Below are 144179 nucleotides of genomic sequence, written 5' to 3'. Positions count from 1 at the left end.
ATACATTGTTTGTCTTCAGGAAGGCAGTGAGTTGCTGTGCAACAGCCTTTTCTAAAATCTTTGAGAGGAATGGAAGATTCGATATAGGCCGATAGTTTTTTATATTTTCTGGGTCAAGGTTTGGCTTTTTCAAGAGAGGCTTTATTCCTGCCACTTTTAGTGAGTTTGGTACACATCCGGTGGATAGAGAGCCGTTTATTATGTTCAACATAGGAGGGCCAAGCACTGGAAGCAGCTCTTTCAGTAGTTTAGTAGTTTAGTTGGAATAGGGTTCAATTAAACAACACAATGTAACTCCAAGTCAATCACACTTCTGTGAAATCAAACTGTCCACTTAGGAAGCAACACTGATTGACAATACATTTCACATGCTGTTGTGCAAATGGAATAGACAACAGGTGGAAATTATAGGCAATTAGCAAGACACCCCCAATAAAGGAGTGGTTCTGCAGGTGATAACCACAGACCACTTCTCAGTTCCTATGCTTCCTGGCTGATGTTTTAGTCACTTTTGAATGCTGGCGGTGCTTTCACTCTAGTGGTAGTATGAGACGGAGTCTACAACCCACACAAGTGGCTCAGGTAGTGCAGCTCATCCAGGATGGGACATCAATGCGAGCTGTGGCAAGAAGGCTTGCTGTGTCTGTCAGCGTAGTGTCCAGAGCATGGAGGCGCTACCAGGAGACAGGCCAGTACATCAGGAGATGTGGAGGAGGCCGTAGGAGGGCAACAACCCAGCAGCAGGTCCGCTACCTCTGCCTTTGTGCAAGGAGGGGCAGGAGGAACACTGCCAGAGCCCTGCAAAATGACCTACAGCAGGCCACAAATGTGCATGTGTCTGCTCAAACGATCAGAAACAGACTCCATGAGGGTGGTATGAGGGCCCGACGTCCACAGGTGGGGGATGTGCTTACAGGCCAACACCGTGCAGGACGTTTGGCATTTGCCAAAGAACACCAAGATTGGCAAATTCGCCACTGGTGCCCTGTGCTCTTCACAGATGAAAGCAGGTTCACACTGAGCACATGTGACAGACGTGACAGTCTGGAGACGCCGTGGAGAACCTTCTGCTGCCTGCAACATCCTCCAGCATGACCGGTTTGGCGGTGGGTCAGTCATGGTGTGGGGTGGCATTTCTTTGGGGGGCCGCACAGCCCTCCACGTGCTCACCAGAGGTAGCCTGACTGCCTTTAGGTACCGAGATGAGATCCTCAGACCCCTTGTGAGACCATATGCTGGTGCGGTTGGCCCTGGGTTCCTCCTAATGCAAGACAATGCTAGACCTCATGTGGCTGGAGTGTGTCAGCAGTTCCTGCAAGAGGAAGACATTGATTCTATGGACTGGCCCGCCCGTTCCCCAGACCTGAATCCAATTGAGCACATCTGGGACATCATGTATCGCTCCATCCACCAACGCCACATTGCACCACAGACTGTCCAGGAGTTGGCAGATGCTTTAGTCCAGGTCTGGGAAGAGATCCCTCAGGAGACCATCCGCCACCTCATCAGGAGCATGCCCAGGCATTGTAGGGAGGTCATACAGGCACGTGGAGGCCACACACACTACTGAGCCTCATTTTTATTATTATTATTTATTTATTTTGAATTTTACCCCTTTTTCTCCCCAATTTCATGGTATCCAATTGTTGTAGTAGCTACTATATTGTCTCATCGCTACAACTCCTGTACGGGCTCGGGAGAGACGAAGGTTGAAAGTCATGCGTCCTCCGATACACAACCCAACCAAGCCGCACTGCTTCTTAACACAGCGTGCATCCAACCCGGAAGCCAGCCGCACCAATGCGCCGGAGGAAACACCGTGCACCTGGCCACCTTGGTTAGCGCACACTGCGCCCAGCCCGCCACAGGAGTCGCTGGTGCGCGATGAGACAAGGACACCCCTACCGACCAAGCCCTCCCTAACCCGGGCGACGCTAGGCCAATTGTGCGTCGCCGGTTACGACAGTGCCTGGGCGCGAACCCAGGGACACTGATGGCACAGCTGGCGCTGCTGAGCCTCATTTTGACTTGTTTTAAGGACATTACATCAAAGTTGGATCAGCCTGTAGTGTGGTTTTCCACTTTAATTTTGAGTGTGACTCCAAATCCAGACCTCCATGGGTTGATAAATTTAATTTCCATTGATAATTTTTGTGTGATTTTGTTGTCAGCACATTCAACGATGTAAAGAAAAAAGTATTTAATAAGAATATTTCATTCATTCAGATCTAGGATGTGTTATTTTAGTGTTCCCTTTATTTTTTTGAGCAGTGTATAATTTTTTGATATAGCTAACTGACTCTCGGTGTGTTGGCAATAATGAGGAATGTGTATAAATGATCTATGGTTGGTTAGTTGGTTCTTAGCTGGCTAACAATATTGCTGCCAATTTAGTGACACTACCAGCAAGCTGACAATATTGAAATGACCATGTTAGGTGTGCAAAGCTAGCCAGTCTAATAGAAATCAATACAAATAATGGGTTGAATAAACGGTCTATTGTTGTTGTAGGTGGTACATAATCCGATTCCACCAGCATGTGTTTCCAACCCCAAGCTCTGCACAAGGTGAAGGTAAATTTGCTAAAATATTTACAACCTGACGGCTAAAATAGCTCTATTTACAGTAAGCATGGCATAAACATGAATTGGATCACAGAGAACCTTACAGACCATGTAATCAATTTTGGTCTACCCCTTTTCTCTTCGTAAAACTCAGGTTATCTGGAGTCCTTCCACAGGCCCTGCTGAAAAATACTCCAAAGCAGCGGTATGAGGGAGGGGACACACCTTGTGGTTATGGAGCACAACAAGATTGTTAGACAAAAACCAGCAAGGGACAGGGAAAGGTTTAAAATCAAGACAATAGTAATGACACAACCACCTCCTTCTTCTCTCTGCAGATTCTCAAAACACAATATAAAGACACGTCTACAAAATTCCCCTGCTACTATTGACGAGAATTATCTGTCAAAGTCAATGGGCTGGGGGAGATTTACAGATAAGTATTTGAGATGAGGAAAGGGGGTTATTTTTAGAGACAGTAAATGTATTGTTGTGTATGAGAACGATTGAAAGGTGCCATTTCTCCTCAATCTCCCATACACAGCAATACATACTGTGTCGGAACTGCCCTCCTAAGACTTTCACACCTTTTGCAGCCACCCCAGATGTTGACTGATCTTTATTTTCAAAAGCAGCTCCCAATGTCCCACATTGTCCCTAAATAAATACACTAGTCTGTCTCTAAACACTTAGGTCCCAATCGGTTGACACCTTTATCAAAAAAAGTGTCAAATGGTAACACCACAACCATGTGATTTTTGGTATCCATTACTTGGAGTTACAGGATAGGTACTGTTTGGTGTAGCACAGAGAACTTCCGACCAACATTAGCTTGGCGATGCTGTCTGCGTCCTCAATTTGTAGAAACACGAGTCTCATAAAATGTATGTGTCCAGCTGCAGGGGGTCATTTTTTATTTAGAAATTTGCTACAGGATTTAATTAACAATGTTTACGCCACCATCTTGTCTATTTCAAGTCTTCTCTCATTGATTGAGACAGGTGTCTGTCATCACGACATGCGGCACTTTGGGGTGGACACTCGATCAATGAGAGTAGACTTGAAATAGATAAGATGGCGGGATACAATGTTGCATTACTTCATGGAGAAAAAAGTATTTATTTTATTAATGGAGCATTTTCTAAATTCAAACCGGTGCTACACCAAACAGTATGTATCCTGTAACTCCCAGTAATGGAACCAAAGATCTTTGGTTAAATCACATTGTCTGGTGTAACAATCTGTAGCGAAGAGAACTAGTGATTAGCAGATGATGGAAAGGTGGTCATGATGAAATTGCCATTCCAAAGAAACATACAGTAAGTTCAGGGTACACTTGTACAGCAGTGGGAGTTGTCATGATCAAACGGCCGTTTGGCTCCTCTCAAATCATCTTCTGCTTGAAATCCAGCATAATGTCCAATCCATCGAGAGGGATACAGTTCACAGGATACAGTTTTGCTACAATGACACACGCAGGCAAAGGAATTATGTTTCTCTCCAAGAATACACGCCAGAAAGAAGTCCATGCACCACACAGTATTGTCTAAGACAAAACTATATAATAAATTATACTCCATGGCACAGTTTGAACGACCATTAGGATAGACTAGTTGAACATGCATACATGTGCATAGGCACAGAGATTGCATTTAGAAAAATATCTAGCCTAATAGAAAGAAATATGGCATAACCCTCAACCTTTGCAGTGACCAGACCATGCAAATGCACCTAGGTAGGTAGGCAGACAATATCTAGCTACAGCCATTGTCTAACAGGCATGCTCAGGCAAATATTTTTAGAGTAAATCCAGTTTATCAATTTTAGAGATTTACAACAGTTAAATTGTTGTATTATTGTTTTCGCCTCACTGTTAACTAGTAAATTTAGCTAGCTAGCTGGCTGGAAAGTCAATAATTGTTATTTACATCTGTTTGGAATCCTATCTAGCATCATGTCTATAATTTTGTGATTTAGAAATGTATCCACGGTCATAACCATAACCAATATCAGCCGTTGTCAATTATGTTACATAGCTAGCAAAAATATTTATAGTTGCTGATGTTAAACATTTGCTAAAAAGTTACAAACGGGAAGCCTTTCGCATAGTAATAAGTTAGCAGGTGCCAGGCTAACTAGCTAGTCAACTCCAGTCATGTGCTACCGTTTGGTGGTAAACGTAGCTTTAGGTGGCTGGTTGAAATGTTATAGCTTGCCGTTTAGTAGCCATATTTATGACTAATAACCAAGGCTGAAGGTATCTCTAGACTAACATATGGCGCTCTATCTTTATATCTTGACAGTAAAATAAGCAAGGAGATGGACCAGATGCTTTTCAACTTTCTTTGGAGAAATCGTACCCATTACATTAGGAAAACTGTTGTAATGAACACTTATGAGAATGGTGTGCTGAATTTTCTGGACTTTACTACATTAAATAATACTTTTAAGATCAGTTGGATAAAACAATTCCTAAGAAGACACACTATCTGGAATTTTATTCCTCATCATGTCTTCTCTTCTTTTGGTGGCCTTAACTTCATGTTGTTTTGCAATTATAATATTGACAAAGTTCCATTAAAACTTTCTGCTTTTCATCGGCAGGTTTTCTTGTCATGGTCCTTAATTTATAAACACAATTTTTCTCCACACAGATATTATATATGGAATAATCAGGATATATTGTATAAAAATACTAATTTGTTTTTAGAATATTGGTTCCGAAATAATATCCTATTGGTGAGCCAACTAGTTAATGCAGAGTGTCTTTTACTCAGTTATAAGGAATTTTATCACTTGGAAAGGTCCCTATAACATCTAAAGATTTTAGATGCCATTCCCTCAGGTGTTGCTTTATTATTCAGGAACGTGTCAAGACCTGACCCTCAGAGCCTACCTTCTATTGACCCTGTTGGCTCATCAGTAGGAAAGATTTGTTTCTCCTTTGGTCCATTCAATACGAACCTTGTTTCAGCAGGATGTTGTATCTATCTATACCTTATGTCATGCCTTATTGGAATGGATTTATTGATAATATCTGTTGGGAAAAGTTTGGATGTTGCCACACACATACCTACTTGTTAACAAAATTAAGGAAGTTTCCTTTAAAATTATTCATAAATATTATCTTGCCAACCACTATATGAAGAGGTTTAAGGAAAACATCAACTCAAATTGCTCCTTTTATAATGATCACCCAGAAACAGTGTTGCATCTTTTTTGTCATTGTATTCATGTAAGGAAACTGTGGCAAGACATCAGTAGATGTATAACTGAACACATTTATGAAGATTTTACACTATTGTGAAAAAAATAAAAATAATAAAAGATGCAAACTCTACTTACTTCCGGAAGCTGTGTAGCGGGACCAAAAAGAGATACGATTATTTAAAATCTCTCTGATAATACTCTAATTAGTTTTACTCATTTTTGGTGACTTTGACATTGGTGAACTAATATAAGGGTGTTTGTTTATTTATTTGCGCTCTATAGATTTACGGAAGTCGCTATCAGAACAAGAGGAAGGTAATTCAAATAGCCATTTTCCCCAATATTTGTTATGTGTGCGCACGCGCAAATTATGATAGTCATCCAGGTTATAGCTAGCCGCTAGCGAGTAGAAGAGACTGGAAGAACTGGAATAGCACGTAAAGGAGAACTCCAATCTAATTTTAGGGAGTTCCTCAAGTGTACCATGACGGTAAGTGCTTACAAAAGAACACAAAATACATTACCATCGACTTCATATAATAATGAGTGAACTATTGCTATTTTAAAGATGTTGTTTCATCAAGATGGCGTCTCTCTGCCCGTGGCAGGCATAGCATTAGGAATTACAATACTGTAGTGGCAGCCATGTCGACAAGCCAGCGAGTTTAGGTTAGTTAGATAAATCCGCTAGCCATCTACAGATACTTTGCCCGATAACCGTCATTAGCTAGTTAGTTTGCTTTTACCAGGTTGACATGTCGTGTTGATTTTGTAAATAAATGGAAATTGTCCTTCATATAGTTATTGATCAAAGTTTGCTTGCACAGCCGTTACTTAAACCTAGCTAGCTAACGTAAGCTACACAGCTATCTATGTAATTTAGCAATGCATGAATGAGTGATGTTGATTTGCCACTTGCAATCTAGCTAATTAATCTCTGTTTAGAACGACCCCCTTCATTCATTAACTGGTTTTGTAGCTCCGGTATGGGCTACGTCCTCCCCTTTTATAGGTGTGCAACTTTAACAAACCAGCTGGCAATGGCCATCTTCATTGGGTGTATTGGTAGGGTTGGAGCAAATACCTGCATTGCCATTACCTGTCCAGGAGGAGGGCTTTTCACCTCTGAGATTGCTTTTAGGGAAACGATATATATATATATTTTTTTGTGTGAATCCATGTAAGTGTAAGGGAGGTACAGTGTGTCCAGTTGCGTCGGTGTGACTGAGAGTAACCTTGCCAAAGAAACTTGTTGGACCTCAGAACTAATGTCTAGGTTGCCTAAACATCCCTGTTACCATGGTTACTCTATGGCTATCAGTCTGTAAGTCGCTGTAAAAAAAGAAAGTCAGTCTCTACAAGCCAGAATATTGAATACAATGATGACATTTTAAATGCACTTTACCGGTTGTTTGTGTTGTTGGTCCTTTTGGTGGTAGGAAGTGTAGATGCGGTAACGACAGGAAAGTGTTGTTTACCTGACTTTTGGCGGCGCCGTTAGGTTCTGTTTGTATTTGCCATCACGTGATGCACAATATGTAAACAGCAGCCCAATGTAACAACGTTGTCCTTATGTAGGAGGTAATCTGAAACAAAATTTAAAATGTTATTAACCTAAGCGTATTCCCTCGCAGTCAGTGGAAGTGCTTGTGACTTGCTAATTTGTTGAACACGGCACCTGTATAACAAGAACCAGTTAGAAAATAGGAAATCAGTTTCCTAGTTCGGACTAGCACTTAAACGCTGCAATATTGTGTGAATTGTTGAAAATACAAACCGATTTTCAGACCAGCATACTGAAAGTTGGATTAATAACACTCTTGATATTTTGTCCTAGATTACCTCCTACTTGAGGACAATATCAGCGGACAACAAAGTACGTTCAAAAGAAGTTTATTCAACAGTCTGACTTGTGATGGGATTGTTCACAAAAAGTGAGCCTACATGTTAGAGGCGAGAGTGGAGAGTTTTCCACTCGGAATTATAGAGGCTAATGTCTAGTTCTTAGCTCAATGTGTTAACACAGGCTTGAGTCGTCATTCATTTCCCCTCAAACCTAGTGGAGGGGACACCAATAACTTTAAGGTTGAATAGTGTGTGTTTTCTTCGATTTAGGCACGTGGCGCCGATTCGACTGATTTACTACCCTTGATGGGCTCTCTTTACACGGATAAAAGAAAACACATTATGGAATCATTGAAATCGCCCAGAAGCTCCAAACACCACCATTCACAATCGAGGTCACGCTCCAGAGACCGAAAGCGCAAATCAAGTAAGTTAAATGCACTGAATTTGATAACTCAAGCTACAAACATTATGCATTAACACATTCAGGTCACTTGGTAGGTCACACATCCATCTTCAGATCCCAGGCCAACTGGTCATGGCATTTGTCTTTTGACATAAGTTTAGGGACAGAGCTGTACCTTGTTGTCAGAAATAGTCAAGTGCAAAAGGTGATTCATCAGGTTCTAGACTGAGTGGAACTCGGGTCTAGTTGTATAACATATATCCAGCTTGCGTGTTATTTCCCGACCTGTGACTGTGTTCGGATTGGGAATGCGGTGTTTGCATCACCGAACAGTGCCCAATAAATAATTAAATCCCGTTGTTTGATTGACATCCATATTTGATTTGGGGAGGGGGGGAATAGAATCTAGTAACTGGATTTCATAATTTCTTGTGCACTGATAGGTAATGTAAGGGATGCCAGTTTAATAAAACTGTTTTGACTATGATATACAGTCATGGCCAAAAGTTTTGAGAATGACACAAACATTAATTCTCACAGTCTGCTGCCTCAGTTTGTATGATGGCAATTTGCATATACTCCAGAATGTTATGAAGAGTGATAAGATGAATTGCAATTAATTGCAAAGTCCCTCTTTGCCATGCAAATGAACTAAATCCCCCCCAAAACATTTCCACTGCATTTCAGCCCTGCCACAAAAGGACGAGCTGACATCTTGTCAGTGATTCTCTCATTAATACAGGTGTAAGTGTTGACGAGGACATGGCTGGAGATCACTCTGTCATGCTAATTGAGTTCGATTAACAGACTGGAAGCTTCAAAAGGAGGTTGGTGCTTGGAATCATTGTTCTTCCTCTGTCAACCATGGTTACCTGCAAGGAAACACGTGCCATCATCATTGCTTTGCACAAAAAGGGCTTCACGGGAAAGGATATTGCTGCCAGTAAGATTGCACCTAAATCAAACATTTATCGGATCATCAAGAACTTCAAGAAGAGCGGTTCAATTGTTGTGAAGAAGGCTTCAGGGAGCCAAAGAAAGTCCAGCAAGTGCCAGGACTGTCTCCTAAAGGTGATTCAGCTGCGGGATCAGGGCAGCACCAGTACAGAGCTTGCTCAGGAATGGCAGCAGGCAGGTGTGAGTGCATCTGCACGCACAGTGAGGCGAAGACTTGGAGTATGGCCTGGTGTCAAGAAGGGCAGAAAAGAAGCCACTTTTCTCCAGGAAAAACATCAGGGACAGACTGACATTCTGCAAAAGGTACAGGGATTGGACTGCTGAAGACTGGGGTAAAGTCATTTTCTCTGATGAATCCCCTTTCTGATTGATTGGGGGAAAAACTTGTCCGGAGAAGACCAGGTGAGCGCAACCATCAGTCCTGTGTCATGCCAACAGTAAAGCATCCTGAGACCATTCATGTGTGGGGTTGCTTCTCAGCCAAGGGTGTGGGCTCACTCACAATTTTGCCTAAGAACACAGCAGTGAATAAGGAATGGTACCAACACATCCTCTGAGAGCAACTTCTCCCAACCATCCAGGAACAGTGGTGACGAACAATGCCTTTTCCAGAATTATGGAGCACCTTGCCATAGGGCAAAAGTGATAACTAAGTGGCTTGATATTTTGGGTCCATGGCCAGGAAACTCCCCCAGACCTTAATCCCATTGAGAAATTGTGGTCAATCCTCAAGAGGCAGGTAGACAAACAAAAACCCACAAATTCTGACAAACCCCAAGCATTGATTATGCAAGAATGGTCTGCCATCAGTCTGGATGTGGCCCGGAAGTTCATTGACAGCATGCCAGGGCGGATTGCAGAGGTCTTGAAAATGAATGGTCAACACTGCAAATATTGACTCTTTGCATCAACTTAATGTAGTTGTCAATAAAGGTTTGACACTTATGAAATGCTTGTAATTATACTTCAGTATTCCACAGTAACATCTGACAAAAATATCTAAAGACACTGAAGCAGCAAACTTTGGAAATTAATATTTGTCTCATTCTCAACTTTTGGCCACGACTACAGTACCAGTCAAAAGATTGGGGACACCTACTCATTCAAGGGTTTTTCTTAATTTTTTACTATTTTCTACATTGTAGAATAGTAAAGACATAAAAACTATGAAATAACACATGGAATTATGTGGTAACCAAAAAAGTGTAAAACAAATCTAAATATATTTGAGATTCCTCAAAGTAGCCACATTTTGCCTTGATGACAGCTTTGCACACTTGGCATTCTCTCAACCAGCTTCACCTGGAATGCTTTTCCAACAGTCTTGAAGGAGTTCCCACATGCTGAGCACTTGTTGGCTGCTTTTCCTTCACTCTGCAGTCCAACTCATCCCAAACCATATCAATTCAGTTGAGGTTGGGTGATTGTGGAGATGCAGTATGCAAAAATCGCGCCGCCATTTCCTGGTTGCAAAAATGTATATAGTTGGTCTAATTTCAGTTTGTGACAAACTGAATAGTGTAAAGAATAATTTGAAAACGTCTAAACCGCTGTGAAATATCCTTTAAATAACCCCAAATATTGTATTTTCAGCAGTTTGAAGCTGGTGTACAAAACCGAATGTAAATGGCGCAAAAATGAAACTTGAAATGAACTGGATGCATAGAAATAGCGCAGATAGAACAGACCTCATGCTTCTTGGACTTGCTTTCAATGAGTGACGAGTCTCGAACTCGCAATTCTATGTGAATTTGGTCGCGTCACCCCAAAAAGTGACATTACAGCTTTAACTGTGTATATGACGGCGTGCGCTCCAGGGCTAAGGCAACCCTAATTTGAAGGTGCAATAGAATTGGTCACTGTTCTCACCAATCCGTTTTGTTACTTTTACAGGTGACAAAAAGCACAGACGAAGTCGGAGCAGGAGCAAAGAGGTAACTAATATTAGTTCATTTTAGTGAACTAAAGTACAGCATTGTCACCATCTTGAATGTCGTTAGTTTTTGTCTTAGATCATGGTAAGTACCAAACAACAGTGTAGGCTATTTCACCTGAATCAAAGATTAAGAGATTAAGATGGGCATGGAATTAATTCAATTGAAGAAGATAATTTTTTATTTACATTAACTTATTCTTCTTGGACATCTGTCACTAAGTGTAGCTGTCCATACTAGATGGTGAAGATTGAATATGTAGGATATTTTTCTTTTGAATAAATCCTGTGTGTAGATCACATGATAACATTTCTACAATAAATCATACTCAGCGTGCTAAAGCACGAAGAGACACTGAACTGAAGACGCTGCTGACATAGCAAAATTATATGTCTACTACTCGGACAGGTAACTATCAGCCATTCAAATTCATACTTGCCTCCTAGAATTAAGAAAATAAAGGAAATTACAGCCTTTTACTGGGTTCAATTCAAGCTGCATTGTTATTACAATTACTCAAAAGACAGTCTGCTGGCAGTAACCTTATTAATCCAATTCATTATTAGCCTGCCTTTTGAAAGCTGCACTTGTAGATGGGGAAGGGAATGTAGTGTTACATGAACCAAAACAAAGGTATTAAAGCTGTCTCTGAGATGATCTACGGTAACCCACATTGTGTTTAAGGCTCATGTACCTACCATGATATATTTGAAACAAAACTAAGTAGAAGTGGCTGTACTTACTTGGTGCACTTGAGTAGGTGGTGGACATGACAAAACATATGCACTATAAGTTGGATCTACTAGTCTACATACACTGAACAAAAATATAAATGCAACATGTAAAGTGTTGGTTCCATGAGCTGAAATAAAAGATCCCAGAAATGTTCAATGTGCGCGAAAAGTTTATTTCTCTCAAATTTTGTGTACAAATTTGTTTGCGTCCCTGTTAATGAGGATTTCTCCTTTGCCAAGATAATCCATCCAACTGACAGGTGTGGCATGTCAAGATCATTACACAGGTATATCTTCTGCTAGGGACAGTTAAAGGCCACTCTAATATGTGCGGTTTTGTCACACAACACAATGACACAGATGTCTCAAGTTTTGAGGAAGCGTACAATTGTCATGCTGACTGCAGGAATGTCCACCAGTGCTGTTGCCAGAGAATTTAATGTTAATTTCTCTACTATAAGCCGCCTCCAGCGTCATCCCAGAAATCTTGGCAGTACATCCAACCAGCCTCACAACCGCAGACCACGTGTATGGCGTCGTGTATGGCGTCGTGTGGGCGAGCGGTTTGCTGATGTCAACACTGAACAGCGTGCCCCATTGGGGCGGTGGGGTTATGGTATGGGAAGGCATAAGCTACGGACAATGACCACACTTGCATTTTATCGATGGCAATTTGAATGCACAGGTACTGGTGAGATACTGAGGCCCATTTTCGTGTCATTCATCCTCCGCCATCACCTCATGTTTCAGCATGACAATGCATGGCCTCATGTCGCAAGGATCTGTCCCGGTTCTTCCATGGCCTGCATACTGACCAGACATCACCCATTGAGCACATTTGGGATGCTCTGGATCAACATGTATTCCAGTTCCTGTCAATATCCAGCAACTATGCACAACCATTGAAGAGGAGTGGGACAACATTACACAGGCCACAATCAACAGTCTGATCAACTCTTTGTGGAGATGTGTCGCGCTGCATGAGACAAATGGTGGCCACACCAGATACTGACTGCTTTTCTTATTCACGCCCCTACATTTTTTTAAGGTCTCTGTGACCAACAGATGCCTATCTGTATTCCCAGTCATGTAAAATCCATAGATTAGGGCCTAATGAATGTATTTCAATTGACTGATTTCGTTATGAACTGTAACTTAATTTAAATGACTGCGTTTTATATTTTTGTTCAGTATACATTGGAGTTGGAGGGAAATTCATTGATACATTTCTCTCCAGTTAGTCTATCAAGCTGTGAAGACTATCAAGCTCCTTTGAGCTGTTAATACTTCTGACATACAGTGCATTCAGAAGTGAGTCAGACCCCTTGACTTCTTCACATTTTGTAATGTAAGAGCCTTATTCTAAAGTGTGTGTAGTATGTATGTGTGTGTATATATACAAAAAAAGAAACGTCCCCTTTTCAGGACCCTGTCTTTCAAAGATAAGTCGTGAAAATCCTAATAACTTCAGATCTTCATTGTAAATGGTTTTAACACGGTTTCCCATGCTTGTTCAATGAACCATAAACAATTAATGAACACGCACCTGTGGAACGGTCGTTAAGATACTAACAGCTTACAGACGGTAGGCAATTAAGGTCACAGTTATGAATTCATGACACAACTAAAGAGGCCTTTCTACTGACTCTGATAAACACCAAAAGAAAAATGCCCAGGGTCCCTGCTCCTCTGTGTGAATGTGCCTTAGGCATGCTGCAAGGAGGCATGAAGACTGCAGATGTGGCAAGGACAATAAATTGCCATGTCTGTACTGAGACACCTAAGACGGCGCTACAGGACGGACAGCTGATCGTCCTCACAGTGGCAGACCACATGTAACAAAGCCTGCACAGGATCGGTACATCCGAACATCACACCTGCGGGACAGGTACAGGATGGCAATAGCAACTGCCCGAGTTACACCAGGAACGCACAATCCCTCATTCAGTGCTCAGACTGTCCGAAGTAGGCTGAGAGAGGCTGGACTGGGGGCTTGTAGGCCTGTTGTAAGGCAGGTCCTCACCAGACATCACCGGCAACAACATCGCTTATGGGCACAAATCCACCGTCTCTGGACGAGACAGGACTGGCAAAAAAGTGCTCTTCACTGATGAGATGTGGTTTTGTCTCACCAGGGGTGATGGTCGGATTCGTGTTTATCGTCAAAGGAATGAGCGTTACACCCAGGCCTGTACTCTGGAGCGGGATCGAGGTGGAGGGTCCGTCATGGTCTGGGGCGGTGTGTAACCGCATCATCGGACTGAGCTTGTCATTGCCTGCAATCTCAAGCTGTGCGTTACAGGGAAGACATCCTCCTCCCTCATGTGGTACCCTTCCTGCAGGCTCATCCTGACATGACCCTCCAGCATGACAATTCCACCAGCCATACTGCTCATTCTGTGCGTGATTTCTTGCAAGACAAGAATGTCAGTGTTCTGCCATGGCCAGCGAAGAGCCTGGATCTCAATCACATTCAGTATGACTGGAACCTGTTGGATCGGAGGGTGAGGGCTAGGGCCATTCCCCCCAAAAAATGTCAGTGAACTTGCAGGTGCCTTGGTGGAAGAGTGGGGTAACCTCTCACAGCAAGAACTGGCAAATCTGACGCAGTCCATGAGGAGGAGATGCACTGCAGTACTTAGTATCTGGTGTGGCCACCAGCTGCATTGACTGTTACTTTTGATTTTTGACCCCGCCCCCCCCCCTTGTTCAATTTTTGTTAGTCAAATGTATGTGGAACTTGTTTAGTTTGTCTGTTTGTCATAACACATGTAAAAAAATGTTACTTTTACTGAAAATAAATGCAGTTGACATGGAGGACATAACTTTTTTTGCTGAGTTTATATATAAATATCATCAATCTATACACAATGCAAAGTAAATCCAGGTTTAGACATTTTTAAATGTATTAAGATGACATTTTACGTAAGTATTCAGACCCTTTACTCAATACTTTGTTGAATCACGTTTTGGCAGCGATTACAGACTCGAGTCTACTTTGGTATGACTCTACAATCTTGGCACAACTGTATTTGGGGAGTTTCTCCCATTCTTCTCTGCAGATCCTCTCAAGTGCTGTCAGGTTGGATGGGGAGCGTTGCTGAAAATCCGGGCTCTGGCTGGGCCACTAATGAACATTGAGACTTTTCCCGAATCCACTCATGCGTTGTCTTGGCTGTGTGCTTAGGGTTGTTGTCCTGTTGGAAGGTGATCATTTGCCCCAATTTGAGGTCCTGAGCGCTCTGGAGCAGATTTTCATCAAGGATCTCTCTGTACTTTGCTACGTTCATCTTTGCCTCGATCCTGACTAATCTCCCAGTCCCTGCCTTTGAAAAACATCCTCACAGCATGATGCTGCCACCACCATTCTTCACCGTAGGTATGGTGCCAGGTTTCTTCCAGATGTGTCGCTTGGCATTCATACCAGAGAATCTTGGTTTCTCATGGTCTGAGATTCTTTCGGTGCCTTTCAGGCAAACTCCAAGCGGGCTGTCATGTGCCTTTTACTGTGGAGTGGCTTTCATCTGGCCACTATTAAGGCCTGAGTGCTGCAGCGATGGGAGAACCTTCCAGAAGGACAACCATTGTTGTAGAAAATATTAAATCAAATACTTCTCAGATACAGGAGCTTGTAAATTCAATTAGACTTTATTACAAAAGTAACAGAAGTCTAGCAGTTCCATGGAAAAACTGCCTCATTCTTAGTGCTGGCCTTTTATACAGTTTTACCCTTGCGTAACATGATTTGTAAAGTGGAGTGACAATGTTATCTTACTTAGTTTCCGTTCTCTTATTGGCTCAGATATTGGGGCATAGATTCTATTAGTGGCGTGACATCCCTTAGCTAATGTTCCTGTCCTATATTGTCTGTATGATAACCCATGTGCGTGTCCAGTAGCGTTCACAAGATCAGACATGTCACAGACCAGGCACGTCTTGTTAGTCTACCTTGCCTCATCTACACAGATTCGGCTTACGTTCTGTTTTTTACATGTCCAATGGTCAATTCGATGTTGATCCAGCATTGTACACTCACATGGGCTTCAGCCTTCATTCTGCTTACACATGTCTAATATTTAAACTTATATTGATTTATTCTTTCTATTTCAAAGAGAATGGTATCGGTACTGAGAATCATCAGATGACTGGAAAATGTCCTACACCATCTCCACAGAGGAACTCTAGAGCACGGTCAGAGTGACCATCGGGTTCTTGGTCACCTCCCTGACCATGGCCCTTCTCCCCCGATTGCTCAGTTTGACCAGTCGGACCAGCTCTAGGAAGAGTCTTGGTGGTTCCAAACTTCCTCCATTTAAGAATGATGGAGGTCACTGTTCTTGGACATTTTTTTTGGTACCCTTTCCCAGATCTGTGCCTTGACACAATCGTGTCTCTGAGCTCTACGGACAATTCCTACGAACACATGGCTTGGTTTTTGCTCTGACATGCACTGTCGACTACGGGACCTTTTTATATAGACAGGTGTGTGCCTTTTCTAAATCATGTCCAATCAATTGAATTCACCACAGGTGGACTCCAATCAAGTTGAAGAAACATCTAAAGGACTATCAATGGAAACAGGATGCACCGGAGCTCAATTTCGAGTCTCATAGCAAACGGTCTGAATACTTATGTAAATGAGGTATTTCAGTTTTAAATTTGCTAAAATGTTCAAGCCTGTTTTTGCTTTGTCATTATGGGGTATTGTGTGTAGATTGATAAAACAAATTATTTAATCAATTTTAGAATAATGATGTAACATAACAAAATATTGAAAAAGTCAAGGGGGTCGGGAATACTTTCTGAAAGGCACTGTATGGTCGGTCGGTTTCTGGTGTTAAGTCTAAATCTGTCTGAAATGAGCAAGAGTTCTCAACATGCTTTGGTATTTTCTGTATCAAACCGTTGTACTAACGCTCTTTGTTGCACTATTTTCCTGAAAGAGACAACTTCTTCTTAAAACAGGCACGAAGGAGGGACTCTGAGAAGCCATCAAAATCTCACAGCAAGTCGGATGAGCAGCCGGAGCAGACTGAGAGGGGCAGGGAGAGACTTTCTGCAGAGAATGGGGAGGAGCGACACCGGCGCAAAGACAAGAAGGGGCGGAGCCACTCCAGGTCACTCTCACGGGACAGGTGGGTCTAGGTTCATGGAGATATGGTACATGCTGTCTTGATATGTATTGAGACTAGTAACCGTAAACTGGGGAGCATTTTATTTTCACACTGTTTTAGACGTCATCGCAGCAGAAGTCGGGACAAACGGAGATCGCGGTCCCCGCGGGAGAAGAAGAAGAAGAGAGCCAGCTCCCGGTCAGGTTCAAAGACCAAACACCGCCACAGGAGCAGGAGCAAAAGCAGGTGGGTTTCTCTTGCTACTCTCCCTACCATTCTTTGTTTGTCTTTGATAACTATCTACCGCAGTCCTGACTACCTACCGGTCGGTCGTTACTAGTTACTACAGCCACAAAGTCATAAACCCCGCCCATTTCTACACTTTCTCTTCTGTCATTTTAAATCTAACCACACTGCTGACCTTATGCCTAACACTAACTATAATTTTTGGTTTTATACATTTTTACAATATAGCCTATTTTGACTTGTCTGTGGTAACTAGTGGAAACCCTACCAGACAGCATTCACCTTACTCCTGTCCCCCACCCACTCAGCCATGATGGTATTAATGCCGTTTTAGGTTCTCTGTTGTGTGCCGTGCCTCTGTCAGTACGTACTTCATGTTCCACTTCTCATCAGTTTGATGGCTCGTTGCAGTGATGTATGACTGCATGCTCTTAGACATCCAACAATCTGTTAATGTCACATATTGCGGTTGAGAGCTCGCGCTTTGTACTTGCATAACAATCACCATACAATTTCTCTCTCAGGGCTGTCACGGTTTTTCGACATGGCATCTTGTAGTCTGGTTCTAGATATGTCATTAGGGGGTTTTGAAGCTGACATCCTCTACCATTGACGATGGCTGCATATCAAAAGTAATAATTTCTGTCATCAGCGCTGTTATTTTCTTTATCATTCTTTAATCACACTGCTACCAGCAACGGGTTGGGTTGCTGACTCCCTTTCAACATTGCACCTATTCTGCCACTGTAGCTCAATTCCACCACAAAGTTTGCATTTCATCACCTTCTCATTTAACTTCTCAAAATATTGCCATACAGGACTTTGCTGCTGTCACTTCCCTGTCTCACTCTGCCATTTTTCAAAATGTTAACGACGAGGACGTGCAGAGCACTTTATATCCATGGCAAATCATTTAAAAGCTTAATATCTCCTACTAACATTACAGCATTGTTGCATTAGGTAATTGTTACTTTTTCCGATGATGGTCAGGACCTGTTAGTGGTAGTTTTGTGATGACTGCACTGTGGTTGTCATTTTGTTTAAAAAAAAAAAAACATTTTTTGTGTAGGGATGTATTTTTCTATATGTTCACACCCCTATTGGTAACCACTCCTGTGTGCCTAATGTTTGCCCCTCTGTTTGTAACCGTGTGTGTGAGAATGCATATCTTTCTGTGGATCTTGAAATGCTATGATGTCTCTTTAGGGAGCGGAAGAAGAAGACTGATAAGGTGCGCAGAAAAGAGAAGAGTCGTAGCAGGTCTGTGAGCCCCCCGGCTTTCCGGGGCAGAAACACTGCCATGGACGCACAGGAGGCGCTGGCCAGAAGGTACTGCAGTGGTTTAGAGGAACTGTGACTTGAAGATTTGTTTGTTGAGTGTCTGTTAGGTAGTTCATGTTTTAATGTCACGTGCACCAGTACAGTGAAATTCCTTTCATAACCTCTCTGGGATATGTGGGATGCTAGCGTCCCAACCTGGCCAAAGCCAGGGAAAATGCAGAGCGCCAAATTCAAAAATCAAACTTTCATTAAAGCACACATGTAAGATAACAAATTAAAGCTACACGTGTTGTGAAGCCAGCCAACATGTCAGATTTCAAAAAGGCTTTTCGGCGAAAGCAAACGATGCTATTATCTGAGGATAGCACCTCCGTAAACAAAAGAGAAAGCATATTTCAACCCTGCAGGCGCGACACAAAACACAGAAATAAAAATATAATTCATGCCTTACCTTTGACGAGCTTCTTTTGTTGGCACTCCAATATGTCCCATAAATATCACAAATGTTCCTTTTTGTTCGATTAATTCCGTCGATATATATCCAAAATGTCCATTTATTTGGTGCATTTGATCCAGAAAAACACAGGTTCCAACTTGAGCAACGTGACTACAAAATATCTCAAAAGTTACCTGTGAACTTTGCTAAAACATTTCAAACTCCTTTTGTAGTACAACTTTAGGCATTTTTTAAACGTAAATAATCGATAAAATTGAAGACTGGATGATCTGTGTTCAATACAGGAAGAAAACAAACTGAAGCATGCTTTCTGGTCACGCGTCTCTAACAGTACACTTCAGGTGACCCTCGTTCAAGATGGCCGTACTTCTTCATTACACAAAGGAATAACCTCAACCAATTTCTAAAGACTGTTGACATCCAGTGGAAGCGATAGGAACTGCAAGAAGGTCCCTTAGAAATCTGGATTCCCAATGAAAACCCATTGAAAAGAGTGGCCTCAAAAACAAACAAAAAATCTGAATGGTTTGTCCTCAGGGTTTCGTTTGCTAAATAAGTCAAGTTATACACAGACATGATTCAAACAGTTTTAGAAAATTTTAGTTTTCTATCCAAATCTACTAATAATATGCATATCTTATTTTCTGGGGATGAGAAGCAGGTAGTTGAATTTGGGCATGCATTTCATCCGGATGTGAAAATACTGCCCCCTGTCACCAAGAAGTTAACTCCAAACCCAACAATGCAGTAATCAAAATCAATGTTGCACCAAAAATAACATCAGAACAAAAACACACCAGAAATGGAAATGAATAAGAACACAAGAAGGTAAGTAGCTATATACAGGGTCAGTTCCAATACCATATTTAAAATGTGCAGGGATACTGGAGTGATCGAGGTAGATATTGTACAGTGCATTCGGAAAGTATTCAGACCCCTTCCCCTTTTCAATATTATGGTATGTTACAGCCTTATTCTAAAATGTAATAATAAAAAATCCTCTATCTACATACAATGCCCCGTAATGACGGTGAAAACAGGTGTTTAGACATTTTTGATCATTTATTTAAAAAAATTAAAACACCATATTTACGTAAGTATTTCGACCCTTTATGCGACTCGGAATTGAGCTCAGGTGCATCTTGTCTCCATTGATCATCCTTGAGATGTTTCTACAACTTGATTGGAGTCCACCTGTGGAAAATTCAATTAATTGGACATGATTTGGAAAGGCACATACCTGTCTATATAAGATCCCACAGTTGACAGTGCATGTCAGAGCAAAAAACAAGCCATGAGATCTAAGGAATTCTCTGTAGAGCTCCTAGGCAGGATTGTGTTGTGGCACAGGTCTGGGGAAGGGTATCAAAAACATTCTGCAGCATTGAAGGTCCCCAAGAACATAGCCTCCATTCTTAAATGGAAGAAGTTTGGAATCACCAAGACTCTTCCTAGAGCTAGTCGCCTGTTCAAACTGAGCAATCAGGGGAGAAGTGCCTGTAGCCGCTGCCAAAGATGCTTCAATAAAGTAATTAGTAAATGTTCTGAATACTTGTGCAAATGTGATATTTCAGTTTTTATTTAATTATTTTTGCTTTGTCATGGTGTATTGTGTGTAGATGAGGGGGGGGGAATAATTGAACCAATTTTAGAATAAGGCTGTAACATAACAATGTGGAAAAAGTCCAGGGGTCTGAATACTTTCCGAATGCGCTGTACATAGGACTAATTTGTTGTATTACTTGTGAGCTGAGTGAGCTTAATATTATTTTAAAAATGTACCTGACATCTGTTCAGACTGAAGGGAGTGAGGGAGCAGCGTTGCGGCTGCATCTCATCCGACTCACCGTCCCTCCGCTCTCCCTCCCTCCACTGAGAAAAGGGGACACAGACTTCCAGCTGATGGTGCAACTTAAGAGTCACTACATTATTTCTGCCTTGTGCAGCAATTCATGTCACTCCTATGACCAGAGAAAGTGAAATATTCCTTCAAATGGAAAAAAACAACAACCCGCTAATAAAAACAGCGCAAACTTATCGGAACATTTTGCTATACTCGTTCACTGCTGCTGCAGTGCTGGTTGTAGCTTGACTGGAACTAAGGTAGATGCACATTTTTATGGCTTATGAAAGTGTGTATAATGCTGAATAACAACTTAGTCAATAAAACAGCAGCTCATTGCTCTATTCGTTGAGTCTCGTAGTCATCTCACAGTAATAACTTTGGTGTGCGTTCGAGTCTTCTTTTTACAGTCTATGGCCAGCTGTAGGCCTATAGGTGCATTTTAATTAAAAAATAAAGACCTCAAGGCTTTATCGTTGGGTTTTCTACAGAAATGTTTGATCGGCCAGGAATGCTTTGGAGATCGACCAGTCGATTGCGATCGACCGGTTGGTGACCACTGGTCTAGGATGATGGAGTTGTGTGCATAACCAGCCTCAAAGCCCTTCATGATTACAGATGTGAGTGCTACAGGGTGGTGGTAGTCATTGTGGCATGAAGCCTTAGTTCTTGGGAACAAACATTATGCTAGTGGGATTTCAGACAGGGGACAAGGAGAGGTTGAAAATTGAACATGAATATGCCTGCCAGCTGATCTGCACATGCTCCGAGAACGCGCCTTGGAATGCCTTCCAGCCCTGCGGCCTTGAGTGTTGACCTGATTGACCTTACGCATGTCGGCCTCAGAGCAAGCTCTCCCAGTCCTCTGGGTCGGTGAGGGTGCTCACGCATGGTATGGTGTTATTGTCTACGCATCCATAAAATGCATTGAGTTCATCTGGAAGAGAGGCATCATTGGGCAGATCACAGTTGGATCTTCCCCTGCCTCATGCATTGGAACCTTTGTAGTATGATTCCGCCTAATTCCTATATTGCTGCTTGGAGGTCATATCGGGACTTCTTGTACTTAAAGTAGCAGACAATCTGCTCCTAAAGCCTGGCTGACATATGAACACTCTTTACTTGCCTTTATCTCCAGGTTGGAAAGGGCAAAGAAACTGCAAGAGCAGAAAGAAAAGGAGATGTTGGAGAAACAGCAGCATCAGGAGGTACCTGCAGGTGAGACGCTCTCCTCGGCCATCAATTACACCTACAAAAAATGTAATCCGTGAATAAAACCATAGACCCACTTTGTTTTTTGCATTTCTAGTTCCAGCTCCCCTGCTGTCTGACACAGTAGTAGTTGCTGCTGCAGTTGCTACCAACCCTGTCCTCAATGTGGCAGCTCTCCTGGCCTCAGGGACCCAGGTCACGCCCCAGATCGCCATGGCAGCGCAGATGGCAGCCCTACAAGCCAAAACCTTAGCAGAGACTGGCATTGCTGTGCCCAGTTATTACAATCCCTCTGCTGTCAACCCCATGAAGTTTGCAGAGCAGGAGAAGAAAAGGAAGAAGCTCTGGCAGGGAAAGAAGGAAGGGGTAAGATTTTATGCTATGTAGTGCAATACGTAGAGCACTGGTTATTTGATGGAGCAGATTCTTTACTTTGTAACATCCGGAATGTAGAGCTAGTGACTTAATGAAAATAAATATTGAGGAAAAACATGCAACTTCGCTTATGGTGGCATGATTGTTGCAAGTTACTAATACATGCAAATTGTTTGTTTTGAAGGACAAGTCACAGACAGCTGAGTTGTGGGAGAAGCTGAACTTCGGAAATAAGGACCAAAATGTTAAATTTCGTAAACTGATGGGCATCAAAGTATGTTTAACGGAGTCCTTTTATTTTCTAATTTGAGTGTGTACCATGCTGCAGAGCCTTGCATTTCTAACACTGTGGTTTCTGTCCTGTCAGGGGGAAGAGGAAGGTGAGACCTCAAAGCCACTCAACGACGAAGGCCTGAAGACCCTGCAGCAGCAGGAGGAGATGTTCCATAACCTGGACGTTCAGTATGAGATGGCCAGGTCCCAGACCCACACTCAAAGAGGCATGGGACTAGGCTTCGGCACTTCATTCTCACGGGGCATGGACACCATCTAATGCCAAACCATGCACTGGCTTGCCCTTGCTTTCTTTCTCATTGGTCTCTCCACTCACAGCTAGCACTCAAGCTTGCATGGATGTTGTTGCATTGGATCTGTCATTTTATTTAGAAACAATCTCACGTCTTTTAAACATTCTCATGTAAATAGATGCTGAGTTTTCCTCAGTGTACATCTTTTCTGAATTATGCAATAGTTTAATGACAGTCATGCTGGCTGGATTTAGATTTGTTTGAGAAATGTGATTGCATATCTGTTTTTTACAAAAAAATGTATATATTTTGGATTGTTTGAAATGGAACATTATGTAGATCAAGTAAAATTATTCTGTTTATGTTCATTTACCAAGTTTCTTTACAAATTGATCTGAATCCTAATCTCAATATGTAGTGTCATCTTTGTTTCCTTTCTACTGAATGGGAATGTAAAATAGTGGATCATATTACTAAAATGTCTACTAGGCATCTGATGGTTTCATGGAAAGAATGAACAATAAACTTACATATGTTCTTGAAATAAGTCAATTTGTGTTGAAGTGGTCCCAGGTGTTTGTTTTGGCCATAAATGCTTTTTACAAAGCAACAAAAATGATGTTGACTGTATTTCCAAGGGTCTTTGCTGAGAGAGGATGCAAAACAGCATTGATTCATTAACACTGAAACATGAATGGTAAAATGCACACTTAGGCTTAATTGGGAAATTGAAGTCCATGAACAACAAATTACATGACTGCTCTTGAGGACATGGATCAGGCTCAATTATTGCCAAATAATTTAATAAAATGCCCCTTCACAATAGCCTGATGGAATATTGATTGTAAATTACAATTTGTGATCTCAAACCCAGTGGTAAAATTAATCAATTTTACCACTGGGTTTGAGATGTAATTTCTGGTGCAGGTAAGCTTCATGTCTCTGGAGCCCTCTTTTGGTACCAGGCTAAATTCTACTTGTATATTAGTAAAATGTCATTAAGGTAACAATATTTCTACTTGAGTAGGATATTTCAGTGATCTTTCCACCCCTGCATGACTCCAACTGCCTGTCTTTACTGTATAAAAAGACCACTTGTGACATCCAGTGAAATCACACTTTTGGTTCCTGTGAGGGGGTCTAGTCAAATCAGCTTTAGTGATTCAGAAACAACAGGGAACACTACAAGAGTACACTACAGACTATTGAGATGGAATTGGAACAGATAAAATATGAACTGGTCTTTTCATAACCTACATGATCTGTGTATACTGAGGTTAATGTGGAATTATTGGATATGGAATGACTTAGAACTGTCAGACCCGACTCCGCTTTCATTGTTAAATGTATGTCTCCATGTACAGTTATGCATGGTTTTGAAAAATTGCCACGGCTGGAAAATTTAAATGTAGTTCAGTGTATTGTACTGTTGTATATAACTATATAGTTTGAGATTAGAGGAGGCAGTCTGCTCAAGATAGATAGTCATTATGGACCATGTCAAATGTAGCCTGAAATCCAGTCTGTCTGTGCTAACATTACACTCCTTGCTAGTCCTGTTTGGCATGACAAGAACTGGCAAGGGGTGGAATGTTAGCACAAACAGACTGGATTTCAGCCTAAACAGAATGGATTTCAAGCTATGTCAAATTGTCCTTGGGTTTCAACTGTACTGTGGCTACATGACAATCCTGCTACTGTCAACCCATGAAGTTTGAAGAGCAGGAGAAGAAAGGGAAGAAGCTCTGGCAGGGAAACAAGGAAGGGGTAAGATTTTATGCTATACAGAGAATGTAGAGCATTGGTTATATGTAGAGCACTGGTTATTTGATGGAGCAGATTATCTTTACTTTGAAATTGTCCAGTGTCAACTTAAAAAATTATGTTTTATAGCACCAATATGCAAAACAAATCTAAATGTTTAATGTTAGCAGGGTAATTATTAAATGAGATGCCATCAGCCAAAACTTCCAGGGGTGATGCGGGGCACTTGTTGGTTGTTTGGAATGAAACAGTCTTCTGTAGGTACATAGTTACAATATGGTGACAATGTAATAACATCAAATAAAAAATATCAGCTTGGTAATGTTTCTGTATTGGTGTATAGGACACTTGAAGAAGTGTGTTATGCTTGTATGTTACAACAAAAAAGACATCTGTACACAATGTATTTTTAATTTTTATTTAAAAAAATACATATGCAGTGCAATTGTCAGTTATCACGGGTTAACGCTGAAGTGATGGAATCTAGGCCCGTGTAACATAGACCAGCACAGGCTCATTTCGATCATTGGATCCTGTGTTTAAAGTTGTACAATTTGGATTTGGTATGAAAAGTCTGATGGGATTTCAATCCTTTGTCCTCTCACTGTGTACCGAAACATGCTGTCAACACCAGCCACGCATGTTGACTTTGTCCATCCACACCAGATACGATCATCATCCGCAGCTTAAAATAGCTAAACCAACTGTGAACCAACTATATTAAAGTTGCACTATGCAGAAATCGCTCTGCCATTTCCTGTTTTCTAAAATTTGAATAGTTCTCGAAGCGCTTCAAGAGCAAAAAACAAACAAGCAATATATAGTATTATGACAGGTCTACCAATAGAGGCCAAGCTTTTGAATGCTAATTCCTCTGAAGAATTAGAGAGGGTCCGTTCATGGCTTGAGCAGAGGGGGCTGGTCAGAGGATGGTAGATGATAGTGATGGAGCCTGCAGATGAGCAGAGGGCAAGTCTGGGGACCAGACTGAGTCTTATAGACACTGGACTTGTCCTCTTCCACTCTGTAGCACCCACTTGGGTGATGCCCCAGCAGCTCGAGTGCCAGAAAACTCACCACACAGTTCAGAATAGTGGCTAGTTGTCCTCATTACGAGCCCTCTGCCTCAGCACTGCTATATTCCTCAATCTCCCATTCCCCCCATGCTTCAAGCCACAACTGAAATTATGTTATCAAAAGATTAGAAACTGGCAGCCAGGTGAAACAAAAAAGTGTCCAGATGCATTTTTCAAACAAAAACATTAGTCAGCTAGCCAAAACAAAAACGATTTATCCTGTCAGTCAATCTGCAAATCCGTGGCTCAAAAACACTAGATACAGTTCCTTCAGAAAGTATTCAGACCCTTGACTTTTTCCACATTTTGTTACGTTACAGCCTTATTCTAAAATTGATTAAATAAATACAAATCCTCAGCATTCTACACACAGTACCCCATAATTACAAAGGAAAAACAGGTTTTTAGAAATTTTTGCAAATGTATAAACCTTGAACAATTTTACAGACCCTTCGCTATGAGACTTGAAATTCAGCTTGTCTCCATTGATCATCCTTGAGATGTTTCTACAACTGGATTGGAGTCCACCTGTAGTAGATTCAATTAATTGGACATGATTTAGAAAGGCACACACCTGTCTATATAAGATCCCACAGTTGATCTTCATGATGCTCTCTGCGCTTTTAACGGACCTCTGAGACTATCACAGTGCAGGTGCATTTATACGGAGACTTGATTACACACAGGTGGATTGTATTTATCATCATTAGTCATTTAGGTCAACATTGGATCATTCAGAGATCCTCACTGAACTTCTGGAGAGAGTTTGCTGCACTGAAAGTAAAGGGGCTGAATAATTTTGCACGCCGGGTTTTTCAGTTTTTGATTTGTTAAAAAAGTTTGAAATATCCAATAAATGTCGTTCCACTTCATGATTGTGTCCCACTTGTTGTTGATTCTTCACAAAAAAATACAGTTTTATATCTTTATGTTTGAAGCCTGAAATGTGGCAAAAGGTCGCAAAGTTCAAGGGGGCCGAATACTTTCACAAGGCACTGTATATATATATTTAATTGTCGGATATTTGATGACTAAATGCATCAGGGCATTGTGTCCACTGTATGATATTAAAATAACAAAATATATGGCCTACTGTATATAAAGGAAGATAAGCTTAGGCCAAGCCCCAGAGAGATAAAGAAATGCATGTCGGTGTCGTAGTATGCCACCAGCATATCGCTATCTCTCTCTCTATGTGAGATGGCTAGTGTGTCTGCTATACAGATATAGACATACAGAAGGTGATTGTTTAATCAGAATATTTTGTATAAAGATAAGTTCAGCTGTCGGAGTCAGTTGGAGCGCCAGTGTGAACTGCCTTCATGTCATAGGCCTGCGGTAGCTAAAGCTTAATAATAGCCACACCATACCAAACCTTAACAAATGTTTTTAAACTTGATTAGGGTAATATCAAAAGTAAGTCAAGCCATTGTTTTTATGGGGCTCCCGAGTGGTTCAGTGGCCTAAGGCACTGCATCTCAGTGCTAGAGGTGTCACTACAGACCCTGGTTCGATTCCAGGCTGTAATACAACCGGCCATGATTGGGAGTTCCATAGGGTGGCGCACAATTAGCCCAGCACTGGCTGGGCTAGGCTGTCATTGTAAATAAGAATTTGTTCTTAACTGACTTAACTAGTTAAATGAAAGGCTATTATATTGTGGCAAACACAGCATTGGATCTACAGTTGGAACTTAATTTGGCCAAAGAGAGCACACAATTAAAAGGACAGATCAAATGTAATTTACCCAATGAAAATGTCTCAACAGAATGAAATAAAACAAGTTTGCATAGGCCTATTTATATAACTGGTTTTGATTAATAAATAGGCTGACAATGCTATACAATAATGATAAAAACATATAAATAAATGTATGTTTAAAAATGACATCCTATCTGAATAGGAAGTGGCACAGTATCCTACATGTGGCTGCATCAAAGCTAATCATGGACAATATGGCCAGCTACAATTTTAACAGCTGGCTATTAGATGGCAATTAGACCTACTGGCTAAAGGGAACCCTGGTGCATCAGAATTGCGTTTCCATCAAATTGACTTGATGTCATTATTATTTTTTATCCAACGTGTAGGCTACTTTACTCTCATAAAAAGGTTGGATGGAAACCTGGTTAATGCCAAGTAATTTTGAGAATGGTGAAATGTATATTTTGGATGAACGTGTTCAGGCCCACAGGAGACTTTTTAAGTACCCTAATCAGATGAAAACATGGTGGCTGCATGTGTTTATGACACATATAAAAGGTAATACATTTTAAAAGTAAAATGATAAATATTTAGTGTGTTGGGTTCCAAATGCGCAAAGAATAGCTGCTCAGATTGAAAAGGAGGCAGAGTGTGTGTTAAGAATTCCCTTATAACTGGGCCTGCTTTCCTGAATAACTGGGTCTGCTGGGAGCATATGTGGCCACATTTTTGTCTTATTCAAATGACATTTTCAATGTAGCCTAGAGTAGAATTTTGTACTCGCTTGAAAACAATAAAATGCAATTATTCATTGCATTGTGGTGTTCTATGTTAGTCTAGGTAGGATAATTGTATTGTCCCTAACAACATCAATAGGGGAGCTTTTTGAGGTGTGTGTCACATGCCTTCAATATTCTTTCATGGGCAATGATGCACCTGGCCTCTCCGCTGCCTATTTGTTCTTGTGGATTCATATTGATGCAATTGATGCAGCTTTAAATGCTTTTATATGTGGCACGATTGCTAGTTAGCCTATTGCAGATCTGGACAAACGATCCACCTACCACAATTGTCACTATGAATGGTGGATGGAGTGCCGGATAGACTGTTAGACTGGTAAACTATAGTGATAAAAGTTAGCACATGGAAAAGCGTAGTGCATAAGGGAAGTACCAAAACACCTTGATATAAGGGAACCACATGCAAGTAGATGAGGAAATGTGTCTAGGAAGGAAGAAATGATATAGTAAAACCTGCAAATAGTGAATGTAAACCAGTAGAAAAACAACATGCTACCCTCCCCTGTGCCCAATAAAAAAACACCCATCCCCCCAGTAAATTGCGATCTGTCCCTTATAATTTCCAACATTTGGTAGGCCATATTATAGTTTCTCACATTTGGTAGGCCATTTGTTTGTCAACTATAGTTAGATACATGCAGCTTATCTTCTGTCATAACTTGTTGCCCCAGAAGACTATAAAGTAGTGCTCACCAGAATAATGTTTTACATGATAGAATGAATGCATTAATAATCTACACTGAACAAAAATATAAACGCAAAATGCAACAATGTCAAAGATTTTTCAATTGAAATAAATTCAGTAGGCCCTAATCTATGGATTTCACATGACTGGGAATACAGATAGGCATCTGTTGGTCACAGATACCTATAAAAAAGGTAGGGGCGCGAATAAGAAAAGCAGTCACATGCCACATGTAGCGCGACACATCTCCTCCGCATAGAGTTCATCAGACTGTTGATTCTGGCCTGTGGAATGTTGTCCCACTCCTCTTCAATGGCTGTGTGAAGTTGCTGGATATTGGCGGGAACTGGAACACGCTGTCTTATACGTCCATCCAGAGCATCCCAAACATGCGCAAGGGGTGACATATCTGGTGAGTATGCAGGCCATGGAAGAACTGGGACATTTTCAGCTTCCATTAATTGTGTAAAGATTCTTGCGACATGGGGCCATGCTTTATCATGCTGAAACATGAGGTGATGGCGGCGGATGAAGGACACGACAATGGGCCTCAGGATCTCGTCACGGTACTTCTGTGCATTCAAATTGCCATCGATACAATGGAATTGTGTTCGCTGTCCGTAGCTTATGATTGCCCATGACATCTGCCTGGAACAGTTGAACTCGGATTCATCTGTGAAGAGCACACTCTTCTCCAACGTGCCAGTGGCCATTGAAGGTGAGCACCTGCCCAATGAAGTCGGTTATGAGCCGAACTGCAGTCAGGTCAAGACCCTGGTGAGGACGACAAGCACGCAGATGAGCTTCCCTGAGACGGTTTCTGACAGTTTGTTCAGAAGTTCTTCAGTTGTGCAAACCCACAGTTTCATCAACTCTCAGGCTGGCTGGTCTCACATTATCCCACAGGTGAAGAAGCCTAATGTGGAGGTCCTGGGCTGCCGTGGTTACACGTGGTCTGCGGTTGTGTGGCCTGTTGGATTTACTCCCAGATTCTCTAAACAACTTTGGAGGTGGCTAATCGTAGAGAAATTAACATTCAATTATCTGGCAACAGCTCTGGTGGACATTCCTGCAGTCAGCATGTCAATTGCACACTCCCTCAAAACTTGAGACATCTGTGGCATTGTGTTGTGTGACAAAACTGCACATTTTAGAGTGGCCTTTTATTGTCCTCAGGTGCACCTGTATAATGATCATGCTGTTTAATCAGCTTCTGGATATGCTACACCTTTCAGGTGGAAGGATTATCTTGGCAAAGGAGAAATGCTCACTAACAGGGATGTGAACAAATTTGTGCACAATTTGAAAACAAAAATAAAAATTTTGTGCATATAGAAAAGGTCTGGGATCTTTTATTTCAGCTGATGAAACATGGGACCAACACTTTACATTTCTTTATATTTTAGTTCAGTTCAGTTAACACCTGTAAAGTTATCTGTTTCCTTTAGGGATGGGGGAGAAAACCCCAAAACACTGGAAATATTGGTATTGTGCAAAATGTCATCAGTTTGACCAGTTTTAAGGAAATGAAAAGCTGAGAAAACAATGAAACACGTTTCTGATGACTTCAGCTGGTCTTGGGTGCATATTGTATGTGGTTTAAATACTGTCTGCGTGCATAACAAGTGTCAACGATATGACAGACACGCATTCACATTTTCTCAAGCGATGCTGAAAGAAATATATAATATTTCTCCACTCATGTTCCCGAGACAAAATTAACATTTGTTGTATCATTTTACTGCAGTTAATATTATATTACGCTACATGTGAAAATGTATAGGCCTACAGTCAGTGTCCATATTTCAGTTATTTTTCCATTTAACCCATATGAATTTAAATTAGGAATATTCTGTTTATTCATGGGTACAGGGATACTTGTAAGTAGGATAACACAGGTGCATGTAAACAGTTTATCCTGAATACGACCTTAAGCGGGATATGAGCTACTATCCCTAAAACTGTGAGCATGTAAACGTGGTCACTATATCCAAATATCTGTTTTTATGGTGACCCTTGAACATGTGGCATAAAACAACCAATCAACGCTCTTGCGTGATTAAGTGTTGACCTCTGAACTCTAGCCAGCAACAACAGAGTGAAGATGGCGGAGTTTGATTTTGGTGACTGTGAGCTCTTTGAACAATTGGAAGAGAGTATGCCTGTTGCTACTCACATTCGGTTCACTGAGGAGGGTGGAGAGGAAGGCTCTGAGCTCAGTGAAAGATTGGAGGAGTGTGAGGAGACAATCCGGAGTCTAATAGAAGAGAATATCCTTGTGTGAGAAGCTAGCGGGTGCTAGCTAGCCACCATGTCTGTGGCCTAACTTTAGCTAGCCAACGAGACATCTTTATTTCACCGCTCAACCAGTCACTGGTTGGACATGCCTCTTGACAGCATTTCATCTCACTAGCTTGCAAACTATTTTGTCATTGCAGCTAAAAAACATACTAGCTAGAACACATGCAAAAAAAAAATCGACGTTTTACTACGATTTGCCAAATAGCTAGATAGAAGACTAGTACGCTAACTCCCTAGCCGAATAAACTCAACGCTTTACGATGGATTTGAGCGGCAATTAGTGTGGGTGGACTGGAGCTCCGACATCACATAACTTAATTTGATCAAAAACTACAGATTTCAGGACCGAAAGAATAATCTGCAATTACACATAACGAAACTTTAATTTTATGTGACATCTAACACATCGTTAATCGTGGAGTTGAGTTTAATCGGCTAGTAACTCCCAAGTCTGGTGGGGGGGAATGATAACGTCAGCCTAAAACTGTTAAATTTAGTCACTCTCTTGAATTAACACTGCATAGTTTATGTACAATGCTAGAAGTATATTCACTTTCCATTCATCCAATTATAAATGGTTTGTGGTTAAAACTGTATAATCTTTTCCAAACAAACTAGTAGATTGGTTGAACTTGCTTGATGTCTATGTTGTTTTGATAAAAAATGCCTCCGTATTATTTTTCTTTAACCTATTGTCCACATCAAGAGTTGAAGAGAAAATTGAAAGTTTTGACAAGGCCAAGGTAAGTTATTGATGCGCTACTCACTACAGGCATAACCTGTGTGTAATGACCTCATTCAAATATTTTTCTTCCAGTGGCATTAATGTTGAAAACATCAAGATTGATGGGCCTCTTCTACAGATCCTTTTCGCAAATAATAGCATCTCAAAGTAGGATTTCTTTTTTGGTTTCTTAGTCAATTTCTCCAATGATTTTGTAACTTTATTTCTATGTCTATGGGCGTTAACATGTGAACTGTTAATCTTCTTTTCCCAGGCAATGCCGTCAAGAAATTGAAGACTCCATCTGTAGTATTGTTCAGAAACATCAGCTGCATGGAGAAGTTGAAAAAGGAAATCCCTCCAGCAATGTCAACCCTCAGGTACATTTTTGGATTTGGAGATGGTCTTGCTCAAGTTTCAAAGAAGAAAATATGTTTTACATGGAAAATATTTCATATCTGTTTCCTTCCACATGCAGTCTTCAAGTTTCATTATGGAAGAAGATCAGAAGACCAAGACCTGTGGCATCAAAAAGATTAAGGAGGCCTTCAGTGTGGGTGTTCATTTTTTTTTTTTATGACAATCTAGGTGTCTGTCCCCTGCATGTCTTGTGAAATGTACCATTTGCATTTGTTTGTCTGGATATATTTGTGTGTCTCTTTTTCACAGATGGTGGGAAGTGTCCTGTATTTCACCAGTTTCTGCGTGGACAAACTTGGGCAGCCCCTGCTTAATGATAACCCCCAGCAGACAGAAGGATGGGAGGTTCCAAAGTATCCTCAACACTGCTTGCTCTGCTCTCTGTGGACAGCCCTGTGTCCTTCAGTCACTTCTTTTTTCTAAAACGAACATTTCATAAAACATTTCAGTGTAGAATCCAGCTTTCATTGTTGGATAACATCAACTGAAAAGAAATCTAACTTTTTTTAACCATTATCTTTTCTATCTTTCATTGTGTATATTAATGCACGTGGTAGTCGGTATATGTGTAGAAAAGTGTGCTGTGTTTTGTTACGCACGTTTAAACTACAGTTGCATCATTTAATTGAGTTCCTTAATTTTTGCGAAGATATCAGCAGGTCTTCAGCCAGGTCATCGCCTTAGATGGACAGGAAGTACAGATGAAAGAGAAAAGGTATAGCAGAGATTTTGTTTTTTATGCAGGACATATCTGTACATTTTATTGTTGCTTTTGTGCCTATACTACAGACCTAAGCCTTGTTGTTTCAACTGTGGGTTGGATGGTCATCAACTGCGAGACTGTCCTCAGGTAAGTCTTGAATATCATTTGACTTTAATGTGCATCTTATAACATGAAAGTTGTTTACTTACCATGGGCAGACAGAAGAGCTTAAAACCAGGTTTGACACGTGATCAACAGCTCTGTTCGTTTCCTCTTAGCCAAAGGACATGGCCAGAATCAATGAGAAGCGGAAGGAGTTTTCTCAGGGTAACCATGGCAACCTGAGCAATCAGCGTTACCATGCTGAGGAACTGGAGGAGCGATTTGCCAGATACAAACCTGGAATCATGAGGCAAGGCACATTTGAAATGTCTGAAGGCACTGACACAAGAAGAAACTAATTTGTTTTCAGTTATTGCAAGGTCTAAGTGAAGTTGTAGAACTAGGGTTTTTGGTATCACAAATCTGTTACCCTTTGCTTGTGTTTCTGGCATTGATCAGTGAGGAGCTGATGTCTGCACTGGGAGTTGAAATGAACACTCTACCCCCTCACATCTACCGCATGAGGCGGTTAGGCTACCCACCTGGCTGGCTTAAGGAGGCAGAGATGGAGAACTCAGGTCTCACGCTATATGATGGGAAGGGTAAGATTTCACCCGGAGAGACCACAACCACTTTACTAAACACTTCCCTTGCAGTTTTTGTTGAATCACTGATCTTTCCTGATTCTTAATTAATATTGGGCTGCTATGTATTTAAACTGTGTTCACCCTTTATAGTGTCAAAAGATGGAGAACTAACAGAGGTCGACCATGGACAAAGTATTTCCTATGATGTTTGCAAGCTAGTAGATTTCCCAGGCTTCAATATATCTGCACCACCTAGTGTGAAGGATGTAAGTCTTCTTGATATCAGTTTGCTGGCCATCATTAGGGTACAAGCATACCGATCTTTGCCACAACTTGTAGACCTTTACAACCAACATTTTCCCCCGGACTTTTAGGACTACAGGCTATATGGCTCTATTCCAATACAGCATAACCATATGAAGCAGAATTTTGCTGACTATCTGTCCAACAATTTTCCAATGGTAACTACAATTCTCCTATTCCACATTTTAATAAATTGTTTGTCCACTGTATGTGTGCACACTATAAATTAATATATTTTGCCAATAGCCTGGTGCCAACTGCAATAAGAGACTGCATGAATCCGAATCAACTCCCCAGCAGACGAAGAAAAGGAGATCTGATGCCAGGAGTTCAGATATGGATGTTGATTCAGGTAGCGGTGTTATTATTCCAGGTGTCTGAATACAATGTATAACCAATTACTCTATTGCAACCAGCAGATAATTCTGCTTTTCACTGTCATGACTGGGTGGTCGGTCTGTCTGTTTGCAGAAAACAAAAGTCACTTATGTTGTATGTGTGCAATGGCCTCCCTGCTCTAGCAGTGCATAACGCTTGTCAGTGTCTGTTTCCAGACCAGGATACTACACCCCGCCGCCACCGGAGCTCAGACAGCTTCCAGTTCCAGCCCCCGCTGCCCCCTGACTCGCCATCCTTTGGTTCACCACCTCCCTTACCTCATGGTACACCACCAGCCACTCCCACTCCACCCCCTCTTCCTAAGGGAACACCTCCCCCCACACCCACTAATGGTTCACCGGCTCTACGGGGACGCAGTGTGGGAGTGGGTGAGGAGTCTGTAGGTGGGGAGGAGGAAGAGCTGACACTGGAGGAGCTGGAGGAGCAGCAGAGGCTGATCTGGGCTGCATTGGAAAATGCTGATACCACCACCAACAGTGACTCTGAGACACCAGCTGTTGGAACACCCCTCCCCAGCTCGCCCAGCGTCTCCACACCTGCCCAAGTCGACACTGAAACTGAAATGGAGGAAGGTGAGGCTGAAGATGAAGAAAAGGAGGGATCTGTGGAGGTTTCCAGCCACAACAGTGATGAGCAGATCAGTGTTGATCCATCTTCTAGCAAATGTCAGGATGATGTTGAAGATAAAGGCAAGGTGGTTGAAGATGAGAGCAGCTTGTTGAAAACACCAGTCCAAGAGGAGAGCCCTATGAGTCCTGAAGCTGCTGCAGATAGAGGCAATGTGCTTGCACAGAGGCCCAGCTTGCTGCAAACACCAGTCCAACAAGAGAGCCGTCAGCAAGACCCCTCAGATCAGGATGCTGTCGAGGGAGATCTGTCTGACTCTGTGGGGAAGGTAACAGCCGTGCCTCACCGGAGTAGGTTCGCACATGGCATTATTCCCTTTGAGGACACGCCAGAATTCACAGAGGTTGCTGAGGCCACCGGGACATACCTTCGAATCCGAGACTTGCTGAAAGGTTCCCCTCGAAATATGGCAAAAAAAAGTGAAAAGACTGGCTTGAATTAAAATCCAGGGATTCTTTTGCATAAACACTTATTTTTTAACAAATCTGTGGTTTTCATACACTTTTTTCTTTAAGTGTGCCACAAAAATTGGAGCTGAACAGTTTGGTGACCTGTCATTCAAACTTATTTTTAATGTTTTTTTTTTTTTGTACCAAAATGAATGTATTTTATGCGTATGAGTTAGCTGTGGTCTATGAAGACGCAAGGTTTTCATAGAATAGTTTTTCTTTAAGGAAACCTCATAAGCCAGTTTTGGCGTGTCTTTTTTACCATTCACATAAAATCATTTTTGTAGCAATGACAACATCCATATTGCTCTTTTAGGTGTAAAGGTAAGATTTTATAAAATGTATTTTCCTCTTCTGTTTTTACCATCGATTGATCATTTTTCTATGACTCTTTGCAGTCTAGGCGCCTCTCCTCTTCTCATGGTTAAAGTAGCCTCCTATTGGCTACTCCTTTCAAATAAGGACATTCATCTCGATTTTTAAGTTAATTTGAAACTTGGTTGGATTGTTGAGGTGATTTTTAACTGGATTATTTTAATTTTATTTTGACACAGGAAGTCGGTGTCTTAATTCAGAATATCACTACCACAATATGGCCCTGCTTTAATATCGCACGTTTATTTAAAAAAGTAACAACCATTGTACGTCTTTTCGTCAGTGTCATAGACTTGGTTCAGCATCTGGTTATTGCTACTACATAATGGCACTAGAGAGCAGCAAAACCTAATTGGACTTTTTCAGGTAACCATATTAAATTTGACTAAGAGCAACTTGTCTAGAGGAGAAGAGTGTCAAAGGAGATTGGCCTACTTTTTACTTAGGGGTCAATGGTTTGTTTTTGTTATTCTAAATTGGACTGTCATTGTAGTTTTGCCATTGAACGTCTGAATTAAACGTACACAGTATGTGGGAAGGCTGCTTGCAGTATGAATTTCTCATGTTTCTGTTTTTAAATAGTGTTCAAGATTATAAACCATTTGGAGGGCTGGTTAAGGGTTGTGCCCTGATGGTGCTTGGTGGAGAATGGCCAAAATTAGATCTAGTAATGTACTGGTCTAAAGCGTTGTCACATTTCTTGACTGCCAGCCCTGCTCTAATATAGCCTTTATAGAAGCAATTATTGGTCTGTACCGTATCTGTTTGGATGGTGAAATTGTACAACTGTTCTCTCCAGTCAAACCATGTGATAAGTACGTTATTAGAAAAGGACCCAACTCTTACCAGAATTTTAACGGTAAAAGGAAGCAAGTTCCACACAGGGTTTCAAAATCAGTACAGGGAAACGAGCAACTGTATTTGGGTGATAACCGTTTACCTATATGGATTTAAAAATATATATATTTGACAAAGGGCATGCTCAAAAAAAATTCGTCCGAGCAAATGGTCTTATTTAAAGTGTATAAATGATTTTTCGTTTTGACAGACGAGCAATAATAATGCAAGTTTAGTAGCTTGTTTAAAATAATATATATATAGCGAATGGATCTTATAACCTATTGCGTGTTCGGATAACAATTCTGGTAATTTATTGTTCAATTTGTGGTCCAGTATTAGATACTTTTTTTTTACTGTCTAAAGGGGCGAGACCATTTTACGTCATTGCATCACTCAATCAGCACCTCAGGTCGGACTCAAAACAGAAGGCTTCGGTTGGGGAGACAACTCAGCAGTGTCTGTGGGATTGTTTATATCTAGCTTTTCGTCAAAGAAACGGTTCATACGAGAGTGCCACAGGTAAGGATTGGTGAAGAGACTTGCATCCGCTATCTCACGTTAGCGGTATGGTTAACCGGGCGGGCCCTCAGCCAGGTCAATGAGCCCACAACAACCCACGGAGGAAAAGGGAGTTGCTAAACCCCATCTTAGCTCACGGCTACATCGTTTAGCCTACTGGAGGTAGAAGAAACCAAGCCAGCCACTACTACCTGGGCCTTCAAGGTTAGCTAGCTAACAACCGGTAACTAACCACATTTTCAGCATGTTTTGATTTGGAGATTATATGTTGACTGAAGACGTGATTTTAGATTTATTTTTACCGGAGATCATAATCGCTAGTTCAATCCCGGTTGTCCGTCAGCGGTGACATTGCAGTACGATTCGGCGTTCGGACTTGTGATTCCGTCTAACAGTAGAACTAGCTAACGTTAACGTTAGTTTCCTTAGTAACGTTAATGGCAACCCATTGTCAAGTGTGCTATGTTTGCGTGGCTTAGGAAAGCTAAAATAGTATGAAAGCTACCCAGTTGCTACGTTAACTTTTTCGGAACGCCGTGTATTTGTCAATTTTCTTCTCTGAACTTCACGATAGCCTTGCTGCGAGCAGAGACTGGAAAATGTGTCATTAGTTTAATCACTTTTTAATCAATTTTCACAAGTGGAACGATAACTTAGTATCGTATCTAGCAAGCTGAGTTGGCAGGCACAGGCCTGGCAGAGTATAGCTACTAATGTTAGCTAACTCGCTTGTGTAGTTTTTTTGCGAGACGATCTACTAGCAAGTGTTTCAATACATTTAGATTGTTAGCCCAATCGAGTTTTCTTGAAGTTCGCATCATAGCACTTTTCGAAGGTACTGTCAAACGATGTCCAGATGTGCCACCTCATCGACCACACCGAAAACAATACACTGGAATGGCAATGCGTCAGTGGGACTATGACACGTGGGAAATCTCCCAGGGAACCTTTCGAATGGACGATCATGAAGAACAACTCAAACTCAACGAACCATTTGTCTCTTGTCAAGTTTGCTTATTTATACCTTGCAAGCGAACTTCAAGGAAATGCTATTCGGTGGTGGAAAAAGTACCCAATGTCATACTTGAGTAAAAGTAAAGATACCTTAATAGAAAATTACTCAAGTGAAAGTCACCCAGTAAATTACTACTTGAGTAAGTCAAATGATTTGGTTTTGAATATACTTAAGTATCAAAAGTAAATTGCTCAAATATACTTAAGTATCAAAATAGAAAGTGAAAGTATAAATCCTTTCTATTCCTTACATTAAGCAAACCTGATGACTTTTTTTATGTTTTGATTTATGGATAGCCAGGGTCACACCCAACACTCGGACATAATTTACAAACTAAGCATGAGAGGCAGTGGGGATGACCAGGGATGTTATTTTGATACGAATTGGACCACTCCTGGCCTGCTAAGCAATGGATGTCAGTGAAAGTGTATAGAGTAAAAAGTACATTATTTTCTTTAGGAATGTAGTGGAGTAAAATATTCTACCATGGTAGTGATTAAAATCACTTGATACTTTGTACCTAAACTCAGGTCAAGATAATCTATTCTATGAATGAATGAATTACATTTACATTTTTGTGTCAAGTCGCCAGTTGGCGACCCATCCCTTACTTATGGGATTAATTGACACAAATAAACATGAAATAGATTCACAGTGATAATTATTCCTGTGTTTGGATCAGTGCACACTGCATAAAGAAATAACCATAATCTACTATTATGTATTTATCTAAGCAATATTAGTAACTTTGTTTCAAGCTCTGAATGCTGATATGAGACCGTATACCACATGTTTGACAAAACATTTATATTTAGTGTTCTAATTACTTTGGTTAGCTATAAGGCACCTCAGGGGTTTTATATATATATAGACTAATTTCAGTTGAATACATTCAGTTGGACAACTGACTCGGTATCCCCCCCCTTTCCATATATATATGGAAATATATATATATATATATATGGAAATATATATATATATATATATGGAAAGGGGGGGATACCGAGTCAGTTGTCCAACTGAATGTATTCAACTGAAATTAGTCTTCCACATTTAACCCAACCCCTCTGAATCAGAGGTGCGGGGGGGCTGCCTTTAATCAACATCCATGTCTTCGGCGCCCGGGTTAACAGTGGGTTACTGCCTTGCTCGGGCAGAACGACAGATTTTTACCTTGTCAGCTCAAGGATTCGATTCAGCAACCTTCCGGTTACTGGCACAACGCTCTAACCACTAGGCTACCTGCCGCCACATGGCCAATATACGATGGCTAAGTGCTGTGTCGTGCGTAAGAACAGCCCTTAGCCGTGTTATATTGGCCATACACCACAACCCCTCATGCGTTATTGCTTAAATAATAACCATAGAGTAGTTAAAATAACATAGCAAATAAATACAGAAAAATTAAACAGAAGACGTGTAAAAATATCTGTGACTTTGACTTGGTTTCAGTGCTTCTTTGATCATGCTCTCATTTGAAATTCTTCAGTAATGATTAAATGATAAGCCTGTTCGGGAAACATTTGATCATGAAAAATCATCTGCCTAATTGATTGAGTTCAGCAGAATGGAGAGAACTTCAGGCTTAGGTTTCTTTTTATGCTTGGATCAACGTCCACCAATAAGGCTCAAGAAGTTTTGCCTCCACCGGTAACAGAAGCAGGTGCACCGACCAAGGTTTATTTGACCTTACCAGGCTCGGTGGTGGATCCTGATACCCTGCTCTCAGTCCCCAGGGCTGTACTCTGCAGAGGCAGCCAGACCCTTTATATACTCAGGGTAAAAGAGCTCAGCCAGGTTTTTAGGTTGCCAACAGTTAACCTGGTTTCCTCACTTCTTGGGCACCTGAGATTCCCAAGAAGTGAGGACACTTTGGTATTGGCCCTGCTCTGAAAGCTCATTTGAATTGCTAGACTAGAGCAAGATAAGTAACAGAAAGTGTGCCAGTGAGCTGACCATTTATTATTGAATAATATCTATGGCATTGAGTCTGGTGTTAGACTACCGTCTCTGATTTACAGCAAAACCATCAACAAACAATAACATACCACTACAAGCAATTAGTTTACAGTTGAATTGTTTTCACATGAATCTGCTAAATATTAAAACAAACCATCCAGGCTTATTTGATCTCATATTTGTTTAATCTTTTGATCCAAGAAAGTGCTCGTTGTCTTAAACTCCTGCTTTGCTCACTGTACTACTGATGTTTCAGAATTTAGTCGATCCCAAACTGAGCTGTCTGATTAGGCTATTGTTTATGATTTATGTACGATTTCTATGCCTGCTATGATGAAACTGGCCTTTAAAAAAATAACAGTTATTTGGTATTACAAGTGAACCTGACAATGCTTCTTGAATGTCCTTTTTTCCTGGAGGAAAAATGTGTCTGTAATGTGCCTATTTCACAACCAAGCCATGAAAACAACTTTAAATGTTTTTTTTGTGTTTTTTTCCCCGCTGAAACCCGGAAGTGTCATTCAAAGCATTATAAAGCATATAAATAGGCCTATGTCTGGATTTGATAAGAGCTTTGATTGAAAATGTAAGACTGACGCTACCTGATACTGATGAGCCATACGTTAAAGACATTTTAAGGATCCCTTGTCCAAATGATCATGCCGTTATCAAATACATATATGATATAGGCTACTGCACATTACACAACTCTGCTCTCTTGGGTAAATAAATGAAACTAGCTCCTGTAGGCTAATCTTTTTTAATGTAAATTCTATTGCTGTGCTGTATTGTATAAAACAGAGAACATGGGATTATGGTGCAGCCTACAAAGTTACAAGTATAGGCTTGCAAATTTGATTTTCATTTTGAAATATAATAGGGCCTATTTGTAAAATTAATAGGCTGACTCATACACAACATGACCAAAAGTATGTGGACAACTGCTCGTCGAACATCTCATTCCAAAATCATCGGCATTCATGTGGAGTTGGTCCTGCAATAACAGCCTGGGAAAGGCTTTTTCCACTAGATGTTGGAACATTTCTGTGGGGACCTGCTTCCATTCAACCACAAGAGCATTAGTGATGTTGGGTGATTAGACCTGGCTCGCAGTTGACTTTCCATTAAATCCAGAAGGTGTTTGATGGGGTTGAAGTCAGGGCTCTGTGCAGGTCAGTCAAGTTCTTCCACACAGATCTGAACAAAATATTTTTGTATTGACCTCGCTTTGCACACAGGGGCATTGTCATGCTGAAAAAAGAAAGGGCAATCCCCAAACTGTTGCCACAAAGTTGGAAGCACAGAAATCGTCTGGAATGTCATTGTATGCTGTAGCATTAAGATTTCTGTTTACTGGAACTAAGGGGCCTAGCCCGAACCATGAAAAACAGCCCCAGACCATTATTCCTCCTCCACCAAACACTACAGTTGCTACTATGCGTCTGCCAAACCCACAATCTTCCGTTGGACTGCCAGATGGTGAATGGTGTTTAATCACTCCAGACAACGCGTTTCCACTGCTCGCTCTCTTTACACCACTCCAGCCGATGCTTGGAATTCCGCATGGTGATATTAGTCTGGTATATGGCTGCTCGGCCATGAAGTTCCCGACGAACAGTTCTTGCGCTGACGTTGCTTCCAGAGGCAGTTTGGAACTCGGTAGGGATTGTTGCAACCGAGGACAGACAATTTTTACGTTCTTTAGCACTTGGCGGTTCCATTCTGTGAGCTTGTGTGGCCTATCACTTCGCGGCTGAGCCGTTGTTGCTCCTATACATTTGCACTTCACAATAACAGCACTTACAATTGACCAGGGCAGCTCTAGCAGGGCAGAAATTTGACGAACTGACTTGTTGGAAAGGTGGCAGCCAATGACAGTACCTGTGATTTCTATTGGCTACTGTATTTAACATTCAGAAAACAAGAGCTTGCGTTGCGTACCTCTTCAAATAGTATATTGGTATAAGAAATGCGAAATGTGGGGCGAGCTATTCTAGTCTAGATTTTCCTACATGGGACTCCAAGAGCTAAGGAGCAACACCAGCGGAGCTCAGGTGCGTGCGTATTGTGCAAGAGACAGAGGCTATAAGTTAGAAGCTTATTATACATAACCCATCATTAATTACCTAAATATAAGGCTAATACTGCATTGAACGTATTACCTGAAAGAGGTAGGCTAGGATATATATATATATATATATATATATATCTCAATCAAGAACAGGATTATCTATTTGAATGGAATTGATGGAGAGAGACTGCGAGAGTGCTCGCGTGGTGCACTGATTTAAACCAATGATATTCGAGTGATAGTTTTTATTTTATTGCAGCTGCAGTGTTGTAAAACAGCCTATCTTTACAATTAAAAAAATTAAGTGACCCCTGAAAGCCGGATGGAGATGGGTCAATAAAACATGCATTCAGACTATATTAGAGGTCGACCGATTATGATTTTTCAATACCGATTATTGGAGGACCAAAAAAGGCGATACCGATTAATCAGCCGATTAAAAAAATATATATATATTAAAAAAAAAAATTTAAAAAAAAATTTCTAATGGCAATTACAACAATACTGAATTAACACATTTTAACTTAATATAAAACATCAATTTAGCCTCAAATAATGAAGCATGTTCAATTTGGTTTAAGTAATGCAAAAACAAAGCGTTGGAGAAGAAAGTCATATGTGCCATGTAAAAAAGCTAACGTTTAAGTTCATTGCTCAGAACATGAGAACATATGAAAGCTGGTGGTTCCTTTTAACATGAGACTTCAATATTCCAAGGTAAGAGGTTTTAGGTTGTAGTTAATATAGTATTTATAGGACTATTTCTCTCTATACCATTTGTATTTCATATACCTTTGACTATTGGCTGTTCTTATAGGCACTATAGTATTGTCAGTGTAACAGTATAGCTTCCGTCCTCCTCCTTGCCCCTACCTGGGCTCGAACCAGGAACACATAGACAACAGCCACACTCGAAGCATCGTTAACCATCGCTCCACAAAAGCCGCAAGGGGAATAACTACTCCAAATCTAAAAGCGAGTGACGTTTGAAACAGTATTAGCGCACACCCAGCTAACTAGCTAGCCATTTCACATTGGTTACACCAGCCATTAGGCTGATAGGCTTGAAGTCATAAACAGCGCTGTGCTTACGAAGAGCTGCTGGCAAAACGCACGAAAGTGCTGTTTGAATGAATGATTACGGGCCTGCTGCTGCTCAGTCAGACTGCTCTATCAAATCAGACTTAATTATAACATAATAACATACAGAAATACGAGCCTTTGGTCATTAATATGATCGAAAACAAAACGTTTATTATTTCAGTGAAATACGGAACCGTTCGGTATTTTATCTAACGGGTGGCATCCCTAAGTCTAAATATTCTTGTTACATTGCACAACCTTCAATGTATGTCATAATTATGTAAAATCCAGGCAAATTAGTTCGCAATGAGCCAGAGAGCCCAAACTGTTGCATATACCCTGACTGCGTGCAATGAACGCAAGAGAATGACACAATTTCACCTGGTTAATATTGCCTGCTAAACTGGATCAGTAGTTATAACTAGTGATTATGATTGATTGTTTTTTTTACAAGATAAGTTTAATGCTAGCTAGCAATTTACCTTTGCTTCTACTACATTCGTGTAACAGGCAGGCTACTCGTGGAGTGCAATGGTTAAAGCGTTGGACTAGTTAACTGTGCGGTTGAAAGATTGGAACCCCTGAGCTGACTAGGTGAAAATCTGTCGTTCTGCCCCTGAACAAGGCAGTTAACCCACAGTTCCTAGGCAGTGATTGAAAATAAGAATGGGTTCTTAACTGACTTGCCTAGTTAAATAAAAGGTATAAAAACATTTTTTTTTAACTTTTTAAAATAAACAAATTATCGGAAATCGGCGCCCAAAAGTACAGATTTCCGATTGTTATGAAAACTTGAAATCGGCCCTAATTAATCGGCCATTCCGATTAATCGGTCGACCTCTAGACTATATATTATAGACTATGCTGCAGCAAATGTAGGCCGACTTGTCACAAAAAGTGACCATGGTAAGCTGATAGATCTACATGGATTGAGAACTGCGCTCCAATCTGAGATGGTCCGTCCCTACCCTGAGTTTTGTTGATCCATCATGCAGAGGCCATAGAGAAGCCAGATTTAGACATTGAATATAATTTAACACTTCCATTTAATGCCATGCTGTTCATATAAATGTTTTATTATAATTTACTGGTTTCTACAGTTATTTATCCCGTGAAAAGAGTGGTTTTGTGCTGTAAATCTCAGTAACCGGGTTCCCGCAATTCAACCCTAGTCTTGTAGTACCAAGTGGTTAAACACTATTTTCAAGATTTATGCCCTGAGACAAGTAACTGTTTCCAAGTGCATCCATTTCTCTGAGAAAGTTAATTACTCTTTTTGCACTTCATGAAGGGAATGGGGAAGTGGAGGGTACAGTACATTGCAATTATTCATAATAAGCAAATTAGGTGTCATTTAGTGAGGCTTTTTCACCACTGATGTCAGCAAAAGTATATTGTACAGTGAAAAATGCAAGGTCCATTGCCTTTTTCCTGCATTCAGAGAACTAACTAACTGTCAGAGCGATGCTTCCCTACTGTGCAGGGTTTAGCTAAGCCAGATATGCTGTAGATAAGCTCCTGCAACAAGTAATCATACATGGAACTCGATTATCTCTATGTTTTGGGCCCTCAAATCAGTTTAAGAAGTACATTTGATTTACAGAACACGTCCTCTTCCAGTCCCCACCCATGTCATGTATCCGAACAGAGCACCAAGGTTATGTTTATTTTTACAGTGCCGTCTTCATTGAAAAACTATTTGGAAGTACAATAGCTTGCTGGTCCACCATTCAATCTGATTTTTGATATCTCCTAAATTTACAGCATGCACTGGTGGAGTTCATTGTGTAAATTTTTAATAGGTGCTTACTTTCTGCAGGTGGCATGTGAACCCAGTGCCGTAAGAAACATGTAATGAGACACTAAAATACAAAATGTCTGCACACTACAGGAAGTGGGTCAAACAAGCGCTTCAGCAAATGATCCTGGTTTGAAAGTAAGTTTAAATTTAAACAAATCCAAGTTAATTAATTTAAATTAACCTGGATGGGAATTATTTTAATGAAAATACCCTGACTAGTAACCTAGTTTAAGAAGTTTGTATGGTAACTTTTCCATAGTACCATGTCATTTTGCATGTTCATCACTAGGATATGTGAATTACCCAAAACCTGCATTGACAGAACATTGGTGTTTGGCTGCCTTCCTAACTAGAGATTAGAGTGGGAGTCAGGAGCAAAGGATTAGGCCTGCCATTACCAGCTGACTACACTGATAAACTGAAAGCTGAGAACATTCTATCACTTTCATAGGCACAAGATGTCCACAGTTTCTAAATGTAAGGCTCAGGTTTCAAGTCTAGAAATTGCTGGTCTATTTGGGAAAGCAAGTTGACTTTACCATTTTCTATAGATTCAAGACATAAGAAGTTTGCGACGCAATGTACGAGACGTAGTCATGTTTTTGAGGAGGTTGTTTTTGTTTAATACTGTTACAGGTTTGACAATGTCGGCCTAGACATTTGGGGTAAAGTGGTGGCTCTTTTTTAATTTGTTATAGAGTAGAACAGATAGTGAGTAGATAGTGAACTTATCTTAAATAGAACAGGCACAACAATAGATAGACCCCTCTACTCTTTCTATGTATCCTCTCATCATTTGCTGCCACAAAGATATCAATCATTTCTGTGATTTTTCCTTGAGGGCCTGTGCTCGTCCTCCTGACCTCGGGGCACAAATCAGTGTCATTCAAAGACACAGAGAGGGAAAACTGGAGTGCTGCAGGGAAACTGGGTCAATGCTGCTGACTCACCCATTATTCTGTGCTGCTGAGAGATCTATTTTGGCATTCAGGCAGATGTGTGTTTGTGTGAGAGAGAGTGCTCGATAGATCTAGGCTTTTGTGTCTGTGACTTAGCTGCAAGATCTATTTTTAATTATTTTAGTTAGCAGTTTTCCGTTATGCAAGGTGACTTGATAATGTTAGATGCTCTCACTCAGGGCTGGCAGCATAATAGTCAGGGAAATGGATGTAGGAAGTTGAACTATTCCATTACTGATGTTGCCTCACCTTATAGCCTAAACAGTACTCCAGATGTAGAACGGTTGTGTAGGCAAATGGTTCCTATTGGATGACATTCTGTTGGACCACATACCTCCTACTACAATAATAGTGCATAGTTTGTGTTGCCATAGCAGCAGTACTTAAGTAGTGTGTGGTTGACCTCCATGGGTAAGGTGGTAAAGTGATATGTGCAGGCTGGAGGCTCACTGCCCTAGCCTTGCTGTCCACCTGCTGCTCTGTCTCTTAACCACAGGCATTATTTCAAGGCTTGGTGCAAGTCTTAGCAGACTATCAATAAAATTCAGTCTGACCTACCTTCAGTACCACACGTTGCCACCTCTGGGCCAACGGCTTCATCAGTTACTACATTATTAATGCTATTTCTCACATGAATAGTATCCTAATTGTAGTGTTATCTATCCTTATTGAGAAATCTTGAGAAAAGACAACACAAACATTTCCGGATAATGGCAAGGTCACTCTTTCATTGTCAGTCCGGTAGTAACGGGTAGGCTAGATCCTTGTAGCATCTTTAGCTATTAGCTAAAGTAGTCTGTCCTGTAGGAGGGCTGCTAAACACCCTACTCCTTTATGTTTATGCACTAATCCCTCCCTCTTCACACAAACTCTACAGTTTATGGTGAAGAGGGAGGGTCCAAGACTCTGGCAAACACACATTAACACAGCAGAGTATTAGTGGTGGGAATGTGAGGAATTTAGAAAGATGTCATTGTGTTTTAAATGAATGTAATGGGCCCATTTTTAAGAACTGCTTAGTAAAGTAGTGAGGGTAGAACAACATGGTATTGAGCAACAACAAAAAAAGAAGTGTACTCTGGCTGACAAGTAGGGGCCTTTATGTCTGGTGTTGAAAGATGATTTATGCTCTGGTCAGGTGCCTCACACTGTCTTTCACAACAACAACAAAAAATTGAATATGAGTGCAAATGAATGGTACTGGGGTCGTTGATACAGAAGACTGATCGACTTTGCATGTGTGAAAGGGAAAGCGAGAGAACTTGTTTTCGTATGGTGGTGACAAATGCAGACACAGAGACACTAGAATGTGGCCTGGCTTGTGACCTGAGTATTTTTAGTATAGAACTCACTGTGACGGGGGAGAGATTCTGCTTGTTGTGATAACAGACTGCCTACATTGACATAAGATCATTTGAATGTCGAGGACAGACCATTCAGCCCATCTATTCTCACCATTAATCCATTGTAAACAATAACCCTTGGCAGTGCCACCCATGATGTTGAAGTTGAACCAAATGAACAAATCAATATAAGAAGCCAGGTTCTTGAAAGTAAAAAAAAAAGTAAAATGGACCAGTGGAACAACACTCCTTCCTCCTTTCCATTTAACTGAAGTAGTCTATGGTTATTGAACATCCCATTTCCTTTTAATGTGGTTTATTATCATTAGTAGTCTATTATGCAAAGTAAATAGGCTAATATTTAAAAAGTGCATACATTAGTACAACAAACAGCTTTGTACAGTATCTCCTTTCTCTTAACAGGGTCCTTTTTTCCCTCCCTCGCCCCTTTTTCCTGTCTTTTATTTGTGGTTCATTTATTTTGGTGCTGCTACTCAGAGAGCATTGTCATCTCAGCGGCTGAGCACAACTACGTCGATGGTTTGGGGTCAGCCGGTGCCCACTGACGGACAGAAAGGCCCTGTGGATTTCACAGCACACAGAGAGGAAACATGAGCACAGCCAAGCCCAGCGGGCTCAAAGCACCCAGCAAGATAGGCAGGCCGACGGGGGTGCCAGCCACCAAGACCTCCCCTTCCACTGGTAAGAGCTCCTCCTCAGCACCAGCGTTGTTCACATGGCCTGGCTGCTTCTCATTCCCGGCTGTGGGAGCTACAGCAGCTAACCTCTGGCTTGGATGTCATCAATCGGCTTACGGTTGCAATAAAAGGGGCTTTACTGCTTCATCAGTCTGGATCTGCTGATTACATTTGATGTAGACCTTATGCTGTAGACCTTATCAGTCACTGGCCATTTTGGATCCGTAGGCTGTAGTGTTTACCCCTAAAATCTCTCCAATATGGTGGATTACCTATATTTTTCAGCAGGAGAAATTGGGTGAAGTGAGTCTACTAGAGGCTTTAGACACAGTGCTCTTTGTCTTGCTGTGTGAAATGTGCTGCTATTTTGTTTCAAATCGTTGACAATCAGAGGTCATGTGAAAATGTGACTGTGAAGTGTGACCTAATGATGACATCCAATGAACAATTATTTGTACATTGGTCAGCTGTTAACATTTGACCAAGTTTATTTGTATATAGAATATCAGGCAACAGTAATTGTTGACGGTACATAACATATGGCATTATGGGGTAAGAGTTTGAAAGTATTGAATAACAAGGTAAATGTGTCATGTTCTGTGAGCTAACTCCTTCATGTTAGTTCTGTTAGCTCAGTGAAGTTGTCTCACTGGCAGTAATTGGATGTTTTCCACCCGTTTCCCTGCAGCCGGACCCAAAGTAGTCGCAGCTGACAAGTCCACTCCAGGTGGCGGTGCAGTAGGGACGCAAGATGGCGGGGAGAACTTCCAGGTCGGGGAGCGGGTGTGGGTGAATGGGAACAAACCTGGCGTGGTGCAGTTCCTGGGGGATGCTCAGTTTGCACCAGGACAGTGGGCTGGCATTGTGTTGGATGAGCCCATTGGGAAGAACGATGGCTCGGTGGCAGGGGTGCGCTACTTCCAGTGTGAGCCCTTGAAGGGGATATTCACTCGCCCCTCCAAGCTGTCCTACACAGAGGGCGAGGCCAACGGGACTCAGACAGCACCTCCATCCCGGGCTGGGTCACCCACCCCCTCCACCGCCAGCCTGGCCTCTCACACCCCCTCTGTCAAGAAGGCCTCAACTGCAATGCCCGCCACTCCAGCCTCCAACCTGGCACGCACAAACAGCGAGTCTATCTCCAACCTCTCAGACACCGGCTCGGTCAAGAAGGGGGAGAGGGAGCTGAAGAATGGAGACCGTGTTTTGGTATGGCTTAGTTCATTAACACTTTGAAAGCAGAGGTTATTTTGGATCAGGCAGCTTTTATCCCGATGCTTATTTTTCTGCACCTGCTCGCTAGTTCATCTTTGCAAGTTGGTCTCAAATGTTCCCCCTCTCCCCTGGGCAAGCCCCGGCTCCACCCCCTCCTCTTGCCCCTTGTGTGGTGACTTTGCTGTAAATACAGGCTGGTCTCAGAGTCACATGACTGACCCCTTTCACCATGGTAATCACTCAGGAATGTGTCTGCAGAACAAAGTCTCCACCCACCCAACTCACTCCCAACTTCTCACTGACCAATGAGAACGTACGTTCTAACACGCCTCCGTGAGCTCAGTGTCTGTGTATAGTCACTCGGTTCACAGCCAAGCTCTGTCCTCTTATGAGCACCTTCCTTCCTGAATGTTGGCCAAGGCCCCTCTCTCTTTCTCTCATAGTCAGCTTCAGGCTGTGTAACATATTGTGTTGAGAGGAAGTGTGTCACTGATGATCAGAGGAAATGTGACAGGGACTGTCCACAAAAATACCATATATAGTAGCAAACATCAAATATTCACTTGAAGGGAGGGTGCTTTTCTCACTTCTCCCTTTAGAGAATTGGGAAAGTAAATGCTGACTGTGCATTTATCAGCTCTTTGATATTGACAGGTTGCGTGTATTGATGATTATTAATATGTACTGTTGCCTTAGTGGTTTTATTGCAAGCCAAGCTAGTTACCCTCTAGGCGCTTGGATATTCTTTCTGTAAGGAAAAGTGCTCTATAAGTTAAATTATTATTGGTATTATTTTTATTAGGCTTTTCTGAACTCTTTCTTTGTACTGTCTCTGCAGGTTGGTGGCACAAAAGCTGGTGTGGTTCGCTTTCTTGGTGAAACGGACTTTGCCAAGGGAGAGTGGTGTGGTGTGGAACTGGATGAGCCCCTGGGAAAAAACGATGGGGCAGTGGCAGGAACCAGGTAATCAGACCAGAGAGTATTATCAGACAGGTTTGAGAAAGATGCCACTCCCTGGTAACCAATTTGCATAAAAGAGAGTTAAGCACAGCCAAGTCGTGTTATTTATATATTGAAAAAAAAAGAAGATATATATTTTGGCACTGACATGTTTTTTTGTCTTATGCCCTTAATTTGTGTTTACCCAGATACTTTCAGTGCCAACCCAAGTATGGCCTGTTTGCCCCGGTCCACAAGGTCACGCGCATCGGCTTCCCCTCCACCACGCCGGCCAAGGCAAAGACCACGGTGCGGAAGGTGGTGGCCACGCCCTCAGGCCTGAAGCGCAGCCCCAGCACCTCTTCCATCAGCTCCATGAGCTCTGTGACCTCCTCTGTCAGCGCCAAGCCCAGTCGCACAGGCCTGGTGAGAAACACGCGCACACACACACACTCAAAGACACACACACATACACACCTGCAGTGTAAACAAGATGTCTGTTCTTTAATTGGGTTTTGTCTGGTAGAACTCCATCCCCCAATTCACCAGTCTTAAACACTCTTCTCCGTTCCCCCACCACAGCTGACAGAAACGTCATCACGGTACTCAAGGAAGATCTCTGGCACCACAGCAGTTCAGGAGGTGCTGAAGGAGAAGCAGCAGCACATTGAGCAGCTGATGGCGGAGCGGGACATGGAGAGGGCAGAGGTGACCAAGGCAACCACCCATGTGGGCGAGGTGGAGCAGGAACTGACCCTGCTGAGAGATGACCAGGAACAGGTCAATACGCACTCTCCCTTATGGCTTATATATATATATATATATATATGCACGCACGCACGCGTGTGTCCCCTGTCATGGTGTACACGCACAAACAGCATACAGGGTTTGCCCTCAGGATTATTTACACACACATTCCCCACAGATAAGATCCAGGACGTTCCAGCATTGGAACTCTCATTAGCAAAAGTGTATTATGTCATGCATGACAATGACAAACCTGGCGCCATGAAAACACCTTAGTGCTGTAACTCAATCAAACACTCATGTCACATAAACCTCTGCACTGCCATCTGCTGTCAATGCTCAACACTGTCAATTAAAAAACATATCTGTTTTTTTACAGGCAGCTGTCGGATGTATAGCTGCCTTCGATAGTTTTTTCTTGGGTGTCTCAGGACCTATATTCATGACCTGTTTAAATTAATGCATATTTATGTGTATCATATGAAGATGGAGGCCAAGATGGACCAATTACGCACCCTGGTGGAGGCTGCTGACAAGGAGAAGGTTGAGCTGCTCAATCAGCTGGAGGAGGAGAAAAGGTGAGGCTTCAGAGGGGTGTGGGGTGACAGGAGACCTGGGGGATGACAGGAGACCTGGGGGATGACAGGAGACCTGGGGGATGACAGGAGACCTGGGGGATGACAGGAGACCTGGGGGATGACAGGAGACCTGGGGGATGACAGGAGACCTGGGGGATGACAGGAGACCTGGGGGATGACAGGAGACCTGGGGCATGGGGTCTTACTATGGGTATAACTATGCTGATAGTGGAAATATGTGTTTCTAAGATTATCATCACAGTACTGTGATGTTTCAGACCTCTTGAGCCATGATTCCTTTTCAGACCTCTTGTGTTCAATGTTTCTGAACTATAATATGAAGTGTGTTCTGTGTGATAGAAAGGTGGAGGACCTTCAGTTTCGTGTGGAGGAAGCTTGCATTACCAAAGGAGATCTGGAGGTAAACACACACTGTTCTACACACACTCCAGAAATATGTATACGGCTTTCCTCTGTATGCACAGAGAAGAATCTTTGATTCACATTCCCCTATCTCAAGTCGAAATCTGCCCCTAAGTGACTTTGATGCTGAGGTGTATCAGAAGTACACCAATGCTGCAGCTCATCAGGACTGCAGTTGAAACTCCCTGTCTTGTCAAATTGGGACATTTTGAGGTAAAAGCGTTTTGATGACAATGCAGACTGGAGTTCCTCTCTGGAATTAAGTCACTCTGCAACATCCCTGCTCCCGATCCCTGAGATTAGAGTGGTGCAGAATGTGCCTTATATTAATTCCTTACGTTAGAAACTATATCTTACCGAAGGTCACTATTTGGATACTCTGTATGCATTAGATCAACAGTTTGGCCTCCGGCTTGGGATTTTAAGTTGGCAGGGTAGTGATCAGTGACATCTCCTTAGACTAGTATGCCAAGGACTGAGCAGTACATATTCTCTCCAGTCTGTCTACGTAGACCAGAGATCCGTCCTGCCCAGTTCCCACAGCCATCTCATATGCCCTGTAAAATGAGACTCTGACTGAAATCTCATTCTCTCTATGGTGCTGATGGCACTCACAAGTGACAGCAAGGTCATCCATTCCCACATGGAGCAGGGTTGTGTCAGAATCAGATCTGACTGAGCCTGGCTCTCATGCGCTTCTAGTATCCATGAAGTCATGCTACTGCGCATTGTAGAGGGTCAGCCTGAGCATGGCACTGCGCTGTTCTACAAATAACGCCCCCAAACTACTATTCCAAATTTGCACAGTGCCTTTCTCAGGCAGATCTGCACAAATCTGGAGGTCTTTCTCATTTCATGACTATGTAACATGTAGATATCCACACAGTGGGATTTACATAGCTTGAATGTTCCTAAACATAGTTTGCTTGAAGTGAACACCTGATCTGAGAATAATTTTAGGAATTTGTTGGTGTTTATTTATTTCCTGTGTTCCACTCGTTAAGAAATACCAGTAGTACATCAGACTAAGGTTAGCACAGTGTTGTTCCCCAACACATCTCTCTAGTTCTATTTGATGGGAATGACCAAGTTTATTTGTATATAGAATATCAGGCAACAGTAATTGTTGACGGTACATAACATGTGGAAATGAGGAAAGGTGGGCAATTTTGGGGGAAAACAACGAACTATTTTTTTGCCTCTCCCTTGGCAACCCATATCTTTGTTTACGGCTCAGATACTCGGAAGCAAGTGGGCTCAGGGTGGCTGTTATAACATGAACATGATTTGTCTTTATCTACCCCACAGTGCCACTACAATTGGGACCATCCCAATTACCCTGAAGGCATTCCACTACAAACGTTATCTTTAAAAATGAGTGCCACAGGGTTAGAAGTAATACCCCTTTTTTATCTGATTTTGTTTGCGTACTAACGGTCTGTGTACTAATTACTGCAACAAATGTATTAAGCACATGCATGCAGCTTTTAAAAACAAACGTACCAAAAAAACTAAAACCAAACCACCACGGCAACAGTTGACGGTGTACTAATGTTGTCCTCTACCTACCGCAATCAGTGATGTTACTGCTTCTGTGTCCTCTCCTCCCCCTGTCCTTCATGTTGGCCCAGTGCTAAGCATGGAACCACTGGAGATGCTCCCCTCCACCATCTCACAGTCTTGTCACAGGCTTGACCTCTGACCTTCCCATTGCAATCTGTTGAAATCCAAAGTAAATGTTCTGCACTTGGTAGCATTGAATTAATAGGGGCATTTTAACCTTAATGTATCAGTTTTGTGAGGGGGAGGTGTTTATCAGATGGGGCCTACATTATAAGAGTACTAGTCCATTTTATATGTTTTGCCCCATATTCTACAGTGTTTACTGATTTTGTCTGTTTTAAGTTGTTTATAAATGTACATGGGTTTTTGCTATTTCTTTATTGATCTACTGATCAGTGATCTTTACAAATGGGAGCAATCACAAAAGAGAGAGAGAGCAGTGTTGCTGTCCCTTTTCTGTGCATGAAGGCCCTCCATGTCATGGAGTAAAGTGGGGGGTGGAGGGGGGGGCTCGTCCATTTAGATTTTCACTCATTTGCCGGCTCACTCACTCAGTTCAAACATGCCTTGGTTCACCAGGTCATTCTGCATGTATTCCTCTGCATACCCATAAGCATAACACATCTCCCCATTTCCCATGCTCCTTCTCCCATATCCTCATATCACCTTCCTTCAGCAACATCTCCAATGCTCACCTGTGCTAGGCATGGGGTACCCTTCCCCTCCCATCCCCACTCCACCTCCCTCTACACCCTCCACCCACCCGCAAATCTTCCCACCTCCCTCTTCCTCTCTGTGTTGGGCTGGCATGTGATAGTGGCACTGGTTGTGTTCTCTTCCTCTCCCTTCTTTACTAACAGACGCAGACCAAACTGGAGCATGCCCACATTAAGGAGCTTGAACAGAGCCTGCTCTTTGAAAAGACCAAAGCTGAGAAACTCCAGAGAGAGTTAGAAGACACTAGGGTAATGGATCTTGCTCTACATAGCGCTGCGTTTGGAAAGAGGGGTGGAGTGGGGATGGGGCCAGGGTAATGTTGAAAATCTTGGGATGGGGTACAGAGGATCTCCAGATAGCTGTACCACTGGCTTCCACATGCTGTTTTTCTGACCTTCTCTGCCTTAGAGGGTTGGTAACGGTAGGAGTCAATATTTACAGTGCCTTCAGAAAGTATTCACACCCCTTGACTTTTTTCACACTTTGTTGTGTTACAGCCTGAATTTAAAATTGATTACATTTAGATTTTCTTTTGTCACTGGCCTACACACAATAACTGTATAATGTCAAAGTATCTTGAGAAATTTTTACAAATTAATTAAAAAGGAAAAGCTGAAATGTCGTGAGTCAATAAGTATTCATCCCCTTTTGTTATGGCTAGCCTAAATAAGTTCAGGAGTAAACACATTTTCTTAATAAGTCACAAGTTGCATGGACTCACTGTGTGCCATTATAGTGTTTAATGTGATTTTTGAATGACTACCTCATATTTGAACCCCACAAATACAATTATCTGCAAGGTCCCTCAGTCGAACAGTGAATTTCAAACACAGATTCAATTACAAAGACCAGATAGGTTTTCCAATGCCTCGCAAAGAAGGGCGTTTTAAATTGATGTATTTCAGTCCTTGACTTATAATGTTCTGTACTATGTATAATGTCATGTTTCATGTGGACCCCAGGAAGAGTAGCTGATGTCTGCAGCGGCTAATAGGGATCCTAATAAATACCTATTGGTAGATGGGTAAATAAAAGCAAGAAAAAACAAACATTGAATATCCCTTTGAGCATAATCAAGTTATTAGTCTTTGGATTGTTTATCAATACACCCAGTCAATACAAAGATACAGGCGTCCTTTCTAACTCAGTGGCCGGAGAGGAAGGAAACCGCTCAGGGATTTCACCATGATGCCAATGGTGACTTTAAAACAGTTTCTGTGATGGGGGAGAACTGAGGATGAATCAACAACATTGGAGTTATTCCACAATACTAACCTAAATAATAAAGTGAAAAGGAAGCCTGTACAGAATAAAACTTTCAAAAATATGCATCCTGTTTGCAATAAGGCACTAAAGTAAAACTTCAAAAAATTTGCCAAATACTACTCTTCATATTTTCATGCATGGTGGTGCCTGTATCATGTTATGGGTATGCTTGTCATCGGCAAGGACTAGGGAGTTTTTGGGGGGGATAAAAATAAATGGAATAGAGCTAAGCAAAATCCTAGAGGAAAGCTTGGTTCAGTCTGCTTTCCAACAGACACTGGGAGACAAATTCACCTTTCAGCAGGACAATAACCTTAAACTCAAGGCCAAATATACACTGGAGTTGCTTGCCAAGATGACATTGAATGTTCCTGAGCGGCCTAGTTACTGTTTTGACTTAAACCGGCTTAAACATCTATGGCAATACTTTTTTTGTGCAAATATTGTACAATCCAGGTGTGCAAAGCTCTTAGACTTACCCAGAAAGACAGACAGCTGTAATCACTGACTCAGGGGTGCGAATACTTATGTAAATTATATTTCTGTATTTAATTTTCAATACATTTGAAAAAATGTCTAAAAACATGTTTTTACTGTCATTATGGAGTATTGTGTGTAGATGGAACAATTTGGGTTGTAACAACAAAGTGGAATATTAATACTTTCTGAAGGCACTGTAGCTGCATTTGAATGTCACTAAGTAAACATTGAATGGTGTAGTTGTCTAATCTTTTTACTTGCTAGCAACTAATATTATCTATTGGCCTTATCTGTAGTTCCAAGAACCAATTTCAAAGTTGCTTTATAATATGCAGCATCTTACACAGGCTTTCATTTTCTTCCCATTTTGTCAAACATGAACCATTCACATTCCTGTGTGTCACCAGTACAGCAGTCTTAACCACTTTACTGCTGTCACTGAAAACATTTTAAAACATCAGGGTTATTTTTTTTACTATACTTTTAGTTTAACTATACAACAATTTTCTTTTTCATTGAGGTTTTACCCAGAGAACGGCAAAGCCGTCTGATTCTTTTGCCTCTTTCTCCATGTGTTCCTCTGCTCACAGTTAGCACACAGTCTCAAATACTTCGCTGTTAGGACATGGTAGCCATACAACCATCCCTTATTCCCAGTGGTCCTTTGTCCCCCCCCCCAATCCTACAAGCCCCAATTGCCCTGCCCATCTAGTATCCCCCGCCTCTTGTAAGTCTCTGTCCTACTCCCATCCCTTAGCAATGGTTCTGTGCTTCCCTCAGGGGTGTGCGCCAATGCAGGTGTATTCAACTGCCATTCTCAAGAGCCTTAGTCTACTGGTTTTCTTTCCCCCAGGTACTTAATTAATAGGTTAATATCATTATTTGGCAAGAAAGTCTATCTGGTTTTATTCTGGTCTAAATCGACCCCTGATTAAAAGGTAAGGATGAAAACCAGTAAACGCTGCAGCACTTGGAGTGTTCAATACAAAATAATTACGTGTGAGGAATGATATGGTTTCATTTTATATCCACTAGAGGGCAGTGTAATATTTCAAGTGTAGGCATCCTATGTAAATGTGGGATTGCACTGTTTACTTGCTTTACGCTACTACTGCAACTATGGTGGACATCTGTTTCTATAGGGCCCTCTTTGAAAAAGATTCCTCCCCGTAGACCTGTCTGATGGCAGGGGGATTCAACAGCTACCCTTTTTTCCTGTCAGTACATGCACAATCACAATGTTTCCAAAGGTTTAAGAACACAGTTTTGTTTGAGCCAGAGTTGTACCGTCCCATAGGTGGCCACAGTTTCAGAGAAGTCCCGCATAATGGAGCTAGAGAGGGACCTGGTGCTGAGGACCAGAGAGGTGGATGACCTGCGGTTGCGTCTGGAGGCCCAGCAAGAGTCAGAGGGCTCAGACTCCACTACCTCCCCTCTCTTGGAGGAAGTGAGCTCTCTGAGGGCTCAGCTGGCTTCTCAGGAAGACCAGCAACGGGTTGAGCTTGCCGAGATGAGGGAGAAGCTGGCAGCGGAGGAGAAGGCACACAGTGAGGCAATGGCCCAGCTCCAAGTCTCATCCACCAAGATTTCCACTGACAACGAGCAGTTGAAGCTACACGTCAGCCAGAACGAGAAGGAGAATGCAGACGTCATAGAGCTGTGGAGCTCTAAGCTGGAATCTGCCATCACCTCACACCAGCAGGCCATGGAGGAGATGAAGGTTTCCTTCAGCAAAGGGGCTGGCTCCCAGGCGACGGAGCTGGTGGAGACCAAGAGTGCCCTGGAGAGGCTGAAGGTGGAGCACAAGCAGGCACTGGAAGAGGCTGGGGCCAGGTGTGTGGCAGAGGCTGCAGCCCGGGCACAGGAGACGGGGGAGCTCAACAAACAGCTGCTGGTCGTGTCAGAGGAGAAGGAGCGCCTGGAGGAGAGCCTGCGGTCCAGTGTGGAGAGTGCTGAGGAGCAGCACCTGGTGGAGATGGAGGATGTGCTAGTCAAACTGCACACTGCTGAGCTGAAGGTAAAGGAACTGGAGGAGCAGGAGGCTAAGCTAGTCCAGCAGACCCAGGACAGTGCCAAGGAGGTCCAGGAGCAGGTGGCAGCTATGGAGGCTTTGCGCTCCCGGGCAGGCCAAGGTAACCAAGAGCTCCAGAGTCTGAGGACCCAGCTGGAGGAGACCCAGAGACAAGCTTGCTCACAGGGCAACAAGGTAGGTCCATACCCATGCCATCCTCCCATTGTCCGTGTATCCAGTTTCTATTTTACGTCCATGTGAGTTTTCCATAAATATAGGCATGAAATAAATACAACTGGTATGTCATGTTATGATTTACCCTTACCTTCAGTCATTACTTTGTTTTATTTGGATTCATTTTTAGCTTGTCCTTCATATTCATAATGTCACTCATTTATTCCCCCCCCAAAAAATGTCCTCCATGTCCATGGTGACATGCCCTGGCCTGTGGCTGTAGGTCAGTGAGTTGAGCTCTGAGCTGGAGGGCAGGCAGCAGGAGATCCTCTCCTTGCAGCAGAGCCTGACCTCTGTGCAGCAGAACACGGGCTCTCTGGAGCAAGAGCTGGGCAACCTGGTGAGTACTAGCGCTTATGTGGGGTGGTGAGGAGCCAGGGAATGGGAGTGGGTGGCCTTGCGTGACTGATGGGACTGTAAGGCTTAAGGTAAGCTCAGTTAAGGAAGAGCATAGTACTGAAATGCTAGCTTTTTGTTTTCATGGGAATGATAAAGTATCTACCTCTAGGTAGACCTTCAATTATACACTTATGATGAAACTTGTGTATAACATTAGTAATTGGCAACCATTTTGAGGTTTGTCATGGAATACCTTTCTGACTAAAGCATGCATGGATGTATTCATCAAAGTTTTTTTTTCCTCAGAAACAAAAACTGTCAGAAAGCACAGACGGTCAGACTAAGTCAACACAAACTATGCAAGGTAAATATATTTACTTTGACCGTGTTGGTCCTGTAACGTTAGTCTTTGTTTTCTTATTACATGTGTTTTTATCAGCAAGACGTATCATATTCCTAGAGACAAAATGTTGACTTCAAGCTAATTTAATGACTAATAATGATGTGGTTTTATAAAAAAATAATGTTTTATATTGGTCCACAGGGCCAGGCAGTACACAGTAGATTAGTACATATAGTACATGTATTTGTGCTGCATGGTGCTAAGCGCTTGAATGATGCAAGCTAATAGTGTCAGTCTCTTAATTCTTTCTTTCAGAGTTGCTTCAGAAGCTTGGCGAAAAAGAAGAGCAGTGCACATCGCTCTCCACCAAATCAGAGGCTCTTAGAAGCCAACTTGCAGGTCAGAACACCGGCCAGCACTGTGGTTGTTAACCTATAGACACACAGCTCAATGTGACCGTTCTCCCGACATGCGTTCAGTTGTGTAACCTACACCAGGGGTCTCCAAACCTGCTGTTTGTTGTTGTAGTGTTTCTGGTAGATAGTGGTTCCCAAAAATGTTATAGTCCCCATACCCCTCTAAACGTTCAACCTCCAGCTGTCTACCCCCTCTAGCACCAGGGTCAGCGCACTCTCAAATGTTTTTTCCCCCATTATTGTAAGCCTGCTACACATGCACTACACAATACATTTATTAAACATAAGAATGAGTGTGAGTTTTTGTCACAACCCGGCTCATGGGAAGTGACAAAGAGCTCTAATAGGACCAGGACACAAATAATAATACACTGCTCAAAAAAATAAACGGAACACTTAAACAACACAATGTAACTCCAAGTCAATCACACTTCTGTGAAATCAAACTGTCCACTTAGGAAGCAACACTGATTGACAATACATTTCACATGCTGTTGTGCAAATGGAATAGACAACAGGTGGAAATTATAGGCAATTAGCAAGACACCCCCAATAAGGGAGTGGTTCTGCAGGTGGGGACCACAGACCACTTCTCAGTTCCTATGCTTCCTGGCTGATGTTTTGGTCAGTTTTGAATGCTGGCGGTGCTTTCACTCTAGTGGTAGCATGAGACTGAGTCTACAACCCACACAAGTGGCTCAGGTAGTGCAGCTCATCCAGGATGGCACATCAATGCGAGCTGTGGCAAGAAGGTTTGCTGTGTCTGTCAGCGTAGTGTCCAGAGCATGGAGGCGCTACCAGGAGACAGCAGCAGGACCGCTACCTCCACCTTTGTGCAAGGAGGAGCAGGAGGAGCACTGCCAGAGCCCTGCAAAATGACCTCCAGCAGGCCACAAATGTGCAGGTGTCTGCTCAAACGGTCAAACAGACTCCATGAGGGTGGTATGAGGGCCCGACGTCCACAGGTGGGGGTTGTGCTTACAGCCCAACACCATGCAGGACGTTTTTCATTTGCCAGAGAACACCAAGATTGGCAAATTCGCTACTGGCGCCCTGTGCTCTTCACAGATGACAGCAGGTTCACACTGAGCACATGTGACAGTCTGGAGATGCCGTGGAGAACCTTCTGCTGCCTGCAACATCCTCCAGCATGACCGGTTTGGCGGTGGGTCAGTCATGGTGTGGGGTGGCATTTCTTTGGGGGGCCGCACAGCCCTCCATGTGCTCGCCAGAGGTAGCCTGACTGCCATTAGGTTACCGAGATGAGATCCTCAGACCCCTTGTGAGACCATATGCTGGTGTGGTTGGCCCTGGGTTCCTCCTAATGCAAGACAATGCTAGACCTCATGTGGCTGGAGTGTGTCAACAGTTCCTGCAAGAGGAAGGCATTGATGCTATGGACTGGCCCACCCGTTCCCCAGACCTGAATCAAATTGAGCACATCTGGGACATCATGTCTCGCTCCATCCACCAACGCCACGCTGCACCACAGACTGTCCAGGAGTTGGCGGATGCTTTAGTCCAGGTCTGGGAGGAGATCCCTCAGGAGACCATCCGCCACCTCATCAGGAGCATGCCCAGGCGTTGTAGGGAGGTCATACAGGCACGTGGAGGCCACACACTACTGAGCCTAATTTTGACTTGTTTTAAGGACATTACATCAAAGTTGGATCAGCCTGTAGTGTGGTTTTCCACTTTAATTTTGAGTGTGACTCCAAATCCAGACCTCCATGGGTTGATAAATTTGATTTCCATTGATAATTTTCGTGTGAATTTGTTGTCAGCACATTCAACTATGTAAAGAAAAAAGTATTTAATAATATTTCATTCATTCAGATCTAGGATGTGTTATTTTAGTGTTCCCTTTATTTTTTTGAGCAGTGTATAATAATCATCAACAATTGTTCTATTTATTTATTTGTTCATCAAAAATTATGAATAACTCACCACAGGTTAATGAGAAGGGTGTGCTTGAAAGGTTGCACATAACTGCAATGTTGGGCTGTATTGGAAGAGAGTCTGTCTTAAATCATTTTCCACATACAGTCTGTGCCTGAATTTAGTTTTCATGCTAGTGGGGGCCAACAATCCACTCTCAAAGGTACGTGGTTGCAAAGGGCACCAGTGTCTTAACAGCGCGATATGCCAAGGCAGGATACTCTGAGCGCAGCCCAATCCAGAAATCTGGCAGTGGCTTCTGATTAAATTAAATTCACACAGACCTACTTGTTGCAATTTCGATGAGGCTCTATTGTTCAGATATCAGTAAGTGGCCTGGAGGCAGGGCATGAAAGGGATAATGAATCCAGTTGTTTGTGTCATCCGTTTTGGGAAAGTACCTGCATAATTGCGCACCCAACTCACTCAGGTGCTTTGCTATATCACATTTAACATTGTAAGCTTGAGTTCATTTGAACACAAAGAAATCATACAATAATGGAAAGACCTGTGTGTTGTCTTTGTTAATACAGACAGAGAAGAGCTCCAACTTATTAATCATAGCCTCAATTCTGTCCCATACATTGAATATAGTTGTGGAGAGTCCCAGTAATCAGATTCAGATCATTCAGGCGAGAAAAAACATCACCCAGATAGGCCAGTTGTGTGAGAAACTCGTCATCATGCAATCGGTCAGACACGTGAAAATGATGGTCAGTGAAGAAGACTTTTTAAGCTCGTCTCTCAATTAAAATAAATGTGTCAATACTTTGGCCCTTGATAACCAGCGCACTTCTGCATGTTGTAAAAGCGTTACATGGTCGCTGCCCATATCATTGCGTAGTGCAGAAAATACACTAGAGTTCAGGGGCCCTGCTTTAACAAAGTTAACCATTTTCACTGTAGTGACCAAAATGTCTTTCAAGCTGTCAGGCATTCCTTTGGCAGTAAGAGCCTCTTGGTGGATGCTGCAGTGTACCCAAGTGGAATCGGGAGCAACTGCTTGCACGTGCGTTACCACTTCACTATGTCTCCCTGTCATGGCTTTTGCACCATCAGTACAGATACCAACACACCTTGACCACAAGTCCATTTGATGTCACAAAGTGGTCCAGTACTTTAAAAATATCCTCTCATGCTGTCCTGGTTTCCAGTGGATTGCAGAAGATGATGTCTTCCTTAATAGACACCCCATAAACGTAATGGACATACACCAGGAGCTGTGCCAGGCCCTCCATGTCATTTGACTCATCCAGCTGTAACACACAGAATTAACTGGCTTGTATGCGAAGCAGTAATTTCAAAACATCCTGCCATGTCAATGATGCGTGAAACAGTGTTGTTTGATGAAGGCATTGTCTGTATAGTTTTCTGGGCCTTTTCCCCCAGCATTGTCTCAGCCATATCCGCTGCAGCAGGAAGAATTAAGTCCACCTCAATAGTATGGGGCTTGCCTGTTCTAGCCACTCGGTAGCTCACCATATAAGATGCGTCAATCCCCTTCTTATTAATGGTATCTATTGCTTTTATGCATGTCTTACTACTTGAATGTCGTCTTTTATTCTCGCTGGCTTATTTTTCAAATTGTCACGTTTCTAAATGTCTGCGCAAGAGTGCAGGTTAGAGAGAGTGCAGGCTAGAGAGTAACGGTTAATGTGATTGGATGTTAATTACTCAACTAGGCTACCTGTATTTGACATTGTGTTGTTATTTCGCTGAACACTAGATGGTTTAATTTGATTTTTGGCATTGAAATGAGGGTACTCAGGCGAGAATAAAACCTCACCCAAATGTATAGCCTGTTGGAAAATATAAATGCACTGATACCGTATGTTGGCTGGGAATTGCCATGGACCTCACGATACAATATTATTGCCATACTTAGGTGCCGATACGATATGTATTGCGATTCAAATCAAACTTTATTTGTCACATGAGCCGAATACAACAAGACCTTACTGTGAAATGCTACTTACAAGCCCTTAACCAACAGTGCAGATTGTCACGATTCTATATGTATTGCGATTCAATACTGCAATTTTATTGCAATTTGATGTTCCAAACACATTGCTTACTATATTTCTGCTGCAGACAGACGAGAAAGCATGAGAAAATGAGTTTTGATCAGTCATGGAAATAAGTGTTGAAAACATTGGCTCACTATTTAAAAAGATGGAGAAAAAGCTAGTACAGCTGACTAGTGCTAGCTAACGCAACCTAGCACATCATAAGTATTTTTATTTTTACAGAGCAATACTTGGGAGTCAAAGTATCAATATAATATCGTCCAAAATAATATTGTGATATGCAACTGTGGACTGAGGCTGGTTACCATTGACTGAATGATGTTTTCCTCTGACCCAGGGCTGGAGAGGAAGCTAAAGGCTGGAGAGGAGAAGCTCGATCAGCTCGCAAACGACAAGGCCAAGCTCCAAAGTGACATCTCAGACATGATGAAGTCATCAGGCGACAGTTCAGCACAGCTTACCAAAATGAATGAAGACCTCACTCAGAAAGAAAGGTACACAATGAAATGTCACGAACAAAGGTGTTCTCAAACGTATGCAAATAGATTGGCTTACTTTCACCGTCGACAATCAGGTTAACCGCTAGTGAAAATATTTAATGAGCGTGTGACAACGATGCACAAAACCGTCGAACATGCGCTGAGTATACAAAACTTTAAGAGCACCTGTACTTTCCATGACAAACTGACCAGGTGATTCCAAGTGAAAGCTATGATCCCTTATTGATGTTACTTGTTATATCCACTTCAATCAGTGTAGATGAAGGGGTGGAGACAGGTTAAATAAGGATTTTTATGCTTTGAGACAATTGATTGTATGACCCTGCTGGTCATCTATGAGCGTTTGAACATCTTGGCCATGTTCTGTTATAATCTCCACCCGGCACAACCAGAAGAGGATTGGCCACCCCTCAGAGCCTGGTTCCTCTCTAGGTTTCTTTCTAGGTTTCTGCCTTTCTAGGGAGTTTTTCCTAGCCACTGTGCGTCTACATCTGCATTGTTTGGGGTTTTAGGCTGGGATTCTGTACAGCACTTTGTGACATCGGCTGATGTAAAAAGAGTTTTATAAATCCATTTGATTGATATGTGTTCTGTTCAGAGGGTGAATGGGCAAGCTTAAATATTGAAGTGTCTTTGAACAGGGTATGGTAGTAGGTGTCATGCACAATGGTTTGTGTCAAGAACTGCAACGCTACTGGGTTTTTAACGCTTTTCAGTTTCCAGTGTGGGGTGGGTTAGTGCAACTCAATATTAGTAAGGTGTTCTTAATGTTTGGTATACTCAGTGTATAATCACTTATTTCTTGGCTGAACTTGTCATGATCCTGTAGTTTTCATGGGTTGTTATTATTATCCTTAAAACAGGTTTGACCTTTCCATCAACCTGGTTTTCAGTTCATCAGTTTCAGTCCAAAAACATTTGAATCTGCCCACTACAATGAATCCCTGGTTTGTTTTAATGCCACCTGTCTCACTTGGCCAGAGAGTCACCTCCCTCTCCCCCTCCTCCCCCTTACCTAGGAAGCTGGAAGAGTTACAGACTCAACTTGCAGAGGAGAAGGAGCAGAGAGCACGTTCTGAGGAGCAACAACAGCAGGAAGTGGTCCAGAAGGAGCAGGAGCATCAGGGTCAGCTAAGCAACCTGCAGGAGAAGATCACACAACTGGTGAGTGACAACCCAGTGAAGGCTTTGAGATGTTGATGGTCTGGATAAAGTAGATGATTAGATGTTTGTTGTAAAACAGCATACATTTTTCTTCTCAGGAATATACTTTTTACTGTCTCTACCATGAACACTGAATACCTCACTCTACCACTTTCCCACTTTCAAATAGCAAATTATTGATGTTAGCTACTCTTGCCCTCTTTATGTTGTGTGTAGGAGAAAAGTTTGCTCCAGGGTGAGGCCCAGGCCAAGGAGCTGCAGACCTCCCAGCAGCAAGCCCTGTCTCAGGCCTCAGAGCACAATGCCAAGCAGCTCAAGGAGCTGCAGGGTCAGGCTGACCAGACCAAGCAGGAGCTGAGTGTCTCCACGGAGAAGGCCCAGGAGTTGGAGAGGCTGGTGGCTGAGCTGCAGCCTTACAAGGAGAAAGCCCAGGTGAGCACCCACCGTATCATTATCAGGACCACCATGTTTTAAGTTCTCAGCAGGTGCTACGTTTTGGTACAAAAATCTACCTGAATGACAACTTTGACTGCTTTGTAGTTATGTTGCTTTAGGTTGACTGATGTTTTTTGCGAGACATTTTTTCAAGTATGTTCCCATCCACTTTCTATGAGAGGTTGGTAGCGCTTTATGTTACGGTACAGAAATTACTTGGTTATTATTGTGTAATTGACCATTTTACCATGTAGTTTCCAAGTAAATAAGTGGTTTATGGTCAGGATAGCTGTGCACTTGATAATAATTAGACCACCTCACTTCTAATTAGGGCTGGGCGATATGACCTAAAACTCATATCTCAATTTTTTTTCAAACTTATCGGCGATTCATGATATATAAGCTTTGTTGTACAATTAAAGGTAAAAAACACTGCATTTAAGACAGTCAGAAATAATCTAATGAATTCAGAGCTTTTGAAATTATACCTAGGCTGAATATATTCCTTCCATAACCATAAGACCCACTAATAATGTATTGATTTGATCAAAATGGCTGTACCTGCTTTTCTTTTGCAATAATCACGGATCTGGCTTTCAGGTCTGTCTATAAAAATTCCCATTTTGTAACAAATTTAACCAGAACCATTCATAATGCATTATTCACTAATAATGTAGCAGGCATTATAGCAAATTATAAACTGGGTGGTTCAAGCCCTGAATGCTGATTGGCCGAAAGCCGTGGTATATCAGATCGTATACCATGGGTGTGACAAAACATTGCTCTAAATACATTGGTAACCAGCTTATAATAGCAATAAGGCACATCGGGGGTTTGTGATATATGGCCAATATACCATGGCTTAGGGCTGTTTCCTAGCACTCCGCGTTGCGTTGTGCATAAGAACAGCCCTTAGCTGTGGTATATTGGCCATATATCACACCCCCTCGGGCCTTACTACTTAATTAACACAGGTTTCATAAACAATCTCTCAAGCACAAGCCCACGTGTTAGTGAGTAGCCAGCTAGTATTTATATTTGAAATTTAGCCAACTTGGCTCTAGGTATAATTTCACAAGCTCTGAATTCCGCTAACAAGGCAAAACGGTTGAACTGTTATGAACACAACCTTCTGTCTGTCTCCAACTGTTTGAACAGCATGCTAGCCTGTCCACTTTGTTCAGATGTTGAAATCAAGTGGTCCACCTTATTTCTCAGAATGAGAACGAGTTGCCAATTCCATATAATTGTTTTATGCTTATTGCACATTTATAAAATACAGACTAAACAGCTATAACAATCTTGATTTGACTAAAATGTGGCTAGCAATACGTGGTAACGTAATGCGCTCGCAACAAACCTGAGCATTCATTTTCCAGAATGAATGTTCATTGGTACATCCGTTTTAGTAGTGTCTGCTCTGCTCGAAATTTGAAGAGTTGAGACGGTGTATGGTTCCAAAGGTTAACTTCTTTATTACAGTAAAATAATGTCTCAATGTGTTTTGGTGTTAGTGACCGATTCTGTTGGACCAAACCTCAAATGCAAATAGCCAGTTGAAACTGTTTGTCAGAGAGGAAGAAGTGATCTCTCATATTTGTTGTTGTGAGTGGTAGGAGGAGGGGCTTGGAAGAAAGCGGTGAAGCAAGAGGTTTCACTCGCAAAAATATATACAAAATAAGTCCAATGCGTTTCTATGCACTTATTTTGAACCTAAGCTTGTCGCCTGCATTCCCGCCTTTGGGACAACGGCTCCCGTTGTTAGGGCGAAAAGACTTGAGCATCTCGCCATTATATGCAAATCTCTGGTATAAATGGGAAGGTGCACAGCACAGAAGGAGCGAATGAGACCAGACCAAAAAGACCATATGAGAACAAGCAGACATAAACGCTCATAAAAACAAAAAATACACAAAAAAATGTGATTCTGCGTTACTGGCATTTTGAATATCGCGCAAAAACATACATTCAAATGAATCTAATTAATTAAATATATCGCCCAGCCATATTTCTATTGTCTGGGTAGTTATCTTACTGTAAGAAGTACCTGAAGTCCGTTTTGTGAAGGGTTCACAGACTGTTATGCCATAATTATTCTACCACCGTGACCTCATTCTTTGATTTCACTAACACAAATATATTTTTTAAACTCACTAAGCCTATTCCTAAGGCTATGAGATTCATGTTAGCATTTTATCTGCTCATATTATTGTTTTTTGTTCACTGTGTTTATTCAAGTCCATTGCACTATGTAGAATTAACAGCCAATAATGATTGTCTTATATGCACCATCTTCATTTGACCATTGACAGTGTGGCTATGTTGTGGTGTGGTTTTTAGGGCCTACTTAAAAAGCAGGGGCACATCTTGGAGATAAAAAAAACCTGATACTGACAGTCTTGATGAGTTAGTGTACGGTTTCTGTCTGTGCTCACCAATTATAACACCTTTTGAAAAAGGGTTATATACTTGTCAAAATCTTCTTCTGAATGGAAAGTACACAATTACGCAAACACTCTCTCATCCTCACCTAATACACTGCACACCGATTGAAAACCTGAAGCTATCATTAGGGCACACTTACAAGACAAACACACATACATAGGCATGCATAAGCACTCCATTGGCGTGCCCCTGTTTTTAATGTTTTCTGTTTACATTGTGGTGTCAGCTACTGTTTCTTTTCTCCCAATTGTTTTTTATGCTTGCACCAGCTTAACCTTTCCAGTTGCATTTTATTACTTCTTGACTTATTTTGTAACTTTTCCCTTTATATGCCCCTTTTTTCTTTCAACTTCATTCCCTCAGTTTCTTTCTGCTGAGCTCGACTCCTCCATGCAGCATGTTGAACGATTGTCCACAGACCTGGAGAAGCAAATCTCAGCACTGGAACACATGTCTAAGGAGAGTTCAGATCTCAGAGCTCATAAGGAAAATCTTGAGAAGCAACTCTTCGAACTCCAGGCCAAGCTCTCTGCCTTGGAAGCTAGTCACAATGAGCTCTCGGTTAAGACTAAAGAACTGCTGACTCTGAGGGACAAGCTTACAAAAGAGCAGGAGGGCCTTTTGACCACAAATCAGCAGCTGGATGGAGAGAAGGCCTCACTATTCAGAGAGATTGAGAAGCTCAGAGTTGCTGTTGAGGAGGCACAGGCCAAAAACGAATCCCTCAGTCAATCTGAAATTGAGCATCAGTCCCAAATTGAGGAGCTACAAAAGACAATTGCAGAGAAGCAGGAGCTCCTCTTAAAGTACAAACAGGAGATCCAGCAGCAGGAAACTAAGAGGAATAAGCTAGCAGAAATCTATGAGAAGACCTGTGAGGAAAGGAATGGGCTCCAGGAAGAGCTCAAGCAAAGCAGGGAGAAGCTGATCTCTGAGATGGATAGCCTCGTGTTAGAGCGGGATGCAGCAAGAAATGCTAAGAAATCCCTTGATGCAAAGAATACAGAGTTGCAGACAAGGTGTCAGTCGTTGAGCTTGGAAAAAGTAGATCTCTGTGTGAAAAACACTCAGTTGGAGGCCCAGAAGGAGACCCTGGCCAGAGGTAAAGAGGAGACGTCTGCTCAAATTAATGCTGCTATATCTGACAAAGAGGCCCTCCAAGCCATGAATACGGAGCTTCAGAATCAGCTGAATATCACCAAGAAGGATCTTGAGAAGTCTGTCCGTGACAATGGCGAGCTCCAGGCTTCCAAAATGAGCCTGGCCAAGATGCTGGACGAGTCCAAGACCAGCAGTGAGGTTACAGACTCCGAGAGGCTTCACCTCATGCAGGAGAAAGAGGACCTGCTTGCTACCCAGCGAAAGGTGCGTTCTGAGAAGGATGAACTTTTCAACGAGATAGAAGAGTTGAAGGAGAAGCTCAGACTTTCTACACAGGAAGCGGCTACCTCAAAGGAGAAAGTCAAAGAGGTGTTGTCATCTTTTGCCAAGGAGAAGAAAGCTCTGTGTCTCCAGAATGAAGAGACAGAGAAGGCACTACACTCCGTACGGAAAGAGAAGCTGGCCATGGAATCAATACTGGAACAGCAGAAGATGGAGAGTGACCGTTTGGTACATGAAAAGGAAGAGCTTAAAGAAAAGCACACAAAGGAGATCTCTGAAAAAGTTACTCTAACAAAAGAGCGCGACAAGATAGCAGGTGAGATCCGCAGTATGAAAGACCAGCTGGACAGCTCCTCCAAGGCCATTGATGACCTGAAGCAAGCCAATTACAACCTTGCGTCCTTGCTAGAGGAATCCAAACAGAAGATCCAAAAGGTGGAGGTTGAGCGAGCTTCCTTGAAAAACAAAAGGTCTGATCTACAGGCACAGCTGCAGAAGCTTTGCTCTGAGAGGGAGGCCCTTGAAAAAAGCACAACTGAACTTGCAGAAGAGCATCATAAACTAAAAGGCAACTCTGAGCAGGTGCATTTAGAACTCATCCAGCAGAGGGACACCCTAAGAAAAGAGCGGGATCTCCTGCACTCCCAGCAGGCAGAGCTTAATAAGAGCCTACAGATCCTGCAGAAGGACAAAGATGATCTGCTTCTGCAGGTCCAGGAGTTAAAGGGTCAGACAGACTCACTTTCAAAGGAAAAAAGGATTATTGAATCGCAGCAGCAGGCTGAAGCCACTGAGCGAAGTAAACTGTCCTCTGCAAAGGATGACCTCTCCAGAGAGAGAGAGAACTTACAGAGTCAGTTGTCCACTCTGACACAGAAAAACACTTCCCTCCTGCAGGCTGAATCTATCCTGAAGGCAGAGATTGCCTCTGTTAGTGTTGAAAGAGACACAATGGCCTCTGAGAGAAATGGTTTGTGTTGTGATTTAAAGCAACTTAAGATGACTCACACTGGATTGTTAGGTGAGCAACATGGTCTGCTTGAGGAGAATGCCCAGATGCAAGCCAAAGTGCAGGACCTCACTCAGAAATCTGTCACTAGCGACAAGGCCATTGATGAGTTGTCTGCCAGCCTTAAGGACATTGGAGAGGAGAGACAAGCCTTGGCTAGGGAGGTTGAGAACTTGAAGGCACAGCTGAAGCAGAGAGACCAGGAAAAGGATGGCTTGGCTGAAGACCAAGAGTGCCTGTTTACCAAGCTGGAGGAGCTTGGCAAAGAAGTCTCCTCCTTGGCTATGGAGAAGGTAGACCTCCTAGCTATACAGTCCAGGCTGGAGAATAACCTTTCCTCCCTCCACAGCAGCCAAAAGAGTGGTGATGAGGAACGCTCAAGGCTCCTGGAGGAAGTGGAGAAGCTGCGAGCTGCCCAGACACAGCTTGAGGCAGATGCCCAGACCCTACGTGCTGAGAAGGCAGGGATAGAGGGACAGCACAAAGTCTCTGTGGAGGAGGCATCTGTGTCTGCCAAGGCCCGGGAAGAAATTGGCACCAAGCTGGATGACCTGAAGGTCGAGAAGGATGCCTTGCTCAAGGAGAGGGACGAAGCCACCCAGCAAGTCACCCAGCTTGAAGCTCAACTCAAAAACATTCTTTCCAAGCAGCTTGAGGTACTCCACTACTAACAAATCCTGTATCTAACCCTCATGTTGAGATGGTTGTGGTCATGTTTCACCCTCACTGCATGCTAGTCTGGTCACCTTTTCTATTTATCTCACTTTTTGTTTCATCTCCTTTACTAACTGCGCTAACTTTATTCTAGTCACCTGCAAAAAGTTTATATATGAAAAATATTCCTGTGGGCTTAGAACGTTGTTTGAGAAGTTAGGGTCTGTTCCTTGGTTGGGGCAGATGGTTACATCTCATCTCCCTTAGAATTTGGTTTTAAGAGTCATGTCCACAACCATGGTCTCTGTTGTCTAATTGAGATGTCAAGCAATATGTTAGGGCCAAAATACATTTCTGCAAGTATCCGTTCTCAGGTCACAGGATGTAATTTGTTTATTTTTCTCTACTCCTAATTTTTCATTTTAGCCTTTAGGTAATTCACCAACACTGTAGTCAAATCTAGTTGCCTGTTACCTGACTGTAGTAGTAGATGTGGGTATTGCAATGATTCCTGAGGATTACATCAATTGCATAGTAATTTCGGAAACACAATCATCGTAACCCACTAAAGCTTCAAAATCAAGTTTGGATGACTGACATGCAATGCATGCAAATGAATTCTGCACGATATGAGAAAATGTAAATCGTGATCCCTCTGCGTTGATTTGGGCTTTGTAAAATAAGTATCCATCAAATGATGATAAATCTCAGGACATAGGGGTTTGCTGTTCACGTCAACCAACACCAATCCAAGTAAGTTGCAGTTATTTCATCATATATGTCTGGTTGACATGCCCCCCTCTCCCCCACTACCTAGGCAGCAGAGTCCTCAGGGAAGACTGCTGAGGCCGTGGAGCGGCTGACACAAGAGAAGGGCCTTCTGGAGCAGGAGAAGAGTGAGGCCCAGTCTCTGCTGGAGGAGTTCAGGAGTGCCAAGCAGGAGATGACCAGTCAGGTGAGTCAGGGATAAGGAGTATGCAATGCCTCAGATGGGGTGTAATGTAGTGGTTGAACAGCATGTATTTTCAGTAAGGTATGTCGAAAAGGTTGACATTTTGTGGGTATGGAATGATTTGTCACTGTCATAAAGGGTCCTCACTAAGGACTCTGGAAGGGGCTCCTTAGGGTTAACATGGAATCAAATAAACAAAATGAACTTAATGATCCTCTTTGAACAACTGAACCAATTTGACATTTCTGGCTGTTGTGTGTTAACTTACCAGAAGTTGGGTGTGTGGGGTGTCATGGTTGCAAACCACTTTCACAAGTTAGTCTTCACAACATAATACAGTGTTACACGTAAACAGAAATTCAGCCACAGATGCTGACATGTTCGCACTTACCAAGATCACATGTGTCTGACATGGAGGGAGAGAAAGTAGCCAAACCGACGTGCGCAAGTTAACCCATCGTAGCAACAAGTTTGTGTATCTATCATCTCATCTGGTATTGTCAGTCTTGACTGCGTCAGTCTAGTCAGCTAAGTTAGCTAGCTAGCTAAGTTAGCTAGCTAGCTTGCAAGGCTAATTGAGGCTACTTTGCTGTGCTCCCCATCCTTGTCTACAACAACATTCATATTAAACAACAGCCTACCTGTTGGTTGATCATTGTAGCCTATTCCTTCTCAGTTAGCCAACTTAAATCTGTAATTATAATTCTAGTTTGCATTAATTAGAAATCTCCCACTTCAATTGCTACACATGAACCTTTGACTGTAGTGCTTCTTTGATTGACCAACAATAACAAGCATCAATGTATTATATACATTAGAAGTTCTTTATGTTTTGTGTGTTATTTCTCAGCTGGATGCATTGAAGCAACAGAATTCTAAATACCAAGAGGAGCTCAACCTCCAGCTCTGCTCAGAGAACCAGAAAATCAGCAGCCTGTGCCAGGAGATGTGAGTATATTGTGTGTGTGGGGGGGGGGACGTTCACTTCATCACTATTCGCTACTGTGTACATATCTTATGGTGCAGTTGACACCAACGTTCATGCCTTGAATGAATTTGGCCATGAATAATGAAGCAACATTAAAGTTACAATTGTTTTGCTGTTTGTTGTTGAACAAGCGAAGGGGCCTGTATCCTGCCAGGTGATAGGTAGACAGTGAGGTGAATGATATCTGGCATGCAAATCCTAGCAGCTACCAGTTGTAGAAAGTGATTTCCTCATACCTTTCCTTGTACCTATTTCCCTCTCTCACCCCCTTACCAGTTCTATGTATATTCCTGTACTCATGTAGCTATGTTATATTTATAATATTGTCTGTGTGTGTGTTTAGTGAGGATCTGAAGCAAGTTGCCTCTGTGAAGTCCCAGTCCCTCGTGGCCTTACAGGAGGAGAACAACAAGCTGACTAAGGAGGTTGGCAGCAGCAAGAAGGAGACTAGTGGCCAGCAGAAGGTACCACCACTGGACTACTGATCTATTCCCTCAAACTGCCACAACTATTTTAAGAATGTAACACATAGCCTACATTGAATCACTACACCTGTCCAACCAAGTAATTTAATTCCATAATGTTTTTCTTTTAAGCTGGAAACTCAGCAGTCCAAGCTCAATAAACAGTTGCAAGATATGAAGCAGAGGTGAGAAACTGTTTCATTTCTATCCAAATCAAGAGTACAAGAAAGTATAATTTTGACATTTCTAGCCAGATGGCATTGGAGACAGTTCTGGAATTAACCTCTCTGGGATATGTGGGACGGTAGCGTGCCACCTAGCCAACAGCCAATGAAATTGCGTGGCGCCAAATTCAAAACAACAGAAATCCCATAATTAAAATTCCTCATTTTAAAGATAAACTTCTTATAAATCCAGCCACAGTGTCCAATTTCAAATAGGCTTTACGGCGAAAGCACACCAAACGATTATGTTAGGTCAGCACCTAGTCACAGAAAACTATACAGCCATTTTCCAGCCAAGGAGAGGGCTCACAAAAATCCGAAATAGCAATTAAATTAATCACTAATCTTTGATCTTCATCAGATGGCACTCACTGGACTTCATGTTACACAATAAATGTGTGTGCTGTTCAATAAAGTTCATCTTTATGTCCAAAAACCTAATTTTGAAATTGGTGTGTTATGATCAGAAATGCATTGTCTCAAACAAACATCCGGTGAAAGTGCAGAGAGCCACATCAAATTACAGAAATACTCATAATAAACATTGATAAAAGATACAAGTGTTATGCATGGGAATATAGATAAACTTCTCCTTAATGCAAACGCTGTGTCAGATTTCAGAAAGACTTTACGGCGAAAGCACACCTTGCGATTATGTTAGGTCAGCGCTAGTCACAGAAAAACATCCAGCCATTTTCCAAAGAAGGAGAGGTGTCAGAAATAGCGTTATAAATATTCACTTACCTTTGATGATCTTGATCGGAATGCACTCCCAGGAATCCCAGTTCCACAATAAATGTTTGTTTTGTTTGATAAAGTCCATAATTTATGTCCAAATACCTCCTTTTTGTTTTGCGCGTTTAGCCCAGTAATCCAAATGCATAATGCGTGATCACTTGTTCAGACGAAATGTCAAAAAAGTTCTATTACAGTTCGTAGAAACATGTCAAACGATGTATAGAATCAATCTTTAGGATGTTTTTATCATAAATCTTCAATAATGTTCCAACCAAAGAATTCCTGTCTTTAGAAATGCAATGGAACGCAGCTACCTCTCACGGGCCCGCGCGTGATCAGCTCATGGCCTTCTGCCAGACCTCTGGTTGAAACAGCTCTCATTCTCTCCTCACAATAGAAGTCTCAAACAATGTTCTAAAGACTGTTGACATCTAGTGGAAGCCTTAGGAAGTGCAATATTACCCCATAGACACTGTATATTCACTAGGCAATGACTTGAAAAACTACAAACCTTTCCTGGTTGGATTGTTTCTCAGGTTTTTGCCTGCCATATGAGTTATGTTATACTCACAGACATCATTCAAACAGTTTTAGAAACTTCAGAGTGTATCCTATCCAAATCTACTAATTATATGCATATTCTAGGTTTTGGGCCTGAGTAGCAGGCAGTTTTACTCTGGGCACCTTTTTATCCAAGCTACTCTACTGCCCCCCCAGTCCCAAAGAAGTTAAGCATGGATGCTGGCATCAATTTGCTCTTCGCCAACGTTGCATGTCTTGCTTGTGCTCTGTCCTACATGCTCTGTTTGATTACATTCTCTTCTTTTGCCTTTCAAAGCTTGCCCAATAATACCTTCAGGTACTTCCATGCTTTTTTTAATTGTTACCTAACGTGTCATACTGTTAGCTTAGGAAGGTAAGAAGAGATCAATGCTTTTCAATGAGTAATCCCTCTTAATTCACTTGCTTTTTGTCATCTCATATTTATTTGTCCTTATTTGTAATCAAACTGTAGACTCGGAAGTTCGCGTGCCGTAGATTATAAAATGTCAATGCAAAATTTCCTCACCCCACCTGTTTTTTCCAATGGAAAACGCATGCTTGATTACACCATTGACATTGGATCTCTGTTTGTTTTTAAACAGAGATCCATCACGTCTGTCCAATACCATGCCTGCTTTATCCACAGGATGCTGCTGAGGGTAGAACGGCTCATAATAATGGCCGGAACAGAGCCACATTTATCTGATTATTATAGGCCCACCGTCTCTTTTCTTTCTTTGTTCTCTGTCTTGATGTCATGCCTTTTGTTTCCCTTTGAGCAGACTTCATCTTTTCATTCCATGCTTCTGAATTAGATTCACAAGCACACTTCTATGTACAATTGAAGTCGGAAGTTGACACACTTTGGTTGGAGTCATTAAAACTTGTTTTTCAACCACTCCACAGATTTCTTCTTAGTAAACTATAGTTTTGGCAAGTTGGTTAGGACATCTACTTTGTGCATGACACAAGTAATTTTTCCAACAATTGTTTACAGACAGATTATTTCACTTACAATTCACTGTATCACAATTCCAGTGGGTCAGAAGTTTACATACACTGTGCCTTTAAACAGCTTGGGATATTCCAGAAAATGATTTCATGGCTTTAGAAGCTTCTGATAGGCTAATTGACATCATTTGAGTCAATTGGAGGTGTACCTGTGGATGTATTTCAAGGCCTACCTTCACTCAGTGCCTCTTTGCTTGACATCATGGGAAAATCAAAAGAAATCAGGCAAGAAAATAAATTGTAGACCTCCACAAGTCTGGTTCATCCTTGGGAGCAATTTCCAAATGCCTGAAGGTACCATGTTCACCTGTACAAACAATTGTACGCAAGTATAAACACCATGGAACCACACAGCCATCATCCCGCTCAGGAAGGAGACCTAGAGATGAACGTACTTTGGTGCAAAAAGTGCAAATCAATCCCAGAACAACAGCAAAGGAACTTGTGAAGATGCTGGAGGAAACGGGTACAAAAGTATCTATATCCACATAACCTGAAAGGCCGCTCAGCAAGGAAGAAGCCACTGCTCCAAAACCGCCATTAAAAAGCCAGACTTCGGTTTGCAACTGCACATGGGGACAAAGATTGTACTTTTTGGAGAAATGTCCCCTGGTCTGATGATTGTGTGGATATATTGATGCAACATCAAGACATCAGTCAGGAAGTTAAAGCTTGGTTGCAAATGTGTCTTCCAAATGGACAATGACCCCAAGCATACTTCCAAAGTTGTGACAAAATGGCAACAAAGGACAACAAAGTCAAGGTATTGGAGTGGCCATCACAAAGCCCTGACCTCAATCCCATAGAAAATGTGTGGGCAGAACTGAAAAGTGTGTGAGAGCAAGGAGGCCAACAAACCTGACTCAGTTACACCAGCTCTGTCAGGAGGAATTGGCCAAAATTCACCCAACTTATTGTGGGAAGCTTGTGGAAGGTTACCTGAAATTTTTGACCCAAGTTACACTCTTGCCCTTAAATTGTTTATGTAAACTTCTGACCCACTGGGAATGTGATGAAAGAAATACAAGCTGAAATGAATAATTCTCTCTACTATTATTCTGACATTTCACATTCTTAAAATATGTGATGATCCTAACTGACCTAAGACGGGGCATTTTTACTAGGATTAAATGTCAGGAATTGTGAAAAACTGAGTTTAAATGTATTTGGCTTAGGTGTATGTAAACTTCCGACTTCAACTGTAAATAAAGTAGTCAAAAGTTTAGTATTTGGTCCCATCTTCCTAGTATGCAAAGACTACATCAAGCTTGTGACTCTACAAACTTGCTGAGTGCATTTGCAAAAAGTTTTGGTTGTTTCAGATTATTTTGTGCCCAATAAAAATGAATGGTAAATAATGTATGGTGTCATTTTGGAGTCACTTTTATTGTAAATTAAAATAGAATGTTTCTAAATAAGTCTCTATTTAATGTGGATGCTACCATGATTAGGGATAATCCTGAATGAATAGTGAATAATAATGAGTGAGAGTTTGTGTGTCAAAGATCATACCCCCAAGACATGCCAACCTCCCCTGTTATTGTTAATAGTGAGAGGTTTATCAAGGGTGTCAACCATTTCAGACCACACTGCATATACTGTGTATAAAAATGGATCTTTACCAAACTTAAACTACCGGCCACAGTTCATTGCAGTTAAAAGTCACATTATGTTGGCTGCTGGTGGTATTCCATTATACATTAGATTTAACACAGATTATGCATGGTCAATGCTCCACTAGTCCTTGTTGGAGTGGTTGAACTCTATTCATAATAATTGTGTGTTGTCCTTGACAGAGAGACCGCCTTGAAGAAACAGTTCGATGAGGAGAAAGCCTCCCTCCAGAAGTCCATCCATAAAAGCAGTGCCTTGATCTCCGAGAAGGATCAGGAGCTGGAGACCCTAAAGAGTGAGGTAAGAATTGGCGCTCTTCCCTATTTCTAGACATTTTAATTCCCTAACCTCATGGCAGGCTTCTTGGCACTATTTCTAGGCCAAAAAGCATTGGGGTAGTCTAATTAGATCTGGAGTAGTAATGAGTTCTCTTTTCAGGATAATATTTTTTTCTGCATTTGTATACTATATTCATTGTATAATGTACACTACCGTTAAAAAGTGTGGGGTCCCTAAGAAATGTCCTTGTATTTCAAGAAATAACTTTTTTTTTTGTCCATTTAAAATAACATCAAGTTGATCAGAAATACAGTGAAGACATTGTTAATGATGTAAATTACTATTGTAGCTGGAAACATCAGATAAAAAAATGGAATATCTATATAGGAGTACAGAGGCACATTATCAGCAAATCAAATCCAAATCAAATCTAATTTTATTTGTCACATACACATGGTTAGCAGATGTTAATGCGAGTGTAGCGAAATGCTTGTGCTTCTAGTTCCGACAATGCAGTAATAACGAACAAGTAATCTAACTAACAATTCCAAAAAAACTACTGTCTTATACACAGTGTAAGGGGATAAGGAATATGTACATAAGGATATATGAATGAGTGATGGTACAAAGCAGCATAGGCAAGATACAGTAGATGATATCGAGTACAGTATAACATATGAGATGAGTATGTAAACAAAGTGGCATAGTTAAAGTGGCTAGTGATACATGTATTACATAAGGATGCAGTCGATGATATAGAGTACAGTATATACATATGCATATGAGATGAATAATGTAGGGTAAGTAACATTATATAAGGTAGCATTGTTTAAAGTGGCTAGTGATATATTTACATAATTTCCCATCAATTCCCATTATTAAAGTGGCTAGAGTTGAGTCAGTGTCATTGACAGTGTGTTGGCAGCAGCCACTCAATGTTAGTGGTGGCTGTTTAACAGTCTGATGGCCTTGAGATAGAAGCTGTTTTTCAGTCTCTCGGTCCCAGCTTTGATGCACCTGTACTGACCTCGCCTTCTGGATGACAGCGGGGTGAACAGGCAGTGGCTCGGGTGGTTGATGTCCTTGATGATCTTTATGGCCTTCCTGTAGCATCGGGTGGTGTAGGTGTCCTGGAGGGCAGGTAGTTTGCCCCCGGTGATGCGTTGTGCAGACCTCACTACCCTCTGGATAGCCTTACGGTTGAGGGCGGTGCAGTTGCCATACCAGGCGGTGATACACCCCGCCAGGATGCTCTCGATTGTGCATCTGTAGAAGTTTGTGTGCTTTTGGTGACAAGCCGAATTTCTTCAGCCTCCTGAGGTTGAAGAGGCGCTGCTGCGCCTTCTTCACGATGCTGTCTGTGTGAGTGGACCAATTCAGTTTGTCTGTGATGTGTATGCCAAGGAACTTAAAACTTGCTACCCTCTCCACTACTGTTCCTTCGATGTGGATAGGGGGGTGTTCCCTCTGTTTCCTGAAGTCCACAATCATCTCCAGCAACCATCACTCCTGTGTTCCAATGGCACATTGTGTTAGCTAATCCAAGTGTATCATTTTATAAGGCTAATTGATCATTAGAAAACCCCTTTGCAATTATGTTAGCACAGCTGCAAACTGTTGTCCTGATTAAACAAACAATAAAGCTGGCCTTCTTTAAACTAGTTGAGTATCTGGAGCATCAGCATTTGTAGGTTCGATTACAGGCTCAAAATTGCCAGAAACAAAGTACTTTCTTCTGAAACTCGTCAGTCTATTCTTGTTCTGAGAAATGAAGGCTATTCCATGCGAGAAATTGCCAAGAAACTGAAGATCTCGTACAACGCTGTGTACTACTCCCTTCACAGAACAGCGCAAACTGGCCCTAACCAGAATAGAAAGAGGAGTGGGAGGCCCCAGTGCACAACTGCGCAAGAGGACAAGTATATTAGTGTCTACTTTGAGAAACAAGTCGTCAACTGGCAGCTCCATTAAATAGTACCTGCAAAACACCAGTCTCAACGTCAACAGTGAAGAGGTGACTCCGGGATGCTGGCCTTCTAGGCAGAGTTCCTCTGTCCAGTGTCTGAGTTATTTTGCCCATCTTAATCTTTTCTTTTTATTGGCCAGTCTGAGATACTGTATTTTCTTTGCAACTCTGTGCATGGAATAGCCTTCATTTCTCAGAACAAGAATAGACTGATGAGTTTCAGAAGAAAGTTCTTTGCTTCTGGCCATTTTGAGCCTGTAATCGAACCCACAAATATTGATGCTACAGATACACAACTGGTCTAAAGAAGGCCAGTTTTATTGCTGCTTTAATCAGGACAACAGTTTTCAACTGTGCTAACATAAAATGCAAAAGGGTTTTCTAATGATCAATTAGCCTTTTAAAATGATACACCTGGATTAGCTAACACAACATGTCATTGGAACACAGGAGTGATGGTTGCTGATAATGGGCAGCTGTACGCATATGTAGATATTCCATTAAAAAAAATCTGCCATTTCCAGCTACAGTAGTCATTTACAATATTAACAATGTCTACACTGTATTTCTGATCAATTTGATGTTATTTTGATGGACAAAATAAACAAGGACACTTCTAAGTGACCCCAAACTTTTGAAAGGTAGTGTGTATGACATAATAGTGTATTTTTCCCTCTGAGCAGTTTTCAGTGCTGCGAGGGGAGAGCGCCACAGCGAAGACACTGAAGTCTACTGTCCAGTCTCTGGAGAAAGACAAGTCGCGGCTGCAGGAGCGTGTTCAGAGCCTGGAGAAGAGCCTTGCAGGAGGACAGGACACTCTTACCAGCACCTCTGGTATGACTGGGCAGTCAAAGCTTAACTCTACAGATTGAGCTTCACTGTCACTGAATGCTTATACATGTTTTCCCTTCAGGTGATGCAGCTCTGAACCAATTAAAGGAGGACAAGGAGACTTCAGAGAGCCAGGTATGCATGACTTATTATGGCCCAATTTAGCAAAAATTGGTATATAAAACACAACTTGGGTATGCCATTCAGTTGCTTTTTTACCAATATGTATATTTTTGGATGATTTGTGCATTCACTTAGTTTCCATACTATTGCCATATGTCATGCACTGGATGTTTTGCGTACTATGATCAGGTCAACTTTCATATTGGCAGTGTTATGGTAATTACATTTAAAGCAATCACATTTTGCTCAAACTCTGCTGAAACTGATGTCCATGTCTGCCAAGTCCATGGCTGGCAATATAGGCTTAATTTAAATTCGCTGTAGAACCTCTGACAATTGATTTGTTATGTGAAATGAAACCTTATTTTTGGGCCTCACAAACCTCTAAACAGTTTAACACAAAATGATCATGTGCACTAAAATTTCTTAACGTGTAGATTAAAATGGACTCTGGTACGCTCTAATGTGTGTGTATAGGTCACTGGGAGTAAATGGATACCGGACTGCACTCTAGTCAAAGAAGCCCAGTCTAGGAGTTTAATGATGAAGCAGAGTATACATGTGGTATTTACTCAAAAACGCATGAAATATCCCTGCAAATGAAAACGGTCTGATCGCCACAAAAGCCAACCAAACTGAGAAATAAATTCAGTTTTTAAACTAACAATTGGTTGCCATGGTGAATAATCCAATAATAATTGATAGGACACATGAAATGAAACCTCAGTTTACCGGAGTCTCTAAATTGAAATACTGGCAGATCAATAAATGTCTTTGTAGATCTAATAACATTTTGAGGATTCTAAATTCAAATCTAATGGGCTTTTATACAGCCACCCCATCTTCCTTTCTACGAAAGCAGGTCTGCGCCGTCTAACATAGTGGGAAGCTCCACCAATCGGGCTACAGGATGCGGTAGATTCGAACCTTGACCGGATCCTTCCATCTGCACCTGGTATCATCTTCACTAACCGTCCGATGGGCCACAAAGCTCGTGGTAGCAGAGGATCCACTATCATGGCCACTTGTCCAACCTTCAAGTCTGGAGTGTCAATCCGTCACTTCTGCCTCTGCTGAAGACTTGGCAAATAGTTCCGCATTATTTGGGTCCAGAAGTGGCCCACCAGGACCTAACTATGCTTCCAACAGTGTCATCCAAGAAGGTCTCTGTCTGCATATACGGCATGGGGAGCAAAGCATCATGCCCTTCCATCGTTCAGATTACGTTTGACTGGATCGAGGGTTCTACGTCTGCTGAAACAGCCAAGGGTCTTGGAGCTCAGAATGCATTCCACCTCTGTAAGGAACATCAGGAGGACATCTTCATGTTGTGACTTGTCTTCAACTGCTACACGAAGAGCATACTTCACATACCTTATTTCCCTCTCCCAGGCGCCTCTGAAATGCAGTGCATTCGGGGGGTTGAACCGAAAGGTGACCTTCTGTTCAGCCAGCTGTTCCTGGAGTGCAGGCCTGAGGGCCATGAAGGCCTCTTGCAGCTCTCTGTCCGCCCCCCAGAAATTGGTCCCATTGTCCGACAGGATCTCAAAGGGTTATTCTCGTTGGGAAATGAAGCTGCGGAGCGCCATCAGGAAGGTATCTGTGTCCGTTTTGGTCAGAACATTGAGGCCGGTGCATTGAGTGGTGAGACGGGTTAGCTCAGCCAGAGTTTTCCCCCTCGTAATGTCGTCTGCTGGGTTGTTAGGGAGTGGAGATATGTCGACACCGCTATCAGTGAGATCTTGAATCTCAGCAATTCTGGTGCCGACAAACACTTTGACACAATTCCGATTGAAGCCAGTTCAGGAAGGTTGTTGAATCTGACCACAGGGTGGTCCTGCGGACCTCCAAAGTAACCTCAGTTTTGCAGAAGATGAGCTAGTGTTGGGCTCCAGTTGGCAGCACTGAGCTCCAGGCGGGGTATTGAGACTTGGCGCTTGGGTGCCACTCGAGATCTTGCTGCGCGGAATGAGACCTGTACTTGTCATTGGTCATCCTCAGTGTGGAGGTAGGCCACAGAGCCGTAGCTCTCTCTGAAGCATCGCAGAAGATGTGGATGTCGGTGGTCACTGTGGCGCTGTCTATGTTTGGAGGGAAATAACACCTAGGGATGCAAACCTCTGACAGGGTTAGAAGTTTGCGCTCCCACTCCTTCCACTGGTCTAGTAGGTGTGCTGGTAAGAGGGGTTGTCCCATACCCTCTCCTTCGTCCAGAGCTCCTGTTCCAGGATCTTTGCTCTCGTCTTGAAGTGGATGATATATCCCATGGGGCCATACTGCCTGGCAAGAGTATGGTAGATGATCCTCATGGTGAGCGTCGGCTCCACCACAGGGCGTTACTTGTACCCCAATGTGTCTGTAGGGCAGTGCCAGCGGAGTCCTAATGTGGTCGCTTCAAGAGCTTGATCACATAGCCTGCAGTTTTTAGCTTCTGAACTTCTTGGCATTAGCTCTTCGCCTGCTCTGGGTTCTTGGCTAAATTCTGCTCTGTGCTCCTCAGATGAGCCAAGACTGCCTCCTTGAGTGCTTTCAAGTGTGGAGAGTCCTTAACTCGGAGTAGCGGAGTGGTATAGTGTGCAACAGTCACACATACGGTGTCAGTCTCAAGGGTGCGGAAAGCCTCATGATTTTGCTTGGACCGGGTCAAGGCCATCATTACATTGTGGTAAGGCAGAGTATCAATCTGCAACAGCTTCTCCACATGGAGGAAAAGGCCATCTGAACGATAGTGTAAGTGAACAGGCACTGTTGTTCCTTGCCGGAATTGGACGGGAAGTTGGAAGGCCCTTGGAGTGCCCAAACAAGTCTTGTATTGACTGCAACAGGTCCACATTGATGGCTCATGCGCACCATTTCCATCCGTATTAGCAAGTGAGGGTGATCTGAACCGATCAGGACCAGGGGACTGGCCTTGGTGAAGGTCTTGAAGGGAAGACCTCAGAGGTGTTGGTAATGCTTACTGCAAAGCCTCCACTGGGTAGCAGTACTCTGCAAAGCCTAGGTCATCAGCAGTGAAGGGTCTGGTGATACTGAACTGCTTGGATGGGTTGCACACTGGTGAGAGCTTCAAAGTGACCGAGTTGCCTTTTAACTGCACCACCTCTTGATGTACAGTCCTAAGCATCAGGGATTCTGCTTTCTTTGGCAACGCCATTTGCTGAACAGCAGCGGAAATGGTACACTCTGAGCCATAATCTATGACTGCATAGGCTTCGAGTGATCTGTTATCATTGTAGAGCCGGACTTTCACCACCTTTAGCATCACACTGCCAGAGTGATTTGGGCGGTCCAGGTAAACTGTGGTCGGAGGTGTGCTGACCATCAGGAAGCTCTTATCGTCTTCTTCAGCGAGGTCATGATGGACAGTCAGGTGTTGCTCTTTGCAGACATTGCACGGCTTCTTTAGGGTGCAGGAATCTGGCTGGTGTCCTCTCCCACACTGCCAGCACTGGTCTTTATCCTTGACCCACTGAACTATTTGGTATTTGGAGAGGAGCTTAAACTCCTCACAATAACTGAGGTAGTGTTCTTGGTTCTTTCAAAAAGGGCAGTACGGTTTAGGCTTCTTTGCCCTTAGATGCCTTTCCTTCCTGTGGAGCTGAGGACTTCTTGGACTTTGTTGAAATTTCAAAGTTCAGTAGTCTGGTCTGTGTTGTAGAGGACGGTGGTAGACTCGTTCTTGTTGTGGGAAGACGGGCTCTGTCCTATAGCGCCCTTGTCCTCTTTCTGGTACAACTCAACGGCTTGACTGGCAATCTGCTTGTCCCGAGACTTGACTTGTAAACAGACAGTCAGGTCAGGTAGGCTGTAAGTTCTATCGACCCATGTTTGTATCACAGGAGATTGGTGGCACCTTAATTGGGGAGGATGGGCACATGGTAATGGCTGGAGCGGAATTAGTGGAAAGGTATCAACAACATCTCATTCCATTTGCTCCATTCCGGAGCAACTGCCTTGGCTGTCCATACTTGTCCTGAAGTGCACTCAGGGCAGTGGAGTAAGGATTTGAATCATTCATACATGAGTGGGACAGTTTGTAAGCACTTGGAAGCTTGAGGTGCTCCAGCAGAACTTGGTACTTGTAATGCTCTGTCAGATGAGGATGGGGGCCAAGCAGGCTGTCCACGGCCTTCCTCAGTAGGGCGAAGTCACTCTCACGACCACTGCTCAAGTGTGGGATCTTTGGCTTTGGGATCCCAAAGGAGGCTGCTGCAACTAGGTCCATTAGGTTTGGGCCTGGAGTCACAGGTGCCTAAGGCACCGCAGGTGTTGGCTGCTGGCATGGATTGGGTCTGTGTGGTGGCGCTGTCCCAAGACCGTTTGGAGGATAAGAGCAGACATGGTGCTGGCATAAGAGCAGACATGGTGCTGGCATGCTCAGCAGTTGATGCCGAGAGCTGGTCTGGCTGATTAGACAATAGAGGTGGATCAATCCAACGGTCTGGGCCTAGCAGCAAGGAGGAGGCATTGCTCTGGTTGACTAGACCATGGTTGTGGACACCTGGACCTGAGGTAAGTCCTTGGTTGGTGTCATGACATGGGATTATGCTGGAGGTTGCTCTGGTATGAGCGGGTGGATGGTCTGGGGCCATCCGGAGTGCCCTTCACATGATTTTGTTTTAGGAGCTGAAGAAGCCGCGTCGCCGCCTTCAGCTTGTTCTGGGCCTGGCGAAGGAGTTGCTGCTCCCTCCATTGTCTTTCTCTACTCTTCAGCTGCATCTCCTGGTATCTTCTCTCCATGGTGAGTTTGAGTCTCGCCATCTCTTTTTCGGAATTAAATCGGGCTGCCTCTCTCTCTTAAGCTAACTGGTGTCCCAGTTCTTCAAGTGCTGTCTTCTTAAGATTAACTTGAATATATGACTGATCACTGTTGTCGCCATTACTGCTTTGTTGACTGGGGGCTGGCGACCCCCTTCCTTGGAGGGGCTGGGATTGTAATGCCGTACCTTGTTGTGGCTGGCCTGGGATCAACAGTTTGCTTTGTTGAGTTTAGTAATGATCCTCTTCATCAGAATCCTCCTTGAGGTCTTCTTCTTTGGGGGTGTGGCTTGCCTGAAGCTGTCCTGTGGGGGAGGGCTCACCAGTTAGAATACCCTCACCTCGGTGGGCATGCCTACTTGGAGTGGTTGTTCGAGTGTGTGGGTGGTTGACCGTTTAGGCTGCTGTATCTGCCGTCGTGGACGTTCATCTCCTCGGGGCTGGGTCCCTTGGGAGATCTGGGTGTCCTCAGTCTCGATGTCCATCATCCAGAATCTTGTACTCTCTGTTTTGATAGGCCACTGGGAGTAAACAAATACCGGACTGCACTCTGGTCAAAGAGTGATTACAGACACAGAAGCCAGTCTAGGAGTTTAATGATGAAACAGAGTATACATGTGGTATTTGGTAAAAAATGCACAAATATCCCTGCAAATAAAAAAGGGTCTGATCTCCACAAAAGCCAACTGGACTGAGAAATAAGTTCAGTTTTTATACTAACAATTGGTTGCCATGGTGAATAATCAAATGATAATTGATAGGACACATGAAAGTTAACATCAAACCGTTGACTGGAGTCTCTAAATGAATATACTGGCAGATCAATAAATGTTTTTTATAATCTAACAGGCTTTTATACATAGATCGGCATCCCTTTACTTACTGTGATGTCTAGCTGAACTGCTTGCCTACTATTTTCTCTGTCAGTGATGACTTGAGTCTGTTTTGTCTGGCTTTAGGTGGGTCCTAATTTTGATCTGTTTTGTCTCCTCCCTCTCTTTCTCATTTACCTCCTCCTCTGTCACTGATGTTGGCCATGCTACCCGAAAATCAGGCAGCGGTTTGTTACTGTTATTCATCAGCTCCACTCATGCATGTCTATTTGTCTGTAGATTTCCACACGGTTCTCGTTCCGTCTGTGCTGTTGTGTGTTCTGGAAAATAATTCCTAAAAGTTCCTGTTGGTTTACATGTCTGGTCGTCTCCCAAGGAGGAATTAGGCCTTCTCTCTGACATAATTTACCATAAGGATGTATTTACAATTAGCTTTAAAAAATAAATGAACACCATATCCTATTCATAAAGGAAATGTACCAGAGTTATGATTTCCAGCAAATTGGCATGCCTGGATGCCACAATTTCTCATTGGTGGACGATTCAGAGTTTTACTGTTCAGTGTTGCCCTCTTTACTCTTGCTCATGCCAGGATGTGGGGTTTGTTTTCATAACTTAGAAACTGGACAAGCATGTTGGTGAAGGTGATGGTGCACTGTTATTCTTGTAGCAGGGTGGGTTGGGGAAAGGGGTGAATATATTAACAGCTTGTGTGATTTTAGCACTCAATGAGATGTGGATGCTGTTGGATGACCTGTTGTTTGTGTTCCATTTTCCAAAGTTCTAAGTTGGCTACATTTACGTTTAACTGAAGTCTGTGCCGTATGAGCATAAAGAACTGTGTTACTGTCCGTGATTTCCCTTTTTGTCTGCGTCAGATTGAGTTCCTGAACTCGGTTATCGTGGACCTGCAGAAGAAGAATGAAGACCTTAAGGGCAAGCTGGAGAAGATGGCGGAGGCTTCCCTTAATGGGAATAATGCAAGCGAGCTTGATAACTATGACGGGTCAGCCTTCTCCCATACTTCTAAACACTGACCCTGAGTCAGACAAGTTCAAGCCCACACTAACCTCGTACTTTTTAAATTTGTTGTTAATTTCATTAAGTTAGCTCCGAGCATAAAGCAGTATTTCTATTTTAACAATTCATCATAGTCCTAGTTTGCCCCCCCCCCCCCACTCACGCCCTGACCCTGTATGTTTCCCACCCTCTCCTCAGCGGTTTTAATGAAGGTCCCTCCAAAAAGAAGGTCCCTCCAAGGCTCTTCTGTGACATCTGTGACTGCTTTGACCTCCATGATACAGAAGACTGTCCCACTCAGATGCAGATGCCGGACTCCCCACCCCACACCGCCTACCACGGCAGTAAGGATGAGGAGAGGGCTTATTGTGACATCTGTGAGGCCTTTGGCCACTGGACTGACTCCTGTAACGACGACCAGACCTTCTAATCTAAAGCCTTCGAGAACCATCTTTGGCACAATCTCAACTTTTGCACATAAACCAAATTCTGAGGTGTGCAAGTGCACATGGAGTTCTCTACTGTATGGGTGTGTGCATGTGTTTGTTTGTGCAGAAAGTATTTATTTCACAAGCCCCTAAGTGCTATAATTGGGAGGATATTGTCTCAAAACGATCAACTTAATTATCCGCACCCACACGTCATTGACTAGCAAAAGGGGCAGAAATGCTGACGTATTGTGATATAAGGTTTTCATTGGGAATTGTTTAAAAAATCCACTGTTTGTGTTGCGACCTTCTTCAGTGTGTGCAAAAGATGAGGCTATAGTTTATTTTTTTACACTTGGACATACTTTGTACTTAAAAAAAAAAAAAGTTGCCTTGTCAATCTGTCTGTGATAATTGTGTGGTGGAAAGGCATGGAGAGGGGCGTGGCTGGCGCCTGTTGCCTGGCAGGGTTGGAGCAGTGAAGCAACGGCGTTTGACTTTTAGTTTTAAAAAAAGACTACCTCGGCCGTGTGGGATGGTGGTCAAGGTTGAAGCCGCTAAACAAACCTAAAGCACTGCACACACTTTATTCCTCCTCTGTTTAAAATCCTTGGTTCCTTTTTAAATGGCCTTTACAAGAACAATGCATAATTAAATTATAATTTTAAGGATAGAATATTGTAAACAGATGGTATGATGCTCATGAATTTCTGTACCTAACTTTTTGAATGTTGAATATCTGTACAAAAATAAATTACATTTATGGATACATTTTGTTTGTTTCATAACAGTTGCAGGAGCTCATGAAATTACCCTTCAAACAAATTTTATATTCGTTTTTTTTTAAAGTCCTCTCACCAAATATTTTCTGTACACAATTACTTCCTGAGTACTCTATACTAAGCAATACAGTTTCTTTGCTTGTATGCCTTGGAAATGACCACTTGTACTGTAAGCACTTCATGGTTTCAGCTAGTGTTATGACATCACGTTTAAATATACATTACACAGATTACAGCTATGGGGCAGTTTTAATCACTGTTCCCTTTAAAAACAATTTATTATGTAATATGTTTTTTTGCCTCTGCAGTGTGTAATAATTTTACACTTAGTTTCGCACTATGGCATGGCTGTCGATATGGTTTTATGGGAGCATGTGCATGTTAAGGCTCTGCATTCATCAACTTGCCGATGCAAAGCTAATGTTAATTCCTGCATCGGCTGTTATGTTCTGTATCTTCTGCACATAGTCGTTATGGCATGACGGCATTGTTACTGCCAAGAGTATGGTGAGGTCGTGGTAACATAGAGGCAAACACAAGCCACCCCTTCCACAGCATCTGCTGGAGCATCGCAGTACGATTTATTTTACCCAGGATGTTTCGTCGTTTCTTACCCAGATGCAATGAGGCATTACATGAACACCTAGTTTACATTCATGATGATGTCCTGCTTTAGTGTCGGTGTGTCTTGGCATTTTATTGAGTATTTATTGTGATGTATTTTTGGCTGGTGCAATCAAAGATAAAGATACGTGTTTCCAATGGCATCATCGGTGTCACTGGTGTAGAGAAGAGTAGGCAGGAGGGAGTCACAGGTGTAGAGAAGAGTAGGCAGGAGGGAGTCACAGGTGTAGAGAAGAGTAGGCAGGAGGGAGTCACAGGTGTAGAGAAGAGTAGGCAGGAGGCAGTCACAGGTGTAGAGAAGAGTAGGCAGGAGGGAGTCACAGGTGTAGAGAAGAGTAGGCAGGAGGCAGTCACAGGTGTAGAGAAGAGTAGGCAGGAGGGAGTCACAGGTGTAGAGAAGAGTAGGCAGGAGGGAGTCACAGGTGTAGAGAAGAGTAGGCAGGAGGCAGTCACAGGTGTAGAGAAGAGTAGGCAGGAGGCAGTCACTGGTGTAGAGAAGAGTAGGCAGGAGGCAGTCACAGGTGTAGAGAAGAGTAGGCAGGAGGCAGTCACTGGTGTAGAGAAGAGTAGGCAGGAGGCAGTCACATGTGTAGAGAAGAGTAGGCAGGAGGCAGTCACAGGTGTAGAGAAGAGTAGGCAGGAGGGAGTCACAGGTGTAGAGAAGAGTAGGCAGGAGGCAGTCACAGGTGTAGAGAAGAGTAGGCAGGAGGCAGTCACTGGTGTAGAGAAGAGTAGGCAGGAGGCAGTCACATGTGTAGAGAAGAGTAGGCAGGAGGCAGTCACTGGTGTAGAGAAGAGTAGGCAGGAGGCAGTCACAGGTGTAGAGAAGAGTAGGCAGGAGGCAGTCACAGGTGTAGAGAAGAGTAGGCAGGAGGCAGTCACAGGTGTAGAGAAGAGTAGGCAGGAGGCAGTCACAGGTGTAGAGAAGAGTAGGCAGGAGGCAGTCACTGGTGTAGAGAAGAGTAGGCAGGAGGCAGTCACATGTGTAGAGAAGAGTAGGCAGGAGGCAGTCACAGGTGTAGAGAAGAGTAGGTAGGAGGCAGTCACTGGTGTAGAGAAGAGTAGGCAGGAGGCAGTCACTGGTGTAGAGAAGAGTAGGCAGGAGGCAGTCACTGGTGTAGAACTACTGAGTTGATTTAAGCACCATAGATCAAAGTGGGACGAAACCCAAACGCTGTTCTGCACAAAATATATCTTCATAAACAAAAAGGCAAAGGGCAAACCCAACGTGCAAAATATAAAGTACTCAGGAAATAGTAGGAGATTCCTCTCAGGAAAACAAGTAACAATTGCAATGACCGACAAAGACCAGTGGCAGAGGGAATATACAGTTGAAGTCGGAAGTTTACATACACTTTAGCCAAATACATTTAAACTCAGTTTTTCCACAATTCCTGACATTTGATCCCAGTAAAAAGTCCCTCTCTTGGGTCAGTTAGGATCCCCACTTAATTTTAAGAATGTGAAATGTCAGAATAATTGTAGAGAGAATGATTTATTTCAGCTTTTATTTCTTTCATCACATTCCCAGTGGGTCCGAAGTTTACATACACTCAATTAGTATTTGGTAGCATTGCCTTTAAATTGTTTAACTTGGGTCAAACGTTTCAGGTAGCCTTTAACAAGCTTCCCACAATAAGTTGGGTGAATTTTGGCCCATTCCTCCTGACAGAGCTGGTGTAACTGAGTCAGGTTTGTAGGGCTCCTTGCTCTCACACACTTTTTCAGTTCTGCCCACAAATGTTCTATGGGATTCAGGTCAGGGCATTGTGATGGCCACTCCAATACCTTGACTTTGTTGTCCTTTGTTGCCATTTTTCCACAACTTTGGAAGTATGCTTGGGGTCATTGTCCATTTGGAAGACACATTTTCAACCAAGCTTTAACTTCCTGAATGATGTCTTGAGATGTTGCTTCAATTATATCCACACAATTTTCCTCCCTCACAATGCCATCTATTTTGTGAAGTGCACCAGTCCCTCCTGCAGCAAAGCACCCCCACAACATGATGCTGCCACCGCTGTGCTTCATGGTTGGGATGGTGTTCTTTGGCTTGCAAGCCTCCCCCTTTTTCCTCCTAACATAATGATGGCCAAACAGTTCTATTTTTGTTTCATCAGACCAGAGGCCTTTTCTCCAAAAAGTCCCCATGTGCAGTTGCAAACCGTAGTCCCATGGTGTTAATACTTGCGTACAATTGTTTGTACAGATGAACGTGGTACCTTCAGGTGTTTGTAAATTACTCCCAAGGATGAACCAGACTTGTGGAGGTCTACAATTTATTTTCTTGTCTGATTTCTTTTGATTTTCCCATGATGTCAAGTAAAGAGGCACTGTTTGAAGGTACGCCTTGAAATACATCCACAGGTACATCTCAAATTGACTCAAATTATGTCAATTAGCCTATCAGAAGCTTCTAAAGCCATGACATCATTTTCTGGAATTTTCCAAGCTGTTTAAAGGCAAACAATTCACTGGAATTGTGATACAGTGAATTATAAGTGAAATAATCTTTGTTTGAAAAATTACTTGTGTCGTGCACAACGACCAGGATGGTGGTGTGCCCCTCCGAGGGGGGGAAGGTCTGTGACAAAGTCCATGGAAAGATGGGACCAGGGTCATTGTGGGACCGGCAGCGGGTGGAGTTTGCCATAGGGGAGGTGTCTAGGTGTCTTGCTCTGTGCAAAGGTGGAGCAGGAAGAGACGTAAACCAGGATGTCCCGGGCCAAGTTGGGCCACCAGTACTTGGCGGAGAGACAGTCGATAGTACGGGCTATACCCGGATGCCCCGACACTGGTGCTGTGTGTGCCCAGGTGAGGAGACGATCCCGCACATCAGAGGGCACATAGATATGCCCCTCGGGACAGTGGGCAGGTGAGGGCTTCTGTCGCAGGGCTCGACGGATGTCCGTGTCCACATTCCACACGACACGAGCCACAATGCGGGACAAGGGAATAATGGGTATCACTTTCTCCCTCCGATCCTCTGTGTCATGCACCCGGAACAACGCATCGGCCTTAACGTTCTTTGATCCCGGCCAGTAGGAGAGGGTAAAGTCAAACCTGGCGAAGAATAGGGCCCACCTGGCCTGACGCGGGTTCAGCCTCTTCGCTGCTCAAATGTACTCCAAGTTCCTGTGGTCCGTCCAGACAAGGAATGGGTGTTTAGCACCCTCCAGCCAGTGTTTCAGCACCTTCTTGACAGCCAACAACTCATGATCCCCCAAGTCGTAATTCCGCTCTGCTGGAGACAGCTTCTGTGAGTAGAAGGCGCATGGATGGAGTTTAGGCGGCAATCCAGTGCGTTGGGGAGAACAGTCCGTACTCCAACCACAGAGGCATCCACCTCCAAGATGGCGCTGAAGAGGATGGCTGATGTTTTACATACTCACCACGAACTGGAAGAAGCTTTTTCCTTGAAAGAGTCAGATGGGAAGGATATACTGCTCTCCTGGGAACAGGCCCAGATCCCTGTCATTTGCGTGAAGAAAAGACAGAGGAAAAGAGGACGCAGATCGGGCTGCCTTCTAAGAATCGGGGAGGGGAGTCCACTTTTATTGCCTTCCGATCTACTTGCTAAAATGCAATCATTGGAAAATAAAATTGATGACCTACGATTACGATTATCCTACCAACGGGACATTAAGAACTGTAATATCTTATGTTTCACCGAGTCGTGGCTGAACGACGACATGTGAACCGGCAGAACAGTGATGCTACGTCTGGAAACAACTGGTGTCTAATATTAAAGAACTCTCTAGGTATTGCTCGCCTGAGGTAGAGTACCTTATGATAAGCTGAAGACCACACTATCTACCAAGAGAGTTTTCATCTATATTATTCGTAGCCGTCTATTTACCAGTACAGACCGATGCTGGCACTAAAACCGCACTCAACCAACTCTATAAGTGTCATGTTCTGACCTTAGTTCTTTTGTTATGTCTTTGTTTTAGTATGGTCAGGGTGTGAGTTGGGTGGGTTGTCTATGTTCGTTTTTCTATGTTGTGTTTTCAGTTTGGCCTGGTATGGTTCTCAATCAGAGGCAGGTGTCGTTAGTTGTCTCTGATTGAGAATCATAATTAGGTAGCCCTCAGAAAAAAAAGACCTCAGAATTGTTTTTTTAGACCTCCACAAGTCTGGTTCATCCTTGGGAGCAATTTACAAACGCCTGAAGGTACCACGTTCATCTGTACAAACAATAGTATGCAAGTATAAACACCATGGGACCACGCAGACGTCATACCGCTCAGGAAGGAGACGCGTTCTGTCTCCTAGAGATGAATGTACTTTGGTGCGAAAAGTGCAAATCAATCCCAGAACAACAGCAAAGGACCTTGAGAAGATGCTGGAGGAAACAGGTACAAAAGTATCTATATCCACAGTAAAATGAATCCTATATCGACATAACCTGAAAGGCCGCTCAGCAAGGAAGAAGCCACTGCTCCAAAACCACTGTAAAAAAGACTACAGTTTGCAACTGCACATGGGGACAAAGATGGTACTTTTTGGAGAAATGTCCTCTGGTCTGATGAAACAAAAATAGAACTGTTTGGCCATAATGACCATCGTTATGTTTGGAGGAAAAAGGGGGAGGCTTGCAAGCCGAAGACCACCATCCCAACTGTGAAGCACGGGGGTGGCAGCAGTGTCATGTTGTGGGGATGCACTTCACAAAATAGATGGCATTGTGAGGAAGGAAAATGATGTGGCTATATTGAAGCAACATCTCAAGACATCAGTCGGGAAGTTAAAACTTGGTCGCAAATGGGTCTTCCAAATGGACAATGACCCCAAGCATACTTCCAAAGTTGTGGAAAAGTGGCCTAAAGACAACAAAGCCAAGGTATTGGAGTGGCCATCACAAAGCCCTGACCTCAATCCTATAGAAAATGTGTGGGCAGAACTGAAAAAGCGTGTGTGAGCAAGGAGGCCTACAAACCTGACTCAGTTACAACAGCTCTGTCAGGAGGAATGGGCCAAAATTCACCCAACTTATTGTGGGAAGCTTGTGGAAGGCTACCTAAAACGTTTGACCCAAATTAAACAATTTAAAATGCAATCATCATTTAAAGGCAACGCTACCACATTTTTATTGAGTGTATGTAAACTTCTGACCCACTGGAAATGTGATGAATGAAATAAAAGCTGAAAGAAATCATTCTCTCTACTATTATTCTGACATTTCACGTTCTTAAAATAAAGTGGTGATTCTAACTGACCTAAGACAGGGAATCTTTTCTAGGATTAAATGTAAGGAATTGTGAAAATCTGAGTTTAAATGTACTTGGCTAAGGTGTATGTAAACTTCTGACTTCAACTGTACACAGTGAGAGAGTGGGGATTGGAACCAGGTGTGTGTAATGATGATGAAACAAGTCCGGGGCTGATGAGTGAATTGCGTTTGCCAGCAGTAGGTTCTGCAGCAGCTAGAAGGCCGGCGATGCCGAACACCTGAGCTGGACAGGAGGGAGTGAAAGTGAAGGCTGGTGAGACAATCAGTGTGCATCGTTTGATTTGGACCGATTGTGAGTAGGAATTGCCTATTTATTACTTGCCTACTAATTGTTTACTAATTGGTTATGATGTCATTGCAAACACTTATTTCCTCTATCTTTTTTACTACAAAACATAGAAATGTGCCATTTTCACATATGTTGATGTTGGGATGGTGCTGGAGATGAATATGAAGTTCAAACATTTCGAAGCTTCTCTTTAACATTACTCAGTCTTTTCATTATTAAACATATATTCACTGATTACTACTGCTAACCCTAACCATTTTTTCCCCACTCAGATTTTTTGTTATCACTTTGGACCTTAGTGGGTGAGCTGAGGCTGTATTGCGGTGCGATGACCAATCAAGGCTCGCTATAGCTTCCAGTTGCGTTGGATTGGGTGGTGATGATAAATTTGAGGTTACACCAACATAAAAACCACCCTAATCTGTGAGGTGTAAGGCTAGTTAAGAGCTCCATGAACGCGGTTATGCCTAAGATTTTTTAGAAGCATTAGACTAGAACCTTGATACTGTTTGACATCTAAGTTTGAACATCAGTCATATAGATTAGGCTATTTAGATTTTTGCAAAACGTGATGTAGTTCTCTTGGGATTTGGCTCAATCTTCCCTCCTCTCTCATGTAATTATTCTTTCCTCAGGTTGTTACTGTAAATGAGAATGTGTTCTCAGTCAACTTACATGTTAAAATAAGGGTAAAAAAATAAATATATATATATATATGACCTAGTATGATCAGCTGTTGGCGATCAGTTTATTTCAGACACTGAAGGTTTATTCTAGTAATCTATGGGGTCTATTTATCTTGTTATCAGGTCCTTTATCTTGTTTCATGGCTTACCAGCATATACCGTTAGACATAATCTTCAGCTCAGGTAGACTTTATTGTAGGTCTAGGTTTTACATGATCATGTCACTCTCACCGTGCACGCTGCAGATGTTCAGCTACTGCTGACCAGTATCAGTAGTGACATGACGCTTTGGATAGCACAGGTGGTTATATTGCACTGGAACCAGACCGGAATTCTCCTTGACCATACTGGTCCCAACCAAAGATGAATGAGAAGATCACTGGAAAACATATCTGCTTCCTTTTTTACATGAGAGAAGCTGCCAAACAGAACCCGGAAAGGGTGATCAATGGACTCATAAGGCCTGTCAACAGATCAAAAACCTGAAACAATGGATGTGCGACCACCAAGAAGTATGCCAACTCCCTTTTGATGTGAACCGCCAGCAGAAAAATCTTGTATGTGAGGAGGCTTCACTCTCTACACACAATGGTTGAGAAAAGGAACAATATGACGAGTAAAAGTATCTTTATTAATTAATTCATATATTTATTTATAACCACATTTATTTATCAGTGTACCAATAAGTGTCTTAATTATTAAATGGACTCATTTGATTCTAGTTCACATATTGAATATACTGTTTAAAGTAACTGTCCAGTGTTTCCAGATTTCTATGAAATATGACCTATAAAAAATATGACCTATAAAAAAATGCAAGTAGTTATGTTAAAAAGCATCTTTCCTGTGTTGGAATGGTGTGTAATGTTATAGAACTGAGAGGCATGATTGAGGGCTAGGCATACCCCAACAACAGAATGGTGTGTAATGTTATGGAACTGAGAGGCATGATTGAGGGCTAGGCATACCCCAACAACAGAATGGTGTGTAATGTTATGGAACTGAGAGGCATGATTGATGGCTAGGCATACCCCAACAACAGAATGGTGTGTAATGTTATGGAACTGAGAGGCATGATTGAGGGCTAGGCATACCCCAACAACAGAATGGTGTGTAATGTTATGGAACTGAGAGGCGTGATTGAGGGCTAGGCATACCCCAACAACAGAATGGTGTGTAATGTTATGGAACTGAGAGGCGTGATTGAGGGCTAGGCATACCCCAACAACAGAATGGTGTGTAATGTTATGGAACTGAGAGGCTTGATTGAGGGCTAGGCATACCCCAACAACAGAATGGTGTGTAATGTTATGGAACTGAGAGGCATGATTGAGGGCTAGGCATACCCCAACCACAGAATGGTGTGTAATGTTATGGAACTGAGAGGCGTGCTTGAGGGCTAGGCATACCCCAACAACAGAATGGTGTGTAATGTTATGGAACTGAGAGGCGTGATTGAGGGCTAGGCATACCCCAACAACAGAATGGTGTGTAATGTTATGGAACTGAGAGGCGTGATTGAGGGCTAGGCATACCCCAACAACAGAATGGTGTGTAATGTTATGGAACTGAGAGGCGTGATTGAGGGCTAGGCATACCCCAACAACAGAATGGTGTGTAATGTTATGGAACTGAGAGGCGTGATTGAGGGCTAGGCATACCCCAACAACAGAATGGTGTGTAATGTTATGGAACTGAGAGGCGTGATTGAGGGCTAGGCATACCCCAACAACAGAATGGTGTGTAATGTTATGGAACTGAGAGGCGTGATTGAGGGCTAGGCATACCCCAACAACAGAATGGTGTGTAATGTTATGGAACTGAGAGGCGTGATTGAGGGCTAGGCATACCCCAACAACAGAATGGTGTGGGCGTATACTGGGCATAAAACATTTAGAGTAGACTGATTGGCCAGCTCATCCTAAAATAGCACATTTTTGAAACCGTCTGTTTGAGATACACGTTTGAGGTGGGGTTTTTGAAGGGTTTGTTCTCCAATATATGCTTTGGCCACATACAAGTATAGGATAAGTCAACATTATTTGGGTATGAGTTAACAGAATATGAACTTTTAAGTGAGATTTTCACTGTACAGTTAGTTACAGACAATTCTTGGATTAAAGTATCATTGTTATCAGTTGATAGTCATAGAAGAATATTAGCCATCATTGGAAATCTTTTCAAAATAAATGGTTAAATGTAAATGTGGTGTTATACCTGATACAAATCCGTTAACATGGAATAAAAGTACTATTCAGAAAAAAATGTCTTGAACATGAGAGAAACTGTCAAAGAGCAGAAAACTGTACTGTTGTCATACTTCCTAGACTTGTAACATATGCACTCGGGAATGCAAGAAAGGAGGATATTGATGTGACCTAAACACAGTACAAAAACACAGAAACCATGCTTGGGGAAAAAATGTCTTTACTTTGTAGACCAAGAAAGAGAATATTTACAACACTTACTGTATCTCAGGGGGAACAAACATAAAAAGACTCCCAAAAAGTAATCTCATAAATGAAACCTCCCCTTAAACAAAATACTTAATCCTTGTTTTATAACTTAAACCAGGTCATGATTCTTGACTAAATAATATTGGAAACTTTCCCCACCACATAGTAACTGCTTGGCAAACACATTTTTAATGACATCCATCTGCTCTTGTTCTTTTGGAGTCTTTGCATAGTTCCAATTCCCTTTGAACGGAACAGAAATAAAACCTTTGATCTGAATGACACTATATTGATGTTAGTTGTGATTAGCCCACAGAAATGCTGTCTCATGTGGCCAATACTGTACATGGGGCTCAGAATCAGTAACAATAATACAGTCCCCAGTCATAGGATAAAGGGTACTCCACTCGTAGAGTAGCAAAGAGTGCAAACATTTAGGTGATCACAGTTATTGAGATGTATTAAGGACTCTCATAAAGCCCATATAGCCTCTAAAAAAATAACATACATTCAGGAAATACAAAACCAATAGTGCTAAATGTGATATAATTCCAAGCAAATTCCGTTGTGCATCAAAATAATAAATACAACAAAAAACAAATACTAAATCTCACTCTGCAACAGTCAGGAGTTACAATAATAAAGTATATTCATGTATTTGCTGTTCTGAGGTGCATTGCTAATAAAGGAGTAGTTTCTCTAAATGCCTCCCACAATGTACCAATGTAGGTCAGGGTTTCTGAGACTAATAAAGGAGTAGTTTCTCTAAATGCCTCCCACAATGTACCAATGTAGGTCAGGGTTTCTGAGACTAATAAAGGAGTAGTTTCTCTAAATGCCTCCCACAATGTACCAATGTAGGTCAGGGTTTCTGAGACTAATAAAGGAGTAGTTTCTCTAAATGCCTCCCACAATGTACCAATGTAGGTCAGGGTTTCTGAGACTAATAAAGGAGTAGTTTCTCTAAATGCCTCCCACAATGTACCAATGTAGGTCAGGGTTTCTGAGACTAATAAAGGAGTAGTTTCTCTAAATGCCTCCCACAATGTACCAATGTAGGTCAGGGTTTCTGAGACTAATAAAGGAGAGACGTGAAATTAAAGTTTCTACTTTTGCAATATAACCTATAATGTTTAACTGTATCTTAGACAAATACGATCTGAACTATGAGAAGAGCAATGTATCTTTGACAGGCTAGCATAACGCTGTCATAAGCATACCTTAGACATAAGGATGGCTTGATTATAAGAAACAAAAAAAGAACATCATACTTATGCTATGTATGTAACCTGTATGCTTACAGTATGGCTGATGCTTTCTTCACCATAAAATATCCTGATTGTGTTTGTTTGGTTATAGGGAGCAGCATAAAAAGCTCACCAGCGCATCCCTGAGAGAACAAGAAGAAAAAAAGCAACATTCACCACATAATGTTTGAATGCTCCTATAGCACAATGTTTGTTTAAAAGACAATGAAATAGTAGGCTGCAACGTGTAAGATTAAATGTGCTCAATGTGCTTCACACCTGTCCATGGCCTTGTCCAGGAACCACCCAGGGTCCATTAGTAAAGACTGAATTTTCCTTGAGTGAAAAGTGAACCTTTTTCCATGGATAGACTTTGGCTTAACATCACTGAGGATATTAAAGACTTCTGGTATTATTTGAACAGTCCAACCCCCCAAGAAAAGGGTAGAATACCCAGAACGTCTGGCAACAAAAAACTGGGACACCCTCCCACTTCACGGAAGACAACTGTGCATGAGTTTGAGACCCCACCAGATGCAAAGGCACATGAGCCGAATTATGATGAAGAAACAGTAGTAAGTAGATACTGAAGGCTTTCAGAGTACTCAAAGCATACTGCCAATCAGTGCTAAGCCTTTTTATAGCCTTTTTGATAACACTCAATGTATCCACACTCACCGTCATACAACAGAGAAAACAACAACAGAACCAACAGAATCTCAGGACGCTACAACTCATTCAAGAGATATTTCCCTTTTATGACAAATCATATGCCGTTTTCTTCGTTTCATACCTTAAAATAACAATAAGAGCTCAATAAAAACTAAAATACCAAATAAAACGAGCAAGCAGGGTAAAACACCTCTGGTTCAACACCATGTTATTTACCTGCCAAAGTACAGTGCCTTCAGAAAGTATTCATACGTACTCCATTTTTCTTTGGTGTGTTACAGCCTCAATTCAAAATGGATTAAATCTAAAAAAAATTCTCACCCATCTACACACAATACCCCATAATGACAAAGTGAAAACATGTTTTTAGAAATGTTTGCAAATTTATTGAAAATAAAATATGTAAATGAGATATTTCTGTAAGTATTCACACCCGAGTCAAAACTTTGTAGAAGGACCTTTGGCAGCAATTATAGTTGCGCGTCTTTCAGGGTAAATCTCTGAGCTTTCCACACCTGGTTTGTGCAACATTTGATTCAAAATTCTTCAAGCTCTGTCAATTTGGTTGTGGATCATTGCTAAACAACCATTTTCAGGACTTTCCATAGATTTCAAGTAGATTTAAGTCAAAACTGTAACTCTGCCTCTCAGAAACATTCACCGTCTTCTTGATAAGCAACTCCAGTGTAGATTTGGTCTTGTGTTTTAGGTTATTGTCCTGCTGAAAGGTAAATTCATCTCCCAGTGTCTGTTGGAAAGCAGACTGAACCAGGTTTTCCTCTAGGATTTTGCCTGTACTTAGCTACATTCCGTTTCTTTTTTAACCTGAAAAACTCCCCAGTCCTTAACGATTACAAGCATAATGTTGGATTCTAGTTTGAAATATACTTATTAATGTTACCATACTAGAACTTATTGATTACTTTACATGTATAAGGAATGCATACATTTGGGTCTATAGAGAGTGTAAGAACTAGGTGTATGGAAAGTTACTGAGTGAGGAAGGGGGAGTGCAGAAAGTTTACATTCTCAAAACATGGTATTGTTAAATCTCATGGCTCCTAAAGAGAGAAGCAAACTGCAACAGTCTGGTTTCAGTCACTGATAAGGTAGGACAGCCGTGGCGTAGGCAGGAGTGAGGAATTTGTCCCGAGGTCGGGTCAGATGAAGTGACAAGGAACAGTCATATTACAAACATTATACTTCCATGCCCATGAAGGTTCTAGCAGGAGGCGGGGCCATGACCACACCAGTGAGAGGAACCAATTAAGTCTGGACTTGCAAAAGAGATGTATTGGCGGTTTAGATGTGCAAGGAGTTGACTCAGCCTAGTAGAAGGGTATAAATATATGTGCTTGTGTAAACACGTCTTTTGCCTTTGCAGCTGTTTCACCCAGTGGGGGTATAACTTGGTTTGAACTGTTCCTAGTCATCCGTTTGAGTTTTTACTCTTTGTTCAGAACCTAACAATACCCATAACATGATGCAGCCACTATGCTTGCAAATATAGAGAGAGTGATACTCTGTAATGTGTTGAATTGGATTTCCCCCAAACATAACACATTGTATTCAGGACAAAAAGTGAATTGCTTTGCATAATTTTTTACAGTATTACTTTAGTGCCGTGTTGCAAACAGAATGCCTGTTTTGGAGAAGAAAATACAATTCTGTACAGGCTTCCTTCTTTTCGCTCTAATTACGTTAGTATTGTGGAGTAACTACAATGTTGTTGATCCATCCTCAGTTTTCTCCTATCACAGCCATTAAACTCTGTAACCATGAGAGGTTGGTTTCGTTCCTCTCCGGCTACTGAATTAGGAAGAACCAATGTAGGTCAGTTTTTTTTTTACAAATATACCAATAGGTGCCCTTCTTTGCAAGCCATTGGAAAACCTCCCTGATCTTTCTGGTTGAATCTGTGTTTGAAATTCACTGTTTGATTGAGGGACCATACAGATAATTGTATGTGTGGGGTACAGAGATGAGTTAGTCCTGTTAAACACTATTATTGCACTATTATTGCACACAGAGTGAGTCAATACAACTTATGTGCAAATATTTACTCCTGAATATATTTAGACTTGCCATAACAAAAGGATTGAATACTTATTGACTGTAGACATTTTAGCTTTTCATTTTGAATTCATTTGTAATTTTATAATAAAAAAATAAAATAAAAAATATATATATATATATTCCACTTTGACATTATGGGTTACTGTGCATAGGCCAGTGACAAAAAAAACTACATTTAATCTATTTTAAATTCAGGCTGTAACACAACAAAATGTGGAAAAAGTCAAGGGGTGTGAATACTTTCTGAAGGCACTGCAGGCCTTAAAACTAATTGGGAGTTCCACCATCAACAGTGTGGCGAGTTACATTAACAAAGAGCAATGTTATTGCTGGGTTCATAATATGCTGCAAATGTTGTTCTGTGTGTCTGGTGTGTATTGATCATCCAAAGTAATGCACCGAGCTTGGGTTGTTGACCGCAAAGCCCAGTCGATGTGTAGGAATGAGAGGTCAGTAAGCTGGATGAGGTCACGTATACAAAGACCACAAACTTCATGTCCTGTTCTAAATGGTCATGGATAGGGTGGAAGACAGAGTAACTTCTTTGGTTTACCTTTACGGCAAACTAGTGCTGGTACTTTTCCATTCTGTAGTTTCAAGGTCTTTTTCAATCTGGAGAGGTTAGAGTACTTTCTGGTAGAGACCCTCTGTGGAGTGCTGTACTAGAGGGTACTATAACCATGCACTCTATCTGAATCACTCTTCCCCTCCCCTGGAGGTGCGGCTAGGAGTCTGCAAAGTTACTGTGGGTGTTGGTGACAGCCTGGGTGGCTTCCTCAGGCAGAAGGGTGGGGTCAGTAAGGATGGATGTGCTAGTGCTGAACTGTCGGAGAGTGCTCAGTACCACTAGACAACAGAAAGACCAATCAGCTATACATTCATCACAGTTGACATTTTGTGTGACAAGTTACACAAAACAAGTTACAAAAAATAAAAAATTTTCCCCTCCATAAAATAATTTATGAAACAGCAGACAAAGACAAAGAGGAGCTAGCATGCCTCTCAGTAAGGCTTCAGATTGTGCATCTGACTCTTCATAATCCTACTTCCAAAAGCATGCTAATCAGACGGTAGTAATATATAGTTTGCTAGTAAAAGTCTATGATCCAGGGAATCGATAGAACATCACTAAGAGATGCACAAAAACAATGTACCATTAAAAATGGGTGAATCTTCACTTTAATACTTGGTGGAAGCACCCATGGCAGCCATTACAGCTTTGAATAATTTTGAATAAGTCACCAACAAGTCTTAAGGCAACAAATATCCATTGTTTTTGTAAAAATTGCTCAAGCTCAGTAAATTTGTTTCGGAATCATTGATGGTTAGAAAAATTCAAATCTTGGCTCTGATTTTCACACAAATTTAAGTCAGGACTGAGACTGGACCATTCAGGAACAATTAACACCTCTTGGAAAGCTAATTCTGGTTTGTCTTTGGCATTACTTTTGTGTAATTGTCCTGCTGGAAAATACAACTGTATCCCAGGGTTAGGTATTCAGAAGACTGTGGCAGGGTTTCTCTAACTTTTTACCTGGGCTTTGCTCCTTTCATATTTATTTTGATCCTGACAAACTCCCCAGTCCCTGCCGGTGAGAAGCATTCTCATAACATGATGCTGCCACCACAATACTTAAATACCTTATCCTGGGTTATGGTTTTATTTTTCAGCGGGACAATTACACAAATGTAATGCCAAAGACACACTATGATGGCTTTCCAATAGGTGTTGAGTGTTCCTGAATGGTCCAGTTTCAGTTCTAACTTAAATTTGTTTGAAAATCAGCGACAAGGTTTGAATATTGCTGTCCATCAATGATTCCTAACCAAATTTACTGAGCAAGATCTAATTTAATCTATTTTTAGATGTAATTTTAAGGCAGCAAAATGTGCAAAGGGGTATGTAGACTTTCACTAGGCACTGTAACCTAGTGAACTGAACTGTCTCCAGTGAAGATAATCTCTGACGTCAACATCCCTCCCTCTTAGATTGAGTGTGTAAGAGACACAGGTTGAACAAGAGACTGAAGGAGAATGTATTCTTTCTTGTAAATAAGTGACAGGGAAAATATTGTGTGTGAGATCATGTCACATCAAGAGGTAAATCTTTCCTTACAAAGATAAATGGGGGTGAAATGGACTATTAGACATTCTAAAAAAAGAAGTATATCGTACATCACACACACTGTACCATCTAACACCTACAGACAACTAGTCATTCAAGTCAAAATCATAGTGAAATGCTGTAATGCAGTGATATTCAAACTTTTTTCAGGCAGTCTTTTTGTCGAGCAAAACTTTGAGGAAAGTAATACACAGAGCACAACAAACTTCGTTGAAATACGTCAAGTGTCCTTATAGGTATATTTGGCGTGGAAAATGTGAATCCAGCTGTACAGCCTATTGCCTGTTTCTGTTTACGAGTCTTTTATTAAATAATGTTAAACAATGTGTCTGTTTGCTGCTTTTCGTTAAATCATGCATAGCTGTTCTTTATATGGCCTAAAATAAACGTGTTCATATGGGCAGAAAATAATCTATAGGCTATAGCATACTGGATTTTTATCAGTTATGAAAATAATACCTTTAATGCAGAAAAGTGGATCTGGTAAAAGGCTGACATTTGGATGTTTCAGTTAAAACACACTGTCACATGACTATAGAAATGGAAACATTATGATTTTAGAGACACAAAGTAACAATAACCTATGATTAAAGGGTTATAGGCTATACCGTCATCATCATTATTCACATCATTCCAATTCAATCAAGTCACAATTATCGGCTTTGGTATTGACATCAATGAGCAGACTTTCCGATTATGAAATTAGGACCGAAGAAATCCACTGTTTATATAAAAAGTCTGCCTTTTCACCTACATTTTAACAGTCTAAATAAGTACGTAATGTAGGCTATTTCCAAATAATTGAATACCACATTGCGTTGACTGTATAGGCTATTATAGTAAAGATCTATCCGAGGTTCAACTTTAGGACAAGGGCATTTTTTTTAACTATAAACTATGTGGTAAACTATAAAACGAACTATTTGATACTCACCTCATGTCTTGATAATGTGAATGAAATCCATTTAGTTTTGAAATCAGTATTTGTCCATATCACCCATTGTTCCCATTTTCAATAAAGAAATATGCATGACAGACTCACAAGACTATAACATTGGAATGTTGTAAAGTGCTGCCCTACCCTGGCTGCCGAGGACACAGGTGAAGCCACTGAATACAATTAATTAAAAGGAAATTAAGCTTTTTGCTTTTGAACCCATTTTAAACATGCTATAGGCCTACATTTTTAGCCTGTATAGTTTAGACTATCCTTTCCGTAAAGTATGTTTTTTTTTAACCTTGCATGCAATCACAACAGCTGTTCACATAACTGTCAAAATTCTGATTCAGCTGATTGTTGAAACAAGGTTCAAGTTGAAGGTCTAATTTCACATATAAATGCTTATAGTCTGGAAGATGGCGCCGAAGAGGATGTTTTACATGCCAGTAACCAATTGTGCTATTTTGTTCATTTGTTTTGCGCTGTTTGTAACTTATTTTGTACATAATGTTGCTGCTACCGTCTCTTATGACCGAAAATAACTTCCGGACATTAGAACAGGGATTACTGACCACGAACTGGAAGAAGCTTTTTCCTTTAACAAGTCAGACATGAAAGATATACTGCTCGCCTGGGAACAGGCCCAGAACCCTGTCATTTGTGTGAAGAAAAGACGGAGGAAAAGAGGACGCAGATCGAGCTGCATTTTGAGAATCCGTAGGGTGAGCGAGTAAACTCCCACTGCCATCAATTCTACTTGCTGACATGCAATCATTGGAAAATAAAATTGATGACCTACGATTATGATTATCCTACCAACGGGACATTAAAAACTATAATATCTTATGTTTCACCGAGTCGTGGCTTAACGACGACATGGAAAATAGAGTTCTGGAGGAATTTTCAACGCACCGGCAGAACAGAGAAGCTACGTCTGGTAAGACGTGGGGTGGGGGTGTGTGTCTTGGTGCGCGACATCTAACATTAAAGAAGTCTCGAGGTATTGCTCGCCTGAGGTAGAGTACCATATCATAAGCTGTAGACCCCACTATCTACCAAGAGAGTTCTCATCTAAATTATTCGTAGCCGAAGACCGATGCTGGCACTATGACCGCACTCAACCAACTCTATAAGGCCATAAGCAAACAAGAAAATGCTCACCCAGAAGCGGCGAGCCTAGTGGCCGGGGGACTTTAATGCACTGTAAGTGCATCAACGACATTGTCTCAACAGTGACCGCACGTACAGTTGAAGTCGGAAGTTCACGTACACTTAGGTTGGAGTCATTAAAACTAGTTTTTCAATCACTCCACAAATTTCTTGTTAACAAACTATAGTTTTGGCAAGTCGGTTAGGACATCTACTTCATGCATGACACAAGTCATTTTTCCTATTGTTTACAGACAGATTATTTCACTTATAATTCACCGTATCACAATTCCAGTGGGCCAATAGGTTAAAAACACTAAGTTGACTATGCCTTTAAACAGCTTGGAAAATTCCAGAAAATTATGTCATGGCTTTAGAAGCTTCTGATAAGCTATTTGACATCATTTGAGTCAATTGGAAGTGTACCTGTGGATGTATTTCAAGGTCTACCTTCAAACTCAGTGCCTCTTTGCTTGACATCATGGGAAAATCAAAAGAAATCAGCCAAGACTTCAGAAAAAAATTGTAGACCTCCACAAGTCTGGTTCATCCTTGGGAGCAATTTCCAAACACCTGAAGGTACCACGTTCATCTGTACAAACATCTGTCCCAAACCATGGGACCACGCAGCCATCATACAGCTCAGGAATGAGACGCGTTCTGTCTCCTAGAAGTGAACGATGAATGAATGATTGACCCAAGTTAAACTATTCAAAGGCAACGCTACCAAATACTAATTGAGAGTATGTAAACTTCTGACCCACTGGGAATGTGATGAAAGAAATTAAAGCTGAAATAAATCATTCTCTCCTATTATTCTGACATTTCACATTCTTAAAATAAAGTGGTGATCCTAAACTGACCTAAAACAGGGAATTTTTACACAGATTAAATGTCAGGAATTTTGAAGGTGTATGTAAACTTCCGACTTCAACTGTAGATATCCCAACCAGAAGTCATGGATTACAGGCAACATCCGCATCGAGCTAAAGGCTAGAGCTGCCGCTTTCAAGGAGCGGGACACTAATCCGGATGCCAATTGATAATCCCGCTATGCCCTGTGGCAGGGCTTGAAAACTATTACTGAATACAAAGGGAAACGCAGACGCGAGCTTCCCAGTGACCGGAGCCTACCAGATGAGCTAAATGCCTTTTATGCTCGCTTCGAGGCAAGAAACACTGAAGCATGCACGAGTGCACCAGCTGTTCTGGATGACTGTGTGATAACGCTCTCGGTAGCCGATATGAGCAAGACTTTTAAACAGGTCACCATTCACAGAGTGCAGGACCAGATGGATTTACTAGGACGTGTACTCAAAGCATGCGCGGACCACCTGGCAAGTGTCTTCACTGACATTTTCAACCTCTCCCTGACTGAGTCTGCAATACCTACATGTTCCAAGCAGACCACCATAGTCCCTGGACAAAAGGAACACCTACGTGAGAATGCTGTTCATTGACTACAGCTCAGCGTTCAACACTATAGTGCCCACGAAGCTCATCACTAAGCTAAGGACCCTGGGAATTAACACCTTCCTCTGCAACTGGATCCTGGACTTCCTGATGGGCCACTGGATAGGCAACAACACGTCTGCCACGCTGATCCTCAACACCCTCAGGGGTGTGTACTTAGTCCCCTTCTGTACTCCCTGTTCATCCAAACACGACTCCAACACTGACGACACAACAGTGTCCTGATCACCGACAATGATGAGACAGCGTTTAGGGAGGTCAAAGGACTGACAGTGTGGTGTCAGGACAACAACCTCTCCCTCAATGTGAGCAAGACAAAGGAGCTGATCATGGACTACAGGAAAAGGAGGGCCAAACAGGTCCCCATTAACATAAATGGGGCTGTAGTGGAGCGGGTCGAGAGTTTCAAGTTCCTTGGTGTCCACATCACCAACGATCTATCATGGTCCAAAAACAGGGCACGAAAAATCCTTTTCCCCCTCAGGAGACCGAAAAGATTTGGCATGGGTCCCCAAATCTTCAAAAAGTTATACATCTGCACCATCAAGAGCATCCTGATTGGTTGCATCACCGCCTGGTATGGCAACTGCTTGGCATCTGTGCGAGCGTGGCAAGATAAATGCACACATACATGTTATTCAATCACTGCACTCACAATGCTCGCGCATGCCAACGAGCGTCTGTGTTGCCAGGGGCTAAAATATAAGTTGCTTCTATTTGTGACGCCGAACGCGATGCAAGTCATGTTTCACCCATCTCCTCATTGGCTTTTAGAAGAATATACCCACATGCCATCTCCTCATTGGTTATAACCACATGGGTGATTGAAAGATGAACTGAGGTCGGTCGGTCGGTTGTGGTAATACACCTTATTATGAAAGTTAGATGCCAATCGCCATATAAAGTCCAAAGAAGAAAAAGCCTGGAAGGAGAAGAGATGACTAGAAACGATTCGGTTGACCGTTTAATGTGTGGATTAATTGTCCGAGTAGAGGACCTTGTGCACAGGTAAAATAACAACTCAACGTTTATGTCCCAGGACAAATTAGCTAGCAACAGCAAGCTAGCTAGCTAAATAGGTCAAATTAGCTAGCAACTGCAAGCAAGCTAGCTAAATAGGTCAAATTAGCTAGCAACTGCAAGCAAGCTAGCTAAATTGCCATACATGTTTAATGCTTTTTGACCTGTCCCCAAATTAATATAATTGTTTCAGAGTTTGCTTTGATATTTCAACCTGCGTGTCGTGATCGCATTTGGTGTGAGGGGACAAAATCTATTTGCGCACGATGGCACACACGGACGCAGTTTGGGCATGGTGTGAGGCAAGACCTGAAACCCGACTCAATCATGACTTACTTCAAGCCAGCGGCTTTTAAAGCTTTCACAAAGGTGTTTCCTGGGACTCTCAACCTGGGTTGCTTCTTTCACATGAAACAGGCCATTTGGCAAAATGTACAAATGTTTTCCAAAGTGCGATAAAAGTACCTCCACGACACCGACTATGCCCAAGAGATCAGGGAGCTCGGCGTGCTAGCATTCGTCCCGCCGGCTGATGTAGGCCAATGTGTCCACGACCTTCTGGATACCCGGTTCTTTCAGCGCACGGAATGTCAACTGGAGGAGCTCCTGACATACTTTCAGACAACATGGGTTGGGGAGAAGGTCTGATGCATTTTTTGTATTTTGCTAAGCTTATTTGTTGATAAATACATGTTTTATAGTGAATGGTTGGTGTGAATGGATGGTGTAAAAACTATATGAAATTAAAATACATTGTAGAAACTAGATACAGGCCTAGATCGATTATAGTTTGTTTTTAGCCTTAAATATACACACTGCTCAAAAAAATAAAGGGAACACTTAATCAACACAATGTAACTCCAAGTCAATCACACTTCTGTGAAATCAAACTGTCCACTTAGGAAGCAACACTGATTGACAATACATTGCACATGCTGTTGTGAAAATGGAATAGACAACAGTTGGAAATTATAGTCAATTAGCAAGACACCCCCAATAAAGGAGTGGTTCTGCAGGTGGGGACCACAGACCACTTCTCAGTTCCTATGCTTCCTGGCTGATGTTTTGGTCACTTTTGAACACTGGCGGTGCTTTCACTCTAGTGGTAGCATGAGACGGAGTCTTCAACCCACACAAGTGGCTCAGGTAGTGCAGCTCATCAAGGATGACACATCAATGCGAGCTGTGGCAAGAAAGTTTGCTGTGTCTGTCAGTGTAGTGTCCAGAGCATGGAGGCACTACCAGGAGACAGACCAGTACATCAGGAGACGTGGAGGAGGCCGTAGGAGGGCAACAACCCAGCAGCAGGACCGCTACCTCCGCCTTTGTGCAAGGAGGAGCAGGAGGAGCACTGCCAGAGACCTGCAAAATGACCTCCAGCAGGCCACAAATGTGGATGTGTCTGCTCAAACGGTCAGAAACAGACTCCATGAGGGTGGTATGAGGGCCCGACGTCCACAGGTGGGGGTTGTGCTTACAGCCCAACACCATGCAGGATGTTTTTCATTTGCCAGAGAACACCAAGATTGGCAAATTCGCCACTGGCGCCCTGTGCTCTTCACAGATGAAAGCAGGTTCACACTGAGCACGTGACAGACGTGACAGTCTGGAGACGCCGTGGAGAACGTTCTGCTGCCTTCAACATCCTCCAGCATGACCGGTTTGGCGGTGGGTCAGTCATGGTGTGGGGTGGCATTTCTTTGGGGGGGGGGGGGGGGGGGGGGGTCGCACAGCCCTCCATGTGCTTGCCAGAGGTAGCCTGACTGCCATTAGGTACCGAGATGAGATCCTCAGACCCTTTGTGAGACCATATGCTGGTGCGGTTGACCCTGGGTTCCTCCTAATGCAAGACAATGCTAGACCTCATGTGGCTGAAGTGTGTCAGCAGTTCCTGCAAGAGGAAGGGATTGATGCTATGGACTGGTTTTGACTTGTTTTAAGGACATTACATCAAAGTTGGATCAGCCTGTAGTGTGGTTTTCCACTTTAATTTTGAGTGTGACTCCAAATCCAGACCTCCATGGTTTGATAAATTTGATTTCCATTGATAATTTTTGTGTGATTTTGTTGTCAGCACATTCAACTATGTAAAGAAAAAAAGTATTTAATAAGAATATTTCATTCATTCAGATCTAGGATGTGTAATTTTAGTGTTCGCTTATTTTTTTTTAGCAGTATATATATATATATATATATATATATGCACAAATTTATATATAATATTCTGCCCATACTAACTTATTTTAGGCCATAACTGAACCAATTTCTGTATATACACACACAATATTCTACCCATGAGCGCTAATGTATATACTATATTTGTAGCCATTCGTGATTAAATGAAAAGCACTAAAAACAACTGCCCATGTGAACGAATGTAGGCCAATAGGCTATACAATATTTAGAACCATATGAGTAAACGAAAAGCAGTAAACGTACACATTATTTCACATTCTTTAATAACAGACAAACAAAATCACGCAATAGGCTACAGATCACTTCACAGCTTCACCAGGAAACTCAACGTATTGTAGCCTCACGTGGATGAAAGAGTAGCGGAGGAAGGAGTTCGCTTCTACTGCAGTGTTCATGGCAAAATATTATGTGTTGCAGTGGTGCTTCGCTTTTTCAGCGGGGACTCAAATGATTATTTCCACCAACATTTCTGGAACCCCATTTTTTTTTTTTTCGCCGGAAATTCTGTAGACCCCACCACAAATGTAATGAAACACCCTTAAAAATGGGTACATTTAGATTTTCATATCAACAAATAACCATCTCTCCTATCAAAATAAAGATAACCAATATATACAGTGCCTTCAGAGTATTCATATCCCTTTACTTATTCCACATTTTGTGTTACACCCTGAATTTAAAATGGATTAAATTGAGATTTTGTGTCACTGATCTACCCACAATACCCCATAACGTCAAAGTGGAATTCATTTTGTAGAAATCTTTACAAATTAATTCAAGCTGCAATATGTAACTTTTTGGGCAACCCAACCAACTTCACATAAAAATATGAGTTATAGATCTGTCACTCATTGAAAGTAGGTCTAAGAAAATGGTAGATATGTTCTATGTGTATTATTTCTATGCTTCCCATTCTTTAGTTTTGTTTTTGTGTCTGTTACTTTCAGTTTTGAACACCAGCTTCAAACAGTAGAAAATACAATATTTTTGGTTATGGAAAATATATTTCACAGCCGTTTAGATTGTAAAATGATTCTCTACACTATACTTACTTGTTTTGTCACTTAAACTGAAATTAGGCAAACTATAAAAATTTTACCGGGTAATGATGGAATGATATGTACATAATACATCTTTAAAAATGAAAAGCTGATATTTCTTGAGTCAATAAGTATTCAACTACTTTTTTTATGGCAAACTTAAATAATTTCAATAGTAAACATGTGCTTAAGAAGTCACATAAGTTGCATGGACTTGTGTGTAATAACAGTGTTAAACATAATTTTTGAATGATTAACTCATCTCTGTAGCCCACACATAGAATCATCTGTAAGGTCCCTCAGTTGAGCAGTGCATTTCAAACACAGATTCAACAACAAAGACCAGGGAGGTTTTCCAATGCCTCGCCAAGAAGGACACCTATTGGTAGATGCGTAAAAAAGCAGACATTGAATATCCCTTTGAGCATTGTGCAGTTATGAATTTTACACTTTGGATGGTGTATCAATACACCCAGTCACTACAAAGATACAGGTGCCTTTCCTAAATCAGTTGCCAGAGAGGAAGGAAACTGCTCAGAGATTTCACCACGAGGCAAATGGAGATTTTTAAACAGTTGCAGAGTTTAATGGCTGTGATAGGAGAAAACTGAGGAATGGATTAACATTGTAGTTACGCCACAATACTAACCAAACTGACAGAGTGAGAAAGGGACCGAATAAAAAAAGATTCCAAAACATGCATCCTGTTTGCAATAAGGTACTACAGTAATGCTGCAAAAAATGTGTCAAAGCAATTAACTTTTTGTCCTGAATACAAAGTGTTATATTTGGGGCCAATCTACAACACTGAGAACCACTTCATATTTCAAGCATGGTAGTGGCTGCATCATGTTATGGGTATACTTGTCATGAGCAAGGACTAGGGAGTTTTTGGGGTATAAAAATAAACAATAGAGCTAAGCACCAGCAAAATCCTAGAGGAAAACCTGGTTCAGTCTGCTTTCGAACAGACACTGGGAGACAAATTCACCTTTCAGCAAGACAATTACCTAAAACACAAGGCCAAATATACACTTGAGTTTTTTAATTTAATTTTTTTTTATTTTACCTTTATTTAACCAGGCAAGTCAGTTAAGAACACATTCTTATTTTCAATGACGGCCTGGGAACAGTGGGTTAACTGCCTGTTCAGGGGCAGAACGACAGATTTGTACCTCGTCAGCTCGGGGGTTTGAACTCACAACCTTCCGGTTACTTGCCCAATGCTCTAACCACTAGGCTACGCTGCCGCCCTCTTGCTTACCAAGACAACATTGAATGTTCCTGAGTGGCCTAATAAGAGTTTTGACTTTGAAAATGTATGGCAAGACTTGAAAAGGACTGTCTAGCAATGATCAACAACCAACTTGACAGAGCGTGAAAAATGTTAAAGAATAAATGGGAAAATATTGTACAATCCAGGTATGCAAAGCTCTTAGAGACCCAAAAACACTCTGTAATCGCTGCCAAAGATGATTCTAACATGTACTGACTCAGCAGGTTGAATACTTATCTAATCAAGATACAGTATATTAGTGTTTTATTTTTCCATATAAAACAAATAATCTTTGAATTTTTCTTCCACTGACATTAGAGTATTGTGTGTTGATCGTTGACAAAAAAAACTATTCAATCCATTTGAATCCCACAATGTAACACAGCAAAATGTGTAAAAAGTCAAGGGGTGTGAATACTTTCTGAAGGTACTGTACATGCATTTACTCAATACACATGAAAAGTTTGGACACACCTACTCATTCAAGGGTTTTTCTTTATTTGTACTATTTTCTAGATGGTAGAATAATAGTGAAGACATCAAAACTATGAAACACATATGGAATCATGTAGTAACCAAAAAAAATGTTGAACAAATCAAAATATATTTTATATTTGAGATTCTTCAAAGTAGCCACCCTTTGCCTTGATGACAGTTTTGTACACTCTTGGCATTCTCTCAACTAGCTTCATGAGGTAGACACCTGGAATTAAGTTAAATTAACAGGTGTGCCTTGTTAAAGGTTAATTTGTGCAATTTCTTTCCTTCTTAATGCGTTTGAGCCAATCACTTGTGTTGTGACAAGGTAGGTAGGGGTGGTATACAGAAGATAGCCCTATTTGGTAAAATACCAAGTCCATATTATGGGAAGAACAGCTCAAATAGGCAAAGAGAAATGACAGTCCATCATCACTTTAAAACATGAAGGTCAGTCATTATACAACATTTCAAGAACTTTGAACGTTTCTTTAAGTTCAATTGCAAAAACCATCAAGCGCAATGATGAAACTGGCTTTCATGAGGACCGCCACAGGAAAGGAAGACCCATAGTTACCTCTGCTGCAGAGGATAAGTCCATTAGAGTTAACTGCACCTCAGATTGCAGCCCAAATAAATGTTTTACAGAGTTCAAGTAACAGACACATCTCAACATCAACTGTTGAGAGGAGACTGTGTGAATCAGGCCTTCATGGTCGAATTTCTGCAAAGAAACCACTATAAAAGAACACCAAGAAGAAGAAGAGACATGCTTGGGCCAAGAAACACGAGCAATGGACATTAGACTGGTGGAAATCTGTCCTTTGGTCTGCTAAGTCCAAATTTGACATTTTTGGTTCCAACCACCGTGTCTTTGTGAGATGAATGGAATGAATGGATCATCTCTGCATGCGTGATTCCCACAATGAAGCATGGAGGAGGAGGTGTGATAGTGCTTTTCTGGTCACACTGATGGTGATTTATTTTGAATTTATTTCGAATTCAAGGCACACTTAACCAGCATGGCTACCACAGCTTAGTGGGGCTATCATTATTTTTCTACAGGACAATGACCCAACACACCTCCAGGCAGTGTAAGGCTATTTGACCAAGAAGGAGAGTGATGGGGTGCTGCATCAGATGACCTGGCTTCCACAAATCACCCGACCTCAAACCAATTGAGATGGTTTGGGATGAGTTGGACCGCAAAGTGAAGGAAAAGCATCCAACAGGTGCTCAGCATATGTGGGAACTCCTTCAAGACTGTTGGGAAAGCATTCCAGGTGAAGCTGGTTGAGAGAATGCCAAGAGTGTGCAAAGCTGTCATCAAGGCAAAGGGTGGCTACTTTGAAGAATCTCAAATATTTGTTGTTTAACACTTTTTTGGTTACTACATGATTCCATATGTGTTATTTCATAGTGTTGATGTCTTCACTATTATTCTACAATGTAGAAAATAGTCTAAATAAATAAAAACCCTTGAATGAGTAGGTGTGCCAAACTTTTAACTGGTACTGTATTTATTTTTATTATCTTTCTCAATAAGTTAATATATTATCCTATGAAATAATACGTACTCTGATTCTCCCCCTGAAAGAAAATGTTTTATTTTGCGATCCCCCTGCAATTCCATTTGAATATCACTGCTGTAATGGAACCACTTGCCAACCGCCACTTCTCTATCCACCTCCTCACTCTCCTACTCTGACGCTGCAGCTACAGGAAGACTGATTATCAGGAAAATCATGGGGGAATCTTGAAACCATTTAATTGAAAACATTGAGTGTGTGTCTGTGTAGATTTTTGGTTTTATTATCCTTGGCTCAGAGGTTAAGTTTAGGGTTACAATTAGGGTTAGATTTAGGGGTAAAGGTTAATGGGAATCAATTGTTTGATCCTCACAAGGTTAGTAAAACTAACATGTGTGTGTGTGTGTGTGTGTGTGTGTGTGTGTGTGTGTGTGTGTGTGTGTGTGTGTGGGGGGGCTTTTACTACCCACAAGGATAGTAAAACAAGGACAATTATCCCTCATGGGGACATTTCCCAGATCGCTACAACGACAAAGGCTATTTTAGGTTTAGGGTTAGCATTAGTGTTAGAATTAGGGTTAGGTGTTAGGTTTAGGAGTTGGGGGTTGGGATTAAAGTTAAAGTTAGGGAAAATATAATTTTGAATATTTTAGGTCCCCACAATGACAGTAAAACATATGCTGCGTGCGTGTGTGAGAGAGAGGTTAGGGGCATTGAATGTAGTTTACTCACTGGGCCTCAGCACATGGAGGGAGCAGTGACGGTCCAGCCATTGCAGTGTGGTCTCACACAGCTCCCCTTTGCTTGTGGTGGAGACAGTCCCATTGAAGGACTCAAATAGGGGTTTAATAATGATGCTGAACTAAGGATGGTGGGTCAAGGGTCAAACACACACTATTTAGGGAAAAGATTCAAAGTTGCATCCTATTTCAATCTCAGAAGACATATGAACGAATCTCTCTGGCAGGAAGGACCTCAGATGTACTCAGATGGCTCATGGTATACAGTCCTATATCATACTACTTCATTTTCTACAGTCGTAACCTTTCACAAGTCCCCCTGAAACCAAAGATTATAGCTCTTCTTTGCTTATATACAGCATCTAATCTGACATAAATTAAATAAATATTAAAAGTAGCCTGATTGAATCTTATATCATTATGACAAAGTCATGTTAAATGCAAAAGTCATGTTAAATGTCAGTGATAAGGGTAAAAACGGATACGATCCAAAACTTCCAGTTCTGAAGTGTGCGGCTCTTCACGTACTCATCAAACTTCTCCCGCATGTGGTCGAATCGGTGGCGTGTGATGGGCACACCTGTAGCAGGCAGCTGCTCCTGACACACACTGTGGCACAGCAATAGCACACAGACCAGATTACTATGTCATGTATACTCATACTCTAACTGTTTCCTGAACTCGTCTACTCAGATAAGAGAGATAACATAACAGTGAGGCAGTACATACTTTATGGAGGCATTGACCTCCTCAATCTCCTCCCGTAGCCTTTTGGTCTCCTTCTGCATCTGCTGCCTCTCCTGCTGCAGCTTCCTAATGTACTCCACTGTCTTCTGCAGCGTGACTGCATTACTGATCTGGTATCAAACACAACAAGAATAGGTGGCGATATTGGAAAGGTCATGACATGTCGTCAACTGCTGGAGCATTCAACAATGTGTGGGTATGTATCATTCTTTCATGACTTTACCATTTCAGACAGAATATGTGATATAATACTTGTAAAATAAAATTAAACAATGGGTACTGTTTACATTTCACATTAGAGAGGTGTTAAACAATGGAAATGTTAATGAACTTACCTGCAGAAAAAGCATAGAACCATTCACACAGCCCTGATAACTGTATTTGGTTATAGGGCTTTTAATTTACAATGTTGTTTTTTTTACCCCCTACCCCCTTCCTATATATGCAAAAATCTGGCATAAAAAAGCAGGCATGGTAAATGTGGGATTTTGGTCTGCGTATGAAAGGGATACTATATTTGTACCCTATACCTGAAAATAATAGGATGTGCAAACACTATGCTTCTGAACTGATCTTTAAATAAAAGCCATCAAAAGCTAGATCTGGAATATATTAGTAGGAGGACTCAGTAGACCAATGACAGACAGACATGGCTTTACATTGGACTGAGACTTGAGAGCAGGAATCAGGCTGCACAGCATTTTGAAGCCAATGTTGATGTTGAAGCGCCTCTTCTGTTCAGCAGTGATATGGGTCACCCTACGGCTCTGGAACAAACAGGGAGAGAACAGACACACACATAATCAGAATGATTAGTCTGCAATGATTCAACGGCAGGCACACAACACTGGACCTGCTTGAAAAAGCTGGAGTCATACACAGTCACATACACAGACAGAGAATAGTAGGCAGGAGGGTGGGCTGCTGTTACCTGGTTGGACTCGTTCTTGGAAAGGGCAATGCAGCTGCTGTGTGGAGACTGAGGACTGGAGATCTGCTCTGACCCACACAGTGACCCCTGACCTGAGCTACGGTCCTCATGCCCTGGGAGACACAAATTATCCACACTTACCAAAAACCATCATAACAAAGACTGCTACACCAGTGAGCACTGTTGGGGAATAATCAGAATTAGTTGGTAACATAGGTAAGATGTTTTATATTCATCATATGTTTGTAAGTTACTTCTCATCAGAATGTGTTTGTATAATACTGTGGCCGGGGTTGCAGTTATCTGTTCTATGTCAAGACTAAGTTACTTGGGCTGCAGAGAGGGGAGAAGTCAAGCGTGTATCTCTTGGCTCCACAATGTCTGTGTGCCAGTCAATGTGTCTCTGTGATCTTGTCAAGATAGGATGGATTTGATATATGCCTGTTGATATGGAGGATTGGTTTATGGTTCTGAGTTTGAGAAAATAACATAGTTTAGGAGACAAAGCTGAACGATAAATTATGCCAATGCTGTCTGGCTATGTGTGTCTTTGCTATAAAGGATGTCAGTTGCAATGTGTAAGGGACTCTCAGAGAATTCATTTATACACACTGAATTGATCTGAGAGTCACAGGGTTGTGATGGAGCTCATATAATTAAATATGGACTTTGTGATAACTAACTCGGACTTGTGTGTGGTTTGCTCTCATGATTTGGTAAATACAGGAAATTTCCATGACAGCACCAACTCACATTAAAGACAATTCATTAATTTTCTGGGAAGCAGATCAGTACTGTAAACATTCCAAAACACTGTGTATGAATGTGTTACCATGCCACATCCTGTATACACATGTAGAGCTAATAGATTGATAGCTTATGTTTGACAGGAGGAAAGCACCCTGTGACACATGACTGAGTTTAGTGTACATACAGTGGGGCAGAAAAGTATTTAGTCAGCCACCAATTGTGCAAGTTCTCCCACTTAAAAAGATGAGAGAGGCCTGTAATTTTCATCATAGGTACACTTCAACTATGACAGACAAAATGAGAAAAAAAATCCTGAATATCACATAGTAGGATTTTCTATGAATTTATTTACAAACAAGCAAGATTTCTGGCTCTCACAGACCTGTAACTTCTTCTTTAAGAGGCTCCTCTGTCCTCCACTCGTTACCTGTATTAATTGCACCTGTTTGAACTTGTTATCAGTATAAAAGACACCTGTCCACAACCTCAAACAGTCACACTCCAAACTCCACTATGGCCAAGACCAAAGAGCTGTCAAAGGACACCAGAAACAAAATTGTAGACCTGCACCAGGCTGGGAAGACTGAATCTGCAATAGGTAAGCAGCTTGGTTTGAAGAAATCAACTGTGGGAGCAATTATTAGGAAATGGAAGACATACAAGACCACTGATAATCTCCCTCGATCTGGGGCTCCACGCAAGATCTCACCCCGTGGGGTCAAAATTATCACAAGAACGGTGAGCAAAAATCCCTGAACCACACGGGGGGACCTAGTGAATGACCTGCAGAGAGCTGTGACCAAAGTAACAAAGCCTACCATCAGTAACACACTACGCCGCCAGGGACTCAAATCCTGCAGTGCCAGACGTGTCCCCCTGCTTAAGCCAGTACATGTCCAGGCCCGTCTGAAGTTTGCTAGAGAGCATTTGGATGATCCAGAAGAAGATTGGGAGAATGTCATATGGTCAGATGAAACCAAAATATAACTTTTTGGTAAAAACTCAACTCGTCGTGTTTGAAGGACAAAGAATGTTGAGTTGCATCCCTAGAACACCATACCTACTGTGAAGCATGGGTGTGGAAACATCATGCTTTGGGGCTGTTCTTATCCAAAGGGACTAGGACCACTGCTCCGTGTAAAGGAAAGAATGAATGGGGCCATGTATCGTGAGATTTTGAGTGAAAACCTCCTTCCATCAGCGAGGGCATTGAAGATGAAACGTGGCTGGGTCTTTTAGCATGACAATGATCCCAAACACACCGCCCGGGCAACGAAGGAGTGGCTTCGTAAGAAGCATTTCAAGGTCCTGGAGTGACCTAGCCAGTCTCCAGATCTCAACCCCATAGAAAATCTTTGGAGGGAGTTGAAAGTCCATGTTGCCCAGCAACAGCCCCAAAACATCACTGCTCTAGAGGAGATCTGCATGGAGGAATGGGCCAAAATACCAGCAACAGTGTGTGAAAACCTTGTGAAGACTTACAGAAAACATTTGACCTCTGTCATTGCCAACAAAGGGTATATAACAAAGTATTGAGATAAACTTTTGTTATTGACCAAATACTTATTTTCCACCATAATTTGCAAATACATTCATTAAAAACCCTACAATGTGATTTTCTGGATTTTTTTCTTTTCATTTTGTCTGTCATAGTTGAAGTGTACCTATGATGAAAATTACAGGCCTCTCTCATCTTTTTAAGTGGGAGAACTTGCACAATTGGTGGCTGACTAAATACTTTTTTGCCCCACTGTACATACAACAAAAAAAGTAAGGGCCTGGCGTATGTCACTCTCACCAGTACTTGTGGAGGGTTCTTGTTTCTTGCGGCTGGAAGAGTAGGTCTCCTCTTTAGGGATAATGAGCTGGGGAGACTTCGGAGTCTGTGGAAGGATGTGAAATCCAGGAGCCTGAGATAGAGGGATGTAAAGAAATAAAACACAAAGTAAATGAAAACTATCTTTATTAAAACAGTTGAATGCAAAGGGGGCGCTTCAGAGCAGACCGGGTCTTACCCTTGATAGGCTGGAGGAGCCGATGATCACGCCCGTTGAGGGAACCACATCTGCTTTCAGGGGGGTTGGAGTAACAATCACTGCACTGGTATGCCCTGGGAAGGGTGCTGGGACAGCAAAACATCATCTGTCAGGGCCTTTGACATTAAAACCACAGGGTAAATGCGGATTCTCTCATGTATTTAATGTCTAATATTGAGCCTGGATGTCATTGATGATCTTTGCTAGGATAATTTCGGCTGAATCACCTACAAACATTGACTAGTTTTCATTTCGTTTTTCATTACAATAGTGACTGACTATATAATGATATACAGTAGCACCACCTAGTGGTGAGATCAGACAGCTCTAGTGGAGCAGTAATCCCCCACTTCAATAAATACTATTGTTTCTAATGTGGTCGTTTTTTTCTGGGTAGCACCAGCTAGGCATGTATTAATTCAATATTACATTTGATATTAAATCAATCCACCATTCTTTTTCAGCAACAGTTAAACCTTTTGGGATGTGATTAACTCACCTGTTAGGATGAGGTGAGACGAGGAGATGGCAGGAACAATCCTTTGGACACGGCGTGTCTTTTTGTTGGAGCAAGAGGGCTGGAAGGGTCTGGGCAGGGCGAAGGTCTGGGGGTGTTGTGGGGTGGCGGCAGGTGAGGGTGGCAGGGGCTGGAGGGGTGGTGGTGGAGGTTCCCAGTTTAGGGAGCTGAAGTCAGAGCTGTGACTGAAGGTGGTGGCAGCATCACTGGGTAGAACAGTAGAGGTGGTTGTATGTGTGATGACAGATGAGGGCGGGGAACCGTCCAGGCTTGTGGCATCGTCTAGGGGTGGGGGGGCTACTAGTGTTGGGGTGGCAGCACCCTGGCAGGTCTGGGTGTGCCGCACCGTGGGAAGGGCTGAGGTTTGCATGAGGGAGGAGCCTCCAGCCTGAGCACTAGGGGACACCGGCCCAGAGAACAGAGGCATGTAGTTCTGTACGTAAGAGGGGCTTCCACTGGTTTGATTGGACATGAGGGAGGAGATAGTCAGGGGGGCTGGGGAGGCGATGAGTCTGTGGTCATGACTGACGGACAGGAGGTCAGCTGAGAGGTGCATGGAGGAGAGAAGCTGGCCCTATCAAGTCACAAGGACAAGAGCAAAGATAGCACATTTATAATGTTATCAGCTAGTAAGATGTTGTGAAAACATTGAAGAATAAAAGACAGGTGTGTTAGGTCTGGGGGTGTGTTAGGGTTGAGGTTCACAGGGACCGGGCCAAGGGTTGGGGTTTACCTGGGATTGAGAACTGTTGCTGTGTAGAGGAGTGGCGGATGAGGCAGTGAGGGAAGCAGAGGGGAAGATGGGCTGACGGAGGCTGTGAAATAAGTCTGGAAGAAGAGTCTCTAGGTTAGTTAGAATTAGTATAACATCCACTCTACCCTCATAAGTGTTAGGATATTCCACCTGCTGTATTATACTTACCGTATGAGAGTATCATGGTGCTCCAGGGACCTGTTAAAGAGTTGGTGCACTGTGCAAGTGACATTATTTAGAGAGTTTGTCGCTGTGGCAGAGTGCATTGTCATTACCTTGTAATTGCTCATAGGAGTCCATAAAGTCCAGGTTGGGCTGTAGGGGGATGAGTCCAGGCTGGATCATGTCTGCGTTCCCTGCATGCGCTATGGGGAACATGGATGGGGTGTGAATAACAAACAGCTCTGGTTGGAGGAAGGTTTGGGTGGATCTGAGTAAATAGAAAAAGGCTTGGTGTATGGCAGTGCTATTCAACTGGCGGCCCGCGGGCCAGGCCCTAAATTCTGAACATTAGTAAAAAGAACAGCTGAGACAATCCACCCAAAATCCAATGTTAAGTGCCAAAAGGAGCCCTCGTTCAATATTCTCCATTGGGAGAATCTGTTTTCCTGTAGTCCCAACCATTAAGTGATGTCAGTCAATATCACCCAACATACAAGTTACAGCAAATCAGAGCTGCTAACAGGGGTACAGGGTCTGTTTTCCCACCTATTGGCTCTTTCACCTCAGATGAGATCACTACACTGCCTGATACAGAAGAGCGTGATTTGAGTTTTAAAAAACATCACAGACTCAGTTGTGGCTATCATAAACTTTATCCGATCAACATCTAGCCTGCAACATCGCTTGTTTCGTAGTCTGCTGAGCATCATGATCTACTTTACATACATTTCCCCACATTTTGTTGTGTTACAGACTACATTTTAAAATTGAGAAAATTTTGATTTTGTGTCACTGATCTACATACAAAACCCCATAATGTCAAACTGGAATTATGATTTTAGAAATGTTTACAAATTAATAAAACATTTAAAGCTGAAATGTCTTGAGTCAATACACATTCAATCCTTTTGTTATGGTAAGCCTAAATAGGTTCAGGAGTAAAAATGAGCATAACCACCCTGCAGGCCAGAAGCATACCACCCTGCATCCCACTGCAAGCTTGCCTCTGAAGATAAGCAGGGTTTGTTCTGGTTGGAAGACCAGATGCTGCTAGCAGTGGTGTTGGAGGGCCAGTAGGAGGCACTCTTCTCTGGTCTAAAAAAATATCCCAATGCCCCAGGGCAGTGATTGGGGACATTTCCCTGTTTAGGGCATCATCGCTCAGATTGAATGTTTAACAGGTGGCCTGACTCTCTGTGGTCACTAAAGATCCCATTGCAATTATTGTAAGAGTAGGGGTGTTAACCCCGGTGTCCTGGATAAATTCCCAATCTGACCATCACGGCCAACTAATTATCCCCAGCTTCCAATTGGCTCATTCATCCCCCTCTCCCCTGTAATTATTCCCCAGGTCGTTGCTTTAAATGAGAATGTGTTCAGTCAACTTTCCTGGTAAAAATGTAGAACAATAAATTGCATGTACTCCTTGTTCAATAATGGTGTTTAACGTGATTTTTAAATGACTACCCCATCTCTGTACCCCACACACACACACACACACACACACACACACACACACACACACAATTATCTGTAACGTCCCTCGGTCGAGCAGTGAATATCAAACACAGATTCAACAAAGACCATGTTGGTTTTCCAATGCATCGCAAAGAAAGACACCTATTGGTAGATAGGGGAAAAAAACAGAAAAAAAACAGACATTGAATATCCCTTTGAGCATAGTGCAGTTATGAATGTAACACTTTGGATGGTGTATCAATACACCCAGTGACTACAGATACAGGCGCCTTTCCTAAATCAGTTGCTGGAGAGGAAGGAAACAGCTCAGGGATTTCACCATGAGGTCAATGGTGTTTTTTAAAACAGTTAAGAGTTTAATGGCTGTAATAGGAGATGACTGAGGATGGATAAACAATATTGTAGTTACTCCACAATACTATCATAAATGACAATGAAAAGAAGGAAGCCTGTACAGAATGCAAATATTCCAAAACATGCATCCTGTTGGCAATAAGGCACTAAAGTAACACTGCAAAAAAAATTGCCATAAAAAAAAAAAGATTTTTGCCCTGTGTTACATTTGGGGCAAATCCAACACAACACATCACTGAGTGCCACTATTGAATATTTTCAAGAATGGTGGTGGCTGCATCATGTTTTGGGTATGCTTGTCATCGGCAAGGAGTATGGAGTTTATAAAAAAGTAAAATAAACATAATAGAGCGAAGCATAAGCAAACTTCTAGAGGAAAACTTGGTTCAGTCTGCTTTCCAACAGACAAATGTACCTTTCAGGAGGACAATAACCTAAAACACAAGGCCAAATATACACTGGAGTTGCTTACCAAGATGACATTGAATGTTGCTAAGTGGCCTAGATATTTTTATATATATATATATATTTTACTTAAATCGACTTTAACATCTATGGCAAGACTTCAACCAACTTGACACATTTTTTAAAGAATGGGAAAATATTTTACAATCCAGACAGAGACTTACCCAGAAAGACTCACAGCTGTAATAGCTGCCAAAGGTGATTCTAACATGCATTGACTCAGGGGGGTGAATACCTACTGTATCTAATCAAGATATTAGTGTTTAATTTACCATTAATACAAAAAAATAAAAATGTTAATCTACTTTGACAAAGTATTTTGTGTAATCCATTTAAATCCCACTCCGTAATAACAAAATGTGGAAAATGTCAAAGGGGTGTGAATACTTTCTGAATGCACTGTATCTAGAATAAAAAATCATAGCAGATGTTTGTTTCTTTGTGACATCTTCAATCAATTAAATTTACTTAATTTGGGACTACAGGGGAGGGATAAAACATTTAGTGACATGGTTGGAAAAACAAATTATTTTCAAAAAAAAAGTGTTATGTCACCCCCAAAGTCAATTCCTCCTTTGGCTCTCCTTCTAGTTCTCTGGTGCCAATGACTGGAATGAACTACAAAAATCTCTGAAACTGGAAACACTTATCTCCCTCACTAGCTTTAAGCACCAGCTGTCAGAGCACCTCACAGATTACTGCACCTGTACATAGCCCATCTATAATTTAGCCCAAACAGCTACCTCTTCCCCTACTGTATTTATTTATTTTGCTCCTTTGCACCCCATTATTTCGATTTCTACTTTGCACATTCTTCCACTGCAAATCTACCATTCCAGTGTTTTACTTGCTATATTGTATTTACTTCACCACCATGGCCTTTTTTTTTGTTGCCATTACCTCCCTCATCTCACCTCATTTGCGCACATTGTATATAGACTTATTTTTCTACTGTATTATTGACTATGTTTGTTTTACTCCATGTGTAACTCTGTGTTGTTGTATGTGTCAAACTGCTTTGCTTCATCTTGGCCAGGTCGCAATTGTAAATGAGAACTTGTTCTCTATTTGCCTACCTGGTTAAATAAAAGGTGAAATAAATAATAATATATATTTTTTAAATTCCCCACTGTAAATAACCTTCTTCAAATCTGGCCCCTGTAAGAATATAGTTGATAAGCCCTGGTGTATGGAATGGGATGTTGGTGGTGGGCCCTCACCTATTTCCCTGGGATTGGGCCAGGCCATGGGCTGGTGGGAGGCCAGCGTGGAGAAGAGTGTGTCAGAAAACTCTGACATCAGCACATCCATGTCAAAGAGTGGGTCCATCTCCATGGGGACGGGTGACTCACGGCTCTTGCGAGCAATGCGGCGCCCAGCCATTTCCTCATCCTGATAAAGGGACACACGGAAGGTGTCTGGAAAGACATCCTCAAACAGCGAAAACTGTTCTTCCGGCCCCTTGGGGTGTTCAATATGCAACAAGCCAGCCAGTCAGTTACACAAAAAACATGCAGTGCACATATTATACAGCATAGTCACACAACTAATCTACTTAACAGAGTAAGATAAAACCATTATGAAACATGCACATCGCATACTCAAATTGATTATGCACCAAGCGGTTTGTTTGAAGTAGACCTACTACACTCCCCTACGTATTTTTTGGACAGTGAAGCTGAAACTTTTAATTTGACTCTATACTCTAGCATTTTGGATTTTGAGATACAATGTTTCATGAGGTGACAGTACCTTTTATTTGAGGGCATGCTCATACATATTCTGTTTTACCGTTTAGAAATTAAAGCACTTTATGTCTCTAGTGCCCGCTTTTGAAGGCGTCATAAGTATTTGGAGAAATTCACTTTTGTAATAAAGTAGTCAAAAGTTCAGTATTTGGTCCTATATTCCTAGCACGCATGACTACATCAAGCTTGTGACTCTACAAACTTGTTGGATGCATTTGCAGTTTGTTTACGCTGTGTTTCAGATTATGTTGTGTTCAGTAGAAATTAATGATAAATAATGTAGTGTGTCATTTTTGAGTCACTTTTATTGGAAATAAGAATAGAATATGATTCTGAACACTTCTAGATTAATGTGCATGCTACATTGATTACGGATAATCATGAATGAATCGTGAATAACGATGAGTGAGAAAGTTAGAGGCATAAATAGCATACTCCCTCCAAAAAATGCTAACCTTCCCGGTTATTGGTACTGGTGAGCGGTTAGCATGTCTTGGGGGTATGATCTTCGTGCCTAACTCATTCACGATTCATTCCAGATTTTCTGAAATCATGGTAGTATCCACATGAATGTAGAAGTGTTCAGACACATATTATATTCTTCTTTATAATAAAAGACTACAAAATTACACAATACATTATTTACCATTAATTTATACTGGGCACAACATAATCAAATTTACAACTAACACAAACTGCAAATGCATCCAACAAATTTGTAGAGTCACAAGCTGGATGTAGTCATTGCGTGCTAGAAATATGGGACCAAGTACTAAACTTTGACTACTTTAACACACATAAGTGAATTTGCCCAAATACTACGGGCACTTTCAAATGGGAGAACGAGATGCATAGTGCTTACATTTCTAAACGGTAAAACAGATATGTATGAAAATACCCTCAAATAAAAGGTGACATTCTGTAGTGTTCTGTAAAGTTGATCTCAAATCCAAAATGCTGAAATATAGAGACAAATTAAAAGTTAACTTCACTGTCCAAATAAATACGTAGGAGAGTGAGTGTATGTGTACTCAAAAACAGCATTAGAACACAACCTACAACTTTAATGAATTCATTCTGTGACATTAATAAGCTATTATTTTCCATTTTCACATTAGATTTCAGATGTTGGGATTATTTGGGTGTTAACCTTATTTTCTCTCACACCACTTTGCTATTACCAAATTTGAATAGAGCCAGCATCACACACAAGATCACTTAGATTGCATACCTTGAGAAGGCTTGAGAGATCGTCATCCTTGTGCTTCTGTAACTGTTACAAATTGGAAAATCAATGTTAATTGGCAGATTCGTATATTGAATGAATAACATGAAGTAGAGCATACTACATGTAGGATATTCAACTGGTTGCCTCACGAGCCAGTTAAAGCAACTGACAAGAATCTAAAATAGGCATACTACTGCTTAGTCTTTTGTTTAATTGCGACATAGCGGTACTTAAAAAATATTTTAAAAAATTAATTTTACCCCTTTCTCGTGATATTCAATTGGTAGTTACAGCTGCAACTTCCCTCCTTCGAAACATGACCCTGTCAAGCCGCACTGCTTCTTGACACACTGCTCGCTTAACCCGGAAGCCAGCCGCACCAATGTGTCAGAAGAAACACTGTCCAGCTGACAGCCGAAGTAAGCTTGCAGGCATCCGGCCCGCCACAAGGAGTCGCTAAAGTCGCGATGGGACAAGGAAATCCCGGCCAGCCAAACCCTCCCCTATCCCGGATGATGCTGGGCCAAATGTGTCTCCCGGTCACGGCCAGCTGTGACACAGCCCGGGATCGAACCCGGGTCTGTAGTGATGCCTCAAGCACTGCAACCGTAGACCGCTCCTCTATTCAAGAGGCCTAACATTGTGCTAATTTAATCTAAACACAGAAAAGGCACCATTTCAGGAAATAACTAAATCCATTACTCTACCCTTTTCTTGAAATATGTCCTCCACTTGTGATACTCTCGAATTACAATTTCAATTCTTCTTTTCCAATATTTCCCCTCTGTGGCTATTGCCTACGGAAGATAGAGGGGGAGGGAGAAAAGAACGTGGGAAGAGGTTGACAGAAGAGTGGTAAGCAGTAAGGAGGGGTGAGAGACATGGGTGGGAGTGGAACAGAGGAGAGGGGGGAAAATAATAATATAATTGATAATGAAGAGCGACATGCGAAGGAGCCAAAACGATACGTATGGGATAAAAAAAGTGATCAGAGAGAAGAGTCTGGTTATTAGGGTGAAGCAGCGGTATGGTACTGTTGCCTATATACCCAGCAATCCACTACCCCTCCTTACCTCTGCCGGACGATGGTCCTCCATGTCCACGGTCCCATCCAGAGGAGTAACAAAATGGCAGACAGGGTTCTCTCGCTTCTCCACATCTGTAGAGTAGAACACATGCAAGAGCTACCAGTTGAGTGAAAATAACACACCAGCTTACTAATTATAGAATATACCTAATATAATTGAGAGCAGATATCAATTTACCCAGATTGATTAAATATGATTTGTACACATTAACTGTAGACTATACTTCTCAATCAGAAGGTGATTCAAGTGCCATTCAGTGGCTCTCCAAACCCAACCCTGGATTCCCCTGCACAAGCTAATCCAAGTTAATCCAAAACTTCTTTCAGCAAAGTTAAACCTGGTTGTTACTTCGTTACAACAGTTGGGTTACTGTTTTTAGTGAGAGACAGAATAGAGTATGAGGCCATGTGTGGAGCTCTTACATTGCATGTACCAGGCCCTCCAGATAGCATTGTTGAGCCGGATCTTGTCTCTCCACAGCAACTTCAGGCCTTTGAAGTTCTTCCATTTTGGCGACACCAACTTGCCGCTGAAAAGGCAGAAGACAACACAAGCATCTAAATGACCTACTCAAGCGGCAAAGACGCAGGTTTGCAAACTCAAGAGTGAGGCAAAGACAAGGCAGTGGAGGTTTTAGCATGTTCTATCAATCATGAACAACGTAATGTTCTATTTCACACCGATGCTTGGTGGTTATCATGGGGGAGTGTTGGAAAGATTCAATTAAAAAAATAGACTTGGTTGACTTTCTGTGTAATGAAAAGAAAATGTGTCTCCTTGTCTATGTAACTGACATATTTGGGAAACTAAATGAACTGAAAGCATGCATGCAGGGGAAATACAAAAACATTATATAGATGAGTGACAATCAGTGGATTCAGAGGAAATAATTCTTATTGGAGAGAGTCTTTCAAAAGTGAACCATGCGCCCTTCCCGTGGCGGTGCATGTCACATGCGCTGAATACAACAGCGCATGTGACATACCGTGAAATGCTAACTTACAAGCCATTAACCAACAATGCAGTTAAGAAAAATAAGAGTTAGGAAAATATTAACTAAAAAAAAAATATATACACAATAAAAGAATAATGACGAAGCTATATACAAGGGATTCAGGTAATATATACATGTAGGTAGGGGTAAAGTGACTATGCATTGATAATAAACAGCGAGGAGCAGCAGCGTAAAAACAAATAGTCGGGGAGCCATTTGATTAACAGTTCGGCAGTCTTATGGCTTGGAGGTAGAAACTGTTAAGCAGTCTTTTGGACATAGACTTGGTGCTCTGGTACCGCTTGCCATGTCTATGACTAGGGTGGCTGGAGTCTAACAATTTTTAGGGCCTAGGTGTTCCTTTTGTCCAGGTGGGAAAGGGCAGTGTGGAGAGCAATAGAAGTTGCGTCATCTGTGGATCTGTTGGGGCGGTATGCGAATTGGAATGATCTAGGGTTTCTGGGATTATGGTGTTGATGTGAGCCATGACCAGCCTTTCAAAGCACTTCATGGCTACAGATGTGATTGCTACATGTTGGTAATCATTTAGGCAGGTTACCTTGGTGTTCTTGGGCACAGGGACTAGGGTGCTCTGCTTGAAACATGTAGGTATTACAGACTCGGTCAGAGAAGGGTTGAAAATGTCAGTGAAGACACTTGCCAGTTGGTCAGAGCATACTCTGAGTACAGTATCAGTAAGTGTCCCACACGAGTGATGACTGCTCACCTCCAACGATTAGAAGAACAGTTTGGGACTTACTTCCCAATCCGTTTGACTGTGATCCTGGCTCAGTTGATGTGCCAGTAAGTAAAATCTAACAGTTGATTGAGCTGTCATGTGACTGAATGCTGCAGATAACGTATTTGGCTATTTCAGCCACACTCGTTGCTGACAGGTTTATAAAATTGAGCACTCAGCCATACAATCTCCATAGACAAACATTGGCAGTGGAATGGCCTTGTTGAAAATCACTGAGCTCTTCAGCGTGGCACCATCATAGGATGCCACCTTTCCAAACAGTCAGTTTGTCAAATTTATCCCCGCTAGAGCTGCCCCGGTCAACTGTAAGTGCTGTTATTGTGAAGTGGAAACATCTAGGAGCAACAACGGCTCAACCGCGAAGTGGTAGGGAACACAAGCTCATAGAACGGGAACCACCAAGTGCTGAAGCACTTAGCGAGTAAAAATAATCTGTCCTCAGTTGCAGCAATCACTACGGCAGGAGCTTCAGGAAATGGGTTTCCATGACCAAGCAGCCATACACAAGCCTAAGAACACCATGCACAATGCCAAGAATTGGCTGGAGTGGCGTAAAGCTCGACGCCATTGGACTCTGGAGAAATGGAAACACGTTCTCTGAAGTGATGAATAACGCATCACCATCTGGAAGTCCGATGGAAGAATCTGGGTTTGGCGGATGCATAGTGCCAACTGTAAAGATTTGTGGAGGAGGAATAATGGTCTGGGGCTGTTTTTCAAGGGTCGGGCTAGGCCCCTTAGTTCCAGTGAAGGGAAACCTTAACGGTATAGCATACAATGACATTCAGGATGATTCTGTGCTTCCAATTTTGTGGCAGCAGTTTGGGAAAGCCCTTTCCTGTTTCAGCATGACAATGCCCCCATGCACAAAGCGAGGTCCATACAGAAATTGTTTCTCGAGATCGGTGTGGAAGAACTTGACTGGCCTGCACAGAGCCATGATCTCAACCCCATTGAACACCTTCTGGATGAATTGGAAAGCTGACTTCGAGCCAGGCCTAATCATCCAACATCAGTGCCCGACCTCACTAATGCTCGTGGCTGAATGGAAGCAAGTCCCTGCAGCAATGTTCCAACATCTAGAGGAAAGCCTCCCTAGAAGTGTGGAGGCTATTATAGCAGCAAAAGGGGGACCAACTCCATATTAATGCCCATGATTTTGGAAAGATATGTTTGACGAGGTGTCCACATACTTTCGGTCATGTAGTGTATCTGTGTGAAGCTGGATTCAGTGCTCTCGTCTGCATTAAAACCAAATGTCAATCCAGGTTGGATGTTACAGCAGAGATGAGGCACGCCCTTCGAAAAACGCCCCAACTTTGAGAATCTCCGACTCGACATGCACACCCATCTCATTAGTGCTGGTGAGATAATATACATGTCAGTAATTTGCAATTGACTGTCATAGCCTACGTTTTAATGTGGGGCTATGTGATGGTGATTTGAGAAGACAATCAGAAATACTGTTAGAATGTTTTTCAAATCGACTGCCATAGCCCCAAATAAATAAATAAATTCTCACTTGGTTGGGGTCGGAATCATTTTTCGCTATCAACATAATTTTTTTTATGTAACCATTATTTAACTAGGCAAGTCAATTAAGAGCAAATTCTTATTCACAATGACAGCCTACACCGGTCAAACCCGGACGACGCTGGGCCAATTGTGCGCCACCCTACAGGTAGTGCCCAAAACGGTTTGGGACTCCCTGGCCTAGTATAATCTGTTTACTATAACTAAAAGTGCAGTTCATAGGGTTGAGTCAAACACAGGAAGACAGAGGCCATCAACAGGACAAGAAAAAAACAGGAACAACGGGACATTCATATGTGTAGGACTAACAGGTTGCGCCACAGCAATGGATGTTCCCCCGACAGACATGGTTACGGTGAGTGTGTAGTTGGTCGCTCTACACAGACGGGTTTCCTCACACAACGCTCCAGCTTACACTTCTGTAGAAGTTCCCATTTCAGAACGCGCGTCACCGGTGACATGACTGCCATATCCGCTTGTTGCCTTATTTAAATATGAGCACAATTCCTGCCCGGGAACTATCTTTCCCCTTTTGAACTTTCAATGAGAATCTGGGGAAATATGCTATGTTGGATTGACATTAAAGGTTGCCCAATGGCCCGGGGTAGGTAAACTGTGGATGCCCGGTCGGGAAAGGTACAATTTTGTCACAAAGACAACCTTTATTTCACATTGATTCTAGTGTTCCATTTGTTTAAAACAACAAACATTAAACCAAGGCCAAGTGCCTCACTCACTCAATTCTGATCAGACCATTCCCTCTAGTCTATTCACAGGCGTGCTGAACACAAAAGATCCCATTAGGCCTGTAGAAATACTGCCTATAAAACGTATCTAACTGATGGGATACACAAACAAAACTATAGACAAGCTACATTCCTTGCTTAAATCACACAGCTTTATCACAAATTCATTTAGAATTGGTTACAACAGCCCTACACCTAGGCAGGTTCCAGACTGAAACGTGCAACAAAAACATTGTTTTGGTAAAAGGCAGAGTATTTCTTTCTGAATCATTAGTCTACTTTGTTACATTTTTAACAAAAGCCTGCACACCAAGTTTAAACTAAACAAATCAAACACAAGGTAAACAAATGTACACCCATGGAATGTGGGTGACGTATGGTTAAATATGGGAATTTTAGCTTTCTAATGTTGTTAACGGTTTGTCTCAACTCGCAATATTCAGGGAAAAACACCCTGTTAAATCGGGAGTAAACGGTGAACAGCGACGAAGTTGCACCTGGGCTTAGGAGTGTTTTAACAACGCATCTTTCCAACGGCCGAAGACTTAACATACGTTTGTCAAAACACCTTCCAGAGAACGTTTGTTAAATGCGTCGTTGAAGCATGTGTCGATACTGAAAAATAGGCAGCGCTTCTCTCGGATCACCTTTCTACACTGCACAAAAATATAAACGCAACATGTGAAGTGTTGGTCCCATGTTTCATGAAATTAAAGATCCCAGAAATGTTCCAAATGCACAAAAAACGTATTTCTCTCGAATTTGGTTTACATCTCTGTTAGTGTCAATTTCTTCTTTGCCAAGATATGCCACACCTGTCAGGTGGACGGTTTATCAAAAAGCTGATTATACAACCAGATCATGCCTCCCAAGTTGCGCAGTGGTCAAATGCACTGCATCGCAGTTCTTGGGGCGTCACTACAGACACGGGTTCGATCCCAGGCTGTGCCACAGCCGGCCATCCATCACAGCCCACGGGTATGGAGTCGTGTGGGCGAGCAGGTTTGCTGATGTCAATGTTGTGAACAGAGTGCCCCATGGTGGCAGTGGGGTTATGGTATGGGCAGGCATAAGCTACGGACAACAAAAACAATTGCATTTTATCAATAACATTTTGAATGCACAGAGATACGGTGACGAGATCCTGAGGCCCATTTTGAGGTCCATTTTTGTTAAGATATCTGTGACCAACAGATACATATCTGTATTCCAAGTCATGTGAAATCCATTGGATAATTTATTTAAATTGACTGATTTCCTTACATGAACTGTCACTGAGCAAAAAAAATGTTGTGTTTATGTTTTTGTTCAGTATATATTAAAATCTTACCTTAACATTAGAATTCTTTCACAATACTGAGAATGGATCAGCTCCTAGAGAGATATTACCACCCATGACTGCAAATAAAGGAGGGTTATTCTAATGCCTACCCAATAATAATGCACTAAAATCCCAGATTTGGTACAAAATTGTCCACATGCTGTTAGGCCTACACATTAAATATATTGAGGAAAATATTACAGAAAGTAGCCTACAATTAACCAAATATAACTCAATTGATTTAACATGAAATTGATTTAAATGGGACTTAAATATATAGGCCTATATAGCCTATACTGTATTTATCTGAAACGTATTTTTATCCTTTGCTTATTTGTAGCCTAGTCAACATCATTCTGAAGTTATCGACAGTCAGAGAGACAGACAAACATCTTGATTCTGTGTTTAGCGTATATCTTCGTTAGATGCAAAAAACATCTAACGACACACTTAGCTGGTTCGTATTGCCTCGGAGGCCAGGTTGGGGCTGGTTCTATGAGAGGTCTGAGGCAAATGACGAGCGTTTTCAAGGGCAACTTTTCTAACAAAGGTTTTGGGAAACAGCTTGGAGATTTAACGTAGCTCCTACGAAGGTTCTAACGATGAACTTAGTCATAAGATGCTTTTGGGAAACCAGGCCCTGTTTCGGTAGCGCGAGTCGCAGCTCAAGTGGCGCTTGCAGTCCATCATTTAGCAAATCACCTCGCAACTCTAGCAAGTGTTTTTCAGTTTAAATTACCTAGACTCTATTTAGTATGTATTTTGCATATAAATGGGATGAAAGGTATTTTTTTATCCCCTGACAAGTGAACTGAAACTATTAATGAGTCAAGGATATGTCCTTCCACTTAAGCCAAGTTGATGTGTACAAAGCCACCTGAGCCGGATGCCCGTATCACCCATCCACTTGGCTACATGTCAACAAATGTAGCCACTAGCCACTGCATTGGAGATTCCTGGGGACACCAGGCTTAAAAACTCTCCATCTATGACAGCCTAGGTGAGGACACTTGATGCTCCGGACGCCCTACCCCAACCCCCCCAAGTTGCAAAGGCAACACTTTGCGGGTGGGTGATGTCCGTGTAGGAGGTGGGCGTCAGGAGCAACAAGTGTCCTCACATGGGCTGTCATAGATGGAGAGGACATTTGTAGATTTGAAGATGCACCCAGCCAATGTGAAACTACTATGAGTTTTTTTATTTTTTTTATTTCACCTTTATTTAACCAGGTAGGCTAGTTGAGAACAAGTTCTCATTTGCAACTGCGACCTGGCCAAGATAAAGCATAGCAGTGTGAGCAGACAACACAGAGTTACACATGGAGTAAACAATTAACAAGTCAATAACACAGTAGAAACCAAAGGGGGAGTCTATATACAATGTGTGCAAAAGGCATGAGGAGGTAGGCAAATAATTACAATTTTGCAGATTAACACTGGAGTGATGAATGATCAGATGGTCATGTACAGGTAGAGATATTGGTGTGCAAAAGAGCAGAAAAGTAAATAAATAAAAACAGTATGGGGATGAGGTAGGTGAAAAAGGGTGGGCTATTTACCAATAGACTATGTACAGCTGCAGCGATCGGTTAGCTGCTCAGATAGCTGATGTTTGAAGTTGGTGAGGGAGATAAAAGTCTCCAACTTCAGCGATTTTTGCAATTCGTTCCAGTCACAGGCAGCAGAGTACTGGAACGAAAGGCGGCCAAATGAGGTGTTGGCTTTAGGGATGATCAGTGAGATACACCTGCTGGAGCGCGTGCTACGGATGGGTGTTGCCATCGTGACCAGTGAGCTGAGATAAGGTGGAGCTTTACCTAGCATGGACTTGTAGATGACCTGGAGCCAGTGGGTGAAAAAGGTTGGCAGAATCGTTGTGGTTCCTTAAACTGGGCCAGTCTACCAGTCATGTGCATCTTCAAACGCAGTGTAATAAAAAAAAAAAAGAGGAGTGAGTTTGATTTTATGGTGGACTCTTCAGGCGCTGTCCTACGGTGTAGCAAAACAGAGTGTACCTGGACCGTCTACATTGCAGTACACTTTTGTTGCTCTAAGAGAGAGCCAAAGTGCTAAAGGAATCCAGATTATCGTGCATGTAGTAAAGGGTGTGGTTCACTAGAGATAAACGGTCAAGCAGCGCTTACCTGACGTCACTGAGGGATGACCTTAGCTTGACATCACTGAGGGATGACCTTAGATTATGAGAATGAAAGCACAAAAAAATGCTGTTGATTTAATTGGCCAAGTTTGTGTTATGTACCTGCACCATGGCCCTACCACCTACATTTAGTTCAGGTTCTGAACATCTGTCATTGTTCTCTACATTCCACTAAACCTAGTCTGCCGTAAAACTAGAGCAAAGGTTGCGGGATGTGCGATGGTGCCCATCCTTGGCAAGAAGAGAGCTGTAAAGGAATGCAATCTCCCTTGCACAGGTGTCATATCATGTGTTGACATGGGTTGAGGGTGTTCTGAGAAGGAGCAACACCGACTTTTATTGCAAAACCCCTGTCAGCAAAGTGGTGCTCAGGCTGTTTGCATTGCCTGGGCATCTGGTGTGAAGTGTCCTCTCCACACTCAGCACATCAAGCATGGCTAAACATCGGGCTGTAAAATCCCAACAATCCAGGGTCCATTCTCTCAGCGAAACAGGGTGTGTATATGTCTGTCTGTGTATGGCACTAGACAAAAGACGGCATCTGAGTGATTCCTTATAAAATGCAGGATTTTTTCCCCTCATTTTGTCTGTCATAGTTGAAGTGTACATATGATGAAAATTACAGGCCTCTCTCATCTTTTTAAGTGGGAGAACTTGCACAATTGGTGACTGACTAAATACTTTTTTGCCCCACTGTATATAGCGAAGGTACATGACGTAATGACGCCACGTAAAATTTTGCTCAATACATTCAACACAGCATTCCTAAACTAGCCCAAACGTCTGCTGTGTGGATCGATCAGTCAACAAAGTCAAGCAGTCAACAAGTCAAGCAGTCATTTGAAAGAGTAACAACATTTCAGCAAGACAACTCAAAGGCGAAATCCATTAAAGCCAAGATAATGGAATTCATTGCTCTTGACAATCCACCGTTCTCCATCGTTGGTGATGTTGGCTTTCGCCGACTGGTCGGGCACCGGTTAACACTACCAAGTGTGCTATGTTGCCTTACCGGAATTACACAGTAATAGCGTCACTGCTATTAGCTTCACGACATACATACTATGAAACACCATTTGGGTCTTTGTGTGTCAAAAAAGATACACTAGCACTGTCAAAGCTGTACAAAAGAGTCAGCAAACATGCAAACACTGGTTATGAAAGATGTGTTTACAATACAGCATTGGTTATCAAGCATAATTTGTTCAACCGCAACTTCTGGGGTAGCTAGCATTACCTAGTCAGCCTGAAAACAATGACCAGTAGAAACTGCAGTCATTTTCATTATTCTGGGCAATGATTTAGGAATCTTTGTGAGTACGTATTAGCTAGGATGCCACTTGTTATTCGTCTATTGAAATTAAACTTCAGTTCATGAAAATAAATAGCTAGCCAGCTACTTAACCCTATTGCCCAAAGCTAACGTTATAAGCAGCCAGCTAGCTTCATCCGGCTAGTGAGGCTCGACAGGAGCGGGTTATGTGTTGTAAAGCTAGCCACAATAAGGATTAGCCACAATAGTGGAATTTGCGGTTCACCTTCAAAATAAAATAATGTCATTAAAAGTGATGCAAATTAATAAAAATAGAATTATGCCATACTTTTACTTTGAAGGCTAACCGCAATGTCCACTATTGCGGCTAATCCTTATTGTAGCTAGCTTCACATAGATGGGGCCGAACACCATTAATCAAGTAAGAACTGTCTTATAAATTAGGGTTATTTTAGATGACACCTAGCTATATAGTTAGCTAGCTAACTATATAGCTACTGAAACAGATTGTCGTTTTTCTATGTTTTTGAGGAAGGTGATTGTTTGCATCCATGAGCAACCTAGCTTTTTTTATGATCAGCATTGTAGGTGCGCGAGACAACTTTACCAGCACATTAGCATACATATCGATGAATCGCTGTGACATATCAAATATGAGTGAGTGTAATCAATGTGTAATAACTACTTAAAACATTTATGAACGTTAAATTATTATGTGATGTACAGTCATATTCAGGTCCTGATTGGTAAAATAATGTTATTTGACACGTCAAATAGTGTTAAATAGTATATTTTTTGACACGCAAAGGGTGTTCCATAGAAATCCTGGATGAGATTCAAACGACTGAACAGATGAACAACTAAACAGCACAGTACGTAAATTAAATAAATACAGTTGAAGTCAGAAGTTTACATACACTTAGGTTGGAGTCATTAAAACCTGTTTGCAACCACTCCACAAATTTCTGCTGCCGCCCCGTGATTCACTTTTGGGATGTGTTCTTTGGCTTGCAAGCTTCCCCCTTTGTCCTCCAAACATAATGATGGTCAAACAGTTCTATTTTTGTTTCATCAGACCAGAGGACATTTCTCCAAAAAGTACGATCTTTGTCCCCACGTGCAGTTGCAAACTGTCATCTGGCTTTTTTATGGCGGTTCTGGAGCAGTGGCTTCTTCCTTGCTGAGCGGCCTTTCAGGTTATGTCGACATAGGACTCGTTTTACTGTGGATATAGATACTTCTGTACCTGTTTCCTCCAGCATCTTCACAAGATCCGTTGAGGTTGTTATTTTCGCACCAAAGTAAGCTCATCTCTAGGAGACAGAATGCATCTCCTTCATGAGCGGTATGATGGCTGCGTGGTCCCATGGTGTTTATACTTGCGTAGTATTGTTTGTACAGATGAACGTGATACCGTCGGGCGTTTGGAAATTGCTCCCAAGGATGAACCAGACTTGTGAAGGTCTACAATTCTTGGCAGATTTCTTTTAATTTTCCCATGATGTCAAGCAAAGAGGCGCTGAGTTTGAAGGTAGGCCTTGAAATACATCCACAGGTACACCTCCAATTGACTCAAATTATGTCAATCAGAAGCTTCTAAAGCCATGACATCATTTTCTGGAATTTTCCAAGCTGTTTAAAGGCAGTCAATTTAGTGTATGTAAAATTCTGACACACTGGATATGTGCCACAGTAAAGTATAAGTGAAATAATCTGTCTATAAACAATTGTTGGAAAAATTACTTATGTCATGTACACAGTAGACATCCTAACCTACTTGCCAAAACTAAAGCTTGTTAACAAGAAATTTGTGGAATGGTTGCAAAACGAGTTTCAATGACTCTAACCTAAGTGTATGTAAACTTCCGACATCAACTGTGCACACATACATACACACATATTTATATTTTATTTCACCCTTATTTAACCAGGTAGGCTAGTGGAGACCAAGTTCTCATTTATAACTGCGACCTAGCCAAGATAAAGCAAAGCAGTGCGACACAAACAACAACACAGAGTTAAACATGGAATAAACAAACAGTCAATAAACAGTAGGAAAAAGTCTATACACAGTGTGTGCAAATTAGGTAGGATAAGGGAGGTAAGGCAATAAATAGGCCATAATGGCGAAATAATTACAATATAGCAATTAAACACTGGAGTGATAGGTGCAGGCAGGGATAGGTTGAAGAGCATGCATTTAGTTTTACTTGCATTTAAGAGCAGTTGGAGGTCACGGAAAGAGAGTTGTATGGCATTGAAGCTCGTTTGAAGGTTGGTTAATACAGTGTCCAAAGAAGGGCCAGAAGTTTACAGAATGGTGTCGTCTGCGTAGAGTTGGATCAGAGAATCACCAGCAGCAAGAGCGACATCATTGATGTATACAGAGAAAAGAGTCGGCCCGAGGATTGAACCCTGTGGCACACCCATAGAGACTGCCAGAGGTCCGGACAACAGGCCCTCCGATTTGACACACTGAACTCTGTCTGAGAAGTAGTTAGTGAACCAGGCGAGGAAGTCATTACAAAAACCAAGGCTGTTGAGTCTGCTGATAAGAATGTGGTGATTGACAGAATTGAAAGCCTTGGCCAGGTTGATGAATACAGCTGCACAGTACTGTCTCTTATCAATGGCGGTTATGATATCGTTTAGGACCTTGAGCGTGGTTGAGGATCACCCATGGCTAGCTCGGAAACCAGATTGCATAGCAGAGAAGTTACGGTGGGATTCGAAATGGTCGGTGATCTGTATGTTAACTTGGCTTTCGAAGACCTTAGAAAGACAGGGTAGGATAGATATAGGTCTGTAGCAGTTTGGGTCTAGAGTGTCTTCCACTTTGAAGAGGGGGATGACCGCGGCAGCTTTCCAATCTTTGGAAATCTCAGACGATAAGAAAGAGAGGTTGAACAGGCTGGTAATAGAGGTTGCAACAATTCCGGCTGATATTTTTAGAAAGAGAGGGTCCAAATTGTCTAGCCGGGCTGATTTGTAGAGCTGATTTTGGGAGGAGCTGGGAGGAGGTGCTCTTATTCTGCTCTTATTCTCCATGGACTTTACAGTGTCCCAGAACTTTTGGGTTTTTGCTACAGGATGCAAATTTCTGCTTGAAAAAGCTAGCCTTTGCTTTCCTAACTGCCTATGTATATTGGTTCTTAACTTCCCTGAAAAGTTGCATGTCAGGGGGGCTATTTGATGCTAATGCAGTACGCCACAGGATGTTTTTGTGCTGGTCAAGGGCAGTCAGGTCTGGAGTGAACCAAGGGCTATATCTGTTCCTGGTTCTAAATTTTTTTGAACGGGGCATGCTTATTTAAGATGGTGACGAAGGCACTTTTAAAGAATAACCAGGCATCCTCTACTGATGGAATGAGGTCAATATCCTTCCAGGATACCCAGGGCAGGTTAATTAGAAAGGCCTGCTCGCTGAAGTGTTTTAGGGAGCGTTTGACAGCGATTAGGGGTGATCGTTTGACCGCAGACCCATTACGGACGCAGGCAATGATGCAGTGATCGCTGAGATCCTGGTTGAAGACAGCAGAGGTGTATTTGGAGGGCAGGTTGGTTAGGATGATATCTAGGAGGGTGCCTGTGTTTACGGATTTGGGGTTGTACGTGGTAGGTTTATTGATCATTTGTGTGAGAGATTGAGGGCATCAAGTTTAGATTGCAGGATGGCCGGGGTGTTATGCATGTCCCAGTTTAGGTCACCTCACAGCACAAGCTCTGAAGCTAGATGGGGGGCAATCAATTCACATATGGTGTCCAGGGTACAGCTGGGGGCAGAAGGTGATCTATAGCAAGCGGCAATGGTGAGAGACTTGTTTCTGGAAAGGTGGACTTTTAAAAGTAGAAGATCAAATGATTTGGGCACAGACCTGGATAGTAAGACATTACTATGCAGACTAACTCCGCCCCCTTTGGCAGTTCTATCTTGTCGGAAAATGGTATAGTTAGGGATGGAAATTTCAGGGTTTTTGGTGGTCTTCCTAAACCTGGAGTCACAGCTAGGACATCCAGGTAGGCAGAGTGTGCTAAAGCAGTGAATAAAACAAACTTAGGGAGGAGGCTTCTGATGTTAACATGCATGAAACCAAGGATTTTACAGTTACAGAAGTCAACAAATGAGAGTGCCTGGGGAATGGGAGTGGAGCTAGGCACAGCAGGGCCTGGATTAACCGCGACATCACCAGAGGAACAGAGGAGTAGGATAGGAGTATGGCTAAAGGCTATAAGAACTGGTCGTCTAGTACATTCGGAACAGAGTAAAAGGTGCAGGTTTCTGGGCACGATAGAATAGATTCAAGGCATAATGTACAGACAAAGGTATGGTAGGATGTGAATACAGTGGAGGTAAACCTATGCATTGAGTGACGATGAGAGCGATATTGTCTCTAGAAACATAATTTAAACTAGGTGAGGTCACCGCATGTGTTGAGAGGTGGAACTAAAGGGTTAACTAAAGCATATTGAGTAGAGCTAGAGGCTCTACAGTGAAATAAGGAAATAATTACTAACCAAAACTGTAATGGACAAGGCATATTGACATTTGTGAGACACATGCGTAGCCGAGTGATCATAGGGTCCAGTGAGTAGCTCGGCGGGCCAGGGCTAGCAAGCTAGCAGAAGGGCCTTAGAGTGACATCATGACGGAAGAAGTCTGTTGTAGCCCCCTCGTGCTGTTATGTCAGCAGACCAGTCGTCATGGATCAGCAGGGCTTCGTGTGGTAAAAAGGTCAGATTTGCTCTGGTTTGAGTCACGCTGTGCAGACTGCCGAGAGTTCTCTGGCCTAAAGGTAGCTGATGACCGCTAGCAGTGGCTAGCTAGTTAGCTGGCTAGCTTCTGTTGCGGTTTCCTGTTCAAAAGTAAAGAAAATAGCAGATCCATACCACATTGATTGAGGCGGATTGCAGGAGACTATGTTGAAGTTTGAGGTTAAGAAAAATATTTTTTAATATATGCGTAGAAAAAAAGATAGAAAAGATATATACACGGGACACGACAAGAACAGGACAAAAGACGTCTGACTGCTACGCCATCTTCGATTAGACACACACACGTATAGTTTTCCAGAGTGGGATCTCTGCTAGTTTGAAAATTATGGCCGCAAATGTTCCATTATATTGACCAGATACTCAATTGGCCGCTCTAACAATGAAAATAAATGTCTTAAAAATGGAAAGTAATCGGGAGGTGGCATCAGGTGGGAGTATTATATTCAAAGAAAGGGCAGATACGCGTGTGAATCACAACGGTCTTTGCTATTTGGGATCTTTGGGACGTCCCTACCCCATTGAAGTTGCCATTTAAATTGGTTTAGGTGCCGGATAGGGTTATGGTTAGGATTTTGGGGTAGCGACGTCAAAAAGATCCGGATTGCAACCTCAGGCACAATTCTGATAGTGTTTTTTCTCAAAGTTGCTGGGATTTCGGCCGAGTTACCTTCTGTGTACAAAAATAGTTTTCTTCCAATAGCCCTACGTCAGATTATTAGAGTGGGTTTAAATATGACTTCATATTTCAACAGTTTAAAAAAATAACGGAAGGTTATGCTGATAGGTAGTGCCTAATGCGGTGTAACTGTCAAACTGTTATGCAAAGTTATCCAGACCAGACCTGCAAGTAGGACAGGACAATATACTGCAACAACAGACAACTGATATTGGGACCGCTGCACAACACATAATATTTAACAAATTCCGAATATTTGCCTGGCTACCCAGCCACATCGTTCCGAACAAACGCCACGCCCAGGATAGATATAACTGAACTAAATTCAGTAAGTAGCCTGGCAAGCCTAATAGCTTCTCATCTGACATTGACAGACACTACATGTGAAGGAGCTGCATCGAATTATTACATTTAAAGCATTAATTAGATTATGGTTGTTGTATGCCACTATACTGTAGCCTGTGTTTAAGAAATTTAGACCCGTGACTTCAGCTACACCCAATGCTTTGGGCGTGGGATCAAATACTCGAGAGACACTGGAAAAGGAAATGCTCGTCCAACTTGTTGTGATTCGCTTAGAAAATAAAACCACTTAGATAGTTGTCATTGGTCGAGTTCGTTTTGCATGTCCCGGTGCACCGCGTGATTTTAGTCGAGCTCACTTTGCGTTCCCGGTGCACCGCGTGAGCGGAGTTTATCTTTTGAGGCTAGTCCATTGGTCTTTAAACACATCTCTACTCAACCGGAGCACCGGGCCATGCAAAACAAACTTCCCCATTCGGTAGCTGGGTTTGGACAACGCATATTTTTAACACAGTCCAATATGTAGCCAATTCAATTAATGCCACCGCAGTAAAGCAATGCTTGAAAGCTAGGTAACTATCTAGTTAGCACACGTTAAATTGATTGACGACGAGAATCAACCAATACACAAACCTGTATGCAAGGGTCATGCATTCGAAAAGTTTTGTCAACGACGCGTCAATGGAGAGATGTGATGTACACTTCTTCCCGAAGTGATACGTCCGACAGGTTTGTTTGTTGACTGTGTCGAAATCGTAACCTTTTCTTGGTGGGTGTTCAATGTGCGGCGAGGACACCATGAAGTGACCACTGTGGATTATCTGCGACTCGCGTCCATCCGACTTCTTGAAACCAATGTGAGACTCCTCCGTGTCCGAGTCATCGTCCTGCTCCTGCTTGATACTCACTGTGGGGCTTCGGTATTGTATTTCCCTGGTGGTAGCCATGTCTTACTTATTTAGCTAGCTAACGTTAGTTCTTCTGGAATTCTTTGCTAACGTTAGCTGTTCTCATAGCTAGTAGTTGCGAGTTAAAATAAAGTTATTCATACATGTTACTTTGCTCTTTCGAATACATTTTCCAGTTTTGCTCCACCCTTTGAGAAACGTTGCATTGTTGGCAGCCACTGCCAGTCTTTTCAGTATCCTATTTTGCTAGCTATATATAGCTTGCTTACAGCTAACAAAAGTGTTGTTGGTATCGAAGTATTTCCAGTGAAGCTAAAGGGACTAACTGTTGCGCCGTCATGTCTGCCAACGTGATTGGCTGGAGTATCACAGAAACACCCTGCACTCGAGCTGCAGGCTCAAAATAACTTCCGACGTAGAGAGTAGTCGTCTTCGTGTGGTAGACGCTTTGTTCCATATTGCACCGTTTCCCAGTTGGGAAAGTGCATTGTATATTTGTTTACGAAAAATGGTAAAGGAAATTGAAGCGCCATAATCCTATACATACCACTATGCCCAACACACATTCCCACTACTTTGGCCAAACAGATCCCACACCAGGCCTGGGAGGTTAGACCGCCTTCTCTCAATGCCCCCTGCAGTTCTTCAGCACAAATCTCATACCCTAGAACATCTCTGCTGCTGTTGCTACTACCAATTCAATCTTCTGAGATTACCTTCCCCTCATTGTGGTAGAATTAATGACCATAACAGCAACAAGCTAACTACTACCCACAGGGCTCCAATCAACAAGGCCTACTACTCACAGGGCTCAAATCTCTCACTAGCACAATACA

The 144179-nt window shown here is 42.1% G+C and overlaps 4 protein-coding genes across 29 annotated transcripts; 3 read left to right on the top strand and 1 right to left on the bottom strand.

Moving 5' to 3' along the window:
• The first annotated feature begins 6109 nt into the window (after positions 1 to 6109).
• Positions 6110 to 23257, top strand: LOC109880024 (arginine/serine-rich coiled-coil protein 2-like). Of its 2 annotated transcripts, XM_020472255.2 has the most exons (11): positions 6124 to 6264; positions 7612 to 7650; positions 7890 to 8046; positions 10876 to 10916; positions 16616 to 16785; positions 16885 to 17010; positions 18217 to 18339; positions 21730 to 21809; positions 21901 to 22169; positions 22363 to 22452; positions 22546 to 23257. In XM_020472255.2, exons 1-11 carry the CDS (start codon positions 6259 to 6261, stop codon positions 22729 to 22731), a joined length of 1287 nt encoding a protein of 428 aa, XP_020327844.1. In that variant the 5' UTR covers positions 6124 to 6258; the 3' UTR covers positions 22732 to 23257. The 2 variants fall into 2 exon arrangements, with proteins under 2 accessions (XP_020327853.1, XP_020327844.1); XM_020472264.2 differs by lacking the exon at positions 7612 to 7650 and having other exon boundaries at positions 6110 to 6264.
• Positions 23258 to 30808: 7551 nt separating this feature from the next.
• Positions 30809 to 36266, top strand: LOC109880017 (zinc finger CCHC domain-containing protein 8). Its single transcript, XM_020472245.2, has 14 exons — positions 30809 to 31004; positions 31736 to 31778; positions 31853 to 31927; positions 32034 to 32139; positions 32238 to 32312; positions 32429 to 32532; positions 32829 to 32894; positions 32969 to 33029; positions 33161 to 33294; positions 33444 to 33586; positions 33722 to 33837; positions 33946 to 34032; positions 34121 to 34226; positions 34429 to 36266. Exons 1-14 carry the CDS (start codon positions 30839 to 30841, stop codon positions 35340 to 35342), a joined length of 2196 nt encoding a protein of 731 aa, XP_020327834.1. The 5' UTR covers positions 30809 to 30838; the 3' UTR covers positions 35343 to 36266.
• Positions 36267 to 36951: 685 nt separating this feature from the next.
• On the top strand, positions 36952 to 88379 carry LOC109879961 (CAP-Gly domain-containing linker protein 1). Of its 21 annotated transcripts, none has more exons than XM_031820591.1 (28): positions 36953 to 37287; positions 47813 to 48016; positions 48701 to 49221; positions 50066 to 50190; positions 50376 to 50592; positions 50749 to 50946; positions 51400 to 51491; positions 51852 to 51912; positions 54338 to 54442; positions 57238 to 58146; positions 58409 to 58525; positions 58831 to 58888; positions 59183 to 59266; positions 63586 to 63742; positions 64768 to 64912; positions 65129 to 65344; positions 68156 to 70840; positions 71656 to 71793; positions 72641 to 72738; positions 73122 to 73242; positions 73375 to 73427; positions 75043 to 75063; positions 77555 to 77672; positions 80301 to 80451; positions 80531 to 80583; positions 86384 to 86389; positions 87041 to 87168; positions 87381 to 88379. In XM_031820591.1, the coding sequence occupies exons 2-28, from the start codon at positions 47926 to 47928 to the stop codon at positions 87610 to 87612; spliced, it is 6900 nt and encodes a 2299-aa protein (XP_031676451.1). In that variant the 5' UTR covers positions 36953 to 37287; positions 47813 to 47925; the 3' UTR covers positions 87613 to 88379. The 21 variants fall into 21 exon arrangements, with proteins under 21 accessions (XP_031676529.1, XP_031676451.1, XP_031676446.1 ...); XM_031820586.1 differs by having other exon boundaries at positions 47738 to 48016; XM_031820580.1 differs by having other exon boundaries at positions 36953 to 37306.
• Positions 88380 to 98262: 9883 nt separating this feature from the next.
• On the bottom strand, positions 98263 to 143943 carry LOC109879938 (MLX-interacting protein-like). Of its 5 annotated transcripts, none has more exons than XM_031820572.1 (17): positions 143069 to 143943; positions 128322 to 128428; positions 127885 to 127970; positions 127519 to 127608; positions 126815 to 126856; positions 125056 to 125296; positions 121651 to 121740; positions 121355 to 121449; positions 120604 to 121195; positions 120084 to 120190; positions 119867 to 119978; positions 117319 to 117431; positions 117047 to 117154; positions 116370 to 116497; positions 116126 to 116249; positions 115633 to 115762; positions 98263 to 99070 (listed from the first exon to the last, which is right to left on the bottom strand). In XM_031820572.1, the coding sequence occupies exons 1-17, from the start codon at positions 143380 to 143382 to the stop codon at positions 99057 to 99059; spliced, it is 2493 nt and encodes an 830-aa protein (XP_031676432.1). In that variant the 5' UTR covers positions 143383 to 143943; the 3' UTR covers positions 98263 to 99056. The 5 variants fall into 5 exon arrangements, with proteins under 5 accessions (XP_031676432.1, XP_020327734.1, XP_020327741.1 ...); XM_020472145.2 differs by lacking the exon at positions 98263 to 99070 and adding an exon at positions 101843 to 102521; XM_020472152.2 differs by lacking the exon at positions 98263 to 99070 and adding an exon at positions 101843 to 102521 and having other exon boundaries at positions 125056 to 125227.
• Between the last annotated feature and the right edge of the window lie 236 nt (positions 143944 to 144179).

This window comes from Oncorhynchus kisutch, linkage group LG3, assembly GCF_002021735.2.
Source record: "Oncorhynchus kisutch isolate 150728-3 linkage group LG3, Okis_V2, whole genome shotgun sequence".
NCBI classification, from domain to species: domain Eukaryota; kingdom Metazoa; phylum Chordata; class Actinopteri; order Salmoniformes; family Salmonidae; genus Oncorhynchus; species Oncorhynchus kisutch.
This window is presented reverse-complemented; position numbering and strand designations above follow the sequence as displayed.

Excerpts from the sequence above, each read along its gene's own strand:
- LOC109880024 (XM_020472255.2), top strand. Across the intron at positions 8,047-10,875 it reads AGACCGAAAGCGCAAATCAA|GTGACAAAAAGCACAGACGA; the intron begins GTAAGTTAAATG and ends TTACTTTTACAG. Across the intron at positions 17,011-18,216 it reads AGGAGCAGGAGCAAAAGCAG|GGAGCGGAAGAAGAAGACTG; the intron begins GTGGGTTTCTCT and ends ATGTCTCTTTAG.
- LOC109880017 (XM_020472245.2), top strand. The coding sequence starts at position 30,839 with ATGGCGGAGTTTGATTTTGGTGACTGTGAGCTCTTTGAACAATTGGAA. Across the intron at positions 33,295-33,443 it reads TACAAACCTGGAATCATGAG|TGAGGAGCTGATGTCTGCAC; the intron begins GCAAGGCACATT and ends GGCATTGATCAG. Across the intron at positions 34,227-34,428 it reads AGATATGGATGTTGATTCAG|ACCAGGATACTACACCCCGC; the intron begins GTAGCGGTGTTA and ends GTCTGTTTCCAG.
- LOC109879961 (XM_031820591.1), top strand. The coding sequence starts at position 47,926 with ATGAGCACAGCCAAGCCCAGCGGGCTCAAAGCACCCAGCAAGATAGGC. Across the intron at positions 59,267-63,585 it reads TCTTAGAAGCCAACTTGCAG|GGCTGGAGAGGAAGCTAAAG; the intron begins GTCAGAACACCG and ends CCTCTGACCCAG. Across the intron at positions 64,913-65,128 it reads AGGAGAAGATCACACAACTG|GAGAAAAGTTTGCTCCAGGG; the intron begins GTGAGTGACAAC and ends TGTTGTGTGTAG.
- LOC109879938 (XM_020472145.2), bottom strand. The coding sequence starts at position 143,382 with ATGGCTACCACCAGGGAAATACAATACCGAAGCCCCACAGTGAGTATC. Across the intron at positions 127,609-127,884 it reads AGGACCATCGTCCGGCAGAG|GCAATAGCCACAGAGGGGAA; the intron begins GTAAGGAGGGGT and ends TATCTTCCGTAG. Across the intron at positions 115,763-116,125 it reads AGAACTGGAAGTTTTGGATC|TTCAGCATCATTATTAAACC; the intron begins GTATCCGTTTTT and ends CACCATCCTTAG.